Below are 144,179 nucleotides of genomic sequence, written 5' to 3' on the forward strand. Positions count from 1 at the left end.
AATTTAACATTTATCCCTAGAACAGTATTACTTTTAAAGCTTGTTCTTACAGAGCAAGCAAAGGTCCATTGTCATTTCTACAGGCGGCAAACCAATTAAATCTGGTAGCTTCTCGACACCTGACATTGCAGTGCCTGTACTGTTATCTTAGGTTAGCTTAGATTATTTTAGCTGTGTTTGTTCCCTTGAAGGTGTAGACCCAAATTTATTCGAGGCAATTACTGTATAGCTAAACCAACTGTTGCAGTGCATAACAATGTTATAATTGGAGTACATATATCTGATAAATGTAAAGCATTTGATTAGACAGACCTTTTAGTGTCAAAGGTTCCTAAAGCAATATCTATTCATGAGAAATAAGACCAGAGCAGCAAAATGTGATTAGAGCAAGTGGAGTTATTTTTCATGGATATCCTTAAACTAATGCTCTATCACAACCAAACAAAAACACGAAAGAATCTAATGATGGCTTGTAAACATTTAATGGTAACATTGATTTCTGGCTGCTTTAAACAACGGGCCTCGGTGGTGTTGAGTTAAAAGATGGTGCACCCAAATGGAGAGCAAATCTCATTCAAAGCATTTCTTTCTCAAGAGGGTTTTATTTTTCAAAGCATGGGATGTATTTTCCAAATGGTTTGGCTCAAGTTACTCACAGCAGGTCATCTATAATGCCGTAATGATGTTAGAAAACACAGGAGGGGATTTCAGCTGTGTCCAGCTTAGAGTATACCCTTATTAGTAATTCCAAAAAAACAGATTCAGAACACTGTTAAAAATCTTCTAGCACTGCAGTTTTATCTTTTTATCTCCTTCTATTTTCCTCAAGTCTTTTCTTTTATAGTTTGCCCATATGCTAAAACACCAGCTTGTCTTTGGTGCGTGAAAAGACAGACCTTTACTTTGAATTAATGAAATATTCTCTGTACTTCACAGGCATATGTCTTTGACTCCATATTCACTTTGTTCCCAAATATCTTCAAAGAACCATTGAATCTTGGTACTGCAATGTCTCCAATACAGAACTGAACAACACCATTTTTTGTGTTTCATTTGAGGTTCTCATTATCGAGAAGGCTACTGGATGGAAACTGTCATAGCTTTATCAGAAACCTTTGGAAAGTCGCACAAGTCCCCAAGGATGATAAATGACAGGGTTCCAGAAGTGTTAGCAGAAAAAAAAGAAAAGAAATGTAGTTACTATGATGGATTACTCTTAAAAATAAATGACTCCATGACCTGACAATTTCTCCCCTTTAAAAGGAGTTAGAAAGCAAAGCCTACCTACTAAATCACTAATATGAGCCTGAAGACAGAGGCGAATGCTATGTGGTACCACTAGCTCCTCTGTAGAATCGTCACCATGTGCTCCGTCAGATGAACTATTGATTTCTAATCTCAGAGAAGACTGTAGCCGTTCGGACACTGATAAACTGCTGCTAATTTATTTTCCTGTTAAATGTATTTGTATTTTGTCAAGATGGAAAAAAGTACATGTTCTTACTCATCTAGTCTTCAGTCAAGCTTTAATACTGAGAACAACCCAAAGTGACAGTGATTCATTGTTATTATGATGAAGCAGATTGCTGCACCATAATGACATGCGGTCTGTCTGTACTGACACACAAGGCATTTAAAGGCACTTTGAACACGGCCTTGGCAATTAGATGTAAGTATTACTCTGAGTCAGCTAATGTTGTTGTATCATTACATTACACAAGGCTTGGAGACTAGTTCCAGAGAAAAATGAGTAACCCAACACATTAACGGTGCAGTCGCACTAGGAAAGATATTCGTTGGAGACTGCATGTGACTGCGTGACCAAATTATTGTAATTGCAGTAATGAAGCTGCATTGTTGTTGCCTATGAAATCGTTAATTTGAAGAAGGAAGGAAGGAATATAACTAGAATACAGGTTCAACTGAGTCCCCTATTGCAAAGACATTTATCACAGACAAGTTGTGCTCACTGGTGCAGACTGACTCAGACTGATTGCAACATGTTAGCAATGTTATAAATTGGATGACAGTTATTTGCCATATTTTGCCGATCTGTCTGAGTGTGACAGCAAACAGTCTGAGTAGCACCTCGATTGTTACGAGACAGATTGCCTCCCAACAGGTGACCAACAGGTGACCAGTGAAGTCATCGCAGTTGCTTGCAATCAGTCACTTGGTAACCATCTAGTCTCTAAGAGGTTTTCATCCTAGTTTTACTGTAGTGCGATTGAGCTGTTAGTACCAGTTATTAACTCCACCTACTGCCTGTAAAGTGTGCTGATGACATTTAGGATCCAAAATAGTAAAATAACTTATCACACTAACTCCCTGAATGATGTAACCTTATTGACAACACAACTGCCAACACACATGTAAAATAGTGTAGTGGGAGAAAATAAGCCAACACAAAATGAGACAGATTTTTTTTTTCAAAGTGTCTTGATGCATGCTCAATCATCCAGGTAAGTAGATCCCAAAAGGTTGATTCTGTTCATCTGAACGTTGCGTTTTTAATGGGAGAAAAATTTCGTCACTCATCCAAGTGAATTCTTCAGTCTCTGATCCATGAGTACCATTCACAGAGAGTTGAATGGCTGCAATCACAGCATTGTCAGATGGTGAAAGATGTACACTTAGGCCCCCTCCTTGATACAGAGATGGTCTTTCCCTTTTCTGCAGTCAGCTGAGAGTGAAGAAGTCACTTGGATGAGTGACGAAGCATTTCTCCCACTGAAAACGCTACGTCCAGATGAACAGAATGAACCTTTTTTGTAAACATTTCAAACTTCCTCTATGTGATACTGGTCCGATTATCTGACAAGTAAAACATGAGGCAGACTTAATGGGAGCTAAACTAATTAAACTTTTCCATTTCTTTCACAAGTCAAACAACCAGAACACAAAGAAACCCTGCACAGTGTCTACAATTAATCTACTAAATTTACAATGGAAACATTACTAGAATATTGTAGATTATAAACAATGCTCCAGAGCCTCTGCAATAATGTATTTTCACAACTAACAGAAAATGTGCATGTGCATTTAGTGTAACAGCATATGTTGAGTAATGGACATTGATAACATTGTGAAATGCACTTATTATTTTTGCTGTCAAACTCCATCACAAATCTACGGAGCCCCGCAGGGGACATGGGAGAAAAAAAAATTAAGACGGACTTTTGCGAGATCTCGCAAAACTATCTCGGGATCTCGCAAAACTTTTGCGAGATCTCGCAAAACTAACTCGGGTTCTCGCAAAACTTTTAGCCGCATTCTTCGGACGCCGGCTCGAAGCCGACCGGGAGGTCGAGGCACGATGTGCCGGGAAAGCAGTGTTCCTCCCGGCTGTAGTAGGTCTCGAGCTAACGGGAAGAATGCGGCTAAAACTTTTGCGAGATCCCGAGTTAGTTTTGCGAGATCTCGCAAAAGTCCGTCTTAATTTTTTTTTCTCCCATGTCCCCTGCGGGGCTCCGTACGAATCAAAGATGGTTGCTTAATGACTAGAAGCATAAACAGGCAATTCTCATTCCAAGAAACAATCAAACAGTAGAATCCATTAACATCTATTTAGAAATAATGATTAAATAGTCCGGCACTGTTAAATTTTTACACTGGTGCTCATGTCGCAGGTAAAATGCTGCTTTTCTGTGTCTGCATTTTAGTTGTTTTTTGTCCTTGATGGTCACTTCCTGTGCTGTTTTTTTTCTTCCCTTTGATTGAAATGCTTTCAGACTTTCAGAACCAACAGAGCTCTAATATTTGCTCTTTGTGTATGTATCTATGCACAAAATAAGCCTTACAGAAAAGGACTTGAGTGGTATTATAATTGCCTGTGATAAGATATGCTGTTTTAATATATAAGCAACCTTGTATACAATCATTTTAATTAAACCAGATGATAAACGGTTGAATCTCTCTCAATCTATTGCTTCTTCCTTTATCTCTATATTACAGCTTTTGCAAAAATAATAATATTACCACAAACTATTACCCAGATAAACATTCTATTAACTAAAGCCCATTTTATTAAATAGCTTAATCCCTTGTTGGTTAATAATACATGCCACAGAATTCTGGGGATATCAAAACAAAAAAATGTTGTCATTTAAAGGAATTAATTGGAATAGTTACATCATTCAGAGAGTTAGCGTGATCTGATCTTTTAAAATAGTCTACAGAGAGCGATGCACAGTGGAAGGGGTTTGTTACCTCACTTTGAAGTTGGAAGTCTGCACACTGTCACCTGCAGCTCCTCATCTAACAGCTCAGCTCACCGTTGCTGCTCTTCCCCTTTTTCCTTACTCCCTGCAATGTTTCAACCTGATCTGCTGTCAAAAAGTACAGAAAATGACTCTTTCTGATGAACAGTAGTGGTGCCTTCTAAGCCCAATATAGACTGTATAAAACAAGATATTGCACTTAGGTCTGACAAGTGAAGAAAATGTGAAGGTAGCTTAAACCTGCACATTTTCTCAGCAGCAGTGGCTGACTACTAGTTGTACAAAGAAATCCACTTGTATAGACATCTATGAGAAGTTACCTCTCCTGAGTAAACATTTATTGTCTCATTCACAGCATCAATTTCTTTTTGTTTTGTTCTATTTTTTAATATAAGAAAATATTAATTTTGTTCATTGCATTTCCCTTTAAAGTCAGGGTATGTTTTAAGATGTGTCAGTCCTTGGTTAGTCAGTCAGATCCCTTCCTTGCATTCTAAGACCAACGGATGCAATGCTTTGAGTGGCTAGGGAACACCACAAGAAACAAATGCATTACTCCACATTTCATGTGAAGTGCAGAATAAGCCCCTGATGATTGCAACTGTTTTTTTTTTCTTTTTGGTCTCCAACACTGACAAACACGGCTGGTGCTGAGAAATAGCCCAAAATTGGCTATTAGCAAGATAAAACCACAATCCTCTGGCCTCTGACTAAAAGCGCTCATAATAAAGGTCAACTTGAGTTTTCTCAGGTAAAATTTTGTAATGTGAAGCTGCATGGCAGAAAGGTTTAATTTTCACGAGCAGTAATTTAATAGACCCCCACCTTCCATCCAACCCCTGCCACAGACGCCCAATTCACAATACCGCAACTATTGCAATACTTGCCAGTGTGTTACCTCATTTAGCTCTATTGATTCAATGGACATTAATTCAAATGACATTTTTCAAAGTTGCCACTTTTAGTACATCAGAGCCCATATGGTTTAATAAGTATGCCAAGCACTCCAACATGTTCAGTCCCCTGAGGAAGCAAGGACAGCAGTGTTGGTAATGTGCCGAATGATGCAAAAGGATGCCTGTAAAAGAAAATGGAAATAGAGATGTGTTTACAGAGCACAATGAACAGAAGATTTAACTATAAATGATATTCATCATCATAACCACGCTCACTGTACTGTCTCTGCTTACTGTTTGTGTCTGTAAAATGTATACACATAGCCCTTTAGAGACCCAGAGGTTCACAGTCTGTATAAGAAAAGAAGTGTATTAAAAAGTGTATGTGTGGATATGAAGCTAAATGCAGTGACATTCACTCACCAAGCGCCAGAGGCTTAATAGTTCTTTCCCAGTTGAAGCTGATGAAATTAGACCCTTGTAGACATTTAGTCTGACCTCACTCAGCTGCTGTCTTTTCACTGTTATTTTCCTTTGTCCCCTCTTCAGCCATTTCCCTCATTTTCAGCGGGCATGACCATTAACCCAGAGTTAATAGCAGTTTCAGAGAAGCACTGCAGCCAGTTCCAGTTCATTTCAGCTTCTGAGAACAATAATAAGATTTTAATTGCCCATTTTTCCATCACCATAATTTCTATTGCCATTATTGACCATCATAATAAACTCCTGATTTTAGGACAGGTGAAAGTTTATGTTATCAAAGTCATATGTTACCATGTAAAGAAAAATTACTTCCATAAAATCCATTTCAATTGCAGTTATTATCATTATCATTATTAGTAGTAGTAGTGTTTGCATTTTACTTAATCTTTTCCATTTAAACTGGTGAATAATATCAAGATTTTGTCCTTGTAAATGCTTGATTGCAGGGACTATGTCAGCTTGCATATGGAGTTATAAAAGGATAACCAGTATTAAGTTAACCTTTTCACATTGCCCGAGGTGCAGAGGATCCATTTGTCTGGTAATAAGCATTTACTCTCAATATCCCCCTTCCCAGCTTGGGTTGAGTAGCAAAAGGCAATCCTTTTAGGTTTGTGAAACATTTTACTTTCTATTTACTGCCTCACAGCAGCAGGTAAATCTGCCTCTACAATCTGTGAGCAAAGACCTCTGCAGGGAATCCTGTTAGCTGCACAAAAAATAAATACTGGAATAACAGGAAGAAATGGGAACATTTTGACTGAACCCTCTGAGAATGTATTTACCTATAGAAATAAAAAATGTAGAAATAATGTAGAAAATGTAGAAATAAATATATTGAACAGTGACTATTAAATGGCATGTACCAAAACATATAAGGAGTCCATCCATCCATTTGCTTCCGCTTATCCTTTCCAGGGCGCTGGAGCTTATACCAGCTGTTATAGGGCGAGAGGCGGGGTACACCCTGGACAGGTCGCCAGTCTGTCGCAGGGCTAACACACAGAGACAAACAACCATTCGCGCTCACATTCACTCCCGCATTCACAACTATGGGCAATTTGGATTAACTAATTAACCTATCCCCAACTGCATGTCTTTGAACTGTGGGAGCAAGCCGGAGTACCCGGAGGGAACCCACGCAAACACGGGGAGAACATGCAAACTCCACACAGAAAGACCCCAGCCTGATGGTGGAATTGTCTAAACTTTTAAATACTACACTACACTCGTCTGGGGCTGGGCGCTCATGTATGTACCGGCTCACTCCTGGTGGCCGATTGGCGGGGCCGGGCGCCTGTGGCCCGGCTGGGCTCCTTCCGGGGGGTGGGATGCCCTCGGGCCTCTGGGCCTGAAGCTCGGTCCTCTCTGGCACGGCTGCCGGCAGAGGCCGCGGGCACGCCACTGCAACCCCTCTGGCCTCTGCTCCGTAGCTGCGGGGTGACCTCTCGTTTGGGGCTCTACTCAGCTCTTCCCAGGAGGGTGGCAGGGTTCCCCCCCTTTGGTGGTCCTCCTCGGGTCCTTGTACTCTGGGGCCTCTAGATATCTGGGGCCTGGATCTCCTCCATACCTGCTTCATACCCTGGTGGACGGGGCTATGGCTCCCCATACTCCCTAGCAGATCGTTACATGGAGAAACCTTTGGAATACAAGCATGCTGATCCACGCAGGTATGCACACAGGTGTGCACACGGGTGTTCACAGACGCGGACTACACCTTTCTTGGCTGCTGCCTCAAAGCACATTGTGCGCTGTCTATCTTGCGTGCTGCACAATATCGTTTATTATTTACTATCTACTGTTATCTACTGCTAGCTAGTTTATTGTGATGGTGCTGTTTTTTTTTTTTATGTTGCTCTTTGTTGTTTGCTTTCTCTTCTGTTGTTTTTTTCTCCATACAGGTGATCCAGGGCCCTGTGCTTCGTACGTCGCTTACTACATCCAAGATTAAATGAAACATCCAAGACCAAATCATCGCGCTAACTCTGAGCTCGCTATTCCGGTTCCCCGAACACACCTGTTGTTGACGATTAGTATAGCTGGATGAAGTAATGTGAGATCACTGGGTGGCCCAACAGGGGCTACGCATCGATAGTAGAAACATTGATCGGCAACCCTTTGATTGGTCGGCGAAAATGTCGAAGGAGCGCGCTCGGTATTTTTCGGCAGCAGAGCAAGAACTCTTGAGTGAGGGATTTCAGGAGTTTCAGAGTTTAATTAAAACGCAAGGGAACACTGCAAAGGCTGCAAAAGCAAGGAGAGAGGGCTGGCAGAAAGTTGCTGACAAATCAAACTCGTAAGTAATTCAATAATAACAATAATAATGGAGTGGATTTATATAGCGCTTTTCAAGGCACCCAAAGCGCTTTACAATGCCACTATTCATTCACTCTCACATTCACACACTGGTGGAGGCAGCTACGGTTGTAGCCACAGCTGCCCTGGGGCAGACTGACAGAAGCCAGGCTGCCATATTGCGCCATCGGCCCCTCTGGCCAACACCAGTAGGCGGTAGGGTAGATTTATCATATCACACCATATTATCCAATATTATATTACATTATATTATATTATAATATGTTATATTATATCCCCTTTCACATTAGAGCTACAACAGGACCCACTAGAACATGGGAACAAGTAAAAGTGAAATATAAGAATATTCTACAGAATGGTAATATTTATCACTTATATTGCTTGTCGTCTCTTGGAAAGAGACCCTGGAATACTCTGTTTGTTTGTTCATAACAGCAACCAAGAAAAGGGCAGAGCAAAAAAAAGACAGGTGGTGGTCCTGCACCCCCTCGTCAACAAGTTGGTTAAGTGAATATACCCTCACGGGAAAATCGATATCTCTCAATGAGCACACTGTCGCGCTGAGCTAAAGGATCCTGTCTGTCCCGCAATATACGCTGAATTCTGAGGACTCTCCTTATCAATCTTGCACCTTCCGCAATGGGTTGCTCGCGTAAACGGACAGGATATGACTGCGACAGACTTCCCAAATCCACCTTCGCTTTTATAGCCGTGGTCTCTCATCTTGATTACACGAAGTAATTTACAATTACTACTCTGAAATATGAATTACATCTGTAATAATCACATACATGTAATAGAATGTTAATAGTACATTTCCCTTTTTTAGGAAATGACCTGTGTGAAATCAATAAAAGGATCAAGTGCTGCATTATCTTTAGTTACATTGATGTTATTTATTTATGGTGAAACAGTGGTGGAATATCGCTGTTGCTTTCGTATGAATGACGCGGACATACCTGCGTGGCCGCGATCTAATCCTGTTTACATAAAGTAAACCTGCTCCCCAGCAGGTTTATGCTTACGGCTCTGTTGCTATGACAGCAAGTCCCGGATGGGCTTCGGGGAACCGAACGATCCAGGATCACGCGAAATCGTCAACAATCTCATCCAGCTAACTCACTTAGCGCGGTACGAAGAACAGGCCCCAGGTGTTTTGTTTGTTTGTTTTTTTCTTTCTTCCCCCCCTTCTCACCGTCTCTTCTCCCCTTTGGTTTTCTTTCTCTCCCTCTCTTTCTTTCATTCTTTCTCCCTGTCCTATCCCCCAGTCATGTCTGTCCCGTTTGTAGCAACCGAAAATAAAATAAATTCATAATTATAATAAAGGTCAATCAAATGGACCAATATGGCAAGGCCATGATGATCCACTTGGTAAAATACATCCGCTTGGCATCTTTCTTGGCCTTAAGACAACAATTCTGATGGCTAAAGATCCAAACGGGACACAAAAAATAAATAAATAAATAAATAAATAAATAAATAAATAAATACATAAATAAATAAATACTACACTGCAAAACGTAAAACACAACAATTGATGAAAACAAAGATAAGATGAAACTATGTCAAATGTAATCAAATCATGTAATGATAATAATAATATGGTACTTGCCTCTGTCATAGTCTGTTCCTGACATTGCCTAAACAATCGGAAAACACAGGCTGTCTGTTGGGTGGTGGAGGCTCGGACAGACGGGCCAGGTGGTTGTCACACTGGGGGTGATCAACCAATTATCCAATCCCAAAAACAGGAATGAATTCCACCCAACGACCCAGCAGGCACTGGACTCCAGTAAGACGCACCCAGGTGTCCACACCTGAGACAGAGAAGAGGAAAACCCCCACAGCGATCCTCTGGTGGGAGGAGTCACACATAAATCACAAACAATCACAAGATTGAATTATAACAATGTGAATTTGTATACAGATGACACCCTACATTTCCATCAGGTCAGAGGATTTTTTCACTGACTGCACAAATGTATTCATGATGACGAAATCCAGCACCATGCACTCAGAGCGAGCATTTCTTTCAGAAATGAAAAAAGCAAAGAAAATCACTAACTGCTACAGGAATTGCTTAAACCAGATGTGGACATTGCTTCGTTACTAATGATAGGATAAGTATACAATATGTACCCATAATTAACAACATATCCAAGAATCAAATAATAGGTCATCTCATTCTTTCATTTTGTTTTATTGTCGTAGGTACTTTGTGATTTACATTTTAACAACATACATCCACAATTCAAATGAATGTTATCTTCTTTTGACCTGCCATCTATACAAGCACAGCTTTCCCAAGAAGAAAAAAACCCCACAATGACAAATAAATTTTGTAGTGCATGTTTCTACATCCGTAATTACTATGCAATGATAATTTCTGTTATTTTCAGAGACTGGTCATTTCCATGGTGATGGTGTCCTTTGAGAGACTTTAGAAAGCTCTCTCCTCCCAAGGTGCTAGATTACATATTTTGAACATTTTGCAGCCGTTTGTACCCATCGTAAGCAATTACACAGCAAGAGCAACTACCCACAAGGCAAGATGAAATGTGAGGAAGATTGTTACATGAGTATTATGCTGTACCTCAAGCCTCATAAAATCAGGAAAGAAGCACACAGTTTGCTTTAATTGAGGTGGACTTAAGGAAAGGAGTAATATTCTTAGCTCGAAATAGTTACTGCTCAACACTGACTTCATAAACGTGTTAATGAATCTGTTAATGAATGTTTTATTTAAAATATGTTCCCTAATGTTAAATGTTAGGTGATGTGAAAATAAGCTACGGTACACCAAAGGAGGTAGTGATACAAGAGTGTTGTTTTTGCCTATACCTTAACCTTGATTGACAAGCTTTTTCTGCATGTCCTTCCATCTTACCAGAAATAGTGCATGCTCTTGTTGGCTAACAGCCCCCTCCCCTCCATCACCAGTTTTTACTGGAGCTGTCAAGCAAAGCACTTAACCTCAAACACAATCCCATAAACATGTGTGAAATGTAGACCCTGTGCTGCCAACATGAATGATTTAAAGGTTACATAAATAATGTACTACACCACCAAAAAGGTTAATGGTGCTGTATTTTCCCTTGTTCTCAATTAAAAATAAATAAATCGTGAATTACACCGATGTTTTGAGTCAGCTAAATTATCTTTATGTATTTAGTCCTATTTTAGTGTACTGTTGCATTTCCAGCAAAGCCTCCACCAAATATAAAAGAAAGAATGAGGGACTGCTAGGTTCTCTGCAGAAGACAGCTGTATATCTATAAGCAGAGCTATAAATCTGTCCTGCACATTAAATGCATTATCACAGTGATCGACAAATGACAAACAATGACAGGCGTGTTCATTTATAAGTGAAGAATGATTGACTTTTAAACAAAGGGCTATTTATAGTCAACCTAGGCCGGTTGTCTTTGTTGCATAATTCATACTGCTAAAAGAGAACCTATGACTATAAATGTTGAAGCAACCATAACTCTGTCAGCACCACATTTCAAGTGTTAACCTCTATAATCTGTTTGCACTATTTTGTGCCTACTGGAAAAATCCATCATTTGGATTGGCCCTATCAGAAGCATTTAACAGAAGGGGGCGGTTTGTACTCGACCACCTTAAGCCATTTTATGCCATACAGCAATAACAGCTGAGATTTGGATCCTGAAGCACAATTCCAGTCAGGTGCATTTTATCTCCCTTCAATCCTTTCTGTACTCTACTCCTCTCACCTGGCTCCAGCTTTACTCACACAGATGCACACATCTGTAGCATGCAGTCACAATCAAACCACAGTTTCTCAAGTCCATCAGATTTCTTAATCATTTGTGAGCAGCCGTTACAGGATGACAGGAACCTCATTAAAAACACATTTATGTTCTTTGTATATCATGTGTGACACACACAGTGTGTTTGCTTGTATTGTTCATAACGTGTGCAATTTGTCACTATCTGAAAAATAATTAAAATGCATGTTCAGTGAAGCATTAGAGAAAATATCGGAGCCAATGACTGTTTGATTAAATGGCAAAGCCCTTGCTATTATAATGTGTTGTTAAACAGAAATCGTTCCTACAGGCATTATGTTTGAAGTAGACGCTGTCTTCCTTTTCCCAGTGGTTTTCCTTAAAAACTCTGCAAGGGAAGGACACAATCAATGCCGTTTGTGCTAATAATTGGATATGTCTGTTTTCCCCCCCCATTTTTTTTCCGCCTAAGGGACCAAGAGGAAGGAATAAAACATGAGACATGACTCGCATCATCCTGCTCAACTTACCTTTATTTGCATTGTGATTGGAGTCCCTGGCTGATAACCCATGACTCTGATACATCTGGGGAGGTCGATAAGGGTAATTACTAAGAGGCTCACAGGGCATCGGGACGTATGACTGGTGATGCTGTGTGAGATGGACACACCCCAATCCATAATCAGAGTACTCCAAATGACAAAGAAGCAGCATGAATATATAAATAAAAAAAAAGCTTATGTAACATTTTAATTAAGAGTGCAGTTGAGCAAAGAAAATCTTGGTCATCCTTGCTTTTCAACCAATCAATTTGTAGTGGAGATGGTTGGTATCTCAAGATTACCTGCCACAAAAGAATAAATGCATTCTGCCGACAGCATTGTTTGTCTGAATGAAATGGAAAAAATGAAAAAGACAGAAATGTCAGCACACCCTAAGAATGAGAACTAGAACTGCTCAAACTTCACTTCCCAGATGAGCTTTTTCAAAGCTGTTTAATAAGGATGTTTGAGGTGCAGTTTAACTGGCTAGTTTTCCCCAGAGTCACTTGTCTGAAAAGCGCAGCACCAAATTGATTGCTAGTAAAACATAAGCAGATGCACAAGTTTTAACCACTCTTGCATCTTGCGTCTAGCACCTGAAGTGTATGGATCCACAACCCTCTTTGTCACCGAAGAGCAAATTTGTGGTATTTTCACTATCATTTCACTTCTGACATTTCTCTTGAGCATTAACAGTATTTTGAAGGGTTCAGTCATTTTTTATTTGGGGTCTAACAATTTTATATTGAAACAGTTATTTTTTGTTGACTCTGGTTTTTCTTTAGACTGGAGGAATAACACAAAAGAAAAGTGGAAAAATGGATCATGTCTATTTAGAGTAGACCTAAAAATAACTATTAGAATAGATTTAAAATAGATCTGATGAGGCCTTTTTGTTGGATTATCAACAAAAAAAAGCTTGGCTATATTTGCATTTCACTTGTTGTAGGAATAATGTGCAAAAAATTAAAATCCCTGTAATTTCCTGTGATGTAACTAGCAACTGGTGATTCAAATGTCTTTAATCTTTACTTCAAAAGCTAATTCCTGCTAAGAATACAACAATTAATTTTATTTGAATTAATTTTCTGAAGCTCAGACTTTAATTATTATATTCAACAATTCATGTAACAACACACACTTCATTTTGGTGTGTTGTACCTGAGGCCAGGTACTATGCACTTTACTTGTTCAGAACTATGTGATGTTTCACAGAATAAACAGTGTTTCAGCAAACTCTCAGCTGTGTCCTCTGAAGCCACGAAAGTTGTTGTTGGGTGTGCAAAGGCCAGACTTAATGAAATATTCATGTGCTCACATATTTACACTCAAAGCCTCAAGTGTTAACATGAAGAAGGTAAACCCTCTGTTTTTAGAGGATAAGCTTTGTTGGTTATTGAGCTGTGTTGTGCAAACAGCTTTTTTTCTGAAAGTATGAAATATATAAAATGCAATTAAACTTCTATGAGAGGGTGGTAATTATTCTGAGGCCGACTGAGTAAACAATCATCAATATTAAATGAGTTAGACCAAGCAGTCTCTCATAAGTTGGGTTGTTTCAAAGGCGGGAGCACTCTTTAGGTAGTCTACTCCTCCCTGTGCTATGGAATAATCCTGGAAAGATAGTGAAGCTTGGCTTTTGTCGTAATGAAAGTGACACCAGTGGGAGTCCACTCAGTAAGATGTTCAAGGAAGAGCAATTGACCAACTGTCAGCTAGACGATTAGCATTAGAGCCCTAATTATGTCACTTATTGCAATGGCAATGACTTAAATAATTACAAAAAAGCCACGTTACTAATTATTGAGCCTCGGAAGAATTTTATGTAACTTCACACACATGTTTGACATAAAGAACTCATAAAATCAGGTTCTGTTCACGGCATATATTAGCCAAAACAGGTCATTTAATTTAAATTTGTAATCACTCACTCTTTTTATTCCTAAAATAGTTCAAGGGATCACGTAATTAATTTTTACTTAGTAATATATTACTGCCCAACACTGGCCATCAAGGAGAAAAGGAGGCGTAAAGCAGTACTGGTGGACAAACTGTTGGTTACTCTACAAAAAGCACAAATCTTTCCTATATTGTTGTCTAAAAAGATTGCAGCCTTACACTGCACAACTGCAAAACTGTCAGTGGATGTAGAAACTGAATCTATGTAAAAAGTGTCACAGAGACAGATTTAGATGAACGCTTATTGCAGATGTTATGTCACTAAAGAAAACTGGCATATTCACGTGACCATGAAATATGTCCTTCTTTATCCTGTGTTGTTGTTGTTGTTGTTCAGCTCTGTTCCAGCAACACTACTATTTGATACATTTGCAAAGTGTTGTTTATTTTTAACACATATGACAATCATTTTGAAATTAAGCTTCTTAGTTTTAAAGTAGCAAGAAATCCATCTTTCCAAAAGCAAAGTTAGGTTTCTGTGTTGGGTTTGCCAAACAATTATAATTGCCTCTACTTACTCATTACTTACAGGATTACATCACATTGTGCAACTCTCATAGACAACATTTTTGCAAATGACATTGAAAATAAGACTGTAAGTGGACTCCTGATTAACGACATAAGTGACCATCTTCCAATTTTTACAATCTATGATAGGAATTACAAGATCAATAAAATGGACAGTAAAAAAGAGTACAGATGAGTAAGAACAGAAGAAAGAATGAATGCATTTAAAAAAGATTTATTGAAGGAAAACTGGGGTGAAGTATATCAGGAACAGGACGTTAATAGTGCTTATAATAAATTCCTTAGAATATTTACATTACTGTACAATACCAACTGTCCAATAAAGCAATATAGTAGGAAACAGAAATATATGGACTGTCCATGGATAACAAAAGGTCTGCAAAATGCATGTATAAAGAAAAATGCTCTATACAGAGAGTTCTTAAGAACGAGAACTAAAGATGCTGAAATCAGATACAAAAGATATAAAAATAGGTTAACTAATATACTTAGATTTAGTAAAAAGGAATACTATAAGAAGCAATTAGATATAAATAGAAATAATAATAAAAGATTATGGGAAATCCTGAACAGTGTTATAAAATGTGGGACTGGACAAAAGAACTATCCCAAGTATTTCATTTGTAATGACCATGAAGAATACAATATGGATGTTGTGACAAATAGTCTCAATGAATTCTTTGTAACTGCTGGACCAAATTTAGCAAGAACAATCACTCATCCTGGGAAAGCACAGGAAAAACCCGATACACTGATTGACAGAAATCCATATTCTATGTTTCTCACAGCCGTTGATGAAAATGAAGTTCTTGAAATTGTCAAAAAATGTAAAAATCACAAATCTTTGGATTGTAATGATATTGATATGATAGTGGTTAAAAGAGTCATTGAGGCTATTATAAAACCATTTACATACATCTGTAATTTATCATTTCAAACTGGTCGATTTCCAGACAGAATGAAAATAGCAAAAGTTATACCTCTATACAAATCTGGAAACAAACACCATTTCACAAACTACAGGCCTGTCTCTTTACTACCTCAATTCTCAAAAGTTCTTGAAAAACTGTTTAAAAACAGACTGGAAAAATTTATAGATAAACATAAACTACTCACTGAGAGTCAGTACGGATTCCGATCAAGCAGATCAACATCATCGGCACTATTAGATTCAATAGAATACATCACAAATTCCATAGACAAAAAGCAATATGTGGCTGGGTTATTCATAGACTTGACAAAGGCATTTGACACTATAGATCATGATATATTAATAAGAAAACTGGAACGTTATGGTGTCAGAGGGGTAGTTTTAGATTGGGTCCGGAGTTATTTAAGTGACAGAAAGCAGTTTGTGAAAATAAATGGTGGTTGCTCCTTATGTATGGACATTGCTTGTGGTGTACCCCAAGGGTCAGTTTTGGGTCCAAAATTCTTCAACTTGTACATTAACGACATCTGTAAAGTGTCCAAAGTATTAAAAGTGGTTCTCTTTGCTGACGATACAAACATTTTTTGCTCTGGTGATGATCTGCAGAATTTATTGGAGGATATGACTAATGAAATAAGTAAAGTGAAGTTCTGGCTTGATAAAAACAAATTATCATTAAATTTGAATAAATCTAAACTGATGTTATTTGGAAATAGTAGTTTAAATACAAATGCAAAGATTCAAATAAATGGTGTTGATATTGAAAGAGTCAGTGAAAATAAATTTCTGGGGGTAATAATAGATGAAAAACTTAACTGGAGAGCTCACGTAAGATATATTCATTCCAAAGTATCACGAAGCATTGCAGTACTAAACAAGGCAAAACAGGTATTCGACAGAACATCACTTCATATTCTCTACTGTTCACTGGTTTCACCATACTTAAGCTATTGTGCAGAGGTCTGGGGCAATAACTATAAAACCACATTACATTCACTTTTTACTCTTCAAAAGAAAGCAATTCGAATCATCCACAATGCAGGTTATAGGGAACATACAAACTCACTATTTTTGCAGTCTGAAATATTGAAAATTGACGATATAGTGAAATTCCAAACAGCACAAATTCTATTCAAAGCAAAAAATAAAGAACTGCCAGGTAATATTCAGAGTATGTTTTTTTTGAAAGAAGGAAGTTATAATTTAAGGGGTTTTTGTAACTTCAAAACAATGAAGGTACGTACTACAAGAAAAGGCTTTTGTGTTTCTGTTCAAGGAGTGAAACTATGGAACAAACTGAATATGGAATTAAAGCAATGTCCAAACATAAAACTGTTCAAAAAGAGTTATAAAAATATGATCTTCTCGATCTATAAAGAAAAGGAAAATATTTAAATTAAGTGAATGTCTCTATTTAAAAACAAACAAACAAAAAATTCATGATGTGATATTATAGTATATAGTATATCAGAAATCTGTTCACTATTTTTTATTACAAATTATATCAGTAAGGAAGCTGACTAAATATTCACTGATAATTTATGGGACAGGGGTGGGATTAAATAAGTGTATACTTCTTCCCACTCCCTTTCAACATGTAAATTAATCAGAATGTTTTTTTGTATGTAATTTGTATAGTATTTTTTTCTCTCTTATTTCTTTTCTAAATGTACTTGTATATTGTTCACATGTTGAAATAAATTACCAATCAATCAATCAATCAATTATTTTCAAATTTACGTAATTTTATCAAACAAAATTTATTTTTTGTTTTTCCCATTTCATTTTCTGAAAGTTGAGTCCAATTTGATGCCTATCAGATGTTTTGAGTCTGCCAGGAAAATTTGAAAAAAGAGAAAAAAAAGACGCTTAATTAAAACAATTAAGCAAGTTTTGTCTTAACTTTGAACTTAACACAAATGAATATTTCACATTTGTCCAATTACAGCTCTGCCTAAAACAATTTGAAATATTTGAGAATCTAATATTAGAAGAACAAGAATTCAAAGCCACTCTGTGCTCCTGCAAGTAGGGCACTGGTTTTGCCTCTTGAACAGAGCTTTTGTAAACCCATTCTCAACAATCTGCTGCAGAAGCTTTGTGTGACATCTACTATGGGAACATTTTGTCACCGACACAAATGCTGTTTATAAAAACAAAAGAAACTGCATCTGGAAAAAAAAGTCACTGTAACCTAGGATTTGTTAGGTTGGCAGTCTGTAAATCCCCCCCACACAAACAAGAGATAGTTAAAAGCTCTTTTCTTTATACACAGTGCATGAATATCTCAGCAGCAAACTAAACCCTGAATGCTTGTTGTGTAAAGCAGTCGGATAAACAAAGAGCTGTAAAAAGAGCTTTAGGGCAACTAAAGCATTTAGTGTAAACACTGTTAATTGCACTTTTACAGATGTGCAATGTTTAAAAAGCTCAACATATTAAGTAGTTTTGTCAAACTGGTTAGTTTCCCTGTTTTTGTCAGACATAGGCCCTTCTAACTTACAGCAGTGGCGGCTGCTGACTCCAGCACAAAAATGTCTTTAATGACTTCATCTTTTACAGAACAAGTGAAGCATCTGCAAAAACACTGCAAACAACGAGCTCAGCAAAACAGCAGAATAAAAGTTTGCCTTCTCCAAGTTTACTTCCCACCTGTTTATAATCTGAAATTTTAAAAAGTCATTAAATATTCAGCATCCATGTAGAGTATGATTTGAGTGAAAATAGCATGCAATTTTCATTTATAAATGATAAACCTACATGAATAATCATTGGAAAATCTAATGCTGAATGGTTATCCCATTTTAAAATAATTCAGAGATTAAGTGGCATGAAAAAAAGCAAAAAAAAAAAAGTGATAAAACATTAAAAGACTATTTACATGTGAGTTCATGATACTAGACTCGCATTTAAAATCCAAAAGTAACCTCTTTGTAAACCCAAAAGCCTACACATCAGCGAGAGTGGTATATCGAGTAACAAATGACACTATATGACCATTTGGTAGCAACTTGTCAGGACAGGTAGCCATACTCTATATCATACCCTGCTTCATCATCTAGATTAAAATAAACATGGGCTGCACTAAAGAAGCTTCTTCGTGCAGCCTGTTGGTCAGTAAAAGAATGTGGTTTAAGATCAGTACATGTTTATTTATGTTATTTTCAGACCTAGCAATAGCAGATTTGCTTGGGTACTTGGCTATGCAGAATGGAGAATTATAGGTATACAATACAAATGTGCTTGCAACCTTCACAAAAGCAAAGTCCAAGTAGCCTGACAGTTAACCCGATATGCCAGGGTAGAATTTAAACAAAACACTTGGTTTCATATTACTATAAGGAAGCTCTTTGTATGGTAAGAGTTCTCCGTGATTTTCTCAGTGGCAGTTTGAAGGCGAGCCGAGAACAACACAGACAAGATTAGACCCAGTGACTGGTTGTTCCATATACTTTTTGAAACTACCTACAGGACCAATGTTCAACCATACTGGTTCGTTCAGCCAGCAATCCCATGAAATTAGCTGATCTTATTACCAGTACACATCACTCATGCAACCTAGGGTAGGCTATTTCAGATGCTTCAGGCTGTACACACTTCCTGCAAGCCACTTTGCAAACACACCTCCCCCTAGCTCCTCCACATCATGCTTTCTGATTTAATCAACTGTTTCTGTTGTCATTGTCTCCTTTGCTCTGGCTCCTGTTCCCACCTTAGGCTTTCTACGTTTGCAAAGGGAAGTCTCAGGACAGATACTTACTGCCAAATATAAATAACTATAGATAGAAAAACAAACTTATTTGAACTAAATGGGTCTTGACACAACTACACTGACTGCCTAATACAATAGTCACTAATAGTCACTGTTTGACTAAAAACTGGTCAGTAAGACGATTTATTTAACAGCTTAAAAAAAAACAGCACAGTTAAATTAATCTGTTTTTATATGGGCAAATTGGTGATTTGTTTATCTTCAGGGTTGAATTCGATAATGAGTGAGTAGAACATTGAAGGAAGTACGAAAACAGCTTTGCGTCAGCCTGAAAGGAAGGTGGGAAGAGGACCATCAGGGGAATCAATAGCTGCATTGTTACTTGGAGTAAGGTGAACATTCGAACACAGCACGTCTGTCAGACACACAAAAGCCAAACTCTCTGCACTGAGCACTCATGAAAAGCTGGTGTACAACACAAGTGAAGACAGAACAAGACAGATCTACTTTACTCTACTTTGTCCTCTTTCTGTCCTTTCTTTGTCATCTCTGTTTGGGTGTCTGCATAGCTCCAGGACAAAAAAAACAAACACAAAAAAGGCCTTTGGACTCCTCATCTGGTCATAGCCCTTGATAGAGGAAGCGAGACAGGAGGTAACACCTGGCTCTCCACCAGCTGCCTTGGGGCATAGAGTCTCACACATTAATTCTCTGAAGTGAGAGGATCTGTCAGTAAATCAAACACATACACACACTAATGCTTAAGGCATACATATGTGCACAAACTCACAGCTGCACAAACATACACATACAAAACTCTCACAGCTGCACAGACACACACACGCATAGACAGACTAAGTTGCATCTCGAGGGACGATAGCCTTAGCAACCGGAGCTGTGTCGGTTATTCCTCCCCTCGCTTTAACATTTTCTATGTCCCTCTGTTACATTTTTATGGACATGTGATCCAAATCTCAAAACAACTGAAGCGACAAGAGTTACTTTGAGCTGTTTTAAAAGAATTTGCAAAGATTTTTTTTTTCTTTTTGCATGAAATCCCTACATGGTTCTCAATTACAGACCTCAGATCTCACAATGGTGCCCTGCTTAAAAAGAGATGCTCCCCCCCCCCCCCCCCCCCCCCCCAATTCGTTTTTTCTTTGACTTTGTGTCGTGCTGGGAAGAAAATCTGCTGTGTGCCCACCATTTTAAAGACGGATGCAGGCAAATGATTCCAGGCTTCCAGACCCACTGATTTGCTTGTATTTGAGGTGAGAGAGGAAATCAATAGAAGAAGGAAATAGAAAACGCACCTGTAGCGGCAGTGCTATTTTAAAGAAAATAATGTCAAAACATCATTTAAGAGAAGCCACATTAATGAATAGACTTAAATTAAATGTATCTGACATTTAATTGTGTGTAGTGATTTAACGGTCCTGTTTAGGCAACAGACATTTCTCTAGCACAAATAGACTTCAAAGCGATTGCCACAGGGATTTTACTTTAGAAACATGAACAGGTAGAAACAGAGGCTGCAGCCTGACTGCTCATCACTGCATTTGTTACCTGCTGAAGTTCAGGGTCTGGCTGCTGGGCTGGGGAGGCATTCACTCATGTTTAAAATCATTTTGGGTTCTTGGCTAGCGTTCGCAGCATAATGCAGTTGTTTCTATTGTGGATGCAGTTTGGACCATTGTGCGCTCGTCCTTTTGTGCAAGAAAAATAAAAGAAATTTCCCTGTCCAGGTTGCAGACTGTGCCATTATTTCCCTCCTCCGATGCACCAGCTGAATGTAGTGCAAGTGGGATCGATGAGCAGCCAGACTGACAATTCCCCACAAAAATGAACAACTGCGAACTGGTTCTCTACAAGAACCTGTTCTCGATTCTTATCCCTACTCATCATGGTCATGAATATTACGGTAATTTTAGTATTTTTATGATTTGAAGTTTGAATTTATTTGGATTTTGTCTAATACACACAGGGTCAAAAGTGTACATGCAGGCTCAAAGACATACACTCAAGTTGTCCTGAATGTATTTTAACTTGATAGACAAATTTGTACAAGTAGAAAATCCAACAAAATTTAAGAAGATTTGTAGATTCACACAAGTTGGGAATGTCTTTTGCAGCCATTTCTAAACAACTGGAGATCAGAAGATCATTAATTCAAAAAACTGTACATAAGTACAAGTTATTTGGGCGTGCCACCATGCCACAGGTTTGGAAGGGGAGCCAAACAGTCACCCTCATATGAAAGGAAATTGGTTAGGATGTTCAAGAAAACCACTAAGGCTCAACCCTTCCACGAACTGGAAGCTAGTGGAACACCAGCATCACTGTCCACACTGAAGGAGTTTTTCTTTACCACAGACTGAGAGAGTGATGACCAAGAAAGAAGCCAAATGGACACCTTCAAGCTCGCCTGACAAGCAAAATGCCTTCTGGAGAAATGGTTTCTCAAGACTGACCTCATGAAAAATGGTTTTGGAAAAGATGAAGCAGCCTAATGTTTAGCTTCTTGAATGGCCTCCCCAAAGCCCTGACCTCACCCCTATTGACAATTTGCGTATTCATTATTGCATTTTTCTCCAGTAAAATCATTCCATTTTGGTAAAAAGACCAGTTCAGAGAAATCACCAGAAGCCCAAAATTACCATAACACTCATACCCCTGAACAGGGTATGGAAACGTTTAACATAAAAAACATAAAATAACTTATAATATTGTGTTAATGACTTAAAACCCTGATAAACTGTTCTCCACATGTTGTTACATTTAGTACAAAACATTATTATCAAAGTTTAAAAGTGCCTGAGAATTCTGAAAGTCGGGAGAAAAGTGGTTTAAAAAGCAAACAGCTTCACTAATGCCTATCACATCAGTGGTTTGGATCACACTGCTTTTGCAGAAATTCCCTTTCAAAAACACCAAAAAGTGCAACAATAAACTTACTGTACTCGGCTAACCCTTGCAATGAGTAAAAGTGAGTAATGAGTAATAGTGTGTTTTAAGTAATAGGAGCCGTTGCTGAATTATCATTCAAACAGCAGACACAGTACAAGTGATGGAGTCAGGCATTATGCAAACCAGGTTCTAAGCTTAATGCTATAATACCGAAGGACATCTAATCTACTGCAACATACACACAGTAGATTTGATCTCTGCATTTTAAATGCTGTTAGTTTTCACACAACGGTAAAGCAAATTTATTTGTATAGCACCTCTGAATGAAAAGGTCATGGAAGTACTTAACAGGAGACATTAAATCATGAAGATAATAAAGGCAAAGACAAAATTTAGTAATCTTAAAATGAAATACAAGAAGATAAATGTAATAAAAATAACATTTTTATTGGAGACAAGCTTCATTACCAAAGGAGTCAAAATATTCTGCAATGAAATCCAGCCCTTTATATGCAAAACTCGTGTGATCAACAGATGGCACTGCAGACAGGAAGGCAGGAAGACCACTGGCCAAAAACATGAAAAACGAAAATCCAAGGGCAAAATCAACCAGATTAGATTAGAAAGAAGAGGGAGTTGCAGTGACAATCTGACAAACATAGACACAGACTGTATTCACAGCAGGGAGAGAAGGGTAATATGGTACACAAACACTAACGAGGGCAGGGAAAAGAACAAAGGAGGGATATACAACACAGAAAACCACACGAGGAACCAAACTTTGAAATAAACAGCAAATAAACTTTAAAGGAGAACAAGAACAATCTCACACAGACACAAATGAGACAAAGACAGATGGTATACAGAAAAGGGAACAAAAAAAACCATTCAGAAACACTAAATGTAAAACTAAGGACAGATCATTACAAAAACACTATGAAAGTATGAATAATTTTCTACAAATTAAATTTATTTCTGGGAGTTTATTCCAGACATAAATGTTTCTGAGCAGAGCTAAAACAATCACAGAGGGCTAGTAAAATCATAAATGTACTTTTATAAACTAACATTCGGATTATAAGATCATTTATCTGACAGACGGGAAGCAAGACCCGAATATCACACTGATAGTAATGAGGACTCTGAGTTCAGAATGATCAATTAGTGAAATGTCTCATTCTCTTTTCATGGAGACAGAGTCAGGCAAACTTATTTAAGAGAAAAGTACGTTTAAAGCAAATTTGGCTTTAAGTCTTCTGACATGAAATTTCTTTACTTCTTGGTGTCTGCTTAAGCTTTCAGAAGGCTGAATTGTATTTGGTTGGATGCTAATAATTAAATGTGGGTCTGAATTTAGACTATATTGAGTTTTCTGCCTTTGTTCTTTATTGCTATAGCGGGATAGAGAAAACCCAACATTGAGTTGTCTTTCTGTCCAGAATGATTCTTTCAGTTGGATATTTAATTGGACATGCAAGCAATTATTACCCATCATCCAAATTAAAAATAACAAAACACGGTGTTAGTCCATTAGCTCCTCAATCATGGACTCTGTTTCTACATAATGTTGGATTAGTTTTATAAAGCAGCTGTCCTTGTTTGCCACCATCACAGTTAATAAAGCTGATAGAGATCTGAATCATTTCAACCTAATAGTGTGCCATATTTGGATAAACGTGCTGAAATTAAAGTTAAATTAAAATTCCTTGGATGTTCAGTTTCTAAACAAAATGATGCAAAATTATTCTTAAAAAGTTGGAAGTTTATGATTTTTACAGACTTTCAATCAGCTGCTTCCTCTGAGTCATTTTTTCAACATTTTCAAGAAAAGCGTCCCAAATGCAAACACAATTTGAAGGTCTCTCCCTTTCGCTCTACCTTTAAGAGAAAGTCAGTATTGAATTTTGAGGAAAAAAGGTCTCTTTTATAGTCTCCTAAGCTCCAACTTATATAGACAGTAAGGTCCACCAAAATAACTCCTCCAGCAACAACAATGAGCTGCCTCAGGGGTCAAAAACTGCTTTCAACCTGAGTGGACAACTCATTGGACAAAGATTGCTTCCTATTTATAGAAGCGATTGCAAATTACTTCACGAAATGGTGTTAGTTAAGAAGGTATGCTGCTTGTCAGAACCCACAGGAAACTCATAAACATCCAGGCTATATATGAATCTTTAAAAAAATGTGTTAGAAGCGAAGGGATCCACTTTCCTGCATTTGAATGTGTTAAGGTATGCCAGTACATTTCTTCAGAACAAAGCCTGCTGTTTTATTATTCAGCCTAAGTTTTTCTTTTCCTTTCCCCCTGTCAGCTGGGAAAGTGATGGATTAATTTGTTCAAAAGCAAGTTTCAGCAATGTTAAATTACAACCACTTTTCTATTGCCTTTAAAAGCAGACATTCAATTTAGCAGCAGCCGTGCCACTCAAAAGTAGAGCTGAAGGTGACAGATAATAGGGAATGTGGTAATACGGTTTAAATGTATTATGTTGTTTTGAAAACTATTGAGATTTCCAGGGCAACCACTTCTGTTTGAGTGATAATAGCATGGTTACGGCAAAACCGAAAGAGCAGCCAGTGAGGGACTCTTTCATTGCCTTTAAAGGACTCAGAGGTAAAATGTGACTTTGAATGGTTTCTGTTATCAGACCCTCTAAATGCCCCTTAACTGTCATGGTTCAGTCCTCTAAAGAATCTTTAAACAGCACTTTTCAGTTGTGCTTTTATAGAAAGCACTATAAAAATATCAAACAAATCAAAAAGATATCACACAGGCCTCTGGAAACATTTTGTGCAAAATTAAATGGGTGGGGGGGAGTAGTATTACAGATATAGTTACATAAGCCTAAAATAACTGCGGGTAACTGCTATGTCCTCGACAGATCACTGCAGCTGAGTCAAACCTGCTCTTTCAAGATTCGAGGTTAGTGAACAGTGTACAGTAGCGCAGGATGTACTTAGAGATGACATGTGTGTATTCCGAAACAATCTGTTTATTCTCTCTGGGGTCTGGAGAGTGATATCTGAGCAGTGAGAGGCATTTCTGCTGCAGCAAGCCATGATTTCTTAGGAAGAACTGTTTACTTATCCTTGGCATCACTGGTATAGTGGAACCTCTAAGTAACCGCAGCGTGTTGATATTACACAGGAAACAGCTCTCAAAAGTCCCTGAAATTTGTACTAATTGCACTGTATTTGTATATAAGAAGACAATACCATTACTCTGGGGATATGTGCATGATTGCTTCATATTTAATGGTGTGTTTGCACATGAAACTAATGACAAATTCTATTTTAATCTTATTCTCAACAAATGCACACCAACCTCCACTTACAAGCTCTCAACAATCTAACCAAAAAGCAAAGGCATATTATGCATTTAGTTAAAGTTGGTTCAAAACTACGGGGAGGCACAAACCAGAGGTGGGACCAAGTCATTGTTTTGCAAGTCTTAAGTAAGTCTCAAGTCTTTATCCTCAAGTCTCAAGTCAAGTCTCAAGTAATGTCAGGCAAGTCAGAGTCGAGTCTCAAGTCACTGGTGTAAAAGTCCGAGTCAAGTCACAAGTCTGAAACTTTGAATTTCAAGTCCTTTCGAGTCTTTAAAAAAAAAACGAAAAAATAATGTTGCAGTTATGCTAAATGTAAATATTAGACCATGTAATTTTTTAATCTGTGTTTTTCTCAACACATGACAAAATAGTGAACTTAGAAAATATACACAAATTGTGAAATTGCACCTCTTTAAAATGCAGCTCAATTAAACCTAGCTCCAAGAATAATTTTCACCGACAGTTCTGAGATAAGCTGCATGTTATTCTTGGATGCGGTTGTAGGACCAGCTTTAAAATCGCATGACAAAAATATCATACACATTAAAAAAACTGTATCACCAACGTAGCCTGGACAACATTTGCTAGTTAGATGAAGTCAGCTATCTCATTGTAGCATATTTATATGCATATTTATAATCATACGGTTCTTGGAGTGAGTGCATACACTCATGAAGTTTAGTAACTTCAGGTCACTGCAACAAGCCCAGGTACAGTTTACCGACGGATGGGTGCAGGACCTTGAAATGCACCGTGTAGAACGAAAGACCATCGTACGTATCATAAGTTTACCAGTCTCACAAATTGTCTTCATAAATACACATTCGTTAACCGTTTATTAATAGGACCTTTGAGCTCAACGGTAATTAATTAGTAGTGGAAATAATTTCTGGTACCCATCACAGAAATGTAGCAGTGACAATAATATTGTATGCTGTAATCGTACTGGGCAATTAGTGATACAAAAAACCTGTTTTATCCTGTGAATAAAAGTATATGTTTTTGTCAATGTACCATAATAACAGAGGCGAAACGCAATATTGTGTCAGGACAATTTACTATTTATGCACAATAAACAAAGGAGCATAGCGCGACAATTTCTGTTCAGCGCCAGACTTGCTTGTAACTAGTGATGGGACGTTCTGTATCGAGGCTTCGGAGCGTGTGTCGAGTAATGGAGGGGGCGTTTCCGCGAAGCGCGTATCGAGGCTTGCTTCATTTATGGGAGGAGCTGAAAATGATGACGTCCGAAGCCTCGCTGCCCGGCTGTACCACGTGACTGGTTCATGAAGTGGTTCGAACTTTGCCGCGAGATATGACAGCGATATAAACCCCTCAGACTTCATTCAAAAATGTGGGTGTTTGATGGAGAGTTGCGGTTAGTGAGAGTTTGGAGACCGTTTGGAGGTTTATGAGAGTGAGGAGAGAAAGTCAGGAGAGAATAGAGCCAGCTAAGAAGAGGAGGATGTCCTCCCCTGTGTGGGAACATTTTGATCTTATTCCTCCCAACAAGGTATGTAAATTTCTACAGAAGATGTATTTTCATGATACTGATGGTGCAATACAATTTATGTTGAGCTGTCTTGACTTTTGTACAAGGTGAAGTGTTTTCTATGTGCCAGGGAGCTGGGATATAACAACAACACCTCATCCATGCTTAGGCACTACAGAGCTTTGCATGAGAATAAGGGGGACACCGATTGTGGAGCAAGACCAGGTGAGCCATCAAATGCCATGATAATATAGCATGCAGTAATGTTACTAAATGATATAACAATATTATACAACTGTTATAAGTTACGTATGTGATATTTATATTTGTGCTTTGTCTTTATTGTCTTTCCTCAGGAGAACAATCTCAAATAGATGAAGACCTGGTTACCATGGTGATTGAGGACTCCCAGCCATTTAGCATTGTGGAGGACAAAGGATTCAAAAGATTTGTTAAATCATTAAATCCTAGCTATGTTCTCCCCACTAAAAAGGTCATAAAAGCAGTGAAAATTTAGTTTTTACAGAATAAAATGTGAACAGGCAGGACTGAGGCTCAAAGCCTCAGTGTGTAGCTGTCCATACCTCAACGTTACAAAAGCACAACCACTGTCCACACCCCAACCACACCTCACCTCACAGTAAATGATCATTTCCATTTCAAGCATTTCCAAATAATCATTTCCCATACTGCCACTATAAATATACACAGTATACTGCCATCACTACAATATACATGTTTTACACACTCCTTTTGTTGTTGACATTTACAGGCTGTGTGCAAAATGCCACACTCTTCAAATTCATGCCAGCTATTATTTTTACGTCCAGTAGGTGTCCTGCTAGAGCAAATGAAGCTTCATGAAGCTTCGCGTTGGGGTGAACCAATTGGATGAAAAGCTTCAGTGCTTCATGGGGCTTCATCTGCCCATCACTACTTGTAACCTATATCACCAATTATGTTATGAAAATGACGTATTAACTACTAAAAAACACTGACCTTCGTGTAAATGCTTGGAGCAGACTAACCTGTGAGCTGGAGTGTTCTGGGACGTTATATTTGGTCTTTGAATGGCTGCAATCCAGGCCATCCGTCGCGTCTTTGTTACTTCGGAAACATGGCTCGAACAATTTCTCTTCAACGACGTAATCCGATAACAACCGATCTCTTTACCCGTCGGCTTCCCGTGGCTGTCATGCGACCGGCTATTGCAGTTAATAATACAACGGCTTCTTGACATTTTTGTGTTTCTTTTTATCGCTGTGTGACTGATTTCAATTGAAAGCCTGCGTGCGCTAGTACCGCTTGCCACGAATTCCCAGAATCCTTTGCGGTTCTACCCGTGAATGACGTCACATTTTCAATCTCTATATAATATGCATGTTAAATTTTATATTTGGGGTAAAATATCAAGTCTTTTCAAGTAAACCGGTTCAAGTCCAATTCAAGTCCCAGGTCATTGGTGTAAAAGTCCAAGTCAAGTCACAAGTCTTAGAACATTTTTTCAAGTCAAGTCTAAAGTCATAAAATTAATGACTCGAGTCTGACTCGAGTCCAAGTCATGTGACTCGAGTCCACACCTCTGGCACAAACCCAGCCAGAGGGGGATCACAAGCCGGGATAAATTGGAGGGTCACATCAGGAAGGACATCCAGTGTAAAATCAGTGCCAAATCGAGTATGCAGATGCGTCCGCTGAGGCAACCCTTCAGGAAATAAGAGAGCAGCCAAAAGTACTTTCTAGTTTACAAATAAGCTTAGTCTATCATGTGATATTTAGCCATTAAAAATTTGTAAGACAATTTTAAACTATAAAATTAAGTAAGGCAAGCTTCCTTCTTTGCAGTGCTTTTAGCACACATCCTGAGCTGTGAGGACAGTCATTCACCAGGCTTTCTTTATAAAGTGCCCCTGAAAAAAATAAGATCAATTCTTACATGATAACGTGATTTTAGAAAAGCACAATCCAAGCAGGAATTACTTGGACAAAAGGTATTCTGCAGAGCAGATTAGTTTTATATAAGAGAATTTTTAAGGCGACTCGTTTATCTTATGCAAAAGTGAAGGGATAGGAAATAAAATCCATTGTAGTTTTCCACCTACGACAGTGCCTAGCCAATATGAGGAAATAAAAAAGCAAATTACAATCCTTCACTGTGCGTTGCTGAGACAATCTTCTTCTTTTCTATAATTTTTGCTGACTGTAACAAATATGAACTGTGCGTGTTGGGGATCCGGGGTGGGGGGGCTCGGCCTCAACGCATCTCCAGGGACAACTGAGACAGATCAATTTTAATTACCCAGTAACCTCTCAGAGAGCATGAGCGTAATGATGAATCAAACAGCTTGGATGGCCACTCTTACCTCAGGGAACTCCCTGAACAACTGATACAAAATATAGCTCAACTCCCACGGATGCAAGCAGAGGAAAAGAGGGGTTATAAAAACCTTTAAGTTACTTTATGCAGTAAGGCTCGACTCAGCTAAAGGCTGGCAGAGGAGGTGAAGAGGAAACATGGGTCTAACCTGCGGCTGTGTGAGAGTGTGAGGGAGTGATATGAACAAGAAAGAGGGGGAGGAGACAGACGGACAGAGGGGATGCTGCAAAGGGAGCTGTCACTGCCAACTGGATGCTCATACTGGAATAGGAGCCATGTTACATTTCACAGACAAAGACGGTGCCTGTTTGCTTTGTAGCTACAGAAACTACCTGCCACACATTCTCCTGCCTAATCTCTCACCGTGACCAGAAAAATTGAACCGTCTCGACTGTACTACAGTCCTGCTTATTCATAAATGGCCAACTACAAAAGTTTTCATTGTGATAAGTTACTGCAAAAATCTAAGAGGACAGAAAAACACACACACCAAAAGCACAAAATGTGCTGCAGCAGCAGAGCAGTTCAAACCAACAGCTCTGTGCCCACTCTTCAGTATGCTCGAGCGTTTGTATTAACAAGTAAAGCAACACCGCATTTCTGATAAGGGTAATTCACCATTAGCAAGCATCTCTTGAACAAAAACAGAAAAGAAGCCCCCTGCTTTTGAATCCCTCTGCTACTGAAGCCATACTGTGTTTCGCCTTGAGGCAAAATTCAATCAACCAGTGTAAGAAGCGTTGCCTTCATTACAGCGAAATGTCTATAGTGTCACTAGGCAGCTTAAAACGATTTAAGAGGCAGGAGGAATCTTCTGCTGGTTTTCTACCCCTCTCCACATCGCATTACATGTTGTTTAAAAGTCTGTTCCAATCAATCCCCTTTAAAAGGCCTTTTATGGGAGCAGAATTAACCTCAGGGCTATTTTTAGAATCAAAAACATTTCATGTTTTCTGACCAGTCGGCCACACAAATGCTGTGTAGGAGAGGTATTTTAACGTGCTCTACACACAACCAAATCTGCCTCACACCTTCTTAAAAAAATGCTTATTCAAATACACAAATGTTATGTCTAAGAGTATTACTACTATAGCAGATTGCAATGACTGACTTTAAATTCCATGTCTTTGATTGAGCAGTAAAAATAAAATATTCCACGTTGATTTTGAATGTGTAATTCAATTAACTACCTTCTTTTCTGGATCAGCACTCAGCTGCTTTGGATGTATGTTCCTAAATCACTTTCAGGTGACTAATTCAAATTCATTGGGCTGTAAAACTGCAGGTGATCGTGCTTTAAAAGCAAGCGTTCCTTGTTCTGGTGATAGATCGTAATAATTATGAATGAACCAGATTTTAAAAAAAGGCTGAGTCGAGGGAGACAGAGAGTTGCTTTAAAGTAGCCTACATGTGGGATTCAGGGTGAGAGCAGGGAACCCTGCAGCCTCAAGGGTATAGTCATTTAATCTGACTCCACAGAGTACATCAAAGAAATTAGCAGCAGAGACATGACGCATTAAATTAATTTTAATTAAGAAATTTCTCAAGAGGATGCCGAAAGTGCAAATAGAGAAGGGGAGATTCTTTCTTTTTTTTCTTTGAAGACTAAGTTGACATGTATTTGTAAGCATGCATGAAACAAAGACCCTATCGAGCTATTACTGGTAATCCACTGTGTGTTGTTACAGTGAATATACCGTCCAGTATTTCTGAATGATTACGTTGACTAGCTGTGAATGAGCAAGAGCAGAGTACAAAGGAAGATGGATAAGCGGTCAAAGCCCATATATCTTTCTTGTATCCAGTCCGCACAAACAAAGTGTGGATCCAGTGTATCCGTCCTGGCAGAAGCAAACAGTGAATAATCAAACGCTCTCTGTAGCCAAATGAGTGTCCCCGGTGACATTTCATTGTGACCGGACCTGCAGTTTAAATGCATTTTCTGCCAACATAAACTCTCACACAGCAAAACACAAAGACTGGCCGGGAGACTCTTTGAACATGACTGTTTAAACTTTCAACAACGTTACACACTTTTAAGAAGAATTTACAACACAGCCAAATGTGTAAATCAGGGAGGGAGAGAGGAACTGTGTTTGAAGAAGGCCTGGTGAACTGTTTAGTGCCAAATCCAAGGACCTGAAGTTTGTCCAGGTCACTGATAATTAAGACAGAAGGGATGTGAGCTGCCTGAGTCAATTCTCTTCCTATAGGCATCCATAGTATAACTGACATAAACAAATCAGTAAAACACAGTGAACCTGGTTTAAGCCTGATTAGGTGATAAATCTCAAAGAGTTATTCTAGTAATTCCAATTCTTAAACATTCAAATAGTAAGTGAGTCCGGTGAATATTCTACATATGTCTCTTTTCTCTACATCAATTTGAGTTGAATTCCGAATATAAGTAATCCGGATTGATATTTATGTGATTTTTAGTGAATTTTCCTGGCTTCTGATGCTAATAAAATTCCCACAACTCATTGGATAAGCAGCTGAATGTGAAGGTGGAATCATGTAGTTTGTCAAGTGTAACTTTCATTCAGTGGAAGTGAGACTAAACGCCTGGCTGACTTGCTTGCTAAGATGTTTTTTTTCTCCCTTTCCTCTTGCAGTGCCACTGTGTTCGATGCGTCTCCAAGTGCGCACAACCCGTCTGCAGCAGCATTATTCCGCAGACCGCCTGCCAGGCATCTGGCTGCTCTGCGTTTATTTCTGGAGGCGCTGCTTTTCGCTCAATCACCTCCAACAGGTGGATAAGAACACTGGTGGATGTACACCCTGGGGAAAACTGGAGGCGTTGAAAAACCAGGTGTAATCCACCGAGGGAACTTGGTTGTTGTTGCCTATTTTCGTCTCCAGAATTTGTTGCGCGGTGAGTTTAATGCGGTGTGAGCCGGTCTGCGTTTTTTCCCGCACCTCCTCCTTAAAAGACGGAATGGAAATCGTGATTAAACCTGACCAAATGTGGATTCTCAGGAGGAGTGCTAAGAAGTATCCAAAAAACGAGAAGGAAGAATGCGTACTACACTAAAAAAAAAAAAAACAACAACAGGAAAAAGACGCGCTGACATCTCTAACACTAACAAGCGGGATTTTAACACTGCTGTTTCTACATTTATGGGGATACAAATTCCAAGAAGTTGAGGCGAATTATTTTCATGCTGTTTTCCACAGGAAGACCACTGAGCTCCCTGAGCGAAGTTCCAATGTCCATCATCCCAAAGGTTTGTCATTTGCTTCTGTGTACTACTACTGATCTTTGACTATATAAGGCTCTTCAGCAGACAAGAGTAAGGCATGTTACCCTCGGAAGGTTTCTGATAAAAAATTAAAACCGTGGCAGTTTAATGATTGTTTTCACTCGTACTGTAAGCGCAGGATGGGCTTTAAATATGCTGCATGGTCTGTTGGAAATCCATTCGATGCTGCTTGAGAACTACAACTTTCAGAATAAAAGATTCCCTGCCGTGGCGTTGGTGCGCTGCTGCACCGTGTAATCAAACAGCTGAGATTTCCCATTTCCAAGTAATGAATTGAATTCGGCAAACTCATTAGGGGAAGAGAGCCAGTGCACAGAAAGGCTACCTCTGTATGTGCGCGCGCGTGTGCGTGCGTGGTTGTGTGTATTGGCTCGTGCGCTACTGAGCGTGGGCGCCTGCGTGTGCGTTTCAGTATTTGCACACAGAGCTATGAGCAGGCCGTACCTTTTGTAGTGTTTCTGCTTGGTTGGCAGCTTCCCTTAATAGCGGCTGTCTTTTGAGGCAATTTCTGTCGCAGGTTCAAGCAAGCACCAGAAAATATAACATAACCCTCACATTGCAATATGTAGCCTGATCTAATCTGTGTGTCAGATAAACACTAAAACACACTCTTGTCTAAAACATTATAATATTTTGGCAAACAAATGCAAACCAATATAGTTAGGTCACAGAGAACCCCGATGACGTAACTTACTGTGTTGTTTTTGAGCAAAATTAAATTATAATTTTGTTTTTTTAAACACAGATATACATTGTTTTGTTTGGCTTGTCCTTTGCTACTTGTTTTTATCGTAAACCACTTGTTGTACTGAAAGCAGAGTTTAGTTTTCTGCTAAACAGACTCCTTATGTTTACAGTTGCATGCAATTACTTATACAGGTAAACTGGTCTCTGTAAAATCAAACTAAGGATCTCAGATGAGGTATGAAGTGCTGCCATCAAAATGCAGGTCCAGGCAGGATCAAAGGAAAATATTGTTTTCCTTTAATATTATCCACTTTTAATACTCTTACCCTCAATCTTAAACATTCTCTGCTCCTATAGATGATCAATCATGTTCAACATCTGAATTCTTAACAGCAGACTGAAAAAAAAGTTCTCACACCTAAAACTGAAAGCATAACCAATCACACAGCTTGTTTATTTAAATTAAATCTTTGTTACAGTGTTTTACAAAGTACCCTTATCCTCCTTTTAACTGTGGCTAATGCTAGAAGATTGATATCACACTGATGATTATGAGAGAAGGACTTGACCACTTGAAGCAGATTAACTCAGAAAGACAGGAAACACAGGGGAAACAAACTATATCCAAACCTACCATGTTCTCATATCAGTAAAAGAGCCAATAATGATAGCATCAAAAGTTTTGAACTGTGCCTTTAAATGTGCTATTTTAGGATGTGGGACTATGGGCACAGCATGAATATTTTTACTCATATTTATTAAAGAAATCGCTGCATTTCGGCTTGTTCTCATAAACTAATTAGCTGCTGCGGGTCCAATCATTATTTTTCAGATAGATGCAGTAATGAGTTGTCCTGAGACGGTGGGAAGAGAGAGAGGGGAGCCTTTAGGCACTAACTACTTGAACCTCTTGTTTTTTGTTATGTTTACGACTGTGCAACGTTTTCCACTTAATGTTGTTTTTGACTCACCTGGTTTATATTTCGCCCTCATCTCCAGCACTTTCTGTGTTCTTGTCTGCTTTGCTCATTTCAGTTTTAAATTCTCAGAGGGCTGTCAGAATATCTTGGAAATATGTTCAGAGGTGACAGTCGACACATCCGCACAGATGCTAGTTTTCAGTCATTATTATGGTTGCTCCAGTTTTGAATTTTAAAATGGGTTTGTGACAGAAGCATTGTACTAAAGCTGCTTTTCACATGATTTAAACAATATTATCTCATCTTTTTATCTACATTCAGTATTTCAATGTTACAATATATTTAGAGATGTTTTAGATTGTGAAGAAACCAGGGACCAGAGGAAATAAAACAAAGTGCATATTATTTGAGAAGATGCAACGTGTCAGTCAACTAGTAATGATTAAGCACATTACATAAAGCAGTTAGAAACTTGAGATTTAATGAATCGTACCATCCAGTGCAGCTGCAAGTATTTCCTGCAGTGTGTGCTGTGTATCGTGATGGCTGTTTGTGAAACATGTTCAGCAGGAGCAGCCGCTGTCATGTCTACGCTTGATCTTTCTGCTTTATATTAGAGCTCTCTAACAGGACACCAGAGGAAAACAATGCAGTGGAGGTGTTTTTGATTTCTTTCCTACCTCACAACTTAAACATTTTTATCCTTGATTTTTGCCAGCATGTAAACATTGCCTGGCGTTAGATTCTGAGCATTTGAAACTTACTAAATGCTACAAGAACAATAAAAGGCAATTTTTTCTTTATTTCCAAATAAAACCATAATATTTAAATGGTTTATCATGTGTTGAGCTCGACATCTGTCTAGACTGTTCTCCACCTCTCACCCGATGACAGCTGACTCCTGACTGTCTTATTCCACTTGTCTACTTGTCATCTTATATTATATTTCTTCATTATTTATATTACATTTAAAATGACCTTTTATTCAACCGTAATTCTTGCACAGTTTGTAGGAAAACGCTTATAAACAGGCAGTTCTTAATTAGATCATGTAGCGCATGTAATAAATGGAGAGGGGTCAACTACTACTGTAGCTTCATCTCAGTATTACAGCCCTTTCTGCTCTGCATGTGTATCCGCTGTCCTCTCTTTTCCTTCTTTTCCTACTTGTTATGCAAAAACCAACAACAAGCTTATTCTACAGCTTTGTCTCTATCCTCTCTAGTGTGAACCCCGCCAGCCCAGCAGCAGCTGTAGCAGTGTTAACAGGGTGCTGGTCAGCTGAAGCTTAGAGAGATGTCACAGCTCTACTACCGGCGGACTGACAGCTCCTCATACCGGGACCGAATCCCGTTGAGAATTGTGCGGGCCGAGTCGGAGCTGTCACCTTTAGAGAAAGCCTACCTTGGAGCCGTCGAGAAAGGGGACTATGCGAGTGTCAAGCAAGCGCTTGAGGTGTGTGTGTTTGGGTGGAGGAATGGAGAAACTGACTGATAAAGGGACGAATTAATGCAGATGCATCAAGCTCAAAATTATGGATGAGGGAATGGCTCAATATTAAAGCGTTAATGTAATTTGATTGACGTGGAAGAGATTGGAAGATTCATGGGCAGGATGCAAAGTCACAATAATTGCTATGCATTTCAAATAATACGCAGGCTCTTTATAGAAACCAGTAGCAGAGACAAAGTGTTGGCAGGGAGCAGCTGCTTTGTAGTCCCGTAGCAACGGAGAGGCTGAAAATTGTAATATATCAGGACATGTCATCTAGCAATATAGTGACAAATGACATCACGATCCACAATAACAATTTGTGATAGTTTGCCCGCTTGGCTTGTCCATATAGAGATTAAGAAGGGACATCTGCATTCTTACAACTTCCTTTTTGTTGTGATATTTCTTAAAATATTGCGTGTGTAGGCAGCTAATGACAGAAAGCTACTTACAAAACAGTAAGTTAAAAAAGAAAAGTATAAAGTGTAAAATCAATGCAGCAGAAACATGGGGTACTCTTATTCCTACATTCCCCACAATTCAACGTGACTGCCAACAGTTCAACTGATATTGAGTTGTGTTATGCCATCAGTAGTGGCGAGCTTAGTCTTGTGCTGCTAGCTTCAAATGCAGATACAAAAGAGTGAGCTACAGAGATCTGGTAAACTCACTCCCACTCCACTCCTCCAGATTCAGAGGAAAAACTACAAACTTTTAGTAGCTTGTTCAGTTACAAAAGGTGCGAAGAGTTTACAGTTCCTTTCAAAAATGTTCATTCCCTGTGTGTCTTCCTCCATAATCTGAACCCCAGAGTCCCAGAGTATGTCTTGAAACAAACTCTGGCTTTCAATCACTTTATTTTGGCAGGAGGCTGAGATCTACTTCAAGATCAACATCAATTGCATCGACCCTCTCGGCCGCACAGCTCTGCTGATCGCCATTGAGAACGAGAACCTGGAAATCATCGAACTCTTGCTGAGCTTCAACGTGTATGTCGGTGACGCCCTGCTGCATGCAATTCGCAAGGAAGTGGTGGGAGCTGTGGAGCTGCTGCTAAATCACAAGAAGCCGAGTGGTGGCATGCAGGTGAGGAAGGGACTGAGGAAAGTGGAAAGAGTTGCATATTAACATAAATTTACAAGAGCCACAAGCGCCTCTCTGCCGAGACTGTTCTCGGCTGTCCAGGTTGGAGACATGCTAGCAGGGAAACAATAGTTGACATTTATTTTCTCTCCAAGTTATTAGCTTTTTTTTGTTTTTTTTGCTTTTCCAACGAATTGTTTTATGTTTCTGTCCTTTTAGTAGTTAATTGCATTTTTTAATTTTGAGTTTTGTTTTTTGGTTTTTTTTTTTTTTTTTTGCTGTTTTTAAGTGCAGTGTTTAATCCATTTGTGTGCCAGGACCTGTGCCAGTTTCATTTGTAGCCAACATAATAACATTCTCCTGGCTAGTACAGTGTACCATTTAATAAATGCACCGCCTTTATCATTTATCGTAAGCTGAATGCCTGCATTAATGAATGATTAACATTTTTTTAAAAATCCTTTACTCTTTATGTTTAGAGCATTACTTCCAAAGTATTCCCACCTTAAAGCTGCAAATGGCAAAAAGAGCCGGAATATACAGGTGCAGCTCTCATCCTCCCTTTGCCCTCTACTCTCTCCACCCTCAGGCCCTCCCACTAAAAGAGCACTTTTGATACTGTGAGCTGCATCAACATTAAATTGAATTAGACACAGCTGTGCCTGATTGTTTGGATGCCGTTTGCAGAAGGCTTAAATATTTGCAACATTCAATTCAAACATTTAACCTTCATCAACAAAACCTATCCAGTCACTATGAATATGGTTAGATAAAAGAGGGAAACGTCCTGCAAACACAGAATTTTGAAAAGTTTTCTTTCAGTGTCAAATAGAGATGTTCAAAGGTAAATCAGAGTCTTGCCACTGGCAAGAAATCATTCCTAAGCACAGCATGGTAGAGCAATAAGACAAATAATGGTCCTAAACGGCGTTGTATTCTAATTGACACCACATGCAAACTGACTAAGTTAGCAGTCCTGTTTTCAGTATGGTACTGTATTTTTCGGAACATAAGGCGCACTGGATTATAAGGTCCATTAAGTGAAGCAAAACAGTCAGATAAGTCAAACTTTACTCAACTCATTCTTCTAGCTTCCTCCACTTCCATACCATTGATTCATTAATGTTGAATTCTCTCGCACCTGCTCTATTCCCATGTTGTTGCAGTATAATAATGACTAACCTCATATTTTGGATGGATTATCTCAGTTGTTCTCCTAACTGAAGTTTGGTCGGTTTACAGCATCCTGCCATGCGATTGCATTTGTCCCTAACCATCAGGAACCCTCACACTAACTTATCGAGTGGTAAAAAGTTAGCGATCATCCTCCAGCTTCACTGTGTTTATGTTACGCTAACATAGCTGTGTTGCTAGCGATCACATAGCACATCATTATATACCAGCTAGTCCAACTTTAGTAACCCTACAAAAGTCACTGCTGTTTAGTTTTCTGTCTTCATTGGAAGTGATAGCAGAGCTGTACATTTTATTTTTTTTCCAGAAATCTCTCAGTCTGAACATGCTATATCATATTTAGGTGGAAACTAGCGAGCTAACTTCCTGCTTACATCTAACTCCGTTAAATTTAAGTTCTGGATTTTAACCTTAATTGTTACACCGGGTAAAGCAGCAACATTGATCATTTTATTAAAGATGAAAGAATTTAGACAGTTTTTAACTCTCAATGATGCCGCAGTGTTCGTTTGACTTTGGGACTGGAAGCAGAGTTTGGACCCAGACCCCAGATCGGTGTGGCTTCGTAGCTTACCAAAATCATACCAAAACATTTTTGGCAGATTTTTGAGCGCCGTGTACCACATAAAATTAGTTCGAGCTCAGTAAGCGCAACCAGAATTCATACGTAAGGCGCACTGTCAATTTTTGAGAAAATTAAAGGATTTTAAGTGTGCTTTATAGTCCAAAAAATACGGTAGATGGATGATCATTATGAATGATAATTTAAGTCCATCTTCCTTGTTCCATATTGTGTGCAGTTATTTTAAATACAGGGTTGTTAACCTTTCCTGTACTATTGGGAAGAAAGTCTGTATGGATTTGCATACATAGTACGGAAAGCGCTCTCTCTGAAAACCCTGTGATTGGCTAGAGTCTCCCACCACACTCAAGAGTTTCTAAATAATAGTGGTGGAGCAAAGAGTATGTGCAGAAGTAGCTTCCTCTCCAACCGCTTGAATTACACTACGTATAGATACATATAAGGTTGTTATTGAATTTCTACCCAATGGCAGTAAAGGATTTCTGGATACTTTAGTTTTAAATCTAAAAACAACATTCAGCAGCTCAGGGATTTTCGTGACTGAATGATAAAGTGTGATTGCCAGTCCCAGTAAAGTACTGCTACTCACTGTATAGCTTATAAACTGAATGCAGTTGCCTGGAGCTTTTTAGACCATCCAGATTAACTGACCCAGTATTGCTGGCAACAACAAAAGCTGACACTCCAAAAAGCTGCTTCATAAGCCTTCTGTGTTTTGGAAAAGGAACAAGTCTTACAGAGAGAGAGGTTTAATGAGCACTGAGTTCACTCAGAGAAAATACACTGTTTAATTTAGGTTTGCTCTTATTTACTCTAGGAAGGTTTCACATTAGTTTGTGGACCGCTATTCATTAATACTCCACTTATAGTAATGATCAGGAACAAAATGTGTAGAGCTTTAGTTTCTGTTGACTTACTGCTCTGTGTGCTTTCACATGCACACATACGTCCTTCTTTTCCTCTCCCTGTGAGCAGTAATGATGGAGAGATGTTCCTCCTGTTCTAAACCTGTTGCAATAAGAATTTTAATAAATGAAGTAAGCTCAAGTTAAAATTAAGTTGAACAATTGTTGAAAAATGGAAGGAAAGGGGAAAATAATAAGCAGGGAAAGGCAGCGTGAGCTCAAAGAGAGAGATTGGGATTGTTTGTCAAATGGATGAAATTTCCAGTCTGAACTGCTCAGCTGTGACATTAATCAGGTGGAACACTTTATCTTACTGCCTTTGTAAGATAGTGCTTTTTCCCATCCACTGAGTAGGCTGTGAAAACAGATCACTCTAGTGCCACCATATCACTCCAATAGAAGCTCATTGATTATATTAAAAAACTCTTTGGAAAAAGCACATCGTATTTGTTGCCAGTGTCTTCTCTGAGATTTATTAATACCAAGATTCATTTTGCGCTTGGCTGGAATTGTGTATATTTGTCTCTCTATTTTAAGCCGTCTGAATGACATGTTTGTAATAATCTCACAAGTGTTTTGGCTTATTTGTTTTCTGCTGAGGACCGCATGGTTATCAGCTTTTTAAATAGCTCCATGTATTATCCTCTGAGAGCAGATATGCATCTGTCAATGGCAAACAATGGATTTCACACAGCTTCTCAGTTGCATGACCTTCGGGTGGTTTTGAGTTTTGTTTTTATTTTATTTTATTTTTTTTCATCTTTGTCTTTTTCCGACAGCCTTTCGATATAAGGGCGCTTATGGAAGGAAATCCTTCTCCTTCCTACATAACACAGAGCACGATGCGGAGTAAATGCATTCATGCTCGCTTGAATCTGAGACTTGAGCTTATTTTCCGCAGTGTAATTCAAAAACCGCCCGGTGTCCCATTTTTACACCAGTTCTATCTAAACATTTGTGATGATGTCGGGTGGCAGTAGAAAACCAGCAGGGAGGCTCAAAATAGAGCACGGTAAAAACAAAAGTAACCGCACACTCTGCTGCTGCTGCAGATGCCATTGTTGTATTTTTAATCAATATGCTTATGGTGGATTCCCTATGAGTAACAAATATGTGTTACTCAGAAGAGTGGGCTTTTTATTTTCCTTTCTCCGCAATTACCATAGTTTCACATATATCAGTTTGCTTGGGCACAGGCCAAGGCTGTTTGATGTAGATTATTTGATGTCCCACCTCTTCCCACATGGAGAACAGAATATATATACTGTAGCTTATTAGATCACCCACCTCTGCGAAATGTGGCGACTCTTAGACATGGCTCTGTGCCACGCTTTAGACTTGCTGCTGCACTGTGACTGCTCTGAGAGTAAGCTACCCAAGTAATTAGTGTCCCTGTGTGATATAATGATTTTTGGATGCTATATGAATGATGAAACATTTTGGAGAAAATGAACCAAAACCCCTGGAGAACAATTCTTCATGCTTTGTTCCTCAGTGAGCAGTGGTGACAAAGGCTTACTATTTCTGTTTCTGCTTGGCTGCTTGCAAGTGAAATATTTTTAAAACATCTCACATCATGTCTTAACTGTGACTTATACTGTCATGCCTATAGTTGGTCTTTTAGGATTTAATAGCTTTATTTAGCTTTGCAAATACCAAAGAGTCTAGGTCTTTTTTTACTTTCTTTTTTGTGTACGTATTTTTGATAGAAAGAAATCTTTTTAAAATATAGGTGTTCAGCTGTTTTTAAACATGAATATGTAATCAGCCAACTACATGGCAGCAGCCCCGTGCATTTAGGCATATAGACATGGTCACTGCAGGCTGCTGAAGTCCAAATAGAGCATCAGAATGGGAAAAAAAATGATCTAAGTGACTTTGAATATGGCATTGTTGTTTGTGCCACACTGGCTGGTATTTCAAGTGATAATCTAGTGGGATTTTCCCACACTGCCATCTCTAGGGTTTAAAGAGAACGGCCTGAAAAAAGAAAATATCCAGTGAGTGGTTTTTCTATGGGTGAAAATGTCTTTTTTAACATTTGATAGAATGTTAAACCCAGATAGAGGCAGAATTTGGTGCAAAAGACATCAAAGCATGGCTCCAACCTGGCTTAGTTAGTGGTGGTGGTATAAATGTGTGGGAGGGGTATATTTTTTCGGCACACTTTGGGCCACCTGAGCATTGTTTAAACACAACAGCTTACCTGAGTTTTGTTGCTGACCATATCCATTGCGTTACGACATCAGTGTTAACACACTTGGTCGTAAAACACAAATCACCTCAAAGTGGTTTCCTGGATGTGACAGTGAGCTCCCTGTGCTCGAAGTACTCGCTGTTCTCCGCTGTTCTCCGCTGTCACCAGATTACAATCCAACAGAGCACCTTTGGGATATGGCAGAACGGGACTTTGTGCAGGTGCAGCTGACAAATCTGCAGCAGCTGCCAATATGGACCAAGATCTCTGAGAAATGTTTCCAGCACCTTGTTGGGTCTGTGCCACAAAGATACAAGCAAGTACAAGCAAGGTGCTTCCAATAAAGTGGCGCCTGAGTGTATGTCAGTGTTAGCACATACAGATCAAAATACATCAGAACTAATGGGAAAAATGCAGATATATCTATAGGGCATGATTTAAATGAGGAGTTTTGTTAGACTATCATACAGTGCCCTTTGCTGTTTTAATGGAAAAACACTGAGTATATAATTAACTATGATTGTAAGGGTTTAGATTGGCAGAAACAGTGAGCAGGTAATAACTCTGAGGTAATTTTAATTTACATAAATTAAATTCAGGTAGCTGCGACTGCCCTGCAAAGCCAAGACACTATAACTGCTGGTTTATATTATATTAATTCTGTATAATGCAGGGCTCTTCTATCATAGAATCATTTTTTAGTACCTTACAAATAGTGTGATACCCTCCATGGGCCCATTTTGAGCAAGGAAAAACCCTAAACCTTAATCTTATATAAAATGTTTATAATGTAACATGCTGTTTTAAAAAAATAAATAGAAGTTGATATAACTTTAAATGTCACTACCACTTAAGTGGGTTTTATAATCTCATAATTATATGAAATTTTATAATGCTGGTCTACCATTTTTGCCACTGGGTGGCTGTGGCTCAGGTAGGTGATCCTTGGACAAGGTAATGAATGACAAGTTTCCCCTGATGTATCCGTCAGAGTATCCGTGTGTGTCTGAATGTTGTCTAGAAGAGCTTAGGCATGGACTAAGGCAAGCACTGTATGAATGTGTGTGACTGAATCAGTGAGGCAGAAAGGCACAATATATAGTAAGTGTCACATTTAACATTTACCATACACCACAGACCATTTCTACGCATAAACTCCTTATCTTAAGCTAATTAGCTTAGCTCGGCAGTGTGGCAAATTTCTCACTTGTGAGTTGGCATGGATGAACTGCATTTAAATTACCTATGCAATTCTGTATATATGCAGTTTTTTTGTTTTTGTTTTATTGAACCAGCAAGACAGCTTAAACAAAACTCAGTCTGTAGACTCAAAAGGTGTAAAATATCAACTACATTGCTATTTTCCCGGTGTTGTTAAAGTTTAGACCAAGCCTTCTCAAGCTTGTCTCTTTAGCATTCTTGGCAAAGCTCTTTCAGTAAAACCAGAAAGTCATAGTCCCATCTGCCATTATTCTGCCTTGAGTTGCTAAGCAGGTCCTTACCTATTCCATGTTTACCCTCCAATCATTCTTGAGCTGTCTTCTCTCTCTTCTCCCATTCTCCCTCACCACAGAATCAGATAACAGGCCTTCAATTAAAAGAATTAAAAAGGCACAGCTTACTCCTCTGCTGCCCGCACCTGTATTCCCCTTCTTGAATGATATGGGAATTGAAAAAGGACTTAGCTGGAGTGGGTGATAAGAGGGATAGGTAGAATGAGTTTCTCTCTGAGCATAATTCCCTCTGAAATGTGTTAAACGCTGATGCATCTCGCTTTGCTGTTACTGGTGCCCCTTACTAAAGCCTTGATATGTAAGGCATTTTTTTCTTTTTCCAAGAGGACAATTTCTTGTTTGGATTTCAACTATCTTTACCTCCAGGAGCTAAAAGCCCCAGGTACTGTGCAGGTCAGCGTCTATTGTATTTCTTTGACAGCTTTGTTCACATGTGCTGTCATTCTCTCATCTCCCTGCAAAGGTTCCACCGATCCTACTGGACAAGCAGTTCTCTGACTTCACCCCTGACATCACTCCTATCATTCTTGCTGCACACACCAACAACTATGAAATTATCAAGCTTCTGGTGCAGAAAGGTGTGTCTATGCCACAGCCACATGAGGTGAGTGAACCATATCTAATATCTCTATGCAAGATACCATAGTTACACATATAAAAGTGTGGGTTCAAAGACACAAATTATGGATTTTTTCTTCTGTATACCACCACAGTGGATTCTAAAACGAACATAATATGTGCTTGAAGTGCAGGGTTTCATAAAAGTAATTAAAGCCATTTGCAGAGGCTCAGAAGTCATTGGGGTAATAAACAGTTTTATAACCAGGTGATGCCTGTTTCCTGGTTATTCCATGAAAACGTAAGTAGATAAAATCCAACAGAGCATGCCTTTCAGTACTAAAGACAAAGCATCTGAAAATGGGGCACTGTGTAAAAAGATGGCTGTAATTTCTGAACTATTACTGTGCTCCTATTGGTAAACCCAAGCTGAAAGTATGCACTTTGTTTAATTTAAAATCCAATGTGGTGGTGTATTTTTATAAAATGTAAACGTGCACATACATCTACAGGTTAGGTTGTCCCTTGAAGGTCTGAGTATCATACCTTGACACAACAGCGGCTGATTTGCAAGACTGGAAGATGAGCCATTGCTAAACACAGAGAAGCCTCATTAAAATGTGTCCATGCGTCCATAATTTGTTTGATGTTGCAGGTGCGCTGCAACTGTGTGGAGTGTGTGTCTAGTTCGGATGTGGACAGCCTGCGGCACTCGCGCTCACGACTCAACATCTACAAAGCACTGTCGAGTCCCTCACTAATTGCGCTCTCCAGCGAAGACCCCTTCCTAACCGCATTCAGGCTCAGCTGGGAGCTGCAGGAGCTCAGCAAGGTGAGGGAAAGAGAGGCAGCTAATAGTGGAGCTTGAGCATCAGTTGTATGTATATTAATTAACCTTTTAAACTTTATATAATATGACTGTGTAACAAAAAAATGACCTTTCAATTTATTAGATAAGAATTCAAATAAATCCCTTATGTTGAATCTAATATTTAATAGGTTCAAGGTTCAAGGTTCTTTATTTGTCACATGCATAGTTATACAAGTATAACACACAGTGAAATGTAACCTGACACGCTCCTCGACATGTGCAAAAGTTGTGTGTGTGTGTGTGTGTGGGGGGGGGGGGGGTAGAGGACAAACATTATATATATAATGTATATATATATATATATATATATATATATATATATATATATATATATATATATATATATATATATATATATATATATATATATATATATATAATATATATATATACATTATATAGGCAGCACGGAGGCACGGTGGTTAGCACTGTTGCCGCACAGCAAGAAGGTCCTGAGTTCAATTCCACCATCAGGCCGGGGTCTTTCTGTGTGGAGTTTGCATGTTCTCCCCGTGTTTGCGTGGGTTCTCTCCGGGTACTCCGGCTTCCTCCCACCGTCCAAAGACATGCAGCTTGTGGGGATAGGTTAATTGGATAATCCAAATTGCCACTAGGTGTGAATGTGCGAGTGAATGTGAGTGCGAATGGTTGTCTGTCCCTGTGTGTTAGCCCTGCGACAGACTGGCGACCTGTCCAGGGTGTACCCTGCCTCTCGCCCTATGACTGCTGGGATAGGCTCCAGCGCCCCCCGCGACCCTGAAAAGGATAAGCGGAAGCGAATGGATGGATATATATATATATATATATATATATACACACATACATAATATATATATATATATATATACACACATACATAATATATATATATATATATATATATATATATATATATATATATATATATATATATATAATTGATATCTCCAGCTAAAATATAATAAAATGCTGTTATCTTTGTATGTGCTCTACGATTTACAGACATTTTAGTTAGATAGGTCAACTGTTTTCCTCCAAGAGAACATGGCTAATAGAGGTGATCCATAAAAGGTGTATAAGCAAGACGTAAGAGATTTCCTGATGCAGAAAGTTATCTATTACTATTAAGTAATAGATAAACAATAACCATTAAACACATGAAAGTTCCTGTTTTTTTTCTCTATTTAATATAGAAAATTTTTTTTTTTTTTTTACAAAGGGTCCACAGGAGCAAAAAAGGACATTTTCAGTGAATGTGAAGTATGTCCAGGCAGTTAACTACAAGAAACTTTTTCTGTAATTTAAAAAACGTATTTATTTGTGCGGACAGATTTCTTTCATTTACTACAGCTCTATTAGTTTTATGTAGATAAACTGAGACGTACTGCTAAACTTGCCCTTCTTTTTCTTTTAGTAATGGGATTAAACACAAAATTAGATGAGTTCACATTGACAGAAAGGGGAGGTTCGCTGGTTTGGCCCACTTACGATCAAAATCATCTGTATGTGTCCCATGATGTAAAATGAGTTTCACATCCCCAAGGCTTTTCCTGACATATTTACTCACATTTTACGTACTCCTGCTCTTCAGCACTACAGTGTTTGTTTTAAATCTACTCCACCTTTTGCTTCCAGGTGGAGAATGAGTTTAAATCTGAGTATGAAGAGCTGTCCCAGCAGTGTAAGCAGTTTGCAAAAGACCTCCTGGACCAAACAAGGAGCTCCAGAGAGCTGGAGATGATCCTCAACTATAAAGATGATATCAGCTTATTGGAAGAGGAGGGCGCTAATGATCTGGCAAGACTCAAGCTAGCTATCAAATACCACCAAAAAGAGGTATGTGCAAAGTAAAATTATTATCCAGCAATGGTTGCATTGTATTGCATGTGTAATGTGGCTCCATGCTGTAGTGGGTAACACATTCACCTTAAACATGAAAGAGCCTCAGTTTGAGACCAGGAGGAGACACAAGCTGGCGAACTTGCTGTGCCGGTCCCAGCCCAGATAATTCGGATGGTTGCATCAGGAAGAGCATCTTTTGTAAAAAGCCGTCTGCTGTGGCAACCCGTTGGAAATAAGGGAGCAGGGAAAAGTATAGTAATATTCAGCCTCTGAATAAATACTAATACCGAAGTGGGTGTATGACATGAGTGTCATATTTTGATATATGGCAGGCCTTCATACGTTTAATTTATACCATTAATACACAGACATATGGTAATGTGTAAAATTCCAGATGGGCAATGAGATGGGTTGCTTGTTTGTTTTTTCATTGCCGGGGTTGCAGGACGGGGAAGGAAGCAGAGAATGTCATCCTGTTAGATATCAACAAAATGATCTTTTGCAGACACACACACACCCACACAAACACTGCATCTCAGTCAAGTGTGCCCTCCTTTACCTTAAGGCCAATGAGAGTCAGATAAGACTATAATATTACAGCTGTAGCCTTCCAAACTGTGTAAAATAGGAAATCATGCAGGTTTTCCACTAGTATTCTTTTTCTTTCTGTCACATTGCTTAACAGTGTTTTCTTCGTGATCTATTGTATAGCTGTTTTTGTTTTTTAGATTTTTGTAATAAAATGTCAACCTGCCAAATGTGAGAGTTTTGCTGAACCAAGCCAACGTGGTCTCGTCTGTGTCACTGTGAGCTGATGAGAAGTGCTGTAATTATGTTAGATTAGCTTCGGGTTTAATGACATGAGGTGCAAAGGTCTTATAAGGTTTTTAACTGTTTTCCCTTTGGCAGCTCACACAGATAACAAATGGGAATGAAGATGCCCGGATTAAATAACCAGAGTATTACAGTTGCAAGGCAACTATCTAATAAATAAATCCATGTTTGTATTGTAGCTGTAGACTGAATATGTTTGCTAATACCCTTAAAAAAGCATGTCAGAAATTTAGCTCAACATTCATGTTAATTGTTTAGGTTTGAGTTAGGGTCGGTTTTAAGCAGAGATGGGCAGTAACGCGTTACTGTAATCTGATTACTTTTTTCAAGTAACAAGTAAAGTAAGGGATTACTATTGCAAAAACGGTAATTTAGATTACCGTTACTTTCCCGTGGGAACGCTGCGTTACTGCGTTACTAAAACCGTGATTTTTTGCGAGAATGTCTCATGACAGTGACTTAAGCGAGTGCGCCGTTAGTGACAACAGCTGTGTGCAGATCAACAGTGGATCATATATCGATTGTGGGAGAGAGTATGAGCGTGCAGCGTTTAAAGCGTGGAAGTACTGACCTTACTTTGAGTTTGATTCCATAAAAAGTGACAAAAACATTAACGTCCATCGTGCGTGGGAAGAAAACTTCTTTTTACAGCGAAAAAAACCCCTAAACTTCCAAGGAAGCACCGAGTGTGCAACGACGTAATGGGAAACTCACAGAGAAACTCGCGGATTCTTCAACTGACCGCGGCACACCTGCACCAGGGTAAACCTCCGCCTACCCTAGTCCTGCTTTACAGGTGAAAATAGAGCAACAGGACCGCTGAGTCTTTGACTTTATTTATTTTCTGCTGTGTTTTACTTGCATCTATTTGAAAGAGTGAGTGTAAACACAAACAATATTTTATTTTATGTGCTGGAATGTGTAGCAAATAGGTTTCAATGTTAAACTAATTTATTCAAGTCAGAGAATGTTGCATATAATTAAATTTTTGCTTGATGCATAAAGTTAAAAGATTGAAACTGATAAAACAAGTTAAAAAAAAGAGACTTTTCCATTTGATTACATTTTGTATGATGGATTATGTAGAAAAAGTAGAATTGGGCTGAAAGATATATCACTTTATCACCTCTTCAGGTTGTAAATCGGGTTTTTAAAAAGTAACTAAGTAATTAATTACTTTTGGAAATAAGTAATCAGTAAAGTAACGGGATTACTATTTTGGGGAAGTAATCAGTAATTAGTTACTGATTACTTTTTTCAAGTAACTTGACCAACACTGGTTTTAAGTAAAGGAAAAGACAATGAACTGTTAATTACATGTATCCACCTTCCCTGTACGATCTGGAAAGTCTAATACAGAGCAACTGCTTTTGAAGGAGCTGTAAACATGCCATATAAACACTGATTACATTCACAGTCCAGATTTGAATTTCCTAGGGAGTAAATTGGGATCTTTTATTTAGCAGCTTTGTAGGCGCTGCATTGCAATTCAAATGGATGTAAATAATTGTGGTGGAAATGGTCCAAACGTGGTAACTCCAAAACAATATTCAGTTTTCTGGTCTGCTGATTTCATCCTTTTATTTCCACTGGGATGTAAAACCTTCCCCGGTGGGTAGAGCCATAAACAATAAACATGCAAATAAGTTGATTTAATTCTTGTAAAGTGTATCTGTGGATTTTTGCATCTGCTCAATCTTCAGCATTCGTCTCTAATTAATGTGGCACTCCCCTTCGGTTAGGTCCATGTCGTTATGAATGTTCCTGTTAGTGTTAAAAGCTACCGTAACACCCAAAGGCTAATGCAAAAGCCGATCACGCTTTCCAGTGTCGGGATGGTGAATGTAGGAGATTTTTCGGTGACTTGCTAAATTATGGGATGGCTAAAAGCAAGAAGAAGGGGTTAAATCGATTTTCTACAACAGAATTGTTACGCTGCATATGAAGGTGAGGTAGGAAATGATGAAGAAGCAGACGCATCCCTCCCAGGAGCGACTAATAATTCATTCAGCTGTCTTTAGCTGGGAGCCCTGCGTGGCTGTCAGAGATGATGCACTTTTGGGGGAGTCTCATTTTATGACACTGCTCTTTCCTCCTTCATCCATGCAGTTGTTGCGCATCAACAAACAGGCTGGCGGATGAGCATGTTGAGTCACAGAAGGACAGTTTGGGGCCGTGCGAGTGCACAGGTGGACATGATGATGGACAGTTCCCTGTCATCTTACCGAACCCCTCTGCTGTTGCCAGTAAATCTTTCTCTGCACACACTGTAAACAAACAAGCCTCGCGCTGCTTTTGCCGCAACTGTGCCTCCTAGCATCTCCTCATCCCAGCAGTGTTTTAATTATCGAGTCCCAACGTGCCCTTCTCTTGGATCGGCTATCTATAGCAGCTTTCAGTCGCTCCAGCATTTTGATGGAGAGCAGAGTGTCAAGGATGAGAGTAACAATCCACCCAGTCGCCCTTTTCAAATGATAAATGTCCTCGCCACCTGGAGTTGTTAAGAATCCTTTCAAGATGAAGTCATTGGAAATGCTCAGTCTGTGAGAAATTATTATAGCATGTGGTAATTTGATTAAGAAGTTTGTTGCTGTCTCTTTGCAGTCTTATTGTTGTAAAACTGCCTGAAAAGTTTCTATTTCAGTAAATTTAATACTTTCACTCTTACTTTTTTGTTCTCTTGGAACAGGGGTGTCAAACATAAGCCCTGGGGGCCACAATTGATCCACCAAAGACTCCAATTTGGCCGACTGGGCGGCCTTGGAAAATGTGAAGCATCGCATTAATTTTGGACTTTTAACTACCTTTTCATATATTTTACAGGTTTTCCAGCTAATAAAGACCACCCCCACAGTCATTTATGCTACGTCAAAGTAATTTAGTAACAGATAAATGATTAAATGTTCCTATCTACTAGAGAAATTTCTTTATTTACAATGGATTCACAGAAAAAAGACAAATTTGTGTTTTATAATTACAGGACAGTCTGGGGAATGAGCTATCAGCTTTTCTTCCGTAATTTTAGACATTTATTTCTTACAACTTTAGCCCAAAGAGCAGAGCTGACAGATTTCTTTTCATTTTGCTATGATAGAAAAACTATCATGTGGAAAAACTGAGCAGTAAGGTGTTTTGTGTTATTTTTAACTCATTTTGGACTCTGTTTTATGCCTGATTTCTTGTTTGATTGAGGAGTATATGCAGCAGTTATGAAGGTAGTGCTTTTTGTTGTGTAGAAGAGGCAGAGTCATCTCGCAAAGACATGAAACAGGATTTTACATGAATTTAAGGCGCAAGACAATATTCAATAAACTGTAACCTCATTTGGGGAGATTTTTCTTCAATAAACTTCTCATTCGTTTGGAAAACGGAAACATGGCATGAATCGGCCATTGAAAAACATTTTCATCTGCTGCTTCACATCAGAAAATCACATCTGTATAGTGCACATTTATGCGCGCACACACGCACACAGATAAGCAGAGTTCTTAATAGGAAATGCCTTTTGTTTGCGAGAGATGATCCGTAAAGTTTTGCCCCCAGTGAAGTGTTGAGGGTTAAATGGACACTTACTGGGGCTGGAAAAGCTTGTTTGTTCATGCAGAGAGCAGTTAGAGTGTTCATTGTCTGTGGTGCAATCTCTGCTCAGTGCTTTGAAACACTGGTTTCTGATCTGAAAACCTTTTAAAACTCTCACAATAATCACGACACTCAGTCTGCATGGAAGACTTTTTTTAAATAGTGCTTTCTGTTTATGAATGTGAGTCATTAAAAGTCTGTTTTTGACCCTCGGCTGAACAAAATGAAGGACGTTTCTCATTTGTGTAAAGTGCAAATAGGCTTGTTTACATTTGTGCATTTATCCTCCCATCTGTGTGTGTTTTTGGCTCTGTGCGCTGATGTGCTCCCAGGGTTTAAAAAGGCCATTTATAACAGTTTGAAGAGAAATCTCCATAGGTTTTCTGTCTAAAGAGCTGAACTCATAGGGCAGGCAGCGCTTTGATGCAGCAGGAGGTCAAATCAGATAGATGTGATCAGTAACCCATAAACATTAAAGAGCAGATTATCTTCTCTCCCTGGAGCGTTCAAATGTTGATTACTTAAATTTTATACAGATATTCTTGGTATAAATGTAGGTGAGGTGAGTAGACTGAAAAATCACAGTACAAACATAAACAGACTGTCTCTTTAATATTTAAAATTGTCTGAGGCACCGAGGGGAACCCATCAATTTTACATGCAGTAGTTTGACGTTACCCCCTTGTGATATCTCATAAAAACTGCAATTCAGATTTTCAAGCCATCTTAATGTCCCCATTAAGTAGAAATTAAATTGCACCAAGAGTAGTAAGTGTTGTGTAGGGAAAAAAACATTTGTGCTCAGCTGATCCAGGAGCAAGAATCTGATTTAACAAGTCAGTTTGCTGTGACCAAAAGTTCAGCCTTTGTAAAACTCAGAAATAAAGGGAAGCAATAATTGTATCTCACATATGTAGGTTTAACAAGTTTGCAGTAGTAGGATCAACAGAGGGGCCAGATGGATCTCTTGGGTTTTCTGTCAGGTCTTTACTTGAATTTTTTTTTCTTGTTTCTTAAGGACATGAGTTTCAGATACTGTGTGTCTACTGTAAATAGATTTTTAGACCTCCCACTTCTTCTTTTGTCTTTAATTGTCCCAGGTTCCTGAAGTTTTTTAAGGACACGCTGCACACAATATCTCTTTGGCATCTTGTTGGTGAAAAATACTATACTTTACAAACTGTTTTATCTTTGTGTTGTGATGTGTTTTTGACAGACTGTTAGTAACAAAGTGTGAAAGATACAACTTAAATTTGTTTCTTTGCTAAATTGTCTCTTATGTTTACACAATATACTATTTAATATCATGAGCTATTTTTTTTTATTGCTGAATGATTCATGGCTCAGTGTTAAGTTGCTTAACAAACAAAATATTCCTTTGAAGGTGGTCAGGTACAAAGACTGCACTGAAAAAAGAGCCAAAGATTTCTGATGAACTCAAAGCCACTTAGCAGCAAATTATAAAGAAATGCTCAAGACTTTTGCACAGTATTGCATAGATGATGGATAGGTAACTGTAGTGTGCACCAAAATCTTCTATAAACTCAAATCTTCCATAATACACACATTTTAACTATAATGACAGATATTAGATGTTTACATTTTTAGATATGTAATTACCCTTGCAACTCTGAGAGAGTAGTGGACCAAAACAATGGATTTCATATAACCTGTATTTCAACCTACACCCATCTGAATGCTGTTTGCTTGTCACTGTGTGTCTGTGATAGCGACAAAAAAAACTTTCAGCAGTTCTTTTATGTCGGTAGAGCTGCAGGGGAACATGTCTTTGCCGAGCTAGAAAGCACCAACAGCTCTCACACAGTTACAGGCACTTTCCTGGCATTTTAGGCTTGGTGATAGGCAGTTTGCTAGGAGACATTTTTCAAACTGGACTTGGATGGTTTGAGCTGTGCAAAAAAGCCACTTAAAGCAAATATGTCACTTTACTGTGGCTGGTTTTGGTAAGTGACTGCGACAGATGAGAAATGGCTGTACAATATTTCAATAGAAAGGTGAACTTTTTTTTATTTAAGAGCAATCAAAGGTACAGCCAGAGAGATTTTCTGTAGAGAATAAAACCTGTTCTTTTAACCTGGCTCTTAAATAAAATAGCCAGCAACATCTTACTTAGAACGCAGTCTTTTAGTTTATACCAGACAATTTAATTCAATCTCAGGCATTTATTACTTTCTAATTTCAGCCCACGTGTTGAGTAAATACTCACATTGATTTCCTATATATCATGTTAATTAGCATAATTTCCTGCCTCGCCATCACTGCCAGTGTTTAATGTATCGTGCTGATTATCGCAACACGTCAAGAAGCCCAAGGAAATAGTGTTTACAGTTCTTAATCAGGATTAAGGTTCTGATGTTTAATTAAAGATGCAAGTTAAAAATAAATTCCTCTGTTTATAAATGGAACACTCAGAACTTTAAAGACCTGAAATGACGCAGGTTTGATGAATAAGTGACAAAAGCGGTTTTTAAATAGTGGTAAATTATATTTATAGCTGTGGTAGAATTTAAGACTTTCTATTTTTTATCATTATTACTATTTCTATTTTACTTCAGTCTGCACCCATGGGTTCACTGCAGTAAGGCCCGTGCTCAAAGAAATCATCTGAAAAGAAAAAGTTGGGACTTTTTCTTCTCTTTATTCTTCAAATACAGTGTCGTTGTCTCTCACACACATTCATTCAGTCTTCCCTTTCTCTTTATCCCGCTCTCAAATTTGGTTAAAAAAAAAAAGAAGAAGAAAAAACGAGTAAACCACTTCTTCTTCTCCTCTCATCCATAAAATTCAGCCCTTTCTATCCTTCTGCTCTGCATTTCCTCTCACATTTTCAGGTAAAACTGTAGTTGAAGTATGGAAATATGAGCCATTCTGCTTCAGACCCCAACACAGATAAGGATCTGTGGTTCCCATGGAAACGAGGCTGCAGAGTTGGTGAATTGGCACCCGCCGGTGCTGGTCAACACTTGATATACTGATATGGAAGCTCATCAGGATTTTTCACAGCATTGTGTGCTCCTGCATAATTTGCTTGCATATGCATGCATGCTCATAATGTAACCCTCATTTGTAGCAGAATTTGTTTTGCTTTAACCGGGTATGCCTCCATATACCTACACTCAGGCGAGAAGCACTGAAGCTAATCTGCTTTTCTGATGCATCGCTATTTTAGCGTTACTGAACATTTTATTTCTGCTCACTCACATGCATTCACAGTCACGTTAGGTATTTGTCTTTAAATTAAGTTCCAATCATATTCAGACCAGGGCTTTAAGAAAATCTCAGAAAAATCCTATGCAGTCATTCTTTTTTAAACATGTAGAAATATTTGAGATGGCCCACCTGCCTGCTTAAAGCCACCTTTGTTTCTGTAAGACAGCCAATATGTTTTTCAGTCTAAAATACTCATGCGTGTACATGATAACCCTTCAATTTTCTACACCACCAACACATCCTACTCAGTCTTTTGTATTCCGTTAACTGAAGCTTGCTGCAGGTACTAATTCCAGGATACTGACACAAGGGCATGATGGTCGGTGTAAAACCTTTAAATAGTCTTAGGCTGAGGATGATTTTTCCAAGCAGGCCTATATGCCTGCTATACACAGCTAATGTAATAAAAGTTATTTTGAGCCATTTAAAAACAAAAAATCAAACAGCATAGATGAAACATTTAAACCTCTCCCCATCCCTTCTTATATCCCCCCTTTAAGTTTGTAGCTCAGCCCAACTGTCAGCAGCTTTTGGCATCACGCTGGTATGATGAGTTCCCTGGCTGGAGGCGGCGTCACTGGGCGGGAAAGTTTGTCACCTGTGTCTTCATAGGTCTCCTCTTCCCTGTGTTTGCTCTCTGCTACCTCATCGCTCCCAAGAGTCGCTATGGCCTCTTCATCCGCAAGCCCTTCATCAAGTTCATCTGCCACACGGCGTCCTACCTGACCTTTCTGTTCCTGCTGCTCCTCGCCTCCCAGCACATTGTTATCACGGAGCAGAACAGGCAGGACAGGCAGGGCCCTCCACCCACCGCTGTGGAGTGGATGATCCTGCCCTGGGTACTGGGTGAGTACAGTGGTTTTGTACTCTGCATTAGGATGATTATACTGTTTGATAGTGTACTGATGGTGAATGTACTGGTGAATTGCTGAAGGTAAAAAAGTAGAGAGCTTATTTGTGGTCAGTTAATGTCACTAAATCTTTAAATATTGGGTTTAAATTACTCTTGCTATGACAACCATACACCTCAGCTGATGTTTCTATGGAAAAGTCAAATCCAAACTTTCCAAACTTCCAAACTTTACAATTGTTAATGGGAACAAGTGATTTTTCTTTCGTTGCTGATCGACTCCAAATACTACACAAAGTAGAACTGGATCAAAGTGCTGAATGAACATTAAGCCTATAAAAATGTTATTTTTTCATCCTGCCTCGGGCATCGCAGCAGATTTTGAGCTCAGTGACTAAGTGCTTCTTGTTGACATGCTTTTCTGCCCTCCACAGTTTTTACTATTTACTTTTTAGCCATGCTACCAACATGACTTTAGGCATTGACTTTAGTCCTTCCATCACCTTTGGTCCAAAATAATCTCTTCAACAACAGCCAACAAATCCAATGGGGGTTGTATTGGAAAGGGTGTCCAGCACAAAAAAATCTGCCAAGTCAAACATGCAGAGATGCCCACTGTGGCGACCGCTTCTGAATAAGGAAGTAGCTGAAAGTAGCTTTTTGATCAACTGTTTGTAGTTCAGGCATAATGTATTATTCTTCCTGATTGTTTTTTTTTTTTCTTTTCCTGCACTGCCATGAGGTTAACTTACTTTTCTTTAGTTTTGAGTTAAATACCATGTGTCCATTGAAAGGGAGATTTTTAATCTCAGTGGGACTTCCATCCTCTATTTATCCAGATAAAATAATGACAGTTGCATCCATTGAAATATCATGAGACTGAGGGTGTCCGTCAAGTAGAATTGTGAAAATGCTTTTTTGATTTTTTAAGCTGTTCAGTACTTTGGTTTATAATCAAATACAAAATTGAATGGCATTTACCGCAGCCTTAGCTCTCTTTCATCATGTGTTCGAGCCAGCCTGTAAATGTCAACATGGGAACATTGTAAACTGTGATAATGAAATTTGGTAGACATGTTTGTTTGCTAATGTACAGTAGCTCACATCTCCTCAAAGGGCATGTCAATAAAATAGCCAGCCTGAGTCAGGGGTGCTACAGTAGCTGCAGATTGAAGAGAACATAAGGAGTATTTTTATCTTTACAGTCCTCAATTTTTTAAAATAATATGCAATCATATAAAATGCTAATACTGGACACATGCTCTGTTTTTCTATAATCTAATTTCTAGGATTCATCTGGGCAGAGATCAAGCAAATGTGGGATGGTGGTTTTCAAGACTATGTTCATGACTGGTGGAACCTGATGGACTTTGTCATGAACTCTCTGTACTTGGCCACTATCTCCCTGAAGATTGTAGCCTATACTAAGGTAACCACTAGTGTTGACAATAGACTAAACAGGCTGTGACCTTTCTTTATGCTCAAGTTATCTTTTCTTTTTCTTTTTTTGCTCATCCAGTACAGCGGAAGTAAACCCAGAAACCAGTGGGAAATGTGGCACCCGACACTAGTTGCTGAAGCAGTGTTTGCCATTGCAAACATTTTCAGTTCCCTGCGCCTCATTTCACTGTTCACGGCCAACTCTCACCTGGGGCCACTGCAGATTTCTCTGGGGCGAATGTTGCTCGACATCCTGAAGTTCCTCTTCATCTACTGCCTGGTAAATGTTTGCGCACGAGCAGAACAAAGACAAGAAGTGGAACAGTAAATTATATGTGACAGAAGTAGTGAATGAAGTTACATAATTTCGCCCACACGCTGCATTTCTTTTCAGGTTCTGCTCGCCTTCGCTAATGGCCTGAACCAGCTGTACTTTTACTATGACACTAAGGCTTCAGATGAGAAAGGAAAGTGTAAGGGCATCCGATGTGTGCATCAGAATAACGCTTTCTCCACGTGAGTTTGCATGAATCCTGTCTTGCTTGCTCGAGTAGTGTGAATGTGTGATCTTGTGTGTGAGAGAGAGTGTCAAAGAATCAGAGAGCTGTGCGTTCGTGTATATCGCTGTTACTTGTTACAAAATGTGGGAACTCAGTCAAATTTTCAGTTGCTAAGAAAAGCTGGTGTATTAGCAGAATCTCATTAACACTAAGTGAAGGGTTCCTTCAGTCTTTTTTAAACCATCCTGCAACTGAATACATTTTCAACTAGCAAGGACACATTTTATTTACTGCATGTATCTGTACTGTTTAGCAAATTTGGCTTACATCGCATACGTTGTCTTGCAGATTATTTGAGACCCTGCAGTCTCTTTTCTGGTCTATCTTTGGTTTGATCAGCCTGTATGTGACCAATGTGGATGCTGACCACCAGTTCACTGAATTTGTCGGTGCCAACATGTTCGGGGCCTACAACATCATTTCATTGGTGGTCCTCCTCAACATGCTCATAGCTATGATGAACAACTCCTACCAGCACATTGCTGTGAGCACTAATCAAAAACACTGCAAACAGTCATGTAAGTGTAACAGTTCAACCAAAACATTCATTCTTATCAAATATACCTCAATCTGATTTCAGGACCATGCAGACATTGAGTGGAAATTTGCAAGGACAAAACTGTGGATGAGTTATTTTGAAGAAGGGGGTACTCTGCCAGCTCCTTTCAACATCATCCCCAGCCCCAAATCATTCTGGTACCTCATGTGCTGGATCAAGAAGCAGGTGTGGAGGACAAGCTCCAAGCGCCCTGACACCATTGGTACCCTTGGGGTAAGGCTGGTGTCAAATGTGTTTGTATGGTTTTCACATACAGAGAGAGAAAAGGGGGGTTGGTTGGTTGGTTTAAAAAATGAACATAAGGAATAATAAGCTGAAAGATTTTATTGCTGTTATCTTTTTAACTTATAACTGAGAAATTCAGTTATACTAATTCATATTTTGTAAATAAGTTGTGGTTGGAGGTTTATGACTTTACAAAGGCCATTCAAGGTTTTATCAACTCCAAAACCAGTTGATGTGTGTTTGGATCATTGTCTGGTTGGAAAACCCAATTGTACAAGTTTCAACATTCTAGTTGCTGATTTTACGTGTAATTGTAAAATTTGGAGGTTCTCCACCTTCATTGTTCCACCCACTTTGTACAATTACCAGTACCACGAGTAGCAAAACAGCCCCAGAGCATGATGCTGTCACCACGCTTTTTGCCTGGTACAGTGTTCTTAGGTTTGAAAGCCTTACCTTCACTCCTCCAGACATACTTGTACCTCTTGTGACAAGCTCAATGTTTGTTGCACCTGACCATAAAACTTTCTGGCAAAGGTGAAAGTCTTAGTTTTGGAGCAGGGACATCTTTCTTGGACCCTCTCGGTCCATGGATGTAAAATATGCTTTACTGTGGAGAGTAACTTGTACTTATACAAACAAAGTTGTTTGAACTCATAATGTTGAAGTCTGGAGTTGTATAGGAATGGCTTCCAGAGTGCTTCCTGATATGACCAGGCATAATAGCGGTGATTGAGAGCTGAATTTCCATGACTTGAGCTGAATTTTATTTAAAAAATAATCAGGCAACTTTACTTATAAGAGAGAGTCAAGATTTGCTGCTCTGCTTTGTCTTGTATGACACTAAACGAAATAACCCAGTGAAATAAGTGTTAGTTTCTGTAGAAAGTAGAATTTCCACTTTATTGCAGCCTAATTTTAGAGGGAAACTTTTTCGTGTTTGATGGTGCAGCACTCAGGAGACACACATATCGAGCCTCACAGATAGCAGAGTTTACAGAAAAGTGTGATACTGTGAAGAAAAACAAAATATGTTTTAGGTTTGTTTTTTTTTAACTCATCTCCCACTCTTTCTCTAACCAACCTCTGGCATCTGATGTCTGTGTAGAGGCGAGCTGCAGAGAACCTGAGGATAAACCATCAGTACCAGGTAAGTGCAGTCTCTTTGAAAGCAAGCTGAAAATAATTACAGTCTCTCACCACTGTCTGTGTAAGTGTGTGCGGCAGACACAAATTGGCCTTTTTAGGTTTCCAGCACTCAGTTTTCATCTGTTCATTTTCTTAATTACTTTTACAAAAGGGGGGAGGGGAGGTGGGGGTCAAAGGGTGAGAGGTGGATACACACAGGGCAGGTTCAACGCAGGGCTGACACCCTGAAGCGGACGTTCCATAAAAAGCTTTTATGATGTTTCACAAAATCAGCCAAACAACTGAACTCAGTAGGATTTAAATCACTTTTCATTGTAGAGGAGCACATTTGTCTGTTTCCTGTCTCATTCATTTGAAGTTTGTATTGAATAAAGTTTCAGATCTTTTGTGTTCAAGATTTTTTTTTAATTATTGTAGGAGGTACTGAGGAACCTGGTGAAACGTTATGTGGCTGCCATGATTCGAGATGCCAAGACAGAGGAAGGCTTGACTGAAGACAACTTCAAGGTAGTCTTCTTGAATGAATATGACATTCATGTTATTCATTCATTCATTATACATTCATGTTATGTTATTTATCATCATGTTTGTATATTTTTCTTTTGCATTTTGGTTATATTTAATCTTTTTTTCCATTATTGTAATGCGTTGACTGTTAATGCAAATCCTTTAAGGAAGTCATCAGACAAACTAATAACAGTCATCTTCTGACAAGATAATGATGATAAGACAATATATATGTGGATGTATGAGGAGATGGTTTAAGTGCTCACTAATCCAGATTTTCATCATAGTTCAAAGGTATTTGAAGGGCATTGTGACTGTTTTTCTTAGTTTAACAGACATAACCATGATCATACAAAGATAAATAATGCATCAATTATTAGTCTAGACTACAGGCATTTAGAGACATAGTGTTGCTTTGTCTCATAACTGTTTTTGAGTCAAAGCTAGCTAGCTAACTAGTTAGCTAACTAGTTACAAAGCTAGCTAGATAGCTTTTTTAGCTAAATCAATACAGCTCAGTTTTTGCTGATACCAACAGCTAGTAGTTATAAATTTCACAGTCAAGCTGCTCTTTGTTTTTTAGGAGCTGAAACAAGATATCTCCAGTTTCCGTTATGAGGTGATGGGAATGATGAAGACAGGAAAGTCAGCTTTAAATGTGGCAAAGGCCAGTGGCAGCTCAGTGGAATCCAGCCTTGCGTACCCTAATTCCTCACTCAAGGTCTCTGCTTGCCCACAGAGCACCCAGATGAAAAGCAAATTTAATCGATTCAAAATCGCTACATCCATCCTCAAGCTGGGCAGTTCAACAGCTGCACCCAGGCCACCTGAAGCCTCCAATGGTCTACCTAATGGATTCATGTCCCTGGTCTCTGATGAGAGCTCTGGTGAAATGTCAAGCCAGAGGAGAAGCAACTCCAAAGATGTATCTGACTTTGGTTTGTTTCAGAAACACCAAAGGGGCAACAAAGAAGCCTCATCAAGCGCAGCAGAAAGCTCGAGGGAGATGTACTCTTTGTCAGAAGAAGCAGGGGAGTGTGGGGACTCAGACTTAGAGGAACATATCGCTGGAGAAAAGAGTGAGAGGAAACTCCTGGAAACAAAAAAGAAGGAAGAAGTCGAGGAAATTAAGGAGGAGTCGAACAGCAAAAAATGCTTGGACCAGTGTGAAGAAAGAGAAACCGAGGAAAGAGACAAGGATTTAACCTGTACTGACTCAGTAGCTGATGAATGTATGTCTGGCTCATACAAAGACGATGCCTAAGATGTGATGCGATGTGATCAGAACTACAGGCCCAGTAATGCTGGATTGAAGACAGAGAGACTGACAATCAACGTGAGCCTCGAGTGAGAATTGTGAACATGAGTCGAACTTTTCCAGTTATTACTAAACTTATGATCAGCTTTGATCTTTGGAGACTCAGGGAGGCCTTTGGTTTAACTGTTTTAAACGCTGTTATATTAGCAGTGGAAATGCAGCAACATTGTTCGAAGCTCCGTGTAAGCATTACGAGGAATCACATTTAAGGATTACTATATTTCGTTTTAAGACCCCAGAGGTGATTGGACAATAATGATTTCCTGAAAGAAAAAAGCTTTTTCTCCCAGCTGATATGTGCATTTCAGTTCAAATTGTCCTGTTGGTTACCATATAACCGTCTCTCTCTACCTCTTTTTTTTCCCCTCTACCCATGAACATTTAACTCTCCCCATCAGTATCTTATTAGAGCAATAGATGTGTTCTGTTTTAGACGTGACTTTCTGCCTTACTCTGTCTGTTTCTGCACTTTACACACTTTAAAATGGCATACAGTTTTTTCAAAGATCGCTCAAACTCTGATCATTGCAACAGCAATTCTGTCAAAGTTTTCTATGCAAGAACTGTGGATCATGATTCTCATCACACTGATTAGGCCGACTGTAAATTCAGCGCTGACAGTTCATCCCAAGTATTTTCTGTAAAGTAGGGCGTGGCCAAACTATCTGAGATAGACATTATGAACACAGCCGATAAATTATTTAAAGCAACGTATTATTCAAGTTTTGTCACTCAAGAATAAACTCATTATTTTGAACAGATCTGCTGTTTTTAACTGTTAGTTTAAGATGTCATGTTAGTTCGAATGAATGGCATTATAGAAACTGAAACATAAATCAAGAATAAATATAGAAATACACTCTTAATTTCCTGTCTCCTCTTTTGTTCATTGCAAATCCCAGACAGGCATAAACACAGTAACTGATACTGTCAAAAGTTAACTGTATATCTTCATAGTAGATTATGAGGTTATGCTGAAACAAATGCATATGTATAAAAATAATGAAATGGTTAATAGTTGTTATGCAAACTGATATTTTTTTTAATTGGGTCACACAATACCTTTCTATTTAAAGGAGTCAGACAAGCATCACCAAATGGTCTATTTTACTCTTGAGGCGTGTCTTTAGGCTTTGTTACTTTGTTACTAGCAGCCTGGCTTTTTTTTTTTTTAATTAATTTTTTTTAAACACATAATTTTTGTCATTTTTTGTGGATTTTCTGTATTTTTGACAAATGGCAAAGATAATATAGTTTGGCAGCCACGAAGTAGTATTTTTGTGACTTTCAAAGAGCTAGTAGCCAAAAAATGGGCATATCATGTATCTCCTTACTATCTACATTCAGATGAACACTATCTGAAAATCAGTTCCTTAAATGGATGTGGGCCTTCAGCTCACCATATACTGTTTGCAGAGTAGAGGTGGGTTTCAAGTAGTGCTTTGTCATACCATCAGTGATAATACTAGTATAAATTCATATAAAACTATTGTGATATCACTGGTATTAGCAATACCATGCCTTTTCTCTGTAAGGGTGAGCACATTGATCCAAATATCATTAGTATCAATACCAATGCTGGTATTTGTATCGGATCAGTACTAGCATGATAGGATTGATATGTTGTTTCTATCCTCTAAGTTCAGTATCTAATCCACTCTGTTAAATTGATTGTGTGTTTTTTTGTAAATGAAAAAATATACTTCAAACGTATACTACTTTTTGTGTTGGCTGTCACGTCTGTGTTATAGGCTATAGCACATTTGAACTACAGAAGAAGCACCTTAAGAGAATAATAATGGATTGGATTTATATAGCGCTTTTCAAGACATCCATAGCGCTTTACAATGCCATTATTCATTCACTCTCACATTCACACACTGGTGGAGGCAAGCTACAGTTGTAGCCACAGCTGCACTGGGGCAGACTGACAGAAGCGAGGCTGCCATATTACACCATCGGCCCCTCTGCCAGTAGGGTAAAGTGTCTTGCCCAAGGACACAACAACCAGGACAGAGAGCCCGGGGATCAAACCGGCGACCTTCCGGTTACAGATGCGCTTCCCAACCCCCTGAGCCACGGTCACCCCGTAGGGGCGCATTAGAGACACACATTTACATTACAGGTCTTCAAAAAAAAACAACAACCTAGTTTCAAAATACATGAAAAGCTCTAAAGAGGGTGATTTGCTGTGTAAACTCATTATTTTGGAAAACAAAAATCACAGTGATTTAATGGCCATTAAAATGTCTTCAGAAATTCCAAATTTGTGATGATTCATCTCAGAAGAACAAAGAAGTTGAAAGTATTGATATCAGTGCTACTGGGCCTCTTTTTATTTGGTTGTGATATCAATATCAAATTTGAAGTGGTTCCCTGGCACACACAAAAACAAGACAACTTTAGGTATTGTTAAACTAAAGTGCTAAACTGTTAAGTTATAGTCTTACTTAAAGTTTCCAAGTGAAACACTACCTAAGATGTTTTTGTGCTTATTTCCGCTGAAATAATTTTCAAAGCTGGTAGCACCTCGGCAGTACATTGCCAGCTAAGCCTGTAGTAGTAGTAATAGTAGTTATTCTTAATGTGATTAAGTTTATGAAGTTTATCACCCTGTCAACAGCGTGAACAGACCAAACACTACTGCTGTATTGTCATGTACTGGTGGTTAAAACACGTGACTTCCTGGAACAGATGTCACATAAGGTGAGCTAAAGTACTGTACAGAACTCCTTTCATGTTTTTCTCTTTTTGCCTCAGCAACAGTTGTCATGAAATGTCATTTCCATTAGTTCACAATCAGTTTCCCAAAACCACACACTGCAAGGGCTAATTTGGCAACATTTTTGCTCCACTTTAACATCTCTTCTGCTCCTAAGAACATCATGAGTGTGAACATGTATTACAGTGATTATACACTTGTACAAAAAGTGGAGAAATGGGGTTTAAGCACTGTAATTAATAGAAAACCTGTGCTCTACACAATGTAACAGTAACTATAGTATGCACTGTCTGCATCATAAAAACACAGTTCAAAACTTTTACAATTTCTGTAAAACTATGAAATTATTTAAAATTTCATCAGCTGCCGCATATGTTTCCCCACAGACTGGATATTTTTTGTTTTCTCTGAACTTTCTGTTGCTTTCCTATTTGTGCTGCTTGGCCTCTAATTTCTAATTTCAGTGAACAAGTGACCGAGCAAGTGAAAAGGAAATGAAATATTCAGCAGCTGATGAAATTTTGCTCCATGTGGGATCAAAAGGCTGTACTGAAATGCTCCTGGGCTTATGATAGATCTTCCAACTTGATTGAACCAAGCTGTCACAGACACAGAAACACATGAATAGATATCTCCTATCATTGCATATTTAAATGACTCACAATTACGTGTTTTAACTGCTGAAGTCTTATACAGTAGCATACTCGTGGTTAAGAGCACTGATGTGACTTTTAAATATGACCTAAATAACCTGAAAAGTCTTTTACATTTAAAATTGAGTGTGATTTGTTTTCTCAAGGAAATAATTGATAAAGAATTAATAAATAGAAACATTTTGACCATTTTATTTAATTATAAGAAAAAACTATATATATAATAGGAGCAATTTACCTAACCCACAAAAAAAAAAAAACATATGTTCAAGGATCTAGCAACCTAAGGACCAAACTGCAAAGCTTGCCAGTGGTTATAAATGTTCGCACACTCAGGGTTCTGTTAGATTTATTAGAGTAAAGGCTGTGCTGGCTCCTTGGAAATTGTGGCCCGCTCTTCAACACTCAAAGTCTAACATTTACTACCTAGTCAAAACTTACTAATAAAAATGTATGACGTTGTGAAAGGTTTTATGTAAGTCCCTGTCCTTACATATGACTGTACTGACAAATAATTCCCAGTAGGGGGAGACGTCATACATAGCACAAATTTCCTGCTGTGATTCCTGAAGAAGGTAGAGTGACAAATCCAAGCACTATACTTACTGTATAAAGAACTGCTATAGATACACATGAGCTTCATTTATCGATTTTAGAGGATAACCTGTTAATATTAAAATACAATTACAATTACAGCAAAATTTCAAAAACAGCGGACTCAAAGACAGAAAGATGTTTCCAAAGTCAGGAGACTCTTGGAGACTGTTCATCTGTCATTCATGGAAAGACAGAGGTTGTGTGAGTTCATAAGAGCGAGTACATATTTGCAGTTTCAGAGCAAAGCTGTCTTAACCTTTGTTTTTAAAACATAGTTCTCATCCCAATCCCTAACCCCCTAACCCCTAACCTTAACCCCCTCTCTTACTTTACTATATTTACTGTAAAAGAATAAAACACGCACTCTTGGCGTATCCGTTTTCAAACAACAGCAATGAAAGAAATGGCTCTTGGTCCAATAAATCAGCCTTGTCTGAGTTGTCTCGACCTGCATGTGTAAAGTGTGAAGCACACCTGTCGAAAAGTCAAGACTGTACACGAGGATGTCCGGAAAGCCTGTATTCATGATTAATTTATTCTTTGAAGCTGTGTCAGATCTGGCTTCAATGTGGGAGACAGAGACAGCTGAAGGGAAAAAGTTGAGCTGATAATGATGAACATGACAGCAAGGAGGATGATGGGAGAAGAGGAGCGCAAAAGGGAGTTCACGGGACGTTGATGGAAACGATGAATCAATGTGATAAAAGTTAAAGGGGAGAACAGTGGGGTCCCAGGGGAGGTGTGATAAAAATACAGTCAGGTTTCCTTCAAGGGTGTCAAGTAAAATACCAGACTGTGCAGATTCACCACAGTAGGTCTTCATGCATGATTTACACCTCTATTTTATAGCATTTTATATCAATTTTATTTACATTTTGTTGCCAGAAGTCTCATGAAGAGAGATCAGAGGTATGCTTAGAGCCCGTGTTTAGGTGTTATTGTCAAACTAGTGTTTGGATCTGTATCTTAAAATCTGCTTTTCTTTATGCATCTTTATTGGCATCTTTTTTGATTGCAGTGCAAATTCTGTGGGTGTTAGCCTCAGAAAAAAATGAATCCTCTAATATTTTACATACAATGAACAAATCATCACTGGTTTGCATACTTTAAACACAATTCACAGTTTGGAGACAGGCGGGCACTGCAGCTTGTACAGCAACGTAAAGTTTGAAGTACAGGGTGCCCTTGGTGCTCTGGGATGTGACGGTGGTCTGCAAATTCATGCAAAATTCATACGAACATGAGGGAGGAGAGTTAGTGGTGGAGGAAGGATTTCGACTGAATAGAAGGGTGTATGCGGGTGGGAGAAGGATATAATGGTATGGAATAGACAGTGAAGAACTAAAAAGGGAGTGGGTGTGTTAGAGAAGCTTGTTCATATAAAAGCTCCCTCTCTCATTTGTGTTCCCACATATCCCGTGTGTTTCTGTGGACTCCTGCTTGTGTGTGCGCGTGTGTGTGTATGTGTGCACTTGAAAGACAAGAGCAGTGTGTGTTTGAGCCCTTGCAGCACTGAGGACTGATAACTTCACAGGATGCATCGGCTTCTGGTGGTGACCTTAGTGTTGGTGGCCTTTTGCAGTCTGGAGACCACAGCTTTTTCAGCTTATGACAAGATAGTCACCCATAGCCGCATACGGGCCAGGGATCAAGGGTAGGTAGACTTAATATTTTTCCTATCACCTTGTTTGCAGGTGCAAGAACATAAATTGTATGATCTGGCAATAAAACAGTAGCATTTGTAAAAGGTTAGACTACGTCAATTTTTAATATGGTTTTAAATCTTACTGAGCACTACAGTTTCATGAACAGATCAGTCATATTGATGAAAAATAGGAAATTCCGCTTGATCATCAACATATTCAACATGCAAAAATCAACAACTGAAGTCCAGAGAAATCCAAATACTGTAAGAAATAACCCTTTCTAAAAAAGTTTTAGTGTATTTCTTATTGAAATATTCCAAATATTATTAATTGTGTATTTATTAATTATGTAATTAATGTAATTTAAAATTCACATGTAAATTGAATAAGATGAATCTTCTTTAAAATCATATTTTGGATTAAGACTGATGCCAAAATGATCCAAATAATTCGTTCCGCTTCTTGGGTGGTTTTGACCTTACTGTAAGTACAGTACACTTGCGGCACACATTACTGTAGCAGATACTGTACATTAGTGCTTTGTCTGCTTCATTAATAAAGCACCATTATTACTTGCTGAAATAAATGTCTGCTAACTTGAAAAAAAACCCACAAAGCAGACAAAAAATGCACATGCATCAAATTTTGGTTTTGCGTAATACACCGTATGGACAAAAGTACTGGACCACACCCCTTTATCTTTAAATTCACGTGTTTGGGGTATAAAATCTAGCAGCTACTCACACAGCCTGTCCTTACAAACATTTGTGAATGGGAAAGGTTGTTGTTAAGAGCTCACTGAATCCAAGTATGGTACTGTGTTAAGACGACAGCATTGCAACAAGTCAGCTCATGAAGTTTCTTCCATCCTAGAAATACCACAATGAACTGTAAGTGGTATATTTGTAAGGTGGAAGCAATTAGGAACCACATCAACTCAGCCATGAAGTAGCAGAGTTGATGTGATTCCTGTCCTGCAGCTCTTAGTGTTTAAAAGCTACTAAAACTCTGATGACTGCACAGCTCTAAACCTCCTCTGACATTAACATCAGCACAGAAAGTGTGCTCAAGGAGCTTCATGCTTATCAGTTTCCATGAGTGAGCAGCTCCTGTACTCGTCATTTGCCGGTGACCCAGTACTTTTGTCCATATAATGTCTTATTAACATAAATATTGCATATTGACATGTGTAAATCGCTTTTTTCGGCCATGCATTCTTTTCCATTTCATACATACACACCTCCCCACATCTTCTCATGGTCTTTTTTGTCAACTTGTCTATCCTTGTCGCCTTCCTTCCCCCTGCTACGCTTGTACAGTTCCATATCCTGACCTTCCTGATCCTGTTCCTTATGTTCTTTTGTTACTCCCACCTCACCCTCTCCTCCCTCTCCTCTCTTACAGACCCAATGTGTGTGCTTTGCAGCAAGTCACAGGGACCAAGAAGAAGTACTTCAGCACATGCAGGAATTGGTACAAACGCAGCATCTGTGGCAAGAATACGTAAGTGTTTACTGAAAGACCGAATGGATCTAATTAGCGCATCTTTTTATCATTATTTGCACTGAATTAGACTGGTCTGATCAAAAGTGCAAACCACACCCAGCTTCATCACCCATCTATCAGCAGAAGCCCAATATGTTTGACCAAACCCTTTCTGCACCCTCAGACTTGTACCTCAGTTTATCTGAACCTATAGCATCTCGCTTTCTCCTCTTAACCTTCGCTTTAAAATGAAGTTGCATGGTTCAAACCAGTAATGTCTTTGTGCATTTATGAAAATAATAAGAAACCAAACTTTAAATGGTAAATGGCCTGTATTTATATAGCGCTTTACTAGTCCCTAAGGACCCCAAAGCGCTTTACATATCCAGTCATCCACCCATTCACACACTGGTGATGGCAAGCTACATTGTAGCCACAGCCACCCTGGGGCGCACTGACAGAGGCGAGGCTGCCGGACACTGGCGCCACCGGGCCCTCTGACCACTACCAGTAGGCAACGGGTGAAGTGTCTTGCCCAAGGACACAACGACCGAGACTGCCCAAGCCGGGGCACGAACCGGCAACCTTCCGATTACAAGGCGAACTCCCAACTCTTGAGCCACGATCGCCCCGTCTTTAGGGTGCTTGTGGTGGATTTATTTATTTAGGTTATTTCCTGCAAAATAATTTCATAAAATATTACATGAAACGCACCTAAAGGAGTGTAAGGCTTAGTTGGAGCTGTTCTGGTATACTTAAGTGCAGAAGCAGCAGAAAATAACATACACACTTAGTCTCTGTCGTTAGCCCACATGCACACACAAGAACACACATGTAGACATACACCCGTCTGTTTTCAGTCATGCAGTCAACTGGAGCACCTGTTGCGGTATCGATAAGGCTGAAAATGGGGTGTGAGCTCAGGGGTGAGTCATTTTCTCCCAAAACAGTACAGCAGTAGACATGAAAACAACCAGGAATTACTGGTCAAAACATGTGACAGTAGATTACGAGAAGCTAGTAGGGGTTTCTAAGATAAGAAACACAATTGCTTGGCCTCATCATTACATCACTACCAAGTCCCATTAGGCTATTTACAAATTATTTTTGTCAGATCTTTATGTAATGTGAATATGGCATATTTAAAATGTTTAAATTAAACAATTTCTAAAATAGGATTTTGTTAGCCGAAAAAATAAATTTCAATGCATTTAACTTTTTTCTGGTTTATAACTTAATTTGTTAGTTCATGCAAAAGGTTTGTAGTGTTACAAACAGCAAAATCTACATCAAAGATAAGTACGTTTTTCCCACAGAAAGCACTTTGCTAAACAGCTGGAAGTGTTCAGTATATTCTCCTCTTATCTGTCTCACTTTGCAGTGCACCACTGGTGATAGATTGGATCACCCAGAGAGATACCCTGTTTTGCTTTGGTTAGTTGTTTTGTTCTTTTCCAGCGCTAGTGGGTCAGTCACACACTTTCACGTTTAATCTTTTTCAAATGGTTTTGTTGCTGTTGAGCATCCTGAACATATTTCCAAAACTAAACTTTGATCTTACACCGCGGGTTAAAAGCATGTGTAGTTTCAGATCACTATACCAACCTAAAAGTATTAACTATTAACCTAACATAGTTTGGGAATTGCTCATGTTTCTCTTGATATAATGGTACCATAGGATCTTTTGAGGATTTCATTTGAATTGAGCTGTTGGATGAAAGAAACGGTTTTTCTGTTAAAGAAAACTATTTGCAGGAAGCACAGGATGTGTGATTAAAATTAAGTGGACTTTATAACAAACCACTGTAAAAGTCAGATTCTTAAAGATGTATTTAGATGAAGTCCACACCCATCTATAGAAAAAAAGCTCTTCTACACAATATTAAGACCAGACGGATGAGGATGGAACAGAGACTGTTCATTAGTGATTACAGAGGATTTAAAAAAACACTCCAATGTCTTTATCTGGTGCCAGAAAACCCCACCTAAAGCCTTTGTATGAGTACAGTGTGTGTGTGTGTGTGTGTGTGTGTGTGTGTGTGTGCGTGCGTGCGTGCGTGCGTGCGTGCGTGCGTGTATGCGTGCACCAAAGCCCCATATTTGCACATCGGCTCCTCTGGAAGCCACATTGAGTTGTTTCATGCTGTGATGCAACCAGGGGCTTGGCTACAGTGCACTGGCTAATTCTGTTTCAGGTCTCTGTTGAATCTATTATCCTGTCAGAGCGTAGCTGGGGAGCAATGACTTCATACCTTCCTGACGGCCAGTCGTGGAGGGGTATTTATGTATTTTATATTACCGAAATTAGTGTCAAGGCAAAGAGGGATTGCTCTATAAGCAACATGCCTCTTTGCACAAAATGACTAATTCAACACATTCAGCAGAATCAAACACACACAGAGACGTTTATCTATAAACACACAAATACTAATTAAATGGATTAACTTTGCCAAGCTTGAATCTTTGTAGAAAGTGTGTGTGTACATGCACATGTGTGATTGTGTGTGAATAAGGTTTTCAGTTGAGGGGACTTGAATCTACTTGCATACTGACTGTGGTTGTGTTCCTTGCTTGTTTGTTTGTAAGAATTACATTTTTATGTTACATTTTATGCAGTTAGAAGCTATGGTTGAGGTTGGTGTACTTGCAGTAAGCTATTTTTTAAAAAAGTATTGCTTTGGCGTAATTTATCAATACTGGCGATTCCTGAATAGAAAGCAAACTATTGATAGACTGGTTTACTGTAAATCATGAAAAACTAATGTGCACATGTGGAAATACAATTTTTCCATGAGAAAAAGGCAGGAAAACCTCAAGTTCTGCAAAATGTAATGAAAGTGTAATGAGCTCAAAGAAAAAGTCGAAACTAATTTCCGGAGCTGAAAACTCAGGAAGTGTTTCAAATTAAACCCCAGTACAGGTTATTCACTTCCTAGTTTGTCTTAGAAAATGTTCGTTAACTGGGGACTAATCCTAATCAAATGCTGTCAAACCATCTATGGTTTGTTTACTCTCAGTAAAACTTCTCACATTAGAGCTACAGTACTGTCCTGTGTCTCATTATATTAGCCTTCTCACACCTCATTCTTTCATTCATGCCAATGCAAAAGAGTGCCAGCTGAGCTCCTGTTATGAGCACAGCTTATCTGGTGCTTATCTTGCATTTTGTCATGGAACGGGGAAAGTAGGACCCAAACAAGGGACTCTTGGATGCAGACAGTGAGTGTATTTACAGTGCAGTAAATAATAACATGACAGTCAATCCCGTGCGCGTTCCCCAGTGTCCGTGCTCTGTGTCTCTGCTCCCTTTGTGCCTCCATACAATGTGCTCGCTGCCCTCTTGTCTTTGCAATCCTCTTGTAGAAATCACAGAGGCAGCCGTTAGAAAGCCCACAATTATGATAGACTCACCCTTTCGACTGACTTACTGGGAAACTGACGGGAAGTCTTGCAACGATCCAGCATCCACGGGAAGCTCAGCCACTCTTCTAAGTAGCTCCCCCAGACGAGGCTGATCAGCAGCAGAATCAGAATCAGAATCAGAATCAGAATACTTTATTGATCCCTGGGGGAAATTATTTTTTGTTACAGTGCTCCATTTTAAACCAACATTAAGACAAGACAGACAATACGCTAACTAAGAATAGTACAATATATACATATATATACATACATACATACATAAGTCACTTATAAATAAATATTTGGAAAAGAAACGTGTAGTTGTAGCAGCAAACAGTGTGTTAAGTGGATGCGTTGTACAGGGAGATGGCCACAGGCAGGAATGATTTCCTGTGTCGTTCAGTGGTGCTTTTCGGTAATCTCAGTCTCTCACTGAACGAGCTCCTGTGACTGACCAACATGTCATGGAGTGGGTGGGAGGTGTTATCCAACATTGTCTTTATCTTGGACAGCATCCGCCTCTCCGACACCACCTTGAGGGAGTCCAGCTCCATCCCCACAACATTGCTGGCCTTACGGATCAGTTTATTAAGTCTGTTGGCATCTGCGACCCTCAGCCTGCTCCCCCAGCATGCAACAGCATAGAGGATCGCACTGGCCACCACAGACTCATAGAAAATCCTCAGCATTTTCTGGCAGATGTTGAAGGACCTCAGTCGCCTCAAAAAATAGAGACGACTCTGGCCCTTCCTGTAAAGTGCTGTGGTGTTTTTAGCCCAGTCCAGTTTATTGTCAATGTGTACTCCAAGGTATTTATAGTCCTCCACAATGTCAACACTGACCCCCTGGATTGAAACAGGGGTCAAGTGTTTCCTGGTCTTCCTGAAGTCCACGATCAGTTCCTTGGTCTTTGCCACGTTGAGCTGCAGATGATTCTGCTCACACCACGTGACAAAGGAGTCGACCACAGCCCGGTACTCTGTCTCATCATCCCTGCTGATGCATCCAACCACCGCAGAGTCATCAGAAAACTTCTGAAGATGGCAGGTCTCTGTGCAGTGGCTGAAGTCTGTGGTGTAGAGGGTGAAGAGGAAGGGGGAGAGGACAGTCCCCTGTGGTGCCCCTGTGTTGCTAATCACCTTGTCAGACACACACTGTGGGAGACGTACATATTGTGGTCTTCCTGTCAGGTAATCAACAATCCAGGACACCAGAGAAGCATCCACCTGCATCGCTGCTAACTTATCACCCAGGAGGGTCGGCCTGATGGTGTTGAAAGCACTGGAAAAGTCAAAAAACATGACCCTCACAGTGCTCGCCGGCTGGTCCAGATGGGTGTAGACACGATTGAGCAGGTAGATGATGGCGTCCTCTGTTCCGAGACAAGGCTGATAAGCGAACTGAAGGGGATCCAGATGTGGTCTTACTATGGGTCGCAGCTGGTCCAGGATGAGCCTTTCCAGGGTCTTCATGATGTGGGAGGTCAGTGCCACGGGCCTGTAATCCTGGGGGCCACTGGGACGAGGCGTCTTTGGTACAGGGACGAGGCATGATGTCTTCCACATCACCGGGACCCTCTGCAGACTCAGACTCAGCATAAACAGTTTATGAAAGACTCCACACAGCTGGGGGGCACAGGCCTTGAGGACAAGGGGACTCACTCCGTCTGGTCCAGAAGACTTGCCTGAGTGAAGTCTCCTCATTTGCATCTCAACCTGGTATTGAGTGAAGGTGATGGGTGGGGGAGGGGTGTCAGGAATCTCACAGGAGGCAACATGTGAAGAGAGAGGCTGGCACAGTGGTGTGGCTCTGGATTCCAGGCTGACTGCAGGTGAGGTTGTGGGGGTGGGAGCAGACACTGTGGTGTCGAATCTATTGAAAAACAGATTCAACTCGTCGGCTCTATTCTCACCTCCCTCAGCTCCCCTGCTGTTGGTTGGCCTGAATCCAGTGATGGTCTTCATGCCCCTCCACACCTCTCTCATGCTGTTCTGCTGGAGTTTCCACTCCAGCTTCCTCCTGTAATTGTCCTTAGCCTCTCTGATCTTGTCCTTTAGTAACACCTGGACCTTCCTCACCTCCTCTTTGTTGCCCCCTCTGAAAGCCCTCTTCTTGTTGTTGAGGAGGGCTTTGATGTCCTTAGTCACCCACGGCTTGTTATTTGGGTAACAATGAACAGTCTGAGCTGGAACAATGGAGTCGGTGCAGAAAGTTATGTAGTCTGTGATACACTCAGTAAGCCCATTGATGTCCTCGGCGTGAGGCTCACAGAGTGTTTCCCAGTCGGTCACCTCGAAACAGCCCTGTAGTTCCGCTATTGCCTCCTCTGACCACCTCCTAACAGTCCTGGTGGTCACAGGTTCCCTCCTCACAATTGGCACATAGCGGGGGGTGAGGTGAATCAGGTTATGATCTGACCTACCAAGTGGGGGGAGGGAGGAGGAGCTGTATGCATCCTTGACGTTAGCATACAGTAAGTCTAAAGTTTTCTCTCCCCTGGTGGGACAGTCCACATATTGTTTGAATGTTGGTAGTGTATTGTCCAGTGATACATGGTTGAAGTCACCCGAGATCACAATAAAGGCACTCGGGTGCTGAGTCTGTAGCCGAGCTATGGCAGAGTGGATAGTGTCACATGCAGCTGTGGGGTTAGCAGAGGGGGGAACATAAACAGCCACCAAGATGACGTGAGAGAATTCCCTGGGTAAATAATACGGCCTGAGTCCAACAGCACACAGTTCAGTGTCCGGGCAACAAATCCTTTCTTTGATTGTTATGTTGGCAGGGTTACACCACCGGTTGTTAACTAAAACAGCAAGCCCACCTCCTTTACGCTTACCGCTAGCGATGCTGTCCCTGTCCGCCCGAACAGTGTGGAAGCCTTCCACGGAAGCATTCTCATCGGGAATGACCTGGTGCAGCCATGATTCGGTGAAACACATCAGGCTACACTCTCGGTATTCCCTCTGACTCCGTACCAGTGCTGAGAGCTCGTCGATTTTACTTGCCAACGATCGCACATTTCCCATCACGATAGACGGCAGACACGGTTTAAACCTCCTCCTCGCTTCGAGCCTCCGCTGTCTCACCGTCACCTTTTTTCTTCTCTTCTGTCCTTGACCTCTGCATCCCCGATGTGTTTTCCTCCAAATTTCAGCTGGTACTTCTGCGAGGTGTGTGCCATCATCCTCCTCGGGTGTGGCCAGCCTGGCGGGGACACACTCACCAGGCCTGACGGTGATCCGGATACACACACACACATATAAACGCCTATACACACAAACACACACAAAGAAGGAAAAGAGGGACACAAGCACCACACATAAACAGCCCAAGACAAACCCATAAAAAAAAAACAGTCCACAAACACTCATGAACCCTGGGTCACCAGATCCAGGTCCATGACACATTTCTTTGAGTTACGCTTTTACAAGTTTTGATAAGCCTTTATTTCCACCTAAAATCTAAATGAAGACACCCGTCTGTTTTTTTAGAAGTGAAATTAAAGAATGAAAATCTGTGAAAATGTTTTCTGGAAAATTTACAGACTACAGGATTCGACTTGACAAGTGAGACGTCTGACAGCAGTGTACCACAAAGAAGAGAGGAAACTAAGTAACTTAGAGTTGTCCATAAAAATGTAACAGATAACAGTCTGTTTTTTGATAATAGTGCTTACACATGGTCCTGTAATTTTTTTCTTTCTTCTTTTTAAGACAGAAAAAAAGTTACTAGAGATCTTCCCAGTCACCAAATTTTTCTCGATTAACCTCCTCTTGGGACTTTTTGAGCTCTTTGTCACTTTTCTTGTGGAAACACAAACCATGTAAATGTTTTTTTCTCCTTTCCAGTCTGCTTAACTTGTTGGTTTTTTGACAGTTTTTTTTTTATGTTTAATTCATGTCAAACTTTTTCATAAGTTTACTATGTGGTTTTCAGGTCAGCCAGTGTCAAGAGTTACTTCCTCATTTGTTGTTTTCAATGCCCTCATTCCCAGGGCTCCTCATTATCTCACAGCTGCACAGGTTTTTTTTCAATGACTCATTTATTTTAGTTTGTTGAGATGGTATAGTTTTGTTTCGGTTCATCACCTTGTGTTAGAGTCATGTAGACTCTTGCTCTGTTTGAAATTTATATGATAAAGATGCACAACCCTGAACAATTAAATTTTTTTTTTTTGACATTTTATATCTGGATTAAATTAATCTATGTTTTTAATGATTATCTACTTATTGAATAACTCACTGCTCTTTTAATGGTTTGGCAGGGTGGTTGTATATGAATGCTGTCCAGGTTATATGAAACTCGAGGGTACGAAAGGATGCACTGCAGGTAGGTGGATGGCTCAACAGATTCATTCAAAATCAACTAAAAATTACAATATATTCAATATGAATATTTCCTCTGGTTTCTCACAACTCTCAACCTTACCACCAGTGGCTCCCATTGACCATGTGTATGGTACACTGGGCTTTGTCAAGGCTACAACCACACAGCGATATGCTGAAGTCTCTAAACTGAGAAAAGAAATTGAGGGAAAAGGCGCCTTCACCTTGTTTGCACCTAGCAATGATGCCTGGGATGAGCTGGACCCTGTGAGTAAACCTGTGTTTAAAACCTTAGAGAGAAATGCATTTACAATAATGTCTGCTCAAACACAGTTATACTTTGATGAAACTAACACTGTGATTTTTAAAGGCTCAACGATCTGCACTAGAGAACAATGTGAACATTGAACTCTACAACGCTCTGCATTACCACATGGTAAACCACCGTGTCCTCACCAAAGACATGAAGAATGGCATGACTGTCAGTTCCATGTACAATGAAGAGGGACTGCACTTCAACCACTACCCAAATGGGGTCAGTTTATGAACGGTGTAGACAAGCGCAATGCTGCATGATTATTACAATTATATCTATAAGAGTCAATTAAGCCATTGATTGTTTGATCTTCATAAAATATTTACTTCCTAAGGTTGTTACAGTGAACTGTGTCAGGATTCTCAATGCTAACCAGCTGGCCACAAATGGTGTGGTGCATGTCATCGATCGGGTAATCAAGGCCGTGGGGAACACCATCAAGGATCACTTGGAGCTCAATGAAGACCTTTCTTCTTTTAGTGTATGAAACTATTCTCAAAAAAGTTTACAGTTGTACAGTTCACCATTAACAAACAGTAACTTTTATCCAACTCATTATAGCATCTGATTCTTAGAAAAATGTTTACATCGTGTCTTGTTCCCCAGGCTATCGCATTAGCTTCCAATGTGATGGACAAGCTGGGTGAGCCTGGCCAATACACTTTGTTTGCTCCAACTAATGACGCCTTTGACAAAATGAACCCAGACTACTTGGAGAATATCATGGAAGACCCAGCTGTTGTTAAAGGTACAGTAAAAATGTGATGCCTTAATGAGAGCATAAAGTACAACCATAACATTTTCACATTGTTCCTGTGGCCTGGTAAATATGCTAAAAAAAGGGCCACTACTACTATGAGCTACTATGAGCGTGTGCGGCAGCTTCACACAGCTCATAGTAGGCCCGCAGACAAATTGATATGAAGTGGACTTTGAACTTTGAACTTGTTTTTGAATTGACAAATCCAAAAACCACACAAAAAACAGCTTATCTGCTTATTTGCTGAGTCATGAATACAGGCATGAAGTCAGTGACAGGTTTCTTCTTGGAATAAAATACAATACAAATTTTGCTTCTGTTTCTAATGCATTGCTTTTGCAGGCTAAATTTGTTGGCTTAGCTTGATAGTCGGGCTCAGCTGTGGCATAAATACATGCCTAAATGTGAATAATGAGCACAGAGAACATTGATGTTTGATTCATCTGCATACCTGTAATTCCTGAATAACACATCACAGCACAGGCTTCACATAATAATTAGATACTTTAGGTGTGTAATTTGAGTTGCAAATCTATGTTCAACTTGTGTTTATGTTTATTTAATTACTCAATTAAATGTAATTAATTTAGCCTCTTTCACACTTTGACCAACCTTGTCAGCCCTTGTGAACTACCACCTGTTAAAGAGTGTCCAGTGTGCAGAAGCAATCATGGTAGGATTCATGTATGAGACTGCAGAAGGCAGCAGCATAGAGATTGGCTGTGACGGTGACAGTCTGACTGTGAACGGCATCAAGATGGTCCTGAAGAAGGACATTGTAGCGACCAATGGCGTCATCCACCTGATAGACCAGATGCTGATCCCAGACTCAGGTACAAACACATTTTGAAGTTGTTTAAATCGTTTGGCGTCTTCCTTTTAATGGGTCACAGGCATATCTTTTTTGTATTGTTCATGTCAGCCAAGGAAGTGAAATCGTTACTGGAAACCTCCCAGAGCACTTTCAGCAGCAAGTTGTCTGAACTGGGCTTAGCTGAATCCCTGGGTCCAAAGACAGAGTACACCCTCCTAGCTCCTTTCAACAATGCCTTCACTAGTGAGTTGAAACATGTTCTTATCTATAGAAAAGTAGCACTTTTTTGTGGTTATAATATTTTGTCTTTTACAAACCAAAAATATTATAATGTATGCCACACTTTTAAATTGCAAGGCATTTTGCCTTATTTGATCAGGATCTAAAACTATCCATCTTATTTAAATCTCTGACATTTCTCTCTGTCAGGTGAAGTGATGTCAATGGACACAAACACGCTGAGACTCATTTTGGAAAACCACATCTTGAAGACAAAAATGAAACTGAGTGAGCTTTACAACGAACAGACGCTGGAAACAATCGCTGGAAAACTGCTACGAGTCTTCATTTACCGCGCTGTGAGAATTCTGTGTGTGTGTGTGTGTGTGTATTGTTACATTAACCAAGTGAAATCTGAAAGAAAAAGAGAGAAACCACAGAAAGTAGTAACTTAGTCTGATTTATGTGAGCCTTACCAAGTGTGTGGTATATTGTTGCTGTCTTTAAAAATCTGTAAACATCTAATTACTCCAGCTTTTGGCAGATGAAGTGTGTTTCTGCTCCACTAGATAGCATATTAGAGTCAGCTGGGTTTAATTTTTCCACAGAAACATTGTCTTATTGTGATTGATGACAATCAAAAAAAAAAGAAAGGCTTACAGCCCTCCTCCACACAAGCAAATAGTTACCAGATTTGTACAGTGAATTTTAAACCTGTGGCTTAACTTTATGAATGCTCCTTTTTTGACAGGCTGTGTGCATAGAAAACACATGTATGGTCCGTGGCAGTAAGGAGGGGAGCAATGGGATGCTCCATTCTGTGAGGTCTCTTATCAAACCACCTGAGAAAACTATCTATGAGCTCCTGATTGCTGACGGACGTTTCAAGTAAGAGCAAAGTATCATTCTAAAATACTTGTTGCTGAAAATGATTTCTCTTTGAGTCAAGTGAGATTTTTATCTCCAGTAGTGGGGATGGAAACAGTGATTGCACATTGCTTGTGTGCGTAATAAAACATCTTTTTCTGATGCTGTTGATGATTCACTTTCAGCAGAACATTTCTCACTGTGTAATTAAAGGCACCAGTAAAGGTTGGTGATGAAGAACTGAGGAAAACAAATCTGTGACTCAGTGGGACCACACGAGAATGCAAATCTCATTCACCCTCTGCCTGAACTTCCCTGCTAACACTATAATCCTCCCGGCTTAAAAGGGAAACCTTTTTTTATCTGTTCTGATATTCATTGTGTTATTGCAGTTAGAACCATTTTGCTTGTGGAAATACACAAATATAGAATATAAATTTCTTTCTGTCTGAACCACAACACTAAGGCTGTGGTGAAAATATACTTCCAGTGGACCATTAAAATCACCTGATTTCCACTAACCAATTATTGTAAACACTTAAACTGTACATTGCTCTTAAACGTTGTGCCTATTTTATTCCTGCATCCCTGATTTTCTTTTCTTTCTGTTATTTGAATGACTGTAGGAAATTCCTGTCGTTAATGGAAACAGCAGGTCTGTATGATCTGTTAAAGCAGGAAGGCTCTTACACCGTCTTTGCACCAACGGACGATGCCTTTGTCGACCTCAGCAAGGAAGACATGGCTCTGCTCAAAAGTGAGTACCCCACTGCAGTGAGCACATATGCACTTATCTTTTGAAAAACCCAGCAATGCTGTCAATGTATCTTCATCTAATAGGGAACTATTTGATGCAGAAATGAGAAAAAACCATTGTTTAACATTGTGCAAAGTATGAATTATAATTCCTTCATATTGACACCGACAGGTGATCTAACTGTTCTGAGAAACATCCTGCTGTACCACTTCAGTAATGGGACCTTCATCAATGGAGGATTAGAGGGAGGAGTTACCAATCTGCTCAAAACCTTCCAGGGCAAGAACCTGCAAGTTAAATCTGTATGTCATCTTTTAGAGTTTTTTTTTTTTTTAAATAAAAAAGCCAGCAACGAGTTTCTAAATCCTTCTGGGAATGTCATAGAGCGTTAGTTTCAGATGTATCAGCTAATGAAACTCATGAAATCACTCTTAGATTAATGTTTAAAATTCAGCCCACGGGCAGAAAAACTTTTCAAACTCAGCTCAAAGTGTGATTTGCCTCAGTTTTGCATGTTGGACAATTGTAGGATATTAGTAACGTTAATAAATGGAATTCCCAGCTCTCACACTGCATTCTTCTTAAATGACTTAAATATTCTTAAATTTGTGTGAAGGTAACGTTTAATTGTGTTTGGTTTTACCAGGTAGACAGCTCTATCCATGTCAACTCTGTGGATGTGCCACACAGTGACTTGATGGCAACAAACGGTGTGATCCATATTGTGAAGAATGTTCTTTATCCAGGGGGTAAGAACGTGTGCTGTGTGTTCACCTGTATGCCTGGTTGCATTCTGCTTGTTTGATATATATTAAATGTGACGTGTATTACTTACAGACCTTCCTGTGGGCCGTCAGGACCTACTGATCCTCCTGAGGAAGCTGATTAAGTACATTCAGATAAAGGTAGTGAAGGGGAAACCCTGTCTGTGTATTTGTGTAGAGGTTTTACTGGTTGACTTTTGAAGCTTTCATTCTGTTATGCTTTTTGTTTTTTAGTTTGTCTCTGGATTTTCTTACACTGAGATCCCGCTCACCTTCATCAGTAAGTTCCCATAATATCACTATCACTGTATTATGTTTAGATATTTTTGCCTGAGCAGGAACCTAAAACTAATTTTATTACTTTCTCAGAAAGGACTATCACAACAACTACTCATTTTGTTGAAGGTAAGACCTAACTACACAAAGGACTTGAGTCTGCACTTATTTGATTTACAATCTGCAGTGATCATAAATAACAGACATTCCTTTAAAACAAATGCATATTCTTTGCTCAACAATACAAATATGCATAAAGTGAAATCTGTCTTGCAATGACATTAATAATTCATGTCTCATAGGAGGTTTCTCAGAGAAGTAAGTACGTACCAGTTAAAAGTCTGGACACTCTTACTTGTATATTAGACAGGGATTGTAGGTCTTAAGACATATTATTTGTTGTTATATTTGTATGTTTTTTAATCAAACAAATGAATATAAGAAGGAAAAATCAGTCTTTGCTTGGATCTTTTGTGGTAATACTTATGTAGAGGCCATTGTTTTGCTGGGTGGGTTCAGAAAACAAAGGGTTTTTCAGATCTCAAGGGGATTTTCATTTTTATCTTTTAAGAAACCATGTTCATAAGATTTAAGGGCTACAATAACTAAATCTAAAAATACAACTTTACAGTGATTATACAATTGATGTGCGATTACTCATCTGGGTAGAGAATCCTAACTATTCCTCATACTAAGCTACGTAAGCTAAATACTTTATCATTCTTGAAGTATTTATAAAATCACACACACACACACATGAAGAGAGAGAGAGTATGCATAGTATGCAAACGGCTACCATACAGCCATCATAATTCATTATACAATGAGAACAGGACAAATCAACAATTGACAATGACTAATATTAAAATCTGTAATATAATGTATTGTTTGGAGTTTAGTCTGTTACTGTTACTATTTTTACCATTTCTTCTTGGAGCAACTGTAACCCACATAATTTCCTTAGGGGTTAATAAAGTATTTTGATTCTGATTGTTTCAGGATGACCTGCCATTATCCAATGACACATCTGCTTACCTGCATCTTTTGCTCGTTTCTCCTCCTCTTCTTTTCTCTTTTTTCTAAACTGAGCACCTGATGGCTTTGAACTTTTCTTGTCCATCTTGGTTTTAATTTTGCACTGCAGTATGAACACCCATCCCTCAACCCGAGGATCACCACAACATAACCTAATAAACCTACACCTTAGTTCACTTTGTCTAGGGTGTATTTCTGCCATTTTGCACAACCCAGGATTCAAATCATGAATACATATGTGCTTGGACTGAAAACATTATGAATGAAATGTGGTCTATTTGGAAGCAGCAGGTCTCCCTCCCCTTTCGACGTGTTGTGTGTGAGACTTTAAATCATCAAACTATAAAATATAAATTTTAAATTGTTATTGATCCCTTTATCCCTAGTGTATAGTTTTTTTCTTACTCTTCTTATATTTATTGTTTGTTTACTTGCACTGCTGTAACTGGAGCCTCGTCGTCTCGTCTCTCTATATACTGTACTATCAGGCGCACTGAGGGCTCTCGCACTCACGTCTCGCATACAGAATTTCGAAAAACCATCGGCGCAAATAATAAGTCTGTATCATAATGTCTGGTGTTTTCATGTTTGTTGGTTTGTTTTTATTTCGTTTTATTTTGCGAGCTGGTTATTAGATGCTGCTCCAGCCAGCCAGAGAATCCCCCCACCACCCCGCCCTGTCCTCCTTGTGCCGCAAGCAGCAGGCGCACCTAGCAAACGGAGGGCGCCCTTACTCCCAGCAAATGGGCAATAGAAAACCGATCGGTGCCTATGCCATCCCCAGTATGCGCTGGCATGATGTCGGGGCAGCATGAGTACGAGCAATTTTTTTGCCGCCCCCCACAACGATGCCGCTCCGGGCAACCGCCCGTGTCGCCTGTATCAAAACCCTCTACTGGACATGATCTTGGCTCTGATTACTAAAAAGGGCACTTATCAAGCAACCTCAGGCCAAAGAGCAGCCTTCTGATAAAAATGGAAATCTTTCACCTTTCAGCTGGCTCTTGTACATATACTGTCTCACACACACACACACACACACACACACACACACACACACACACACACACACACACACACACACACACACACACACACACACACACACACACACAAAAAAAGTGATATTTTTGGCAAACGTTTCTTGGGGAAGGTTCTGGGGTTAGATGGGGATATTTTGTCAGATGTCACATCTCATTTATTATAATTTAAGCCAGTAGTTTTTAAAGCTGAAAGACTCTAAACCAACTAAAGAAAAAAGTGAAAAATTCTCATACAGTCCTGATTATTTCTCAAAGTGTGTAAGTGCAGGACTGATTAAGGCCTCCTTTTTTCAGTGCTGCAATCACTTACCATGCTCATGCCATCTTCTTGGTTTGAATGCATGTTCTTATCTGCTTGGAAAACTACACATAATGTGCCTTCAGACTCCTCCATAATAAAGAATTTGAGGGAGTTACACCCTTATTCCCTACATTCTTGACCGATGCTGAAATTACCTTTCCCTCTCTACAGTTCCTGAGTCAACAGTGATCCGCAATGTTACCCAGGTTATTTCAGTGGAACCATCTATCACTACCGTAAAAAGAGTTATCGAAGGGGACCCTTCACTTCTCGAAGACATCAAAACGAACTTTTCAATTACTACCAAGATCATCAAAGGGGACCCTACACTTACCGAAGTCACCAGAGTCATAGAACGGGACTCTGCAGCTTCCAAAGTCACCAGGGTCATCAAAGGGAACCCTACACAGACCAAAGTCACCAGGGTCATTGAAGGAAACCCTACACAGACCAAAGTCACCAGGGTCATTGAAGGAAACCCTACACAGACCAAAGTCACCAGGGTCATTGAGGGACAGCCTTCTATTACTAAAGTTACAAGAGTTATTGATGGTAATTTTCATAAAAAATGCTTATATCATTCATTTTCCATCATAGATGATCAAATTTGAAGCTAACAAAGTTTTTGGAACAGATTTGATGATGTTGCCTTGAATCACAGGTGCTAGTGTTGGTGGAGATGGCAGCACAGGTGAGTTTCCTTTGCATGTTTACTGATTTGAAGACTGTAGTAGCATTAATCTTAGAGCGTTCATGCACCTTCTAACAGATCTGCATGATGATATTAGCCACTGTGTGTCACTCTCTTTTAATGCAGATTTAATTTCACCTTTAATCACATTTTTGTGTGGTGATCAGCTACTAAGTCAGATACTGTTTGCACCATTCTTTGTCTTGAGTTGATCCTTTTGTGAATGCCTCATCTTCAGTAACTACTCTCTCTTCCTCTATGGTGTATACTGCATTTCTTAAGAATAATGATGACCAGAAGAAGAGAGAAGGGATTGTAAAGCACATGCATTGACTTGGCTCTTTTGAGCACAGTTGTTCAGCCATGGTCTTCAACATTTTTTTTTTTATTGTAAGGCCTGAAGTTTGGATTTTGACTGCCGGTAGAATGAAACCAGGGATGTGGATCGTTTACATCCAGTCCTTCTCTGGCTGGCTAAATGGCAGTCAAAGCCGCCATTGCTGCTTGAACCTGTCATCTCAGTTTCTCAGATTTGTGAAAGCATCCACGACTGCTGTGTTCGACGGGGTGAACAATGGCAGACTCAAATCCTGACAGAGATCACAGGAACTGGGCTGCAAGGTTCTACAAGACACTTTCAAAGTGTCTTGTAGTGGTGGAAGGAAATGTGATCCTTCAACAGACTAATCAACATAATCAACAAACTAAACAGACAGGGAGGTGTTGTTTGATGACGGTTTAGATGGCTGGATCATAATTTGAGTTTGGAATTAGAGATAAAACATACAAGCAAAACACTAAAGGAGAGAGGAGTTAGCAATTAACTCAGCAGTAAGGCTCATGACTGAGGTACCCAAAAGACGGACAAGTGTTGACTGGAGCAAGATTTACACAAAAATGAATTAGTCCTCATTTCGGACTGGATACATCAAACTGCTCTTTATTGTTTTTGTGTTTGTTTGTGCTCGGAAAGCCCTGTTTAACAGCCTGGTTCATGGGATTGCACAGAATATGACGACAATCTTTGGCAAGCATGCAAGGAACATAGGTTCATTTTTGCAATCCATCTGCTGGATAGACATCCAATTCCATCCTAGTATAGATGTTGTTGTTTCTTAGGGGAGGTTGCACATCCTCTATGTTGTGGCATGTATGTGTGAGAATTGTGCAGTGTGCAAATTATATTATTATATTATCAGACCATTGGGCCATTGTCTTTTGGGTACAATAGCAGGTGATCTTTCAGCTGCTTTTCTGGTGTCTTGCAGCTTATTTCTTGGGCTAATGGTACTGTGCGTCTGTGTGCAATTTGTGTATGTTCATAAGCTTACCCATGTGTGCTTGACTCTGTGTTGGTGGTGGCGGAGGAGGTACAGTATTTTATGGGGTGTATGTGCCTGTCAGTCTGTCCATTTGTCAGTCAGTACTTGTACAGTTGCTAAGTCGTTAAATGACTTTCAACACCCTTCTCCGCTGCCGGTCTGAAGGTGGAGCCAGACACACCACGGCGAACGAGCCTCAGATCATTGAGGGTAATGTGTCCTCCCATAAACACTTTATACCAAATAGGTTTATTTCAAATGTTTAATTTCCTTAAAATGATCATGATTATAAATCTATATTCAGTGCAAGTGGATACCTCAAGGTAGGAAAGTAATCATGAAGCTTTTTTAAAAACTGATTTGACTCAGAACATGATTTTGGATTTTAGATGTAATGGTTTTGTTTCAAACGTTCAGGCCCAGACTTTTCCAGGATCACTACAATCCACGGAGACCCAAGTCTGATCGATGAGGAGTCTGAGAGAATTAGCAGAATCATTAAAGGTAAGTGCTTTGACTTTAATTTTGTGACATACTTGTCTGTATATCTCTAATATACAAACTAACCATATTATCTCTTAAATTCGCAGAAGGAGGTAGATTTGCTGCTGCCAGGAAAGCTCCAGGTAACAGTATAATTACTTGCTGATGCATTCACAGCCTTTATCTTCTTAATACATTTTGTTCGCTCTGCTTCGTCTTTTTCAGCTGGAATGAAGAGGCGGGCAAGGCTGGTCAGGCGTCACCATAAGCCAAGGGAGTGAATCTTGCAGAAAGATAAATGCTTAGGGCTCACCACAAGGATTGTATGCATCTCCAGCGCTCCTGGTCGAGCAGTGGTGGATTGAAAAACCGCAGATTGAGATTAAATTAATTTAGCCATTTCTTAATCCAAAGAACCATTAAGTTTGTTTGTTATTCCATCTGAGGCACAGTTCGTGTAATAGCCATACGATTAAACTCTTTATTTCCCTAATTTTGGTGTGTAAGGAATAGTGATTTTTAATGTGGGGGCAAAATAGGGTGAAAGGTGAGGTATATTGTACGAGAATTGTTGTTTGTTTGTTTTTTCGATATCACTTTGCAAACAGATTAGTACAAAAGAGTTTTGTATTCTTTTGGTTTGTTGTTTTTTGTCATATGGTGCTCTGTTTTAAATAGTGTTTTGCTACCGGTAGATCTTCTACTGTACCTCTGTAAATTATGGCATGATCATTTTAAAATGCCACGATGGGGTTTTTTCTATCATGACGGCGATAGATCGACAGATGTTTCATACTTTTGATCGGGAACTTGACTCGTGTATGTCTATACGCAATCAGACTTTACAATCCTATGTTTGTACCTTACAAACAAGTGACCAATAAATGTGTGAATACAATGCAGATTATGACTAAAGAAATTCCTTTCATCTACTTTTCCATTATCTAACATGGCTATTCTGTCTGTAGAGCTACATCGTGTATATGAATATACTGAAAGTAAAGTGCTGGTGAAAAAACCCCCAAAAAAAGCATAAAGCAATCAAAAGGTTTTCAAGAGTATTGACACTAAATCAGATGAGCTATCACTTCCTCAGACAGATGTCTATAAACCTAAGTTTAATTTTCATAAGAGTCCATAGACCTGAAATCAAATGTAAAACTGAATAACATTTTTACTATTTTTTAAATGGTTTAAATAAGAAATGTTCACAATTATATCTCATGTATATTATTACATTATCCAAAGTATTATCACTTACAGTATATTTTTAATATGTTAATATGAGTATAACATGCAGGTTAAAAAGAAACAAAAAAAAGTTTTACACAGTTATTATTGTGTACTTAGTCCTGATTGTGTCTACTAATGTACAGGTAACAGCTTCAAGAATTGTAGTATCAAGCATGCTTCATCTGCAAATCTGACAATAGCCCTGGCAGCTACCTGTTGAGCTGTGATGACTTTGCTGTCATATCTTACGATCTTTATCTGACTAAATTATTCAAAATATTTTGAAAGCAAAATTTTGGACCAATTTCACTTTTGGATTTCAACCAAGGAGTGTCTTAACTGTAGCACATGCACTGATTGACCTCATGTTTTCCTGGTTTACTTTTGCTTCTGAGAATCACCATTACGCAAGAAGCTTCTGTCCATGGTGTAGCTCTTTAGTAATATCATTTAAATGACTGGTGGCAACTTGCCTCTGAAAAGTTAAAGTTTGCACAAGGAATGGTTGCTTAACATCACAAGGCCCTGATAAAACAAATTGCAGCTTACTCTGTGTTTTCAGCATGTTTTTTGTTCTCTTCTTTCATTCACAGACATGGAAAAATACTGAATATTGTTATTATGAGGATAATTACTTATGATAATAACAGAGACACATTATTATTATTATTATTATTATTATTATTATTATTATTATTATATAACAGACCTGGCCCACCTAAACTTATAGTGAGGGTGTGCTTGGAAAGCCTGGCAGTGGCCCCGGTCCGCAAGATCTTCAACGCACACCTCGGGAAGAGTTTCAACAGCATTCCGGGGGAGACTTGGGACATTGAGTCACCTCTATTGCTGAAGCCACTGTGTCCACAAGGTGGCTCGTGCCTGTCATGGTGGTAACCCAAGGCCAAGCAGAACACAGATCGGGCAGTGGCTGAAGCAAAAACTCGAGTGTGGAAGAGGTTCGGATAGGCCATGGAAAAAGACTTTCAGACTGCCTCAAAGAGATTCTGGAAAACTGTCAGAGGACTCAGGAGGGGAAAACAATGTTCTACCTGCACTGTGTGGAGTAGAGCGCTGTGACTTCGACTGGGAACATTGTTAGGCAGTGGAAGAATACTTTGAGAAACTCCTTAATCCAACTCCCACGTCTTCCGTGGAGGAAGCAGAGTCTGGGGACGAGGGGACGACTCGCCTATCTCTGGGGGCGAGGTCACTGAGGCAGTTAAACAACTCCTTGGTGGCAGAGCCCCTGGGGTGAGTTTCTGAAGCCTCTGGATGTCGTAGGGCTGCCTTGGTTCACAAGCCTCTACAATGTTGGATGGAGATCAGGGGCAGTACCCCTGGCTTGGCAGAGCAGGGTGGTGGTTCCCATCTTTAAGAAGGGTGACCGGAGGGTGTGTTCCAACTATAGGGACATCACACTCCTAAGCCTCCCTGGGAAAGTCTATGCCAGGATGCTGGAAAGGAGAGTCTCTCTGTTAATTGAACCTCGGATACAGTAGGAACAATGCGGTTTTCGTCCAGGCCGTGGAACACTGGACCAGCTCTTTATCCTCTCAATGATACTTGAAGGTGCATGGGAGTTTGCCCAACCAGTCTACATGTGTTTTGTGGACTTGGAGAAGGCATTTGATCGTGTCCCTCAGAGTGTACTGTGGGAGGTGCTTTGGGAGTACGGGGTGTCTGGCCCATTGCTACGGGCCATTCGCTCATTATACAACCGTTGAAAGAGCTTGGTCCACATAGCCGGCAATTTAATGGATTCGTTCCGTGGGTTCGGTGGATGATGGACTCAGTGAGGGCTGCCCTTTGTCACCGATTCTGTTTGTAATTTTAATGGACAGAATTTCTAGGCGTAGCCAAGTGGCGGAAGGCTTTCAGTTGGGTGGTCTTAGAATCTCATCTCTGATTTTTGCAGATGATGTGGTTCTGTAGCTTCATCGGGTGATGGCCTCCAGCTCGCACTGGAACGGTTCGCAGCTGACTGTGAAGTGGTGGGAATGAGATTCAGCACCTGGAGAGGTGGTGGAGTGGTGAAGTTTAAGTATCTTGAGGTCTTGTCCACAAGTGATGGGAGAAAGAAGCGGGAGATCAACAGATGGATTGATGATGCGGGCGCTGTACTGGTCCATTGAGGTGAAGAGAGAGCTGAGTGTAAAAGCAAAGTTTATCATTGATTTACCACACAATCTGCATCCTTACCCTCACCTATGGTCATGAGCTGTGGGTAGTGACTGAAAGAACGAGATCCCAGACACAAGCAGTGGAAATGGGCTACCTCAAAACGGTGGCTGGCCTCTCCCTTAGATAGGTTGAGAAGTTCGGGAGGGGACTTCTAAGGGAGGGGCTCAGAGTACAGCCACTGCTCCTCCACATCGAACTACTTGAGGTGGTTCCAGCATGCCTTCTGAGCGTTTCCTGTGTGAGGTGTTTCGGGCATGTCCCATTGGGCGGAGGCCCCAGGGCAGACCTAGGATATCATGGAGAGATTATATCTCTTGGCTGGCTTGAGAACGTCTTGGTGTTTCCCCCATAGCTCCCCATAGCACAAGTCACCATCAAGTGCAGGATCTACCAAGGAGATGCTCTGTCCCCACTGCTGTTCTGCATAGGCCTGAACCCCCTCAGTGAGATCATTAACAAGACTGGCTACGGATACCGACTACGGAATGGAGCAGTTGTCAGCCACCTCCTGTACATGGATGACATCAAGCTGTATGCCAAGAGTGAACGAGACATCGATTCACTGATCCACACTACCAGGCTATACAGCAATGACATTGGAATGTCGTTCGGACTGGAGAAGTGTAGTCGAATGGTAACAAAGAGAGGGAAGGTAGTCAGAACTGAGGGGACTGAACTACCAGAAGGCAACATTGCAGACATAGAGGACAGTTACAAGTACCTGGGGATCCCGCAGGCAAATGGGAACCATGAAGAGGCCGCTAGAAATGCTGCAACCACCAAGTACCTGCAGAGGGTCAGGCAAGTCCTGAGGAGTCAGCTGAATGGTAAGAACAAGATCCGGGCCATCAACACCTACGCCCTGCCCGTGATCGGGTACCCTGCTGGGGTAATAGGCTGGCCAAAGGAGGAGATAGAAGCCACTGACATAAAGACAAGAAAGCTCCTTACCATGCATGGAGGATTTCACCCCAAGTCCAGCACCCTGGGGCTGTACGCTAAGCGGAAGGAAGGGGGCCGGGGACTGGTGAGTGTCAGCACCACAGTCCAGGATGAGACAACGAACATCCAAGAATACATTGGGAAGATGGCCCCAACTGACCGAGTGCTCAGTGAATACCTCAGGCAGCAGAAACCCAAGAAAGAGGAGGGAGACGAGGAACCATCATGGAAGGACAGGCCCCTGCACGGTATGTACCACCGGCAGATAGAGGAGGTGGCTGATATCCAGAAATCCTACCAGTGGCTGGACAAAGCTGGACTGAAAGACAGCACAGAGGCACTAATCATGGCAGCACAAGAACAAGTTCTGAGCACAAGATCCATAGAGGCTGGGGTCTATCACACCAGGCAAGACCCCAGGTGCAGGCTGTGTAAAGATGCCCCAGAGACAATCCAGCACATAACAGCAGGGTGCAAGATGCTAGCAGGCAAGGCATACATGGAACGCCATAACCAAGTGGCCGGCATAGTGTACAGGAACATCTGTGCCGAGTATAACCTGGAAGTCCCGAGGTCAAAATGGGAGATGCCCCCAAGGGTGGTGGAGAATGACCGAGCTAAGATCCTGTGGGACTTCCAGATACAGACAGACAAAATGGTGGTGGCTAACCAACCGGATATAGTGGTGGTAGACAAACAGAAGAAGACGGCCGTAGTGATCGATGTAGCGGTTCCGAATGACAGCAATATCAGGAAGAAGGAACACGAGAAGCTGGAGAAATACCAAGGGCTCAGAGAAGAGCTCGAGAGGATGTGGAGGGTGAAGGTAACGGTGGTCCCCGTGGTAATCGGAGCGCTAGGTGCGGTGACTCCCAAGCTAGGAGAGTGGCTCCAGCAGATCTAGAGGACCCGAGCTTGAAGGATAAACCGCCCGCAGTGGCGTGCTGGGTGTTTTTTTTTTTTTATATATATATATATATATATATATATATATATATATATATATATATATATATATATATATATATATATATATATATATATATATACATACATACACACACACACACACACACACACACACACACATATTGCATTTGTTATAATTCCTTTGTTATGATTCAGTGTAACACATTTAATATTGAAAGTTAGAGGAAGATCAAACTTTGCATACACAAAAGAGCATAATAAATTAACAAAAAACAAAATCAGCCCTGAATAATTGCAAAGTAATAAAACTGATTATTTAATTTAATAATTTAATGAGGCAATGTTTCTTTTAATCTTAATCTGGTTCTTATGTTAATTCATCATCCATAATAAATCAGCCCCAAAATGTGTTTTTTTTTTAATTGCTTGATTAGCAAAGATATATCATCATTATTACTTTTGTGCCACATGCACTGCTCCCTGCATTGATCCCTGTACAATTTTTTTCCATCATGTAGACAAATTCTGGCCAAATTTTTATGTACTGAAACTGCGCTATATCTCCTGGGCTCTGACCCAAAGGATCCGTACACTCTTCCCCATCAATGCCAGACAGCTCTGCTGTTGATGCTCCAACTCTAAATTAAAACCAGCTGACCATAGCTGCAGATCTAAAATTTATGGAACTCAAGGATAGTCTGCAGAGACAAACAGCAAAGTGGCATCCAGGATTCACTTTAAGATTAATGTACTGTGACATCTAGCATTTACAAATGACTCCAAATATGTCACTGCTACTAATCATACTATGTGATTTCTTTCTGCTGTTACATATTACATACAAAGACTACTATGCTACATTAAAGTAAAGTGTTTACAGGTGGTATCTTTAACAAATGAGGAGTCAAACCAGAACTTGAAAAATTTAAATTAAGAAAACATCAAAAGGAAATGTCTTCACTTTTATGGCATAAACATCATAGATTGGTAGTAGAGGAGATATGAAATGTCATAACATTGGATATGTATAAGGTTGCCATATTATATGTGAATAGCAAATAAGTATAAAATGCATACAGTACATCTGTACTGTACACTGTGCAAACAGATCATCAGGAATATCTTTGATTGTGAAAATTTATCATGGTGCAAATAAATATAGAAGAGTAAAAACTGAGTCTTCCAAAGCATCTAAAAGATACATGTTTTTTGTGTACCCAAGAATATCAGGCCAAAAATGAAATACCCAGCCCCAACTGTAATTCAAACAAAAAATGAATTTAAACTATAATCATTTAAAGAAAACAACACTGAGTAGAGAAACATTTCCAGTCATAAACACTGCAGGTGCTGCAGCATTAAACCACATGATCCAGCAGATTTTGGAGAATGGATGCTGTGGTCTGTCTGGGAGAATTCCACATCACTGAAGGATGGCTATGACTGCCAAGACTCAACAGACAGTAACATGTGCAAGCTTCAAACTTAAGTAAAGCAGAATTTCCTGTGCAGAATCACTGGAGCCATTTGTGCTCCTGGCCAGTAGTTCCTCCATAGAGGGTGAAATTAATGTGATTGGTGTGACTGTGGAGAGGATGATGTCAGGCCTTGGAGATGCCCTTTGAGAGCACAAGCCAAAGAGGCTCTCTCTGTGTGTGAGCTGAGTGACAAGACAGGGAACGGAAACTTGAAACTCTCATGGACGTGTTTGTTGTTGTTTTTTATTTTGAGAGAAAGAGATAGTTAAATATATATATTTAGATGGATATTGATATAGATATATTGAAAACTTCCTTATAATTTGGCAATTTTCTCATTTAAATCTACCTTTACTGTGTAGAATGAAAGTTTATTTGATCTTACATCTAAGCCTTGACTAGCCTCTAACACAGAACATGCACAGTGAGCTCATCCATTACCAGCCATGCTCACAAGAACAATTTTCCAAGGAATCACAAGGGAGTTGGGCAGGAAAAGTGCAACAGATTGTGTAAGTATTATGAGGACACAGAGGAAGGAAGGAAGGAAGGAAGGAAGGAAGGAAGGAAGGTTGGGTGCTGGCTATCTCAGTTGCTGATAGCAGTGGCAATACAGAGACATGCACAGCACCTGTTTTATGTACGCATGTGAGCCGTTCCCACATGCACACATAAAACATAAAACACACGCATTTGTAAAAGTGTTATTCATTATGTCTGGAAAAACTGACGTGTTCCTTTTACCAAAATTATGTGGAAAACCACCATGGACTGTATAAAATGTAAATATTTTAGTATTAGTATTTAGTATTTATTTATTTATTGTCATTGTCAAGAACAATGAAATTGCGTTTGGGGCTTCCATACAACCCAAAAAAAAGAAGAAAATAATAAATACCCCTTAAAACCCAAGTGTACATATTTAACCCAGTGTGACTCCAATGCAATAAGACAATCCTTAGCAATAATGTTCGTAGAAATTCAGACAAAGACCTGAGAAACATGACAAAATACAACAATGCAACCCATTCAATATTATTGTACTGTGAGATATGATATCAGATATGATAGTTATCTATTTAAGAAAGAGGGGGGGGGGGGGGCAGGAGGGGGAAGAGAATAAAGATATGATGCACCAATGCAGACCAGTTCATTGCTATTAAGAAGTTGGATATGGTTATTGTCCGTGAGAGGGGGGCAGAGAGTTCAGGAGCCTCACAGCCTGTGGATACAGGCTGTTGGCCAGTCTGGATGTTCTGGCCTGTATAGACCTGTACCTTCTCCCTGAGGGCAGCAGATGGAAAAGGTGGCGCGCAGGGTGATGTTGGTCCCGCAGGATACTGTGCACCCTCCTCAGACAGCGAGTGGGGAAGATATTACTGATCTCTGGCAGACTTGTTCCAATAATTCTGCCAGCTTCTTTCACCACCCGCTGGAGTGCTTGCTGATCGGCCTTGGTGCAGCTGGGGAACCACACTAGAAATCCATACGTCAGAACGCTGCTGATGGCACAGTTGTAGAAGTTCAACATCAGAGATCTGGGAATGTGTGCGCTCCGCAGTCTCCTCAGGTAGTAGAGGCGCTGTTGGGCCTTCCGTACAACTGAGGTGATATGGTTGCCCCAGGACAGGTCCTCGGTCACAGTTACCCCCAAGAATTTAAAACTGCTCACCCTCTCCACCGCCTCACTGCCAATGAAGAGAGGCAGATGGTTGTTATGACCCCTCTTCCGGAAATCTACAATGATCTCCTTGGTCTTTTTGGTGTTTAAGACCAAGTTATTGTCGTGGCACCATGACTCTAGTTGTTGCACCTCTGTCCTATAGTTTGTCTCATCATTGTTGGATATAAGTCCGAGCACTGTAGTGTCATCTGCAAACTTAACAATGAGATTGGACGCGCAGGAGGAAATACAGTCATGGGTGAAGAGAGTGTATAGCAGAGGGCTCAGAACACACCCCTGAGGGGCACCGGTGTTGACCACAAGGGTGGAAGAGGTGTTCTTACCCACTCTGACACTCTGTCTACGGTTAGTGAGGAAGTCCACAATCCAGTTGCACAGAGAAGAGTTAAGTCCCAGTTGGTGGAGTTTGGGACGGAGTTTGTATGGCCGGATGGTATTAAAAGCCGAGCTGTAGTCTACAAAGAGGAGCCGTGCATAGGTGTTCCTGTGTTCCAAGTGCTTCAGTAATGTGTGCAGCACTGTGGCGATCGCATCCTCGGTTGACCGGTTCTCCCTGTATGCAAACTGGTGCGAGTCCAGGGATGGTGGAAAAGCAGCTCTGATGTGTTTAATGAACAGTCTCTCCAGGCATTTGGCGGGAATGGGGGTGAGTGCCACAGGTCTGAAATCGTTCAGACATGTGACATTTGACTGTTTTGGGATGGGAACGATGGTTGCTGCTTTGAAACAGGATGGTACCAGTGAACAGGACAACGAGGTGTTATATATAGAGGTGAAGACGTCCGCCAGGTCCGCAGCACAGTCTTTTAGCACCCGGCCCAGCACTCCATCCGGCCCGGCCGCCTTCCTGGTGTTAATGCTCCGGAACACACGCCTCAGCTCATGAGTGCTCAGGACCGGAGCAGGGTCGGTTGAGGGGAGAGGGGACAGGACAGGGTCGGTGTTCTCCCTGTCAAAACGGGCATAAAAGAGATTTAGATCCTCAGCCAGAGTAGAACTGTCGGCTGAGGGTGATGGTGTTCTTCTTTTGTAGTCCGTGATAGCCCTGATGCCCTCCCAGACCTGCCTTGGGTTTGTGTTGTTCTCAAACCTGGCCTCGATACGCCTCCTGTGCTGCTGCTTGGCAGTCTTGATGCCTCTTCTCAGGTTGGCCCTGGCAGCACTGTATGCCTCCTGGTCCCCGGATTTGAAAGCGTTGTTCCTTGTTCGAATAAGTTGTTGAACTCCGTGTGTCACCCAGGGTGGATTATTAGGGAACACACGGAATCGTTTCCAAGTTGTTACATTGTCCACACAGAAACAGATGTAGTCCAAGACAGTGGAGGTGTAACTGTCCAATGCGACACGATTGTCAGTGTCCTGCACCTTGAATACATCCCAGTCTGTGCAGTGGAAACAGTCCTGAAGCATCGGAATAGCATCCTGCGGCCATGTTCTCACGGTTTTGGTTGTAATCCCAGTGCTCTTGATCTTTTGTGTGTATATTGGGTGTAGCAGAAGGGAGAGATGGTCTGACAGACCCAGGTGGGGATAAGCCTGGGCTCTGTACGCATTCGCCATGTTGGTGTACACCTGGTCCAACGTTCTATCTCCTCTGGTAGCACACTTCACATTACGGTGGAAATTGTGAAGTACAGATTTCAGGTCCGCGTGGTTAAAATCCCCAGCCGCAATAAAGACACTGTCCGGGTGTGCTACCAGGCTGTTATTGATGCTGCTGCTCAATTGTGCTAACGCTAGCTTAGCATTAGCATCTGGTGGAATGTAAACAGCGCAGATGTAAACGGCAGAAAATTCCCGAGGGAGATAGAATGGACGGCACTTTAACACCAACAGTTCTACCTCTGTACTGCACAGTTTTTCCGTTACCGTGACGTTCGTGCACCAAAGGTTGTTAATATAGATGCACAGCCCCCCGCCAGTCTTCTTACCCGAGTCCGCAGACCTGTCGGCTCGATAGGCGGTGCGGCCTGCTAGATCGATAGCCGCATCGGGAATGGCGCTGTCCAGCCAGGTTTCAGTGAAAATCATGCACGAACAGTTATTAAAAGTCCGTCGAGTGACGATCTGCAGTCGTATTTCATCCAGTTTGTAACGGATTGAACGGGCGTTGGAGAGGAATATGATCGGGAGTGGTGGTTTAAACGGACTAGTCTTTAGCCGTGCCCACAGGCCTCCCCGCTTGCCTCTCTTCTGCCTCCGCTCGCAACGTCTCCTCCTGCGGCTTGCTGTTGCGGGTAGCCCCGGGGGTTGCTTAACGATCTCCGGGGGGATGAGATACTCGGATGTTAGTTGAAGAACTCCACGGCTTAGTTGTAGTAGATCATCTCTGTTGTATTGAAGTAACCCCAGACTGTGTGAAATAATACACAGTACCACCAAAAGTGCAAAAGTGTAGGAGCTCCGGGCCGCTGCGTCTGTGCGCGCCGCCATCTTGGTTTGTGGATGTTACATGTTACATATGACTAGGTACATATGTCTATATTGAGGTAATAGACATTACCCATGGATTTTGGATGTTTTGAAATCATTCATTATTAGCATTTCCCATAAGTGGGCAAATTTGGATTAGAGGTTGAAGGCTGATTTATGTCATCACTTCAAAAATAGTTTCCTTAGCATAAACAAGAGTACTCAGAGAGTGCAACTCCCCCCTAAGGGCAAGGGCTATACTGAAACTGTGATGTTTTAGAATGTTGTTATGACAACATGCTGACGTCAGCCTGCTTTTATAACAATTTCCGGATGCCAAACCTATAACCTATGACCTTGAAGCATTACATAATAATTTTTTATCTTTACACATACAAGTGGAGGAGAATTCCCTGAAATCATTGGCTTTTATAAGCCGTTACAACATCAGATTTTAAGATATATTCATGCAGCATGCAATTTTGCAAAGCTTTGTGCTGTAATTGTAACACTGTCGGGCTTCGTATTGAAAAAAATTACACTTGTGTGTACAGCTTTCTCTGTCCCCTTTCATGAGATATATTACTCTATATGGTTTCTAGAAGTTTTTTTCAAGGTCAACTTTAACCTTGGCAGCTAACAATGAGGATCAAGGAAAAATGCGAACCGACTTTGACCCGATGTTCACCTAAATTAAATCAACTCAAGTTGTTATTGGTATCTACTGTTGCATAAAATTAGAACATCGTATCTTGAAAATTGTAGACACTGTATTTGCAGAAGAACAATACGGGTGCAATGCATAGACATAATGCTAAGCAACAGACTTTCATTCACTACAACAGCAAACGGCAAAAACGCGATGGAGTGATTCACTCCAGTGACTCCAGTCTACAGTCGTGAGGGCTAGGAGGCATTAATCAGCTACAGGCCCTCTGTTGGGACACCTTTCAATCAAAGCTGCTATATTCCTAACTCCAGTATCCAGATGGATGAGTTATAAAAAGAAATAAAATCCAAATAAGGGGGGCCACAATTTTTTTGGCATTTCATGTTGGCCTGGTTTTTCAGGAACTGTTCCAGTGCGAGCTGGAGGTTTTTCAGATCCAGAGGTTTCTTAAAAGGGAGGCCTCACAATTTCTACCTGTATATGTTGCTGGAGAAATTGAAACTAGATTAGCATTTTTTTCACATTTTCATTTTATTAGAATGGTATTAACTTTATTTGCCATTGTTGCACACTGTGTAATCTGCAACTGTTTTATTTAGTTGTATTTATTGGTTTAGCCTGTATCACCATCCATCCATTTTCTTCCACTTATCCAATTCAGGGTTGGCCGAAGCCTGCCCCCACCTGTAATAGGACAAGAGGTGGGATACAAACCTGAGTCACATTCACACCTAAAGAATCACCCACTAACATGCATGTCTTTATACTTTGAGAGGAAGCCAGTGCACCCTGAGAGACCCGAAACTGGGGTAGGTCTAGCATGGAAACTGCACACAGAAGGGTGCCAGGTAGGCAGCAGGTTTGAACCCAGGACCTTCTTACTGTGAGACATAATATACCACCCTGCCTGTATCCCCATGTCATTAAAATACTGAAGAAACAATTGCATAAATTCCTTGTCTTTACTTCTTGATTACACAGTAGGTTAGGGGGCTCCGTTTTTCTGTATTTCTATTTGGCTAGTGAGCAAATGTAACTTGACACAGGCCTTAATTTGTGTTTTGTTTTTCATTTGATCAGAAAAAGTGGAAATCCCCTCTATCCCTTTATATGACAGTTTCATTGGGTAGATCTGCGATTATTTCTTTCTTTTCTCTCATACCTCAGCTGACTTTGAGTTACGTCAATTACTCGTTGATGTAACTCACTGAAATAATCAGTTGTGATACAACCTTCTCTATTTGGCTAATATGTTACAACTCTCAGAAAGCTGTGGTCATAATTGCTGATTATTTCAAGGCATCTGTTTTTGAACTGTTTAGGTAACAGTAATGGTTTTAATTAGCGCTGTCAGCGTTAATCTCGTTAAACGAGATAACGAGACGAGAGATTAACGCTGACAGCACTAGTTTTAATACACACTATTTTCTAAAATTATGGATTTTTTCCATCATCATCTTTTTAGGGGGTTTTCTACACTGGTATTGATTTTAAATAAGAGGATAATGTAAGTTGAATTGATAAATAAAAAGAATAACAAACAGTGCATACCAGCTCTCCAGGTCTTTCATAAAAATTGTGTCACGGGTTGCCGGGGCAAGCGTGTGAATTAGTTAGGACCCAGGAAGCGGCAGCTCTGGTGCAAGTGAGTTTATTAAACAGCGGTGGATACAACAGGGATGACGCGGGTGAAACATGAAACTAAGAAAACCTAAACTGGAAAACTAACAGAACTAAACAGAAACCAAGATGCAGGGAGGTACGGGGAAATACACAGAAAGACGGACGGAGAGACGCAGACAAACCAGCAACGAGGACGAGGTAACACACACTATGGCTGTGTCCCAATTCAGGGTCTGCACGCATTAAGGACGCATTTTAAGTGCGATTACGTCACCGCCACGCGACGATGGCTGTCCCAATTCGAAGTGTACTTCAACTGCATACTCCAACTGCGCCGTCGAGTTCCCCAAATATCAAGCGTGGTCCAGTGCACGCTTCGTGGTCCCATATATCCCACAATTCATAGCGCGGTGGTGGGTGTGGATCATTTTGCCGCAAAATACGGCAGAAGGGACCGGCCGAAGAGTGAACTGTCAAAAGTAAGTACTGAATATGATGTCACTTATTTATGTGCGAATGTTTAATAACGAAGAACATTAAAACGTTACTGTTGGCCACATGTCGGCAAAGTTGTGTGACATTAGTGACGTTTGTACTTGCAGCGTTAACTTGGGTTTAAAGCCTCTACTTCAAAATATATATATAGTCGACCTTAATCTTACAGAGAATGTGATGATTTTGTGGATAATTAAAGTCAGTCATATATCCACAAACACAACAAGCTGAAAGTCAGTGATGCTGCTCGGTTTGCAGTCCTGAATATCACGGCACAAGCAGGATCCACTGCACTGTTAATGTTAGCTATGTTATATTGCTGCCTCTGTTCGGTGGTGTTGAGCCAAACGGACTTTAACGTGTGTTTGAACGAGCTGATGGTTCACTCGTTAAGCTGAAAGAAAGATGCTTTAATCACAGGAGTCACCCATGTGTCCACTGTACCATCTGGGAACTCTTCTTGTTTAGCACTCGTAATAACACACACACTAAATCCTCCTTCTTTTGTGCTGTTTTGTAGCAGTGTGTGCACCTGAGACTGTCACCTGTCTGTCTGTCCTGCACTCTCTCTCTTTTTCTTTCTCTCTGATTGTGTAATAAAAGTATGAACATGTATTTATAAGTTACACTTGTGTTTGAATCCTGCAGCTTATCACACATTTGATTTCCATGTGTGACAACTGCAAGTGTGTCTGTCCAGAGTGAGGACAGACTGAGGGACCCACTGCTGCACATCATCTGTGAGGCTTTGCACCCCTGATGATCCACAAGGACAAACTCAGCAGTGTGTGAGGAAGAGGAGGAGTAAGAGCCAGCAGCAGCTGACAGATGGAGAGAATAGACAGACTGTTCCCTGTTTGTAAAGGACTGCTAGAAAAGTTTAAAATAACTAATTGTCTGTCCTGAATCAGTCTTATTAGGTTATGTTCAAATCATTTTATCATTCCAGTGTTTTCAGTGTGGGAGAAAGTACTCAGGGCCTTCAAGTTACACACTATGAAAGGCAGCAACAAGTGTAATATTCAGAAACCTAAAGTATGTATCAGCAGCAGAATGGAGCTAAAAATAAATGTTTGTTCCACTTCTATGAAGCTTTGAGTATTTTGGATTAGTAGCACTGCTGTGTTTGTTGCATCATATTGCTGTAATTGTTTATATGTTTTATATATTCTGAGCTAAGTTGATCTATAGTGTTACATCATATTCTATAAGGATGTTATGTGTTTGTAGACTTTCTGCCCAGTTTGACCCATTTAGCAGAAGTCAGCCTGTTTAAGGCTCTGATATCTATTCTGTATGACTTAAAGCAGTTATGACATGGTCTGATTTTCTCACCCAATAAAGGAATATTTCATATATCAGTCTACTCTTCATTCTATCAGACAGTTATCACAGCTCGCACATACATATACACACATATATACATATATATATATATATACATATACATATATATACACATATACATATATATATATACATATATATACACATATACATATACACATATACATATATATATATACATATACATATACATATACATATATATATATATATATATATATATATATATATATATATATATATATATATATATACATATATATATATATATATATATATATATGTCTGGCAGCACAAATGAACCAGCTGCTAGTTAACGAGAGACACCCGGAATGGCTAACTGAAGGCCGGACGGTCCTGATCCCCAAGGACCCCAAGAAGGGACCGGTCCCCTCCAACTACCGACCAATAACCTGCCTCAGTACTACATGGAAGCTCCTGTCAGGCATCATATCGGCTAAGATGAACAGGCACATGGGTCAATACATGAGCGGGACACAGAAAGGAATTGGCAAGAATACCAGAGGTGCAAAACACCAGCTACTGGTAGACAGAACAATCAGCCGAGACTGCAAGACCAGACTGACCAACCTGTGCACTGCCTGGATTGATTACAAGAAGGCCTATGACTCAATGCCCCACAGCTGGATACTGGAATGCCTAGAATTGTACAAGATCAATGGGACCCTAAGAGCCTTCATCAGGAACTCAATGGGGATGTGGCGTACAACACTAGAGGCCAACTCCAAGCCCATAGCACAAGTTACCATCAAGTGCGGGATCTACCAAGGAGATGCTCTGTCCCCACTGCTGTTCTGCATAGGCCTGAACCCCCTCAGTGAGATCATTAACAAGACTGGCTACGGATACCGACTACGGAACGGAGCAGTTGTCAGCCACCTCCTGTACATGGATGACATCAAGCTGTATGCCAAGAGTGAACGAGACATCGATTCACTGATCCACACTACCAGGCTATACAGCAATGACATTGGAATGTCGTTCGGGCTGGAGAAGTGTAGTCGGATGGTAACAAAGAGAGGGAAGGTAGTCAGAACTGAGGGGATTGAACTACCAGAAGGCAACATTGCAGACATAGAGGACAGTTACAAGTACCTGGGGATCCCGCAGGCAAATGGGAACCATGAAGAGGCCGCTAGAAAGGCTGCAACCACCAAGTACCTGCAGAGGGTCAGGCAAGTCCTGAGGAGTCAGCTGAATGGTAAGAACAAGATCCGGGCCATCAACACATACGCCCTGCCCGTGATCAGGTACCCTGCTGGGGTAATAGGCTGGCCAAAGGAGGAGATAGAAGCCACTGACATAAAGACAAGAAAGCTCCTGACCATGCATGGAGGGTTTCACCCCAAGTCCAGCACCCTGAGGCTGTACGCTAAGCGGAAGGAAGGGGGCCGGGGACTGGTGAGTGTCAGCACCACAGTCCAGGATGAGACAAGGAACATCCAAGAATACATTGGGAAGATGGCCCCAACTGACCGAGTGCTCAGTGAATACCTCAGGCAGCAGAAACCCAAGAAAGAGGAGGGAGACGAGGAACCATCATGGAAGGACAGGCCCCTGCACGGTATGTACCACCGGCAGATAGAGGAGGTGGCTGATATCCAGAAATCCTACCAGTGGCTGGACAAAGCTGGACTGAAAGACAGCACAGAGGCACTAATCATGGCAGCACAAGAACAAGCTCTGAGTACAAGATCCATAGAGGCTGGGGTCTATCACACCAGGCAAGACCCCAGGTGCAGGCTGTGTAAAGATGCCCCAGAGACAATCCAGCACATAACAGCAGGGTGCAAGATGCTAGCAGGCAAGGCATACATGGAACGCCATAACCAAGTGGCCGGCATAGTGTACAGGAACATCTGTGCCGAGTATAACCTAGAAGTCCCGAGGTCAAAATGGGAGATGCCCCCAAGGGTGGTGGAGAATGACCGAGCTAAGATCCTGTGGGACTTCCAGATACAGACGGACAAAATGGTGGTGGCTAACCAACCGGACATAGTGGTGGTAGACAAACAGAAGAAGACGGCCGTAGTGATCGATGTAGCGGTTCCGAATGACAGCAATATCAGGAAGAAGGAACACGAGAAGCTGGAGAAATACCAAGGGCTCAGAGAAGAGCTCGAGAGGATGTGGAGGGTGAAGGTAACGGTGGTCCCCGTGGTAATCGGAGCACTAGGTGCGGTGACTCCCAAGCTAGGCGAGTGGCTCCAGCAGATCCCGGGAATAACATCGGAGATCTCTGTCCAGAAGAGCGCAGTCCTGGGAACAGCTAAGATACTGCGCAGGACCCTCAAGCTCCCAGGCCTCTGGTAGAGGACCCGAGCTTGAAGGATAAACCGCCCGCAGGGGCGTGCTGGGTGTTTTTATTTATATATATATATATATATATATATATATATATATATATATATATATATATATATATATATATATATATATATATATATATATATATATATATATACACACACACACACACACACATATATGTATATTGTATTATATATATAATACACACTGTCAAAGATACTTGAGTGTCTTTGAGTGAAGATTTAAGGTGATAGGACATAAATAGCTGCAACTTGAATCTTTACTGAAGCTCAGTATTTGACACAGAGTTCACTCACATGTGCTGTACCAGTGTACCTGCACATGTAATGTGACAATAGAAGTGATTTGATTTGAGTTCAAACTCATTGCTGTAATAACTAATAATGATTAATATAATAACTATAATATTGGCCATATCATATTTACACTGACTCTAGTCTCATGAACAACATTAACTATTTGTTATTTACTAGCTAATCTTAAATGACTGTTCAGTACAGAAATGAAGCCCAATAATCATGTTTTACAGTCCTGTGGTCTCAGCCTCAGATTAGAGCTGGGCGATATATCGAGTTTTTAAAACATATCGATATATTTTTATACGAGATATAAGATGTGACAATATCCTTTATATCGATATAGTCTATGTTACGTTATAATTATAGTTGTGGAGCCGCAAGTTTGCCTCTCTTTCGTCCACTTTTGTCTCTACGCAACGTTACTCCGCCTCGCCTTCACTGAAGACAACTCCCCCTCCTCCCCCATCGCTTCACGTGCAGGCAGCGACAAGACGGACACGGCAAATCTCCGTTAACGAGTTACTGCGCATCGCCCCATGCGTGGGGCTGGACGGCGTCAACGTGCTAACGAGCTAAACATGCTAACGAGCTAACAGCGCTAACCCTAAAATCCTTTCATTCTCTCAAAAGTTGATAGCGCGCCTTATGTATGAATTCTGGTTGTGCTTGATGGCCGCGAACCGATTTTATGTGGTACACGGCGCTCAGCAATCTGTCAAAAATGTTTGAGTACGACTTTGGTAAGCTACGGAGCTGCACCGCTTAATAGATTGTCGGCGCATTACGGCTACCGAGGAGCTTCGCGGAGTGATACGTACTGTGCATCAACGTAATATTACCGTATTGTGTGTGTATAAGGACCATAAATGGCACCTGTAAGAGAGGTGGTTATGAAGCGGATTTCAAACTCCAGGCTATCAGTCACACAGTAAAACTTGGGAACAGAGCAGCTGTGAAATCTGTCTTTGTTATTACGCTCAGCGTCTTTTAGTTTACATTTTGACTGCACAATTGTGAGCTCTTTGTTTAGCACAAAAACAACCTTGTTTTCTTTTATTTATGGAGCATTATTATTTAATGAATTCTCATAATTTAATTTTGAGTAATTTTTCATGTACATCTGTGCTGTATGTTAATAAAAGTGCCTGTGTGACATCTGGGACACAGCTTTGACTAAGAACTCTCTTTTTGTTCTTACTTTATGGCTTAAAAAAAACAAAAAACAAAAAAAAAAAAAAAAAAAAAAAAAACCGAGATATATATCTTATATCGCCATCCAGCTAAAAAATATCGAGATATGAATTTTGGGTCATATCGCCCAGCCCTACCTCAGATACTTATTAAATCACACAAAGCTCATGTAGAAACAAACAAACGAACAAAATATGTTCTCCTTCATTTCTGTCAACCACATGTTTCCAGCTATCATGGTTGCTAGGCAACCTGGGCAGCGCGACGGAGGCTAGACTGTCCCATTTCACAAGCCTCACACTTCCGGCCTCAGCGGTCTTTGAGTACGCGGCCCTTGAAGACCGTTGAGGCTGCGTACTTTAAGGCTGCAGACCCTAAATTGGGATACAGCCCCTGAAATACACACACCAGGAATCAAGGGATGGGAAACAGGAGGGGAACACACCTGGAAGACATCACAGCTGACGAGGCAGGGGCAACGTAAACAGAACACACTGACATAAGACAGACCTTCAACGTAAAACAGGAAACACAGACTCAGAGACGCGGACTAAACACAGAGACCTACTACACTAAGGGGATACACAAGCAGGGAAACACCAAACAGAGGGAACACAACAATCATAATACAAAAACTATCAAAAGTAAAAGTACACAACCAAAAACACTGGGTCACCGACCCAGGACCATGACAAATTGGCTTTTACAGCATCCTGGCAGAATGAGTTACATGTGTTCTTGGTTTGTAATCAACTTGCCAGTTCTCACAATTTGATGTAATACAGGAGTCCTAAAGGAAACAATAAACTGTCTTTGATACTTAGACAACAAGTTACACAGAGGTGTTACATTACTTGCATTCATATCAAGTAGCTTTAATTATTTCATATTTGCAGGACTCTCAGGGCATCGTGTTCAGATCTTTTAATTGTTCCCAGAATAACATCCCAGTGTGCTGAAAGTGCTTTCAGTTATTGTGATCCTGTACTTTGGAACAACCTGCCTGCAGACATGAGATCAATTACATATGTTTTAATGCCATCTTCCTCCATGTAGAGTAAATGAGATTTGTGTTATATAAATAAAATTGTCATTGTTATTATCATTACTAAAGACATTGCCAGTGTAACGCGGTTAAAGGACCAGGGCGCCTGACTGCAGCTTCATAGACAATGAGCTATCAAAATTCATTTCGACTATGGAGCCTGAGTGTGTGAATAAAACACAGGAAGCCAAAGTAGAGCTCAAAATATATATATTATGTTTGTTATGAGAAATGTATAGACGGATGTACAAAATAATAACCAAAATATGCATATATATCACAAACAAAAATAATGTTGACAATACAAAACAGCTTATTAGGTTCCAAAAGGAGGTGGGATGAGGTGTAGTCCAGTATGAGATTTAGTTCAGTTCCATGGACCTGTGATAGGTCATGTGTCAACAGTTTAATTCAGTCCATAGGTTTACGATTCCTACCGCAACGTAGCGGTGGTAGGGTGGCTCGCCATCTCGTGCTGATCAGGGCTGATCGCGGGAGAAAAAAAAAAAAAAAAAAAAAAAAAAAAAAAAAACCTGACCTAAACAAGGTCAAAAACATAAATTATCATTCACCGAAGAAAATGAAACAGCATTCTACTGCTGTGACAAAATAAATACATAAATAACAAAGACAAGTAACTAATGCCATGTTTCATACAACAATCAATAAACCATCATCTCTTATAATGAATTTCATTCAAAATACTATTATGGAAAAACATTCTCATGGGTCCCATCAAAGTATATCAGCAATAAAGCTAATAAACATTATCCAAAGTTGATCAAATATATTTACAAAACTCATTTAACCACATTTAACCACTAATTTCTAATTTGTGTTGTACAGTTATTTCATTTTTAACCTTAATTTATATTTTATTCCTTCCTAGTTAAATATACCCTTTTTAATTTTTCATATTTATTTCCAATCTTATTCATAGCCTTTTCCTTTTTTGTTTTCTTTAGGTCACGAGCAGTTGTCCAAGCATTTCACTACATATCGTACTGTGCATGACTGTGTACGTGACAAATAAAATTTGAATTTGAGGTGTTGCGCAACAGATTCAATAATCTCAATGGAATTTAACTCAATGCAAAATCTTAAAGGCCGTTTTGGCATTTCATCAGAAAAGTAACAAAAAACATCCAAAGCAGACAAAACTGCAAAAATCAAATCACTCGCTCAACTCTAGATACGTTAAGTCAACATTCGGCCATAATGGAATAAACAAAAACCACAATATTCAATAAATAAAACTAGTAATTGCACTTACTGTCGCTAGCCTAGCATTAGCTTACCGGCGTTTTAGCATGTGCGATGGCGGCTCCGCATTTTCATTAATTGTGACAAAACAAAACAAACAAATAACTCACCGTTGAGTCGATTGTGAGGTGGTGTAAAGATGAATGAATCGGCCGGGTTATTGTACGCTGCCAACTGGTATGTAGTGTAAAATTTGTCGATATCGGACAAGTACGCCAACCACAGGGACAACAGCAGCCAGAGGAGCAGGAAACACGCAGTTGCTTGACCCGGAACTTATGCAGGTTCATTCCCGCCACAATAAAGGGATTGGCGGAAGTGGGGTCAGAAGTTTAGCAGTCTTGGGATCAGACTGCTAAAGTTACCAGACATTATTTTTAGTAAAAACACTAAAACTATTTTTTAAATGTTAAATTTTTTTTATTTATAGAGCACTTTATGAGAAAAGAACAAAATAAAATGTGATTTGGTCATTGTCTAACAGTCAGAGACTGATATTTTGGCATTAAAAATCACAGGATCTTGATTTTTAATGTATCATTAAATCTATATTTAATCACCAAATGTATATTTGACAATTCACTTAGTAAAAAACAACTGTCAAGTCATTTGTACCATATAAAAATTTGAGATAAGAATGGCTATATATATGTTTTTCTATAAAAACAGTGCTTTACATAACTCACTTTAGACTACAGTATTTCTAAACAAATATGGCCTTAATTAGCTTTGTTTAGCTTTTGCTTTTCTTCTTCTTCGGCAGCACAGAAATCTAACAAGAGCCACAATAGAATAGAGCAGAGCAGTGACCACAGACAGCAATATGAACAGTACATCTAAACAGTAGTAAGAGTACCAGGGCATCTTATAAGCCTCTGTACGCAGGTGACGAGCCCCTTTGTGGCGCATCACATATTCTACCCAGAAGACTGCCTTCTCCATGGGTGTTATTGGCTGATCTCTGTGCAAACGTGACATTCGTTGCATGTTCTGCCTGTAGCTCTCTTGATGGAGCAGTTGTTGAAGGACTTGCTCAAAACTGTGGCCATTAACATCAGACAGGTGGATGATCTTTCCAGCTCCTCTCTCCTGCAGTCGCAGAAGGTTGTCATACTGGTCGAAGAACAAGGGTATGCCAAGCACGGGGACCCCATAGTAAATGGCCTCCTGGACACCATTAGTTCCTCCATGAGCTACAAAGACTTTGGTCTGTGGATGACCCAGAAGATCTTTCTGTGGCATCCAGTCGACCATTAAAGTGTTGTTTCCCAGTGTAGAGGGACGGTTTCCTTTGTGCCTCCATATCACCTGGTTAGAAAACAAAAAAATAAAGACCATTAGTATGTAAGTACCCCTGAAACAGACAGTAATGATAAAAGCTTTTGTTTCTGGAAAGAACTTACTGACTTGTGAGTAGTCTTTGTGTGGTTTTCCTGTTTTATTTTTAAAGTATTGCTTTACATGTCATTTCCACTCCTTTGTTTGTCTGCCCTCTCTTCACAGTTCACCTGCTGGACTTGTCCTTAGTTGTTTTTTTAGACTTTGTGCTTATTTGGATTTACCCTTAAATGAACTCTCCTACTTACTTCATATACTCTTCAACTGCCATGTTTTTTCAGTTGTTCCTCCCTTTTTGTTATTAAAAATGTTTAAGTTCAACAAACCTTTGGTTCTTTCTCCCTACCTCTCAGTCTAAAGACTTTCTGTCTATCTTAAATTATAAAGATTTACACTACCTCTGGGTCAGACAGAAAGACAGCTGAAATTATATTGTTATATGATTATAATTGTTTCATTATTCTGCTTCAGTTAGGCAGTTATTTGTAACGCTATTAAGTACCTACAACTTTCAGATTATAAATTGTATTTACAATAATTTAGCTGATTGAAAATTAATGCAACACCTATAATGAACGTAACGTATCAGCTTTAAAATTGTAAATTATAGGGGCTCTCTCACCTTCTGAGGCATCTTGGCAAACACGCTGGCGATTTCATCTGCAATCTCTTTGGGCAAAGCATCAACTAAGGTTCCCAGAGTCATGATGATCACTCCATGCTGCCCAGCACTCTGAACAAACTCCTCCAGCTCTGCTGGCAGAGGCTGAGCTGGTTTGCACTGAAATCCTCCTATATAGACAACATTTGGCATAGTGGGGCGAGGGAACTCGAACACAAAATCTGACCTGAACAGCCAAATGTCTGCTTCCTGAAGAAGTGAGATGATGTCACATCCACCCTCAATATACTTATCACACATCTCATCATAGACTGGGCCCACCAAGAATTTCTGCTGGAACAGCGTAATGCCATGGAATAATATGTTTTTGATCCTCTGGATGAAATTCATTTTGTCTGTTAAGCCGGATCCTGGCACCGGGATGTAAGAGAGGGGTGAGGGAGCTAACACAAAGTGGCCTTCTCCACTGGTGATCCAGCGTACGTTGAGCACTAAGGGAAGCTTGAGATATTTGGCTAGAATGACCCCTGGGGCCATAGCTGGATCAGTTAGAACCAGATCATACTGGGAATCTCTTAATCTTTTGACCATAGTTTGATCATTCAAAATATGTTTGGCCATCTCAGATATCAGCACGTGAGCCTTATGAATCATAGAAAGGAAATCCTTGGTGAGTTTGAGGAAAGTCAGCAGTGAAGTCCCTTCTCTCTGTGCCTAAAAATAGTTAGAAAAAAACGTGTTATTCATAAATAAATCCATCCATCCATTTTCTGACACTTATTCAGGTCTGGGGCAGCGGTCTAAACAGAAATCCACTGACATCCCTCTCCCCAACCACCTTATCCAGCAGCAAAGAGATACAGGGTCCAGTCAAATGGTCATTTTCCATTATGGAGGTTCCTAAGTGAAGTCACACAAAGTATCTGCAGGGCAGCCATAGTAAGGGAGGGTGCTTCAGCACTTTTATTTATTATCTCCTTTACCATAAAACTCACTGAATTGAGGTAATATTGTTCCTCAGTTCTGATATTTATCACTCACCATTCATAAAACTATAAACACAACTGTGGTGCAGATCATGTAGATGTTTATTTACAGTGCGTTTTGCATATTATGCTATTCACACAAAGAATTTTCCACTCCTTCCTTCCCTCACTTGTGAACAAGATCCCAACATACTTTAACTTCTCCTCTTAGGCCAGCAACTTGTTCATGGAGTTAGCACATGCAACATTCCCTAACCTGAAGGTGCAGCGAAGCAACCCTCTCACCCACTGGGGAAAACTAGAAAGTGGAGGCACTGAGCAGGAAATACAAATCTTGGTGGGAATTCAAAGCTCTTGGGATCAGACTGCTAAAGCTTCCACCTTTGACCGCTGCCCGACTCACAATGCATCACACCGAAATAAATACATTAAATCCATAGTCACATACCCTCATATGCTCTTGAAGGTACACCTCGAAGAAGTTGTCTACATCTTCACCCAAATCAATTGTAATGGATGTGTAAATATCAGACTTCTCAGGGATAAATAAGGTGTTTGCGGCCCTGATCACAGTGAGGCTGTGACCCCTGGCATGAAGTTCTTCTAGAACGATCTTCATATTGATCCAGTGGCTGCCATCTACAGGGAAAACTAGGACGTTTCCTCCATTGCAATGTTGTGTTAATGAAATGAGGCAAACAGTGAGTATAACAAACAACCCCCACCCACGATGTGAAGCCATGGTTCCTATAATGTCAGAAGGAGACAGGGTCATATCAGTCAATGTACCACGTATAAGATATATATGACAAGTAAAGGTTAAAAAGTTTGACTAAATATATATACAGTACAATTCAAGATTATTTTATACATTTGTAAACAGTAGAAACTTTCAACAACTGTCAACAGGAGAAGGAAGATGTGTCTGAAATGAACTTACCCACAGTAAAAAGAGGCAACAGTAGTCCTGCTTGCCCAGGGACTTGCCCAGGGACTACCAATGCATCATTCCTTACATATGGGTTCAAACTCCAGTGTTATACAAGAGCAGTTCTTTCTCTGGTAAATTAGTTACCTGTGACACGTGACAAGTCACTTTTTTTAAATTTAATTTAGTGATATCAGAGAACTGATACTGTTTCACTGTGAGCACCTTTGTGACTGTTGCTGTTACATAAGTACAATGCTTATAGCAGACTAACGTGTCAAAAAAGACAAACTGACAAACTGATAATAAATACATAAGCTATCATGCTCTTATGGAATGTATTTAGTTTCCTCAGGGATTTGACCTAGAGGTTATTTGACCATATTTGAACATTAAATCTAGTTGAAAGGCCTGACATTCCTCTTACGATCCACTTAGAATCAGTCAAAGAAAGAATTTAGAACCTTTACTAAAACCTTGATGTTTCAAGCTACACTACTTTAAAAAGTATAATTAGGTATTGTCCAGTGGCGTAAATGACACAAGTAAAAGTACTTAATACATAAAAATGAGTTGTGTAACCATCAAGAATATTATTAGATTTTAATATGTATTTTATGTACACTGTATTTTCTTATTTTTATACGAATTAAGGCTTCTAAAAAAAGAAAGAGCAAATACCAAGAAGTAAAGGGGAAACAATCAAAGTTGCCTCCTATTGATCATTTGTCACAAGACCTTTTAAATATGTTAATATTTATAAGAAAATACATGCCCAGTAATCACTCTGAAGGACTATTTTATGTGTCTTACATGACTGTCCACGGAGCTGTGCCTGTAGATTGCAGTAAAGTTAGTAAACTTTGAAATCGTAGGGCGTCAGCTACAGGTCCTTAATGGCTGCTCATTACATCCAAAAAAGCAGGGGAAGCGCTTTAAAATTATACTTCATAATAGCTGCACCGATCATGGCTTTGTGTAAGCTAATCATTAGTGCCTCTACGATTTGCAGATAGATTTTCAAGACAGAGTGCAAACTTGTGAGTTAATTTTCATAATACCGTTTCACTTGGTGAACCCACTCTTGCTGCTTTGGTTTTACATGCCAGAGAAAAACAACCATCTCAATTTCCTCAGGAAGGAAAAAAATGCAGGTATTACTGATGTCTCTGCTGGGTCCTAACACCTGCGGCTTTCTAGTCCCTTTTGGATTTCATTCAGGACTTTTACAGAATAAAAATTATGCTTGGCAGGTGAACAGTGAGAGTGGTTTGTCGTATGTTTAGTTTAAAACAATGAAAGTTTAACAGACTCAGTGAGAAGATTTATTTTGGATTTTTTTTTTTAATTATCTTGAGATAATTGTTTGAGAGACATATGTGCTCATGAGGTTTAAAACATTAGCAAGCTGACTGATTGCAACAGAATTACTTTGAAATTCAAGGGAATTTAAGACATCCCTGGCACTGGTCCATATTAGCAGGCAAGATGACACACAGCATGAACATCTCTAAATGCTTCTTAAAAAAAACTATTTGTTTAATGTGTTTGCTCTTTATAGAAACACTATCACCAGTAATTTAAGGGCGGTTTTTGCCTGCCTCAAGTTGCAGTGTATAACAATTACTTTGTAAAATCCAGCTGCTACACTTCTACAGTAAAACTGTAACGTTTAAACAGAATGAAACCTACCAGAGCTTAACTTTAGTCCGGTTATCTGTATGGCACATTCGTGTCTGGCATTTGTAAGAAAGTAAATTCACTGACAATTACTGGAACTTATTGTGAGTTGCGGTGACTTTAAATCTGGATAGATTATCTGTTTAAACCTACTGCTTTAACCCTGTTAACCCTTTCTGCCTGAACGGGTATTATGGTTTATCAGCCACTAACACTGACACGTGATGACTCCTCCCATACTGCTTACTTCTTCTCTGTATTTTCTTCCTGGTTTTGTGTAAAACACATAAGGAGTGGTAGAGGTCTAGAGGTGCCACACCTGTACAGGGTTTGGTGTGCCGGTCTTTTTTCTTTCTTTTCTCACCAGCAACAGGAGATCATTTAGTTTCAGGGTTTTAAATGCCTTGTTTACCTTTTTTATGCATACACATTGACATACTTGCATTAATGATATACTCATTTTAAATTTCTCAAATAAAATGTTGGTTGCTTCAGTTCAAAGTGATCTAATTGTTTAAGATGTTACAGATACTAAGAATGACTGCAGTAAATGGGAAATTAAAGTTTCCAAAGAATTATAAACTAAAGAATAAGGACGATTTTGAGAAGTGCTATGATGTTAAAAAGGATCACCACTGAAACCCTAACTTTCATAGATAATATTGTTCAGGAGGTAGTGTATTTTCACAAATAACTGTAGCAGATACATTGTAGCATATTCTAAAAACAATTACCCTATTTTTTGGTTTTTTATTCAAATTTGAAATCTATTTCTTTGTATTTATTGATAAAATTTGTGACTTTATAGTGTTTTGGCTTACACGTTTGCCTAACAATCAAATGACTCATGTTTCCAGGATGAGACACAAATCCCCTTTTGGGTTGTACCAGGAAGAGCATCAACTGACATACCGCTCAGTACAGAATTTTCCTGTGTTTGAAAAGTACCTTTTTGTCCATCAACAACCTGTCTATAACAAGATAGATTGAATTTTCAGGTCACCCCTGTAGTCTGTGAATGTTCTTTCTGGCAGGCCCTCCCCAACATAACTCTCCTGATACGGAGCTGTTCATCTGTCCTGCTGTCCAGCTGCATTTCCTAGCTTTGGGCACAGGCCTGCCACTTCTCTTTGGATTTTTCCTGTTTCTTGCCCCAAGACTCAATGATGGGACCTCTTTTATTTTCATTTTAATAGAAAAAGCAATATTGGTTAAATTTCCTTTCTATTTGCGTAAATGCATCTTCTATACTTTGCAGTTGTCTCAAACAGCATTCTCTTATTTTGCACCTTATTTTGAAACTACAGAGCACACTATAGCTAAATGCTTTTTTCTCCATGGGAGAGTCCAGAGGTCTCATTAAGACTTCTGTAAGTGAAGAGTGCAATAAGTTGAATGTTTGTTAGGCTAACTCTGATTTGTTTTATTTGGTTTTATTAGTTTTGATGTTGAATAAAGATTTAATAAATTAATAAAAAATGTAAAAAACTTCCAGTAGAGTGTTTACATGAGTATAAGTCATTCAATATAATTTTAAAAGGCATTCCTGATCAAATATGATGGATAGCTATATATAGACCCTTATAAAGATTATTAGATTTTTTGTCAATGGTTTAAAATGTCAAGATTTTACTTAGCAGTTTTCTTAAAAAGTGGGTCCAATTGACTTTTCTTTGTATTTTTTATATGTATTTTTTGTAGCAAAATCAAAGTATCACGTTCTTAAGAAAATGTATTTTTATATGTATTTGTAACTTTGTAAACTACTGTTTTGCATTTTAGTGAAAATACAAGGTAATACAAGATTTTTTTTCTCATTTTAAAATGGGTCTCATTTAGCTTTGTTTACTTGTTTTTCTTTCTTACTTTTCTACAAAACAGAAATTTGAAAATAACAAAAGTAGAGAGGAGCAGAGCAGTGACTGCAGACAGCATTAGGAGCATTACATCTAAACACTAGTAAGAGTACCAGGGCATCTTATAACCCTCTGCACGCAAGTGATGAGCTCCTTTGTGATGCATCACAAATTCTACCCAGAAGACAGCCTGCTCCATGGCGAGGTGAGACTAGATGTCATCTCACTGACGTCCAGAAAGAGAGGGGGGAGAAAGGAGGACCAGGTATAAAAGTTTTGTGCAGAAGAGCTCATTTATTCATCTTTTAGTCTCCTGTGATATGAGCAGTACAGAAGAATCAACCTAGTTCAACGTTTTAGTAGAGATGCCAGAGCGATCAACTTGGTTATGTATTATTCAGCTTTTTCTCTGCTTATTTGTGCTGTGTTCATTATAAATCCAAGAGGATTTGGATTTCTTTTGTTTTTCTGCTGAATTACAACTTCCAAGATTTTAATGGTTTTCCTGTGGATAAGAACTTTAAGATTTGGATTTTCACTGCATACTTGAGGATTGAATTTCCAAGGCATGCTGTTTCCCTGTTGGACTTCAGGGGCATCTTCATTCTGGATGTGCCCAACCTCCTGTCTCTGCTCCAAGATCAGTATCACATATTAGCATTAGATCAGAGTAGGTTAATTAGGTAGGTATAATTAAAGTCACTTGAGTATATGATTATTTGATTTGGTTTCAGCTTTGCTCCTGCTAAATTGCATTAACCTACCCTGCATTCAGAACCTGTAAAATTGTAGACGTTTGTTTTTGGGGGGTTTTTCCTTTTGTGAAAGAGTAAAGGTAAAAACCACCATATTACTCTAACATCACTGAGAGCTCTTGTAGATTATTCTAGCCTTAAAAATGAACATATCCTTGGGGCCTACTTTTCCAGACCACTACATTGAAATCTAGTTAGTTATCAAGCACACAGATTTAAAGGAGAGCTGCTAATAACAGGTGTGCCTGAGTGGAGCGCTTAAGTAGTGGGCCCTGTGGACATGCGTTCAGAGAGAGCAGGATCAACATCCTGAGGGTTAAGAAGCAGTTAGAGCTGGCCAAGTCTCCTCCCCGGCTCCTTTTCAAGCAGAGAGCCTATCTCGGAGCTTCCTGTATTAGAAGTTACTGGTTGAAATTCCACAACAGTCAGTGATTTCTCAAAGTGTTCCCAGGCTTTTGTAATAACTTCCATGACAAAAATCATGCCCGTTTTTTGCCATCAAAGCCAAAAAAATATTTTTCCATGCAGTAGAAATTAGAGTTTAAACATCTGATGCATTTCTTCTCTCCTATTGTGAATAAAATATGGGTTTAAGGTTTACAAATCATTAGATTCCATTCTTATTTAAAAGCAACTTAATTTCTTTCCAAATTCAGTTTTAATGCACGCACACAATGTGTGTGAAATGTAGTTCTAGAGGGTTTTTTTTATTTTTATTGTCACTTTACTTAAGAAAAAAATACAGAGTCATAATTAGCATGTTTTGCAGTGAAACTACAACACTAGGGACAATATTTGGAATGTCCCAGCAAAATTAGCTTTGTTTAGTTTTTATCTTTCTTTGTCTTCGGCAGCACAGAAATCTGAAAACAGCCACAATAGAGAGAAGCAGCACAGTGATCACAGACAGCAATATGAACAGTACATCTAAACAGTAGTAAGAGTACCAGGGCATCTTATAAGCTTCTGTACGCAGGTGACGAGCCCCTTTGTGGCGCATCACATATTCTACCCAGAAGACTGCCTTCTCCATGGGTGTTATTGGCTGATCTCTGTGCAAACGTGACAGTCTTTGAATGTTCTGCCTGTAGCTCTCTTGGTGGATCACTTCCTTAAGACCTTGCTCAAAACTGTGGCCATTAACATCAGCCAGCTGAATAATCTTTCCAGCTCCTCTCTCCTGCAGTCGTAGAAGGTTGTCATACTGGTCGAAGAACAAGGGTATGCCGAGCACAGGGACCCCATAGTAAATGGTCTCCTGGACACCATTAGTTCCTCCATGAGCTACAAAGACTTTGGTCTGTGGATGACCCAGAAGATCTTTCTGTGGCATCCAGTCGACTATTAGTGTGTTGTTTCCCAGTGTAGAGGGTCGGTCTCCTTTATGCTTCCAGATCACCTGAACAGAAAAACAAAAAAAAAATACATTTCAGCTCACAATGTTGAGTAAGAGCACTTATCTTTCTACATGAAGAGGCAACTTGACAAGAAGAATCATTCTGTTACATAAGCATAGTGTTAACCTGTGCAATTAAGAGACAAAACAAAGCCTGCAGCATTTTTTACCTTCTGGGGCATCTCCACAAACACGCTGGCGATTTCATCTGTAATCTCTTTGGGCAAAGCATCGACATAAGTTCCCAGGCTCATGATGATGACTCCATGTTGCCCGGCACTCTGAACAAACTCCTCCAGCTCTGCTGGCAGAGGCCGAGCTGGTTTGCACTGAAATCCTGCTATATAGTCTATGTTTGGCATAGTGGGGCGAGGGAACTCGAACACAAAATCTGATCTGAACAACCAAATGTCTGCTTCCTGTAGTACTGAGATGACATCACATCCACCCTCAATATACTTATTACACATGTCATCATAGATTGGCAGAAAAATAAAGTTCTGCTGGAACAAGGTAAAGATATAGAAAAATATATTTTTGATCCTCTGAATAAAGCTCATTTGGTCTGTTAAACCAGATCCTAGCACCGGGATATACGAGAGTGGCGAAGGGGTCAACACAAAGTGGCCTTCCCCTCTAGGGATCCAGTGTACATAAAGTACTAATGGAAGTTTGAGATATTTGGCTAGAACAGCCCCTGATGGCATGGCAGGATCAGTTAGAAGCAGATCATACTGGGAAACTACTAATATTTTCACCATATTTTGATCATCAAGGATTTGATTTATGAACTCAGACCACAATGAATGGAATTGAAAAATCATAGAGAGGAATTTTTTTATACATTTGAAGGAATTCAGCAGTGAAGCTCGCTCTCTTTGCATCTAAAAATGGAAAGAGTGTTTAAAACATGTTTATCACACACAAATTACTTAATTTCCCCATCAAATGGAGCCAAAGATGTCACATACCCTGATGTATTCCTCTATGGACCCATCTAAAAAATGCTCAAGATCTTCATCCATTTCAATTGTAATGGATGTGTAAAGATCAGACTTTTCAGAGATGTACCAGCTAGTAGACGGCTGATCACAGTGAGGTTGTGTCCACTGGCATGAAGTTCTTCGAGAAGGATTTTCAGATTGACCCAGTGGCTGCCATCTACAGGAACCACAAGAATGTTTCCTCCATTGCAATGTGGTGTAAATGAAATCAGGAAAAGACTGAGGAAAATGGGCATCCCACAGGCACAAAATGATGGCATCGCTTCTGTAACAGACCAAAGCAAATAATGATCCCCTTACTCATAACAGACTTCTCTCTGCCTGACATTCAAGTACAGGTAGTCTTATATGTTCAAACATGGAATGATTTCATATACTTGTATGACAAACGACAGTATACATACTGCAGCAAGATTCCATTCAAATTTTTCCTTACCTATCGTCAGCAGTTTAACTAAAGGAATCCTTGCTCTCTACATAATGTAAATGAGTTACCTGATGTCTTTCTCCCCTCACCCCAAATGGAAAAAAAATGTATTTGTTGTAAGTCACTAATTTAAGAAGCACATTTCTGTAAAGCAGACAAGGATTTCAATTACCCAACAAAAGGTAATATAAAAGCTGATCATTTCTCAAACCAAGAATACCTTAAAAATACAAAGCTGCATAAAACAGCACACTGGACCACCGACACATATTCAGCGAACACAAGAATAGGCAGCCTAGAGTGCTGTGTTAGCTCTGTGGTTGAGCAGATGACCATATGTCGCATGGCCTGGACGGAGGCAGGGAGTGAGTGGATCAGTCAGACACATACATACATCTGGTCAGAAGTTTTAGAATGCCCCAATTTTGTCCCTGCGCCCCTTTTGCCTACTTAAAAACACTCCAAGGTATTGTCATGCTACCAATGATATGAGTTACATACAGCGCATTTAAATCTTAAATGGGCCAGACCACTATAGTATTGCTAGTAAAATTCCTACATAATCCATTTCCATACCATGAGGTCAGCATGTCTACGTGGTCTTTATACAAGTTATCCTTTTCTAGGATTATCATTCCTTTCCAGCAGAACAGTAACATACCTCCTTACCCCCATACATCCCAATTGCAAATTTCAGCTGCGGATCTTGACACTAGAGTTAAATCCAGCGCAGACTTTTCCCCTGAGTTGATATTAATGTTTGTTCCTTGTCCATCATTTGAACATCCAAATTCCTTCTCATCTATTTGTTCTTCCATTACCTCACCATTCCCATCAGTTCTTTCTCCTTCCTAGCGTGTGCTAAGAGCAATGAAATCCCCAAGTCATTTTTCACCATCTTGACATGTCATGCAGTTATAAGAGTAAGGACCCTTTTTAAAAAAAAAAAAAAAAAAGGATTATAGATCATTGTAATGCCTCCTTCTGTTAGCGTTATAAGAGGATTAAATAAAGTTGTTTTATTATTTTTATATACACAGTGCAGTGTGCTCAAGTTGGCGTTCCATGTTTGAGGGTCAGAAGCTTCATCCAGTGGTATGACTGGGCTGAAATATTGAGATGACGTAGTAGCGCAGAGGGTTTTGCAGCATGCTTACACATTACACTTGATAATGGTTATAGGGGTCAAAGGGAGTCCGAACAAAATGTCCTGAACTAGATATTAGTATCAGTAATGTTAAAATGATCAAGGCTAGGCAGTGAGGTGTTTGTGTGTCCGTCTTTGTGATTCCAGGAAAAAGGGGCAGATAGGAGGTCGACGAAGAGCAGACGGAGAGGACATCGAATGGAGACGTCAGGATGGGTTCTGGAAGAAGACTGGCATAATAGTCATTTCTTATTGACGCAGTATAAAACCTGTACAGCCCGATGAGGGTCATCCTTTCTGTGAAGACAGGTGGCTGCACTCAGAGAGGTCCAGCGCTTTAACCTGTAATTTCAGCTGCTGAAGCAAATTAAATCTTTTAAACGACACATTTTTCCTGTACTTCCTTCTGAAAAATTTTGAACAAGGCACTTCCCTAGCCATATTTCTATTGCAGAGTATTCTAGTTTATCTCTTTTTCTGCCCCTTAGTAAGTTATATTTTACTTAAATATTGCATATCCACCACTAGTAGCAAAACATCCCTCGTGTCTGACCACCATGCACTTACATACAAAAAAAGGCCTTCTCAAGCCACCTGTACCACCACTATGTTTAAAGTTTTGCCCAGGTGTCTGTATGCCAATTCATACCATAGCAGTAGTAGGAAAGATTATGAAAATCAGGATTATATATCTGACTTAACTGTTCAACTGTAGTACTCAGTGGATCTCTCACATCTTATATCAGGGCTGTCATTCCCACATGCAGAGCAGGTGCTTTCACAATCATTTGGAGTTGTTCTGCTGCGTGCCTCAGTTCACATGTACCATTGATCACACCAGCTTCTTAGGATCTGTGTTTGTCAAGTTCTCATTCCTTATTTTATTTACTCTTATCCTCATGAGCATCCATGCTTTTTTACATGTGTCATCACTTAAGCCATCACTTGACCTTGCAAACTTTCTCAAACCTTCCTTTCATTTCAAATACTCTTCAAAGTAGTTTTAAAATGGCTAACTGATCATCTGCAGAGGAATGACTCATTCAAAGAGTTTCACTCAGGTTTCAGTAAAGGTTACATATGTGCATATTAAACAAATATGTAAGACTGCTTTCTTGCATTTGCACATCATCTCTAAATGTAGAAGCATCCTGTCTCAGAGTGATGCAGAAAAATTAGATCACATATGTATTACCTATAGGATAGACAATTGTGATCTATTATCATAAGTTATAAGATGAGATAAACCTTCATTAGTCCCACATGTGGAAAATATTTTGGTTATGGCAAAAAGTACAAGTTAAGACCAGTAAAAATAAGGAGAGAAAAACAATAGAATAGAATAAGATTAAAAAAAGTAGAATAAAATACTATATGCAATAGATCAAAGTACTAATTATACTGTTATATTGGAAGATTGCACTTGACACTGGGATGTGTCTGTACGCATGTGTGTGGTCACCTGCAGAGACCATCTTGTAGAGTCTGACAGCAGTAGGAAGGAAAGACCTGTGAAATCTCTCCATCCCACACTGTGGGCAGTGTTGTTGAGTAACGGAATACATGTACCACCGTTACGTATTTAAAATACAAAATATGAGTAACTGTATTCCGTTACAGTTACCATTTAAAAAGGTGGTATTTAGAATACAGTTACTTTGTTGAAATAAATGGATTACACGGTGGTATTTTCCTGTTTCATATTGTCGCGGGTCAGGACTGTTTGGGTTTTGTTTGACAGCTATGTTCCAGGCGGCAGCGTTACGGTTGCCATGGTTACAGGGTGAGGCGCGCTCTCTGCGACTGTGTGTTTCCTGGGTGAGAGAGCGCCTTTTTGTTGTTGTTGTTGTGCTAAGCTACAGAATGCTACAGGCATAGCCCTAAAGAATGTAGCCTCATGGGTAGTGTAGTCCGTGCTGCAGGGAGAATGGACTGCCATACACGTTATGTCCCATATGGAAAAGAAATAGTAAAAACTTATATGTGATTACTCATGAAAGTGGCCACTTTCATGAGTAAATCATATAAGGCTTACATGATTTACTCATGAAAGTGGCCACTTTCTCATTACTTTCATACATTGTTTTAGTAAGTATCCAAAACATACAAGTTTCATTATATAATTTTTCAAGGGATCTTATATCTGTTTTCACTCTTATATGCTTTTCATACAAGTTTAACACAAGACAGATACAAACTTTATAAGATTTATATATATCTTTTATATATATCTTTTCCATATGAGCGCAAGGAGGGAGAAAAAGGAAGTAGAAAAGTACGAGCTGTCATCGAGCAGAAACGGGAGCTGGAAGTATGTAAATATAATAATAACCAGAGGTCCCTTTACTACGGTTCGAAGCCGTGGACCTTCAGTAATAGTAATAAATCACACAGCAATAGTACATTCATGCAGTTGTAAAAAGCATGATAATATATTAAGTAATCCAAAGTATTCAGAATACATTACTCTCATTGAGTAACGTAACAGAATACGTTACAAAATACATTTTCGGGCATGTATTCTGTAATCTGTAGTGGAATACATTTTAAAAGTAACCTTCCCAACACTGACCGTGGGTGCCGCAAGCTGCCACTGAAGGAGCTGCTCGGTGCTGTCAGAGTCTCCTGCATGGGGCGGGAGATGTTGTCCAACAGGGATGACAGCTTAGCCACCATTCTTCTGTCACTCACCACCTCCATTGTGTTCAGAGGGCATCCTAGAACAGATTTGGCCCTCCGGATTGCCCTGTCCAGTTTCTTCCTGTCCCCAGCAGAGATGCTGCCGCCCCAGCAGATCACACCATAAAAGATGGCTGAAGACATCTTTGGGGTCCCCATATTGCAGAAGACCCTGTCCGACACACAGCCCTGAGTTCTCACATACGGTGGTCAGTCGGTGAGGTAGTCCAGTATCCATGTTTTGAGGTAATGGTCCACTCCTGAGTTCTCCAGCTTATCCTTCAGAACTGTGGGAAGAATAGTGTTTAAGGCACTGGAGAAATCAAAGAACATGACTCTCACAGTGCTCCCAGCAGTTTCCAGGTGAGAGAGGGAACAATACAGGCGATGAATGAATGCATCATCCTCTCCAGTGCCAGGCTGGTAGGTAATCTGAAGTGGGTCCAGTGATGAGCTCACCAGGGGCCGAAACTCAGCCAGGATCAACCGCTCCAGGGTCTTCATCAAGTGGGATGTCAGAGCAACCGGCCTGTAGCTGTTGGGGTCCTTGGGACGTGGAATCTTTGGCACTGGTACCACACAAGAGGTTTTCCAGAGCTGTGGAACTGTCCCCAGCCTCAGGCTCAGGTTGAAGATGTGACAGGTTGAGAGAGACAGGCTGGAGCAGTGTGTTGGATGTGAACTGGATGCTTTGGTTGGGGGTGGAGAGTAGTGAGCAGTGTGAGTGGAGGAGGTGTGAAGTGTCTGAGGTGTCAGAGGTGGAACAGCAGCAGTGGGGGTGGGTGAGTCTGCAGCCGATGTTGAAGATTGCATTGTGGATTAATCAAACCTGTTAAAGATGGTTTGAATATTTTAGAATATTTTAAAGTAAAAAGGGAGACAAAGCCTTCAGCTTTAAATATCCTCTTCTGTTGAACCAGCTCCCAGCTTGGATTCAAGAGAGAGACACCCTCTACTTAGGCCTAAAACATTCCTTTTTGACATAGCAAATGAGTTAGGGCTGTATCAGGTGACCCTGAAACTTCCCCTAGTTACAATGCAATAGCCTGTGCTGCTTTCTTCCTGTTAAAAGGGCATTTTTCCTTCCCACTGTTGCCAAGTTCTTGCTCATAAGTAGTCATTTAGTTGTTGAGGTTCTATGATTGTAGGATTTAAATTACAATATAAAGCAAATCAAGATGTCTGTTGTAATTTGGTGGTGTACAAAAAAAAAGCTATGTCAAATCACATCCGCCTGCATCTTCTGATCAGCCTTTTATATTATTATATACCTTGACCAGTTCTTTCAGTGCAACTTTCAGCTGGCAGTAAAACTCATGCACTTTTTTCCCCACATCCAGCTCCACACTGCACACAAAAAAATAAAAAAATAAATAAAAATACTACCAGTTCCTTTTTAGAAATTCCCAGAACAACAAGGCCTTTGCTCCAGCCCTATACCCCTGCCAAAGTTCTTTAACAATTCCTGCTGACCATTAAACAAAGGCAAAAGCCAGTAAGATAAGACAATAATTGAAAGGTCACACCCAACTGCTGACATCACTCACCTGCGCCCACACATTCATCCAACAAGCAGGTAAACGGGAGACAGGGGCTGTATCCCAATTCAGGGTCTGCAGCCTTAAAGTACGCATTTCAAGGCCGATTACATCACAGCGGCGCGCCGAAGGCTGTCCCAATTCAAAGGCTGCTCGAAATGTAGCCCTGAAATGCGTCCTTCATTTCCCTGAATTTTAAGGCTGTGGCAGTGTAGACTTCGTGGCCCAACATATTCCAGAATGCATAGCGCGGCGGTGGGTGTGGATAATTTTGCCAAAAAAAAACGGCGGATGAGGGGCGGCCGAAGAGTAAACTTTAAGTAAGTACTGAATATTATGTCACTTATTTATGTGCAAATGTTTAATAATGACACCGGCTCACTCATTGGCGGCCGCTTATCGGGGCCTGGAGCCTGGGGCTCGCTCGGGCCACTTCGGAGGTGGGGTGCCCCCGGCCTCTCGGCCTGGGGCTCGGTCACTCAGGCACGGCTGGCTGCCGGCGGAGCTCACGGGCGCGTCACTGCAACTCCCCCTGGCTTCTGCTCCGCGGCTGCTGAGTGAGCCCTCATCTGGGACTCTCCTCAGCTCTTTCCGGGACAGTGGCGCGGCTGCCCCTCTGTTGGTCTTCCTTGGTCTCTTGTGTTCTGGGGGCCTCTGGATGTCTGGAGTTTTGATCTCCTCCACACCTGCTTCACGCCCTGGAGGACGGGGCTGTGGCCCCCCCACACCCTCTAGCAGATTATTACATGAAGGAACCTTTTAAAAAAACAAAAAACAAGCGCGTCCATGCACACAGGTGTACACACGGGTGATCACACCCACAAACTACACCCTTTTTGGCTCCTACCTCAAAGCACACTGTGTTCTGTTGATCTTATGTGCTGCACAATAATGTTTAACATTTAGTATTTACTGTCATATTCCCATATATCATTGTGATGTTGTTTATTCTATTACTCTTGTTCTCTTCTGCTTGCTTTCTTTTTTCTTTCTCAGCAGGTGATCCAGGTGATTGATATATGCATTTTTTTTTTTTTGCCCGTTCTGTTGGTTTTTGTCTTTTGCCCTTCTCCCCCGTCCCTCTTCTCAGCTGTTTCTCTTTCCCTCTTTCTTTCTCCCCTTCTTTCCCCCAGTCAAGTCTGTCCCGTATTCAGTAAGTGAAAATAAAATAAACAATAAAAGGTGAATCAAATGGACCATTACGGCAAGGCTGGGATGGTCAATTTGGTAAAGTAAATCCGTTGGGCATCTTTCTTTGCCTTTAGACAACAATTCTGATGGCAAAAGAGCCAAACGGGACAGGCCAAAAAAAAAAAAAAAAAAAAAGTTTAATAACGAAGAACATTAAAACATTACTGTTGGCCACATGTCGGCAAAGTTATGTGACATTAGTGACGTTTGTACTAACTTGGTTTTAAAGCCTTTACTTTAAAATATACGCCGTTCAATAGTTGAGCTTAATCTTTTTTTTTTTTTTTTTTTGCCTGTCCCATTTGGTTCTTTAGCCGTCAGAATTGTTGTCTGAAGACCAACAAGGATACCCAATGGATTTATTTTGCCAAATGGATCATCGTGGCATTGCCGTATTGGTCCATTTGATCGAATTTGTTTTTATTATTTATTTTATTTTATTTTCAGTTGTTACAGACGGGACAGACATGAGTGAGGGATAGGAAAGGGAGAAAGAAAGAGGAAGGAAAAGAAAAACAGAAGGGGAGAGGGACAGTGAGAAAGGGGGGGGAAAAAATAAAAAAATAAATAAAATCTCCTGGATCACCTGTTGAGAGAGAAAGAATAGAAAACAAGCAAAAAAAAACAAAGCAACATACTAAACACAACACCATCGCATTAATCTAGCTAAGTGTAAACAGCATTAAATACTAAATATTCAATGTTGTTGTGCAGCACGCAGGACAGACAGCGCACAATGTGCTTTGAAGTAGCAGCCAAGAAAGGTGTAATTTAAGTCTACGAACAGTGAACACCCGTGTGCATACCTGTGTAGATCAGCGCGCTTGTATTCAAATGGTTTCCACATGTAATGGTCTGTGTTACGTGCCAAGAGATGTGGCTTTGCTTTTGTGTTCTGTTTATCTTTCAGGTGTCAAGCCTCCACCTATTGGCCAGTTCGAAGTTGATTGGCATGTGTCTATTGGCTGGTCTGGGCCCAGTTGGCCAATCACAAGCCGAGGATTACTACAAATGAGCAGCCCCTGGCCAGCTGGTGGCTGTGGTGGTTTTTGTTTTTGAGAAGTATTGGTCTCATCAGGAGGATCTGAGGATTCAGGTGTGATGGACGGTTAACAGCCAGGAAATGGCAGTAATGCAACAGTTTTGGATGCAAGCTGCCGTTAAACTTGACTGAAGAAGAAGAAGCTGGTGGCTGCTGGCTTCTGCTTTGACAAACATTTGCGAACAGGCTTCTTTATATTGTGTGTGGTGGGAGGCTGGACAGGTAAGCTGGGGTACCCTATACACTGGTTGTAGGTTTTACTCTGTTAGTCACACTAGGTTATGCGGTTGATGCCACTCTTGTATGTTTTTACTGACCTTTTGTCGAGTAGCTAGGTAGGCCTTTTGTTTTGCATTTTTTCTTTCAGTTAGGCCCTGGAAGCTATCGACCTCTTTTTGTTTTATTAATTTCTTTGATTTAGATCAACCGCCCAGTCCTCCTCCCCCACCTCTTTTCTGTTGTTAAGTTTGACTATCCAGGCAAGCAACCAATAAATCCTGCCTGATACTTAACTGTTCTGTGGTCTTCGTCCTTCATTGATTGTGGTTGTCCAGTGTTGCTGTCTCCTTCCTACCTTTGCCTTCACCATGGTGGGGGGGAACGACGTAACAGTCTGCAAGAGGATGTAGAGAGCCATAGCCCTGTCCCCCAGGGCATGAAGCAGGCATGGAGAAGATCCAGGCCCCAGAGTGCGAGAGTCCAAGGAGGACCTCCGGAGGGGCATCCGTGCCACCCTCATGGGAAGGGCTGAGGATCCCCAGACGAGGTGTCACCCAGTAGCCACCGAGCAGAAGCTAGAGGGGGCTGCACCGGCGTGCCCGCCGGCTCTGCCGGCAGCCAGCTGTGCCAGAGTGAACCGAGCCAGAGGCCTGAGGGCCCCCCGCACCCCGGAGGAGGCCTGACCAAGCAACAGGCGCCAGGCCCCGCCAAGTAGCCACCAATGCACCGACCCCTGAGGGCATCAGTCACCGGCAGGGAGTGTGGTGAGGGGAGATGGGCCTGGAAGTTCCCAGAGAGGTGGAGTCTAAGACCCGACCTGACATATAGACACAGACAAACAGGCACACACAGACACAAACATGCATTCCCACCCTCATGCACACATATACAAACACTCAGCACTCACCCAACGTAAGGATTGACATAAATGGACATGTACACAATATCACACTCCCCAAACATACTCTATACCCCGGGTCCAGGTACCCTCGCCCCCAGAGGGGGAAACAGAACCCAGACCCAAGAGATGTTACCCTTCCCCCCGGGGTGGAAGCAAGCAGACTGTCCCAGGCTCCGCAGCAGCAGGGAGGCCAATCAGTCAGCCAACATCTCCTCCCAGCCCCCCTGCCCCGATGGCTAGTAGAGAACGGGGGTGTGTGAAGACCCCATACCTCCCTCCTCCCGCTCATGTGTAGTGTTGCTGCGTGTTGTTCTAAAGTGCATTTAAAACAAGGGAGAGCTGAGCTTAATCTTACAGAGAATGATCAAAGCTCATGTAGACAGAAACAAACAAATGAACAAAAGATTTTTTCCTTCATGTCTGTCAAACAAAGCTGTATGACACGTTTCCAGCTGTTAGTATCATGGTTGCTAGGCAACCTGGGCAGCGCGACGGAGGCTAGACCGTCCCATTTCACAAGCCTCGCACTTCCGGCCTTAGCGGTCTTTGAGTACGCGGCCCATGAGGACGGTTGAGGCTGCGTACTTTAAGGCTGCAGACCCTTTAGAAGTCCAGAAGTTTACTTTGTATCACTACTAAATCACAATGATTAACAGACAATTTGTTATCTTCTAATTCAAATTCTATAAATTCTGGACTTCTATAAATAAAATCTATGTTTGCATGTTAATAGATGTGAACTCATTAAAACATTTTTATGAGTTCTATTGATAGAGCACTTCCTGAAGACCTTATTCCAAACTATGTCCTTCAACATCAGCCAAGAGTATGACCTTTCCAGCTTCTTTCCCCTACAAATCTATAAGGTTGACATATTGGTCAAAGAACAAGGTTATGCTGAGCCTGTGGTAAATGGCCTTTTGTGTGTAGGTGACCCAGATCATCTTTCTGTTGCATCCAGTCCATCGTTGAATGATGTCGTGCCGTGAATGGTAAAGTTCATGTGTATGTACAGGTAGACCAACATTACAATATTATAATTTTCATAAATGTTAAAGTTCAAAGCGCAAAAATACTTCACATTAAAAACAGAAGAACCAAGAATATCAAACCACAACATCACTAATTCTGGTGTTTCATTGATTCATGCAGTACCAGTCAAAATCGATGAATATGTCCAAATGTGTGACTTTCTTCTTTTTGCCAGTCTGAATTAGGCATTGCTTTTCTCCTTCCTAACAAACAAACCAAAAAAAAACAAAAAAAAAAAAACTTTCTGTATCGAAGAGTTTCCAGTAGCAAATTGAACCTTTTTAAAAATTATTTGCCAAGATGTTTGGGGTTTTTAGCATTTGCATGCACATCATTCTGAAATTGTTCTATTTCTAGCTCTTTTTAATCCCAGGCATGTCACAGACTTGATAATTTGTTGCAACATGTTAGTCTTGTTTTTTCTTAATACCATGTGTATAAAACCTCTCAGCTATGAGGGAAAGCTCTGCTCTAGAGCTGTTATACACCCAAGTGTGCAGCCTTGCCAATCAGCAAGTTAAACTTTTCCTCCTTTGCTGATGGCATTTCCTTGTTTAGCCTGTGGCAATAACCCCATCTTAAGTTCAAGCGATCTGCTGTTACGTTTTGGTTTTTTTTTTTAAATTAAAACCCAGTTTAATCATTTTAGCAAGTGTGCTGTAACACCACAATAATGGTCAGACATAGCACCATCTTCCAATTAAAAATTCATAGAAATCTAAAAAAAAAAAATTAAAGTCTGTTTTTACATGTTTATCTAGAATTCAAAAGAACTCATTGAAACATTTGCTAAAAGAGAACTCAGTTGTGTTTTTATTGTTTTGGTCTTTAGCTATACATACATCTCAAAATGCCAATAGAGAGGAGCAGCGCAGTGACCACAGACAGCAATATGAACAGTACATCTAAAGAGTAAAACTAAACCACAGTAACTAATAGACATAGTATGTCATCTCCCAAATGGAAAATATTTTAGCTTTGTTTAGTTTTTATCTTTCTTTGTCTTCGGCAGCACAGAAATCTGAAAACAGCCACAATAGAGAGAAGCAGCACAGTGACCACAGACAGCAATATGAACAGTACATCTAAACAGTAGTAAGAGTACCAGGGCATCTTATAAGCTTCTGTACGCAGGTGACGAGCCCCTTTTTCCCATTTACTAAATTGGTCCACTATTACCAGTAAGTACTTGATGCTTCCTTGTGCTGGCATGTGTGTAAAATCAATTTGTAATGTATGAAATGGGAAATCTGGTTGTGGTAAATGCTGATGTTTTGCTTTTGGTTTTCCTACATTAGTTCGTGCACATGTTAGACAGGTTGCTAATATGCGTTTTACTGCGTGTGATGTTTTCTCGATTACAAATCTTGATTTTATTGCTCCTATTACCCCTCTTTGTCCGACATAACTCACACCGTGAAAATGGCGGACAAGGATTGGCAGTAGTGAAGATGGGAGGGCAATCAAACCCTCAAGGTTTTTGTATAAGCCGTCTCTGTTATCTAAGGTACAATCATTACTTTCCCAGTAAGTGTAATCTAAGGCAGAGGCCTGCTCTTGTATGAATTTTAGGTCAACATTTGTTTCTAAATAGTCTGGGAGTGTGACAAGTGGCAGCTGTAAAGGCAAAGATAATACTTCCTTTCTGGGTGGTTGCTGTGAGGCAGCAGCTGCTTTCGCGGTTACGTCTGCAAGAGCATTTCCCACTGCTTCGTCTGTGTCAGCCGTGCTGTGCCCCTTCGTTTTAACAACTGCAATTGCCGATGGCAGCTGTATAGCCTGCAAAAGTCTTTGAACAAGGTCAGAATTAGCGATCGATTTTCCATCAGCAGATCTAAATCCTCTTTGTCTCCACACTGTGCCAAAGTCATGCACCACACCGAATGCATAACGGCTATCAGTGTAAATTGTTACCCGCTTATCCACATGTAACTCACAGGCGCGTATTAAAGCCATGAGCTCTGCTTTTTGTGCTGAGTGAAATGGTAATGAGTGAGCCTCTAGTATGATGTCAGGCAATGTCACCACCGAATAGCCACAAAGAAATGAGTTGTCATTTGGTTTTGAACAGGACCCGTCCACATAAACAATGACTGAGTCTGGGATTGGTGTCTGCTCTAAGTCTGGGCGTGGTGCTGTGGATTCCTGTATACGTGTCATACAATCATGAACGTCAGGGTCGTCTGAACCATCCTGTCGGTCAGAGGAACACAGCATACGAATGAGTAAGTGTGCTGGCGAATTGGGTGTGCTGTTTGCTTTTATAGTGAGATTTGCTGTTGAAGTCAGTGTAGCTTCATAACCTGAGCGACGTTGTGCGGTCATATGTTGTGTAGTTATGTTTGCTAGAATGGTCGTGACCTGGTGATTGGTGTGTAGAATAGTGTCATGTGAGAGTGTGAGCTTCTCGCAGTCCCTTATCATGATAGAGCAAGCTGCTACTGCTCTCAGGCAGGCCGGCATCCCCTGAACTACTGCTGGCAGCACCTTTGAGTAGAAGGCTACTGGACGGTAGCCACAGCCATGCTCTTGGGCCAATACACCTGCACAGGTTGTGCCGTTCTCTGTGACGTACAGGTGGAACGGTAAGTGGTAGTCAGGCAGACCCAAACAAGGGGCGGAGGTCAGCGCTCCCTGTAATGCATTGAAAGAGGCAGTCATTTCTGTTGACCACAGTATTCGAGGAGGCTTGTCTTTTTTGCAGCATTCACGCAGAATGTGGTCATGAAAAGAACAGTCTGGTATCCACTGTCTGCAATAGTTCACCATGCCTAGGAAGGACAGCATTTCCTTCTGTGTAGTGGGCTTAGGGACAGAGGTCACAGCTTTGACCCTGTCTGTAGTCATGGAACGTTGTCCGTGAGACAGTGTAAATCCCAAATATTGAACAGAAGTCTGACAGTACTGCATTTTCTTTGCTGATGCTTTGTGGCCAGTCTGTTGGAGGTGCTAGAGTAGCATGTGTGTGGCAGTTTGACATAGTTTTTCACTTTCAGCACAGAGGAGGAGATCATCTACATACTGGATCAGAGTACAGCCCTCTGGAGGAATGAAGCCGTCCAGGGTAGCACGTACCACCATTGAGAAAGCCGCAGGGCTGTCTACCATGCCTTGGGGTAAGCGAGTCCATGTGTACTGCTTATCTCTATGTGTAAAAGCAAATATCGGCTGTGTGTCCTCATGCACAGGTACTGAGAAAAAGGCGGAGCACAAATCCACCACAGTAAAATGTGTGGCTGTTGCTGGAATAGATGTCAGTATGCTGGGGACATCTGGGACAAGAGGAGGTAGAGGCATAATGACTGCATTAATTTGCCTTAAGTCTTGTGTGAAACGCCATACGCCAGGTTTGTTAGGCTTTGGCACAGGATTGACAGGAGTGTTATATGGAGATACTGTGGGCTTTATTACTCCAGCTGTCAATAAATCTCCTATGATGATGTCTAAGGCTGCGGCTTTTTCAGCGGAAATGGGATATTGCTTGACATATACCGGCTTGTTGTTTTTCAGCTGAGCATGATAAGGTGTACAGTCAATAAATCCTACATCATTCTCACCTCTTGACCATAATGTCATGTTTTGATATTCAGCTGGCAATGTGACAGCAGAGATAGTACAGTGTATGGGGTAGGTTAGATCTATGTGTCGACATGGTGCAGTAATGTCATAGCCTATGTCTGAGTTATGTGACAAAACCACTGTTCGGCCTTCACTGGTGTGTGCAGTTATCATGTTGTTGAACAGTGTGAGAGAAACAAATATGTGGCTTCCAGGCATGGGGCTACCTGGTAACGGTGTTTGCACATGTTTTTGACACAGAGTGTGACGTGGGATACCAGTCAGATGGATATTGAGTTCATTCTCCGCTGAGGCGTCCAGCTGACACAGAGGCTGTTCCTTCTCCATGGTGTCGGTGCATAGGGCAGAGAAAACATAGCTGTTATCAGTATCTGCAAACATTTCACCCTTTGTGTTAAATGAAATACACAAGTTCATTTTTGCCATTAAATCTCTGCCTAATAAATTGACAGGCGAGTTTGGAAGAATTATGAATGGATGATATGTAATTTCGTCTGGTTTTGGGCCCCAGCGTGTCTTTAGAGAATGAGTTTTGGGGCATTGCACTAGAGTTCCGTTTATTCCCATGGTGTTGATGCACACAGAGGAAACAGGCCCACTATAGAATTTTCCAGACAGTGAACTTTTAGTGGCTCCACTGTCAACTAAAAAGGAATAAATCTTTTCACCTATTTCTATATCTAACATGGGCAAGCTTTCTGTGTTACGGGACAATTGCAAATGCAGCATCGTGTGTAGTGCTTCACACTGTCCCTCATCTTCACCTGGGCCTCCCTATTGTCGGTCCAGTCTTTCGTTATCATATGGGTGGGGATTAAAATGTGGATTATAAGGTTGCTCCCTAAGTGCAAAGGGGCCATTATTTTGATGTGATTCCTGTCTGCGTTGCCAGTTACCTTGTCTGTAAGAGCTCTGCTGACGCCTAGTGGCAGGAGCTGGTCCTGTGTTTTGTGGTTGAGACCTACGTGCTGCTGATTTGCATTCCCTCCTCCATTGTCCTATTTTTCCACAGTAAAAACATACGTCTCCACTCCTATCTCTCCTTCTGAAATCTCCCTGCTGCGCTTGTTGAGGGGGCGGGGCCCCTGCATACATCATTTTTTCACTTTCCTCTGAGCCTTCAACATCAAAATTCAACATCATCTTAACACTTTTAGCCTTCGTGCTGTTGGGGAAAAGATCTGCACCAGCTTTTGTTTTGACAAGTGTGATAAAGTTCTTTATTTTCATGTCATAGAGATTATCAGTGGCAGTCAGCTTCAATAGTTGTGAACATTCTGGATGAATATTGTTTAAGAATGTTGTTATGAAAATCTGATCATTTCCTCCTTCAGGCATGCATGCCTCATTAGTCCAGCAGTGCGTGAAACGTTTCATAAAAACTAGAATGGATTCATCTGGCTTTTGCTTACACATGGTTACTGCATTTAAATCAATTTTATCTCTAGACATTGTGAGCAGAAATTTCTTTAGATTTTGAAAAAAGGCTGTGATTTTGTCATCGTTTATCCACAAAAACGAGGTGGTGTTGGCTGCTTGGTCATTTTTAGGGTCTAGTTCCTCTACTTCTTCAATAAGCTGAGATTCAGTCACACCTGGGATTCGTTGACATAATATATATCTATAGTCAGGCCCACCCAAGTGGTGGTATCTGGTACTTCTCTGTAATGCAGAAACAAAGGCTGTAGGATTTTTTAGAGGATCGGGAAGTTCTTTAATGGTTGCTGCTAACTCTGAAATTTTAGGGGGTTGAATGCAACACATGTCCCCTATTATCATGAACGGAAGGGAGGTGCTGACGTCATTAAATTGTGATCCCTGCTTTTCTTTATAACGGGTGTTTTTGTGGGGGCCCTCTTGAGTTTTTTCCTCTTTTTTCTGCTTTAAGTAGTTCCTTATTAAATTTCTGGTGTTAGTTATTGCTTTTGGCACAGTCAAACCATTCGCTACTCTAGTGTGGCGCTGAACATGATTATCTATGACGGAAACTGCTTGCTGCAGTTCAGCTTCCGTACGTTCAGTTAAAGGATCTTTCATGATTTCCTCACACTCTGCCATTAACTGTTTTGTTTGCTTTTTATGTTCCTGTAACTCTCTTTCTCGTTCAGTGTATTCTCGTTCCTGTCTTTGATCTAGGTTAAACCAGTCATCTTCTTCTGATTTAGGTATCATTTCAGTGCCTTCCTCACTCCTTTGGGATTTTGCTGTTATATCAGGATATACGCGCTGGTGACGTGCAGCCGCCGCAGCAGCTATTAATTCTGTTTTTTCATCATAAGGCGGCGGAGCCGTAGGTTGAACGGATGGGCATATAAGGCTAGTTTTTTCTGCAGTGGATTTACTAGAGCCTACACTGGCTTGATTTAAAGCATTTACGTCTGGCTCAGGTCCTTTTTTCCATAGTGGTAGCATGCGATTGATCACATCATGACATTCTATCATATATTTTTTACAGGACTTTTTAATCAGCCTACTTTCCTTATCACAAATAGTATTTAACATTTCTACTGACCTGTTTTCTGGCGATAATCGTTCGGGATAGGGCTCCGGAAATACATTAGGATGCATTAAACTTACAGTTCTTAAGTTCGAGACGAAATCAGTCACGTAAGCACTTCCGCATGTTCTGGATACGTAATCATGGAAGTCTTCATTGATTCACGAGCGTGGGTTAAACGTAACCGGAAGTGGGAGTCGTACTGAGCCGCTATTTTTATATTTTATTTTTTTCGGTTTTACAGTTAATTTTGATTTTTTATCGGACCCGTCTAAGGTCTTTGAATTATTCTGACCCATGGTCAGTGATTTCCAGAGGGGTTTAGACGCTTTGAAGGATTTAAGTTAGTTTTTATTTTTGCTGTGGCACACCTGAGGTTACTTGATTTTTTGCTAGCAATTTTATCTTTTTAGTGAGCAACTTCTCACTTTTTAACGAGCAACTTCTCGTTTTATGACCCCAGGCAACTTCCTGTGTCCTTTCTGCTGGTGAGCAACTTCTTAGTTTATGACAGCAGGCAACTTCCTGTGTCCTTTCTGCTTTTATTTACAAAACAACAGGCAACTTCCTGTGTTTCTATGTGGGCCACTAACGAAGGCTCCTCAGCGTATCCCACTTGTTACTATGTGGGCCACTGAAGAAGGCCTCGTCAGCGTATCCCGTTTCTATGTGGATCACTGAGAAAGGCATAACACAGTCTTATAAAATAAAAGACGAGTGCCTACCTTCGTCAGGATCCCACTTCTGACACCAAAATTGAAGGAAACGGTTTCCAGGGCCTAATCCGTGGATCGACTTCCTTCGAGGCGTGGACGTCTATCAGCAGAGAATGTACCTTCACCTATCAGCAGAGAATGTCCCTTAGTCTGTAACACAGTCAAATATATTCTCAAGTAATATTCAAGCATGCCATTCAGCGTGTTAGTACGAGCTCGGGAGCAGCTTGGGAGAACAAGAAAACAGAGACTGCTTCAGATTGTCTTCCCAAATTGACTCAACTTTATTCACAAGTATAACAGTTTATATAGAGGGTAAAATTCATGAGACAGCAGATTATCAGTTTAAACCAGTACAGACCAAGATAAGGCAGCGTCTTCCTGCCCATGGGTGAAGAAGCATCCTTTGTGTAGTTTATCAGTTCAGCTACAATTGTGATTATCTCAGCGACATATTTTCAAGGCACAAAACAAAGAGTTCTTTCATTAGTGAAATCTGAAACAAACCATTTGGCCTTCAACAGGCGTCTAAAAGATTAAGAAACTAATGTAGCTGAGGGAGTGATCTCTGTGGTATTTCAACCTTGTACCAGCCTGTGATTCTCACACATCAATTCTTGGGTCAAAGAGAAAAATAACTAAAACAAAGGGGCCTTATTGAATGACAGAGTTTTCCTGTATAATGTCACTATAAAACAATATCCAGTAAATGCTACCATGGTACTAAAATACCTAACATCTATGCCAACAGCAATGGTCATTTATATAAAAGAGTTATAAGATTTTAGATATTTCTGATCTCTTTCATCATTATAGTGTCAACATAGCTCTGACCAGAGGTCACATAATAAAAAGCTAATGATAATGTTAGCCACACTAGTTGCACTGTGTAGTAACAGTAAACATTTTCCTGTTCTGATATTTTTAAAGAAAATCCCCATTATATTTCTCAGTTTTAATATGTGATATCCTGTGGTCTTATCAATAAATACGGGGTTTGAATAAATAACTTCCAGGTTATTTATTATCTACAAGTGTTGCAAAATTCCTTTTTAAGTTGTATTTCTTGTGTTTTCCTTATTCTAGTTATTGTTCTCATTTTCTTTCTTTCTCTTTTCCCCTGTTATCTGCCTGAGTTGCTCTGTTTTTGGATTTCTGTGTCAAACACAGTTTACTAGGTGCAGGATCTAGCTTGTGCTACTGAAGAGGAGGTGGCAGGAAGGGAGTGGCGTTTTTTTAAGTGGAAGCTAATTTCAAATTCAGCATTTCTTTCAGTTCAATAAACATCAGCAAACACACAGTTTTGGCAGTTTGTCGTACATTTTGGTGATCAGAGAGGGGTAATCCAATTGCTATTGCAAAAAAGTAATTAGATTACTGTTACTTTCCCATAAGCACACTGTGTTACTGCGTTACTAAACCCTTATTTTGTTTGTGAGAGTGTTTCATGGCAATGACGTACAAGCGTAGGACATCCTTGGCAGCAACAGACGTGTGCAGATCAACAATGGATAATATGAAATGAGGGAGAGAGTACGACCATGCAGCATTTAAAGCTTGGAAGTACTTACATTACTTTGAGTTTGATTCCGTAAAAAGTGACAAAAATATTAGCATCTGCTGTACACTCTGCGTGGGAAGAAAACTTATTTCTACAGCGGAAAATTAAATTTCAAATCTGAGCAAGCACCTAGCACGCTGCCACGGGAATTTGAAATTCGCAGAGAAACTCCTGGATCCCCCCCACTGACATGACCGCTGCAAAACCAGGCGAACCTCCACCTGCCCCACTCCTGCTTTAAAGGTGAAAACAGATTTAAGAGCGACAGGACTAAATGCTGCTAAATCTTGGGATTTAAAAAAAAAAAATGCTGTGTTTTACTTGCACCTGTCAGCCGGTGATCAGCTGATCACGGGGCCGGGTTTAAAAGAGACGCCACCCACCTGTTCGCCGCTCAGACATCGTTCTCTTCATGTCAGGAGCTCCGAAACTTTGCCGACGTCAGTCTCTGTCTGATTCAGCAACCGTGAGTGTTTTTCCCTTCAATCCTTTTTCTCATCCCGGCTCCGCTCGCTCTCCATCTGTAACGCCATTTCCGAAGCCACGCTTCATGCACTGATCGTTACTAGAATAACTGCGTGTCTGTTCCCACCCACCGCTAGCCTTCGCCGCGTTTGGGTCTAGCCAGCACGCCACATGGGCACGCCGAACTACTGTGTGTAATTCGCCCGATCGTGACAGGATGTGTGAGCCGCATATAGACCCAGCGGAATTCGAACGGCTGAAAGCCGAAGTACTATATCTTCGCAGTGTGGTAGATCACATGAGCACAAAAATGGAGTCCCTCACCAAAACTGTCCTCCAACTTTCCACTTCCGTCACCTCGCTGCAACGTCAGCCAGCGCCGGTGAGCGCGGAGCCCCGGATCGGACTACCAGATAAGTGGAACGGAGTTGATGGCCGGCCTGATGGTTTGCTCGCCACTTTAGACATGCTGTTTGAATGTCAGCCCACTAAATACGCCACCGCCCGTGCAAAAGTTGCACTGTTAACCTCTCTCTTGTCTGGCCAGGCTCAGGAATGGGCCGCGGCTCTCTACAACAATAAATCTGCAGCTTGCAATGACTATGCCCTGTTTGTGGAGGAATTAAAAAAGACGTTTGTTCCCCCGAGCAGCGAAGTGGAAGTGGAGTCACAGCTGCTTCATTTACGCCAGGGCAGTCGACCCGTCTGTCACTTTGCCTCCCAATTCCGTACCCTGGCCGCTAAGCTAAAGTGGGGAGATGCTTCTCTGCACTCTATTTTCTGGAGGGACTGGCTGATTACATCCGAGATGAGATGACCGGCCGTGAGGCCCCAAAAACTCTGGATGAGGCCGTGGACCTCGCCCTGAAGATCGACCAACGAGTGATGTCGCGGCCTCGCCACACCCCTCGGGCCTTCAAACCCTTCCAGCCTCAGAGGGCCACGTCTTCGCAGCCTCCTCCCCCCTCTGACGGAGCCGCTGCTAGCCCAAGCAGTACATCCAGCGAGGAGCCCATGCAGCTGGGTAGACTCTCCAAAGAGGAGAGAGAGAGACGCTGGCATGAGGGTCTCTGCGCCTACTGTAGATCAGCTCGACACCGTCGTCCCCAGTGCCCGCTACGTCCGTGAAACGACGACGCCAGGTAGACTGCGGGGGAGTCCCACCTGGCCCTTCCCACTCCTCTGACCCCTCTCGTTTTCTGTTACCAGTAATATTTCACCTGAAACACCAACAGTTCTCATCTGAAGCCCTCCTGGACACCGGAGCCGCTGAGAACTTCATCGACCAAAAACTAGCCTCTCGACTTCGCATTCCGTTAACTTCCGTCGATCGATTTCTCCCGGTGACCTCAGTAGATGGGCGACCCCTCCAACCCTACCCGATCCAGTTCCAGACCCAGCCGGTTCACATGTCTATTGGGGATCATCAGGAGGAGATCCGGTTTCTAGTAGTCTCGGCCACTTCCTCTTCTCTCATCCTTGGATTCCCCTGGTTCCGTCAACATGACCCCCACATCTCCTGGTCTTCCTGCCAGATCCTGGATTGGGGTCCCCAGTGTCCACGCCGCTGCCTTCTCTCTCGGACCAAAAAGAACTCAAAGTCAGAAGAGGCTTCACCCCCGGAGCCCATTGATCTGGATAAGATCCCTCCGGCTTACCACGACCTATCTGAGGTCTTCAGTAAGAGGCGAGCCTCTACTCTACCTCCTCATCGCTCCTATGACATGGCCATTGAGCTCCTCCCGGGAGCGGTCCCTCCTCGTGGTCGCCTGTTCTCTCTGTCACCAGCAGAGGACAAAGCCATGGAGGAGTACGTTGCTGAGGCTCTCCAACAGGGCTTTATTCACCCTTCTACCTCCCCTGCAGCTGCGGGATTCTTCTTTGACAAGAAGAAAGATGGCGGGCTCTGCTCCTGTATAGATTATCGGGGCTTGAATAAAGTCACCGTCAAGAACCGCCATCCTCTTCCTCTGCTATCCACCGCACTCGATTCCCTCTCCCAGGCCTGCATCTTCACCAAACTGGACCTACGCAGCGCCTACAATTTGGTGCGAATTAGGGGATGAATGGAAGACAGCCTTCATCACCCCTAAGGGGCACTGGGAGTACCTGGTGATGCCCTTCGGCCTCTGCAACAGCCCTGCTGTCTTCCAACATCTGATCAACGATGTCTTGCGGGATATGCTAGGCCGGTGGGTGTTTGCTTATCTAGATGACATCTTGATCTACTCCCGCACCGAAGTGGACCATATTCGCCATGTGCGGGCCGTGCTGAGCAGGCTGCTCGAGTACCAGCTGTTCTGCAAACTGGAGAAGTGTGCTTTCCATCAGCGGTCCACCACCTTCCTAGGCTTCACCATCTCCTCCAATGGCCTGACCATGGACCCGCAAAAGGTCCAAGCCGTGACCCAGTGGCCTCAGCCACAGAGCTTCCTGGGCTTTGCCAGTTTCTATCGGCGCTTTATCCGCAATTTCAGCACCGTTGTCGCCCCACTGACATCCCTCACCAAACCAGCTAACCTGCCTAAGCCCTTCTGCCTCTCCCCAGGTGCGAAACAGGCATTCCGAGACCTTATCCACCGGTTCACTACGGCCCCCGTCCTACGCCACCCTGATCCTGCCAGAGATTTTGTGGTGGAGGTGGATGCCTCCGATGTTGGCGCTGGCGCCGTCCTTTCTCAACACGGCCCGGATGGAAAACTTCACCCATGCTGCTATTTCTCAAGGAAATTTTCTCCCACGCAGCAACGGTACGGTGTCGGAGACCGAGAACTCCTGGCCATCAAGTGGGCCTTAGAAGAGTGGCGGCATTGGCTCCTGGGAGCGAAAGACCCTTTTCTGATCTGGACTGATCATCAGAACCTGATCCATATTCGGACTGCCAAGCAGCTCAACCCAAGGCAGGCCCGTTGGGCCTTATTCATTGAGCCTTACAATTTCCACCTCTCCTACCGCCCTGGTTCCAAGAACGCTAAGGCAGACGCTCTCTCCAGACAGTTCGCCCAGGACGGCCTCACGTCAGACCCTGGACCTATCCTACCTTCTCATTGCTTCGCTGCCCCCCTTCGGTGGCCCTTGGAGGACTCTATCCGGGATGCCCTGACCGCCGAACCACCTCCGCCTGACACCCCTGCTGGGAGGCTCTATGTACCATCCCGGTGCCGTCAGGAAGCCTTGCTCTGGGCTCATTCCTCCCCGCTCTCTGGTCACCCGGGGCCCGACAGGACCCTCCAACTCCTCCGTCGTGCCTTCTGGTGGCCCTCCATGACTCGGGACATCCGTGAATTCGTTTCCGCCTGTGACACCTGTGCTCGGGCCAAGTCCTCCACTCAGCCGCCCGCTGGCAACCTTCGCCCTCTCCCTGTGCCGGGACGTCCCTGGTCCCATGTCGGCCTCGACTTTGTTACCGGCCTCCCATCCGTGGACGGTCTTGACACCATCCTCACCTTTGTAGACCGGTTTTCTAAGGCGGTGCACCTGGTCGCTCTGGCCAGCCTCCCTTCCGCCAAACGGACGGCCGAGCTCCTCCTGGACCATGTCGTCCGGCTTCACGGGTTCCCCAAGGACATAGTCTCCGATCGGGGACCCCAGTTCACCGCCAGGTTCTGGAAAGCCTTTTGCCGCCTGATTGGAGCGTCTCCCAGCCTCTCGTCCGGCTATCACCCTCAGACCAATGAGCAGGTTGAACGGACCAATCAACAGTTGGGGCGTTTCTTGAGGTGCTTCGTCTCCGCCCAACCGTCGCTTTGGCCTCGTTACCTGTTGTGGGCTGAGCTGTCTCATAACCTTCACGTCTCTTCTGCCACCGGTCTCTCGCCCTTTGAAGTCTGTCATGGTTTTCATCCTCCTATCTATAGCCATCAGGAGGCAGAGGTCGACGTGCCTGCTGCTGAACGGATGGTCCGCCGCTGTCGTCAGGCCTGGATCAGGGCGCGGGCTGCCATTTCCCGAGCCAACGCTCTGTACACCCGGCAGCATCGTCGCCGCCACCGCCCGGGTCATCCATTCCAGCCAGGGGATCGCGTCTGGCTCTCCACGAGGCACCTGCGGCTCCGCACCGAGTCCAAGAAACTCACTCCCAGGTTCGTTGGCCCGTACAAGATCACTGCCCGACTCAACCCCGTGGCTTATCGTCTCCGGCTTCCACCCGCCATGAAGGTCCATCCGGTTTTCCACGTCTCGCAGCTTAAACGGCGCGTCACTTCCTCGCTGGCGCCCCCCTCCCGGGCCCCGCCCCCGCCCAGGTTCGTCGATGGGGGTCCTGTCTACACTGTCCGGCGGATCTTGGACTCCCGTCCCCGGGGTCGGGGGGTCCAGTATTTGGTGGACTGGGCTGGCTACGGTCCTGAGGAGCGCTCCTGGGTGCCGTCCCGCTTCGTCTTGGATCCTTCTCTCATCTCGGATTTCCGCCGCCGCCGTCCTGGACCGTCGGGTGCCGGTCTTCGGGGGGGGGGGGGGGGTCCTGTCAGCCGTGATCAGCTGATCACGGGGCCGGGTTTAAAAGAGACGCCACCCACCTGTTCGCCGTTCAGACATCGTTCTCTTCATGTCAGGAGCTCCGAAACTTTGCCGACGTCAGTCTCTGCCTGATTCAGCAACCGTGAGTGTTTTTCCCTTCAATCCTTTTTCTCATCCCGGCTCCGCTCGCTCTCCGTCTGTAACGCCAGTTCCGAAGCCACGCTTCGTGCACTGATAGTTACTAGAATAACTGCGTGTCTGTTCCCACCAACCGCTAGCCTTCGCCGCGTTTGGGTCTAGCCAGCACGCCACATGGGCACGCCGAACTACTGTGTGTAATTCGCCCAATCGTGACAGCATCTATCTGAAAGAGCGAGTGTAAACACACAAAGTTATATTTTTTTGTATGCTGGAATATACAGAAAATAGGTTTAAATGTTAAACAAATTTCTTCAAGTCAAAGACTGTTGCATATTGTGGAGATACAGAAATTCTTTTATTGCTGCCATATAATCCGCATCATTATAACTGCATTAATAACATTCTTTAAAGCATTAGTTCACCTAATAATATTTCTCACAGTCTTGATACTGCATTACAGTTGTTTATTGAAGATGTCCATTTGAGGATCCTTCCATTATGTTAACTTTTACTAAAAGTACGGTTAGAAGTATTTTATATACATTGCATATCTGTGCCTATTTTGAGTTGATGTTCAGCTCATTAAGGGTTTTAAGCTTCACTGGCGTGACTGTCCAGGTGATACATGCTGAGGGAAACTAGAACATAGAAGGATAACTGCAATGCATGCTTACAGTACATATAATACATATAATCTAGGAATAGGCCTGAGCAGAGGCCCAAATGTTTCCAGCTTCTTGTTGCAAACTTGTTGCATTTTATTCTACTTGGTAACAGATGAGCAGAGTCAAGAATTAGCCTCAGAGACCCTGAGGGCTTAAGATTATTACCTTGTATGGAAGGTGTTATCAAAATGAGAAGTTCTATGTCTGTTTATAGCTATTAAAGATGTACAAGATGTACAATTAACTGTGACTAAGGTCTGGAACCTATTTTAATCTGTCATTGACGCCATGGGGGGGGCGTGTACCCCACTGCTTTATAAGTGTCCACAACATGTATTTTGGTCAGAAGACATATGTTGATGTTTTCTCCGGGCTGTTAATAAACTCAACGTTTGATTGCACTTTTCTGGGGCCTCCGTGGTTTGTGACACCGCTCTACATTGATTGATTTCGCAACAATATAAATTAATTGTTGCTTGACGCAATGTGCATAAAGTTAAAAGATTAGAAAAGAAAACAATTCTTAAAAAGAGACTTTTTCATTTGATTCCATTTTATATGATGGATTATGCAGAAAAAATATAATTGGGCTGAAAGGTCTATTACTTTATTACGTATTCAGGTTATGTATCATGTTTTTCAAAAGTAACTAAGTAATAAAGTAACTAATTATTTTTGAAAATGTGTAATCGGTAAAGTCATGGGATTACTTTCTTCGGGAAGTCATCATTAACTATTTTCAAGTAACTTGACCAGCACTGGTGGTGATAGCTAAACATCCAGCTGCTGTATTTCACAGGGAGAGAAAAGAGTGCAAGTGTCTGTGAAGGTTCTCAGTCATCCAGGACATCGTAGTCAAAGGAGCTTGCAAAGAAAAGCGTCTGGACTTCTTTAAGTTGCTTGAAGACGTTTCACCTCTCATCCGAGAAGCTTCTTCAGTTCTAAGGTCAAATGGTGGGGAGTCCCAGACTGCCACCTCCAGTCCCAGACAGTCCCATCTGGGACTCCCCACCATTTGACCTTAGAACTGAAGAAGCTTCTCGGATGAGAGGTGAAACGTCTTCAAGCAACTTAAAGAAGTAAAGATGCTTTTCTTTGCAAGCTCCTTTGACAAAAGAGTGCAAGATTAACTTCACTCAGAGATGCTGAAAGATGTAGACAGACAGGACAGGAGAGGAAGAGGAGAGGACTGCTCAGTGATAAACTTCAAATTAAAAGCTTGCGTGTAGTGTCATCACAAATGTTTAATCACATATTGTATTTGCAAATGATATGTCTTGATAAACTATGTACTTTCATTTTACTAACTTACTATTTTGCTAACTTTGTGTTATTTAAATGTTGCAAATACTGGGTAGTTTTGTGCAGGATAAAAAGGTTAGTTTGCATTCATGTGTTGAATTCACAGTAAATCTCTGTGTTGGACTGTTGCACAGTGTCTGTGGTGCCCATGGACAGAGTTAGGTTACATCAAGTGTAGAAGAGATTAATTTGATTTAAGATGATGCTTGGATTCATTCACTGAATTCCAATGTCATACTCTAGTATAAAGACAGTATAACAGTGTAGTGTCAGTATAGAAGATGGACATCACCCATGATAGGTTATCAATGTGTGTATAGATACAGCCACTCAAAATTGCTACTTTCAGCCAGAGGTCAGCCAACTGTCAGCTTACAGTCAGCCGGTGAGAGTCCACCCTTCAGGTGCATATCTACTTTCCAATATAAACACGCCCAGTGTTGGGAAGGTTACTTTTAAAATGTGTTCCATTACAGATTAGAGAATACATGCCCCAAAATGTATTTTGTAACGTATTCCGTTACGTTACTCAATGAGAGAAACGTATTCTGAATACTTTGGATTACTTAATATATTATCATGTTTTTTACAACTACATGAATGTTACTGAAGGCTACTCGCCATACCAATACCAACTAGATTTTTTTTAAAATCTTAATATAAAATGAGTAACAGTAGAGTGGACATTAGGTAATGCTGCACTTTTTGCAGAGATCTCGTATAGGAAACTATTTCTGTATCAGTGATATGTTTTCTTTTTGTCTGTGTTCAGAACTGCACATGATTATTTGCAGCTAGCAGGTTGTAATGCAGCCTTCAGTAATAGTAATAAATCACACAGCAAAAGTACATCGAAGATACTGAAGTGGCACATAACCCAGGTAGCTACCACAACTAAAACAAGGTAGCTGCAGTAGGCTAACATTAGTTTTTTAAAAAGAACTTCCAGCTGAGAGAAGCTTGTTTACTGGCAGAGTTTGCCCATCCATTTGTTCTTTAAATGTAAAGTGGTCTCCAAATTTCCAAGTAAGAAATGCATTCCTGCCCATGCACTGCTGGCCCAGGGTCCACTGTGTAACTGACTTCACCAACATTAACAAGACGCTTACATTAGAGCAGCGGTCTCAAATTTAATTGAGCTGTGGACCACTGCTGGCACTGTCATCTCACTGTAGGGCCACTTTAGTGTTCAAATAGTATAAAAGAAAAAACCAAACAAACAAGAAAACACCCACAAAAATGTATTGTTTTATTTGTTTGTTTGTGTTTTTAATTTCAAATATTGTATAACTAGACAAAACTGCAAACGTGAACGTGAATTCTTAAATTAAGCTTTTCATTGAAGTACCAAATAAACAAATTGGTACTCTCTTTTGGCCAGACATGTGACAGCACTTCTGCTATAATTTTGTTTGTATTTAACAAAATAAAAATGCAGCTGTAAGTGTACACATTACCCATATGGAAAATATATATATAAATCTTATAAAGTTTGTATCTGTCTTGTATGAAACTCATATGAAAAGGATACAAGACTGAAAACAGATATAAGATCCCTTGAAAAATTATATAAATGAAACTTGTATGTTTTGGATACTTATTAAAACAATATATGAAAGTAATGAGAAAGTGGCCACTT

General features: G+C 40.7%; 3 protein-coding genes, 2 long non-coding RNA genes and 1 pseudogene across 9 annotated transcripts; 3 read left to right on the forward strand and 3 right to left on the reverse strand.

Moving 5' to 3' along the window:
• Window positions 1-26,697: 26,697 nt before the first annotated feature.
• On the forward strand, window positions 26,698-27,998 carry LOC146660722 (uncharacterized). The gene is made up of 3 exons (XR_014913456.1): window positions 26,698-27,088; window positions 27,175-27,292; window positions 27,424-27,998. It is a non-coding gene; the product is annotated as an uncharacterized LOC146660722 (long non-coding RNA).
• Window positions 27,999-32,080: 4,082 nt separating this feature from the next.
• Window positions 32,081-61,640, forward strand: trpc4a (transient receptor potential cation channel, subfamily C, member 4a). Of its 3 annotated transcripts, XM_085420734.1 has the most exons (16): window positions 32,234-32,319; window positions 32,622-32,671; window positions 35,540-35,769; window positions 36,676-36,894; window positions 43,748-43,888; window positions 44,498-44,674; window positions 46,328-46,528; window positions 54,679-55,024; window positions 56,318-56,457; window positions 56,548-56,748; window positions 56,863-56,984; window positions 57,317-57,512; window positions 57,609-57,800; window positions 58,921-58,962; window positions 59,379-59,468; window positions 60,052-61,640. In XM_085420734.1, exons 3-16 carry the CDS (start codon window positions 35,611-35,613, stop codon window positions 60,730-60,732), a joined length of 2,907 nt encoding a protein of 968 aa, XP_085276860.1. In that variant the 5' UTR covers window positions 32,234-32,319; window positions 32,622-32,671; window positions 35,540-35,610; the 3' UTR covers window positions 60,733-61,640. The 3 variants fall into 3 exon arrangements, with proteins under 3 accessions (XP_085276861.1, XP_085276859.1, XP_085276860.1); XM_085420735.1 differs by lacking the exon at window positions 35,540-35,769 and having other exon boundaries at window positions 32,081-32,319; XM_085420733.1 differs by having other exon boundaries at window positions 32,089-32,671.
• A 4,524-nt stretch (window positions 61,641-66,164) lies between these two features.
• postna (periostin, osteoblast specific factor a) lies at window positions 66,165-86,165 on the forward strand. Of its 2 annotated transcripts, XM_085420736.1 has the most exons (23): window positions 66,165-66,412; window positions 67,809-67,907; window positions 75,559-75,623; window positions 75,729-75,886; window positions 75,990-76,154; window positions 76,270-76,416; window positions 76,542-76,683; window positions 77,316-77,528; window positions 77,618-77,752; window positions 77,939-78,087; window positions 78,480-78,616; window positions 79,222-79,352; window positions 79,524-79,654; window positions 79,999-80,101; window positions 80,190-80,257; window positions 80,351-80,396; window positions 80,486-80,521; window positions 82,943-83,323; window positions 83,433-83,462; window positions 84,950-84,994; window positions 85,202-85,288; window positions 85,375-85,410; window positions 85,493-86,165. In XM_085420736.1, exons 1-23 carry the CDS (start codon window positions 66,294-66,296, stop codon window positions 85,546-85,548), a joined length of 2,679 nt encoding a protein of 892 aa, XP_085276862.1. In that variant the 5' UTR covers window positions 66,165-66,293; the 3' UTR covers window positions 85,549-86,165. The 2 variants fall into 2 exon arrangements, with proteins under 2 accessions (XP_085276862.1, XP_085276863.1); XM_085420737.1 differs by lacking the exon at window positions 84,950-84,994.
• Window positions 86,166-102,789: 16,624 nt separating this feature from the next.
• Window positions 102,790-106,670, reverse strand: LOC146660725 (uncharacterized). Its single transcript, XR_014913554.1, has 3 exons — window positions 106,526-106,670; window positions 104,245-105,690; window positions 102,790-103,161 (listed from the first exon to the last, which is right to left on the reverse strand). It is a non-coding gene; the product is annotated as an uncharacterized LOC146660725 (long non-coding RNA).
• A 386-nt stretch (window positions 106,671-107,056) lies between these two features.
• Window positions 107,057-110,136, reverse strand: LOC146660726 (UDP-glucuronosyltransferase 2A2-like). The gene is made up of 3 exons (XM_085419618.1): window positions 109,810-110,136; window positions 108,376-109,089; window positions 107,057-107,723 (listed from the first exon to the last, which is right to left on the reverse strand). Exons 1-3 carry the CDS (start codon window positions 110,134-110,136, stop codon window positions 107,139-107,141), a joined length of 1,626 nt encoding a protein of 541 aa, XP_085275744.1. The 3' UTR covers window positions 107,057-107,138.
• A 5,100-nt stretch (window positions 110,137-115,236) lies between these two features.
• Window positions 115,237-118,103, reverse strand: LOC146660727 (UDP-glucuronosyltransferase 2C1-like; annotated as a pseudogene). Its single transcript, XR_014913457.1, has 3 exons — window positions 116,948-118,103; window positions 116,147-116,860; window positions 115,237-115,979 (listed from the first exon to the last, which is right to left on the reverse strand). The product of XR_014913457.1 is annotated as a UDP-glucuronosyltransferase 2C1-like (transcript).
• Window positions 118,104-144,179: the final 26,076 nt, after the last annotated feature.

The sequence above is a fragment of the Rhamphochromis longiceps genome, linkage group LG10 (genome assembly GCF_057381845.1).
Source record: "Rhamphochromis longiceps isolate RC_006_pf linkage group LG10, R_longiceps_female_GT1.1, whole genome shotgun sequence".
Taxonomy (NCBI): domain Eukaryota; kingdom Metazoa; phylum Chordata; class Actinopteri; order Cichliformes; family Cichlidae; genus Rhamphochromis; species Rhamphochromis longiceps.

Excerpts from the sequence above, each read along its gene's own strand:
- trpc4a (XM_085420733.1), top strand. The coding sequence starts at position 35,611 with ATGTCACAGCTCTACTACCGGCGGACTGACAGCTCCTCATACCGGGAC. Across the intron at positions 44,675-46,327 it reads AGCTGCAGGAGCTCAGCAAG|GTGGAGAATGAGTTTAAATC; the intron begins GTGAGGGAAAGA and ends TTTTGCTTCCAG. Across the intron at positions 57,513-57,608 it reads ACTCCTACCAGCACATTGCT|GACCATGCAGACATTGAGTG; the intron begins GTGAGCACTAAT and ends ATCTGATTTCAG.
- LOC146660726 (XM_085419618.1), bottom strand. The coding sequence starts at position 110,136 with ATGACCCTGTCTCCTTCTGACATTATAGGAACCATGGCTTCACATCGT. Across the intron at positions 109,090-109,809 it reads ACCTTCAAGAGCATATGAGG|GCACAGAGAGAAGGGACTTC; the intron begins GTATGTGACTAT and ends AACTATTTTTAG. Across the intron at positions 107,724-108,375 it reads TTGCCAAGATGCCTCAGAAG|GTGATATGGAGGCACAAAGG; the intron begins GTGAGAGAGCCC and ends TTTTCTAACCAG.
- postna (XM_085420736.1), top strand. The coding sequence starts at position 66,294 with ATGCATCGGCTTCTGGTGGTGACCTTAGTGTTGGTGGCCTTTTGCAGT. Across the intron at positions 80,102-80,189 it reads GAATGTTCTTTATCCAGGGG|ACCTTCCTGTGGGCCGTCAG; the intron begins GTAAGAACGTGT and ends TATTACTTACAG. Across the intron at positions 85,411-85,492 it reads TGCTGCCAGGAAAGCTCCAG|CTGGAATGAAGAGGCGGGCA; the intron begins GTAACAGTATAA and ends CGTCTTTTTCAG.